The 141,258-nt window shown below is 33.9% G+C and overlaps 13 protein-coding genes, 1 long non-coding RNA gene, 4 other non-coding genes and 2 pseudogenes across 22 annotated transcripts; 14 read left to right on the top strand and 6 right to left on the bottom strand.

Moving 5' to 3' along the window:
- Positions 1-3,228: 3,228 nt before the first annotated feature.
- Positions 3,229-5,793, bottom strand: LOC146942994 (Pathogenesis-related thaumatin superfamily protein). The gene is made up of 2 exons (XM_085757086.1): positions 4,791-5,793; positions 3,229-3,627 (listed from the first exon to the last, which is right to left on the bottom strand). The coding sequence occupies exons 1-2, from the start codon at positions 5,555-5,557 to the stop codon at positions 3,417-3,419; spliced, it is 978 nt and encodes a 325-aa protein (XP_085613212.1). The 5' UTR covers positions 5,558-5,793; the 3' UTR covers positions 3,229-3,416.
- A 2,384-nt stretch (positions 5,794-8,177) lies between these two features.
- Positions 8,178-8,279, top strand: LOC146942993 (small nucleolar RNA Z279/snoR105/snoR108). The gene has a single exon (XR_015033851.1). It is a non-coding gene; the product is annotated as a small nucleolar RNA Z279/snoR105/snoR108 (small nucleolar RNA).
- Positions 8,280-9,710: 1,431 nt separating this feature from the next.
- Positions 9,711-15,454, bottom strand: LOC146942992 (protein PSK SIMULATOR 2-like). Its single transcript, XM_085757085.1, has 12 exons — positions 15,128-15,454; positions 13,617-13,930; positions 13,435-13,527; positions 13,211-13,301; positions 12,803-12,896; positions 12,318-12,415; positions 12,046-12,115; positions 11,164-11,261; positions 10,962-11,078; positions 10,732-10,808; positions 10,531-10,575; positions 9,711-10,396 (listed from the first exon to the last, which is right to left on the bottom strand). The coding sequence occupies exons 1-12, from the start codon at positions 15,353-15,355 to the stop codon at positions 9,895-9,897; spliced, it is 1,827 nt and encodes a 608-aa protein (XP_085613211.1). The 5' UTR covers positions 15,356-15,454; the 3' UTR covers positions 9,711-9,894.
- A 2,715-nt stretch (positions 15,455-18,169) lies between these two features.
- LOC146942991 (uncharacterized) lies at positions 18,170-23,791 on the top strand. The gene is made up of 3 exons (XM_085750075.1): positions 18,170-19,001; positions 19,099-19,571; positions 19,631-23,791. Exons 1-3 carry the CDS (start codon positions 18,170-18,172, stop codon positions 23,789-23,791), a joined length of 5,466 nt encoding a protein of 1,821 aa, XP_085606201.1.
- Positions 23,792-30,994: 7,203 nt separating this feature from the next.
- LOC146942990 (uncharacterized) lies at positions 30,995-32,384 on the top strand. Its single transcript, XR_015032925.1, has 3 exons — positions 30,995-31,255; positions 31,979-32,059; positions 32,170-32,384. It is a non-coding gene; the product is annotated as an uncharacterized LOC146942990 (long non-coding RNA).
- Positions 32,385-32,748: 364 nt separating this feature from the next.
- Positions 32,749-39,661, top strand: LOC146942989 (uncharacterized). Of its 2 annotated transcripts, XM_085757084.1 has the most exons (8): positions 32,749-32,870; positions 33,671-33,911; positions 34,052-34,123; positions 34,257-34,763; positions 34,855-35,590; positions 35,664-35,869; positions 36,011-36,363; positions 36,484-36,609. In XM_085757084.1, the coding sequence occupies exons 2-4, from the start codon at positions 33,699-33,701 to the stop codon at positions 34,530-34,532; spliced, it is 561 nt and encodes a 186-aa protein (XP_085613210.1). In that variant the 5' UTR covers positions 32,749-32,870; positions 33,671-33,698; the 3' UTR covers positions 34,533-34,763; positions 34,855-35,590; positions 35,664-35,869; positions 36,011-36,363; positions 36,484-36,609. The 2 variants fall into 2 exon arrangements, 1 of the variants encoding a protein (XP_085613210.1); XR_015032923.1 differs by lacking the exons at positions 32,749-32,870; positions 33,671-33,911; positions 34,052-34,123; ... (1 more) ...; positions 34,855-35,590; positions 35,664-35,869 and adding exons at positions 39,145-39,243; positions 39,581-39,661 and having other exon boundaries at positions 35,947-36,363; positions 36,484-36,648.
- An 8,610-nt stretch (positions 39,662-48,271) lies between these two features.
- TUB5 (tubulin beta-5 chain) lies at positions 48,272-51,654 on the top strand. Its single transcript, XM_085757083.1, has 3 exons — positions 48,272-48,772; positions 50,351-50,620; positions 50,715-51,654. The coding sequence occupies exons 1-3, from the start codon at positions 48,373-48,375 to the stop codon at positions 51,392-51,394; spliced, it is 1,350 nt and encodes a 449-aa protein (XP_085613209.1). The 5' UTR covers positions 48,272-48,372; the 3' UTR covers positions 51,395-51,654.
- Positions 51,655-53,435: 1,781 nt separating this feature from the next.
- Positions 53,436-53,518, bottom strand: LOC146942987 (small nucleolar RNA R72). Its single transcript, XR_015033841.1, has one exon. It is a non-coding gene; the product is annotated as a small nucleolar RNA R72 (small nucleolar RNA).
- Positions 53,519-55,618: 2,100 nt separating this feature from the next.
- Positions 55,619-59,005, bottom strand: LOC146942986 (nucleolin). Its single transcript, XM_085757080.1, has 4 exons — positions 58,573-59,005; positions 58,341-58,472; positions 58,181-58,251; positions 55,619-56,074 (listed from the first exon to the last, which is right to left on the bottom strand). The coding sequence occupies exons 1-4, from the start codon at positions 58,834-58,836 to the stop codon at positions 55,747-55,749; spliced, it is 795 nt and encodes a 264-aa protein (XP_085613206.1). The 5' UTR covers positions 58,837-59,005; the 3' UTR covers positions 55,619-55,746.
- A 1,048-nt stretch (positions 59,006-60,053) lies between these two features.
- Positions 60,054-64,578, top strand: LOC146942985 (uncharacterized). Of its 2 annotated transcripts, XM_085757078.1 has the most exons (7): positions 60,054-60,470; positions 61,147-61,972; positions 62,998-63,197; positions 63,634-63,774; positions 63,925-64,005; positions 64,108-64,232; positions 64,317-64,578. In XM_085757078.1, exons 2-7 carry the CDS (start codon positions 61,750-61,752, stop codon positions 64,363-64,365), a joined length of 819 nt encoding a protein of 272 aa, XP_085613204.1. In that variant the 5' UTR covers positions 60,054-60,470; positions 61,147-61,749; the 3' UTR covers positions 64,366-64,578. The 2 variants fall into 2 exon arrangements, with proteins under 2 accessions (XP_085613204.1, XP_085613205.1); XM_085757079.1 differs by lacking the exon at positions 60,054-60,470 and having other exon boundaries at positions 61,731-61,840.
- Positions 64,579-73,065: 8,487 nt separating this feature from the next.
- LOC146942984 (small nucleolar RNA R71) lies at positions 73,066-73,172 on the top strand. The gene has a single exon (XR_015033777.1). It is a non-coding gene; the product is annotated as a small nucleolar RNA R71 (small nucleolar RNA).
- A 5,349-nt stretch (positions 73,173-78,521) lies between these two features.
- On the top strand, positions 78,522-79,745 carry LOC146942983 (snakin-2-like). Its single transcript, XM_085757077.1, has 3 exons — positions 78,522-78,700; positions 78,812-78,860; positions 79,316-79,745. Exons 1-3 carry the CDS (start codon positions 78,620-78,622, stop codon positions 79,495-79,497), a joined length of 312 nt encoding a protein of 103 aa, XP_085613203.1. The 5' UTR covers positions 78,522-78,619; the 3' UTR covers positions 79,498-79,745.
- Positions 79,746-86,130: 6,385 nt separating this feature from the next.
- LOC146942982 (putative indole-3-pyruvate monooxygenase YUCCA10) lies at positions 86,131-87,802 on the top strand (annotated as a pseudogene). Its single transcript, XR_015032921.1, has 2 exons — positions 86,131-86,706; positions 87,667-87,802. The product of XR_015032921.1 is annotated as a putative indole-3-pyruvate monooxygenase YUCCA10 (transcript).
- A 9,008-nt stretch (positions 87,803-96,810) lies between these two features.
- LOC146942981 (zerumbone synthase pseudogene) lies at positions 96,811-97,911 on the bottom strand (annotated as a pseudogene). Its single transcript, XR_015032920.1, has one exon. The product of XR_015032920.1 is annotated as a zerumbone synthase pseudogene (transcript).
- A 737-nt stretch (positions 97,912-98,648) lies between these two features.
- Positions 98,649-98,720, bottom strand: TRNAP-AGG (transfer RNA proline (anticodon AGG)). The gene has a single exon. It is a non-coding gene; the product is annotated as a tRNA-Pro (tRNA).
- Positions 98,721-103,915: 5,195 nt separating this feature from the next.
- Positions 103,916-107,600, top strand: LOC146942979 (uncharacterized). Its single transcript, XM_085757082.1, has 10 exons — positions 103,916-104,593; positions 104,712-104,979; positions 105,049-105,145; positions 105,249-105,370; positions 105,455-105,539; positions 105,903-106,190; positions 106,273-106,390; positions 106,489-106,677; positions 106,808-106,966; positions 107,090-107,600. The coding sequence occupies exons 1-10, from the start codon at positions 104,444-104,446 to the stop codon at positions 107,318-107,320; spliced, it is 1,707 nt and encodes a 568-aa protein (XP_085613208.1). The 5' UTR covers positions 103,916-104,443; the 3' UTR covers positions 107,321-107,600.
- Positions 107,601-109,658: 2,058 nt separating this feature from the next.
- LOC146942978 (uncharacterized) lies at positions 109,659-110,895 on the top strand. The gene is made up of 4 exons (XM_085750074.1): positions 109,659-109,893; positions 110,003-110,114; positions 110,221-110,409; positions 110,503-110,895. Exons 1-4 carry the CDS (start codon positions 109,730-109,732, stop codon positions 110,893-110,895), a joined length of 858 nt encoding a protein of 285 aa, XP_085606200.1. The 5' UTR covers positions 109,659-109,729.
- Positions 110,896-114,388: 3,493 nt separating this feature from the next.
- On the top strand, positions 114,389-115,908 carry LOC146942977 (uncharacterized). Its single transcript, XM_085750073.1, has 6 exons — positions 114,389-114,538; positions 114,674-114,941; positions 115,030-115,126; positions 115,212-115,333; positions 115,423-115,507; positions 115,617-115,908. The coding sequence occupies exons 1-6, from the start codon at positions 114,389-114,391 to the stop codon at positions 115,906-115,908; spliced, it is 1,014 nt and encodes a 337-aa protein (XP_085606199.1).
- Positions 115,909-119,356: 3,448 nt separating this feature from the next.
- Positions 119,357-125,223, top strand: LOC146942976 (uncharacterized). Its single transcript, XM_085757081.1, has 7 exons — positions 119,357-119,574; positions 119,671-119,742; positions 120,438-120,536; positions 120,627-121,065; positions 121,152-122,080; positions 122,214-123,416; positions 123,515-125,223. The coding sequence occupies exons 1-7, from the start codon at positions 119,445-119,447 to the stop codon at positions 125,173-125,175; spliced, it is 4,533 nt and encodes a 1,510-aa protein (XP_085613207.1). The 5' UTR covers positions 119,357-119,444; the 3' UTR covers positions 125,176-125,223.
- Positions 125,224-130,208: 4,985 nt separating this feature from the next.
- LOC146942975 (uncharacterized) lies at positions 130,209-133,976 on the top strand. Its single transcript, XM_085757076.1, has 13 exons — positions 130,209-130,441; positions 130,547-130,665; positions 130,765-130,822; positions 130,954-131,060; positions 131,152-131,323; positions 131,444-131,684; positions 131,774-131,840; positions 131,938-131,995; positions 132,116-132,182; positions 132,288-132,381; positions 132,490-132,846; positions 132,932-133,159; positions 133,431-133,976. The coding sequence occupies exons 1-13, from the start codon at positions 130,372-130,374 to the stop codon at positions 133,839-133,841; spliced, it is 2,049 nt and encodes a 682-aa protein (XP_085613202.1). The 5' UTR covers positions 130,209-130,371; the 3' UTR covers positions 133,842-133,976.
- Positions 133,977-141,258: the final 7,282 nt, after the last annotated feature.

Here is a 141,258-nt window from a genome sequence, read left to right as displayed (position 1 = left end):
AACTAGTGGGTGTGTTCTAGCAAATCCCTATATATATATATATATATATATATATAGCAAATGTCACTTTTAATTTAATTTTTTTATCAAGCTCAAATCATTTGAGTTACTCAACCCCTAAAATTCTAAAATAAGTTGATTGGAAGTTACGATTCAATCCAAAATAACAATTCAGTTGAGCTACACTCATCAGCTACCCATCAATATCCCCAAACAGAACGGTGCAATAAAAGAAAATAATCAACAATGTTAGCATCAGCATCTGAATTTGACTTTAAAGTTTGATACTCGTTATTTTCTCTCTATAGAGATCCTTGTAGTTGCAGGGGTGGGTGGGTGGATTGATCATACGAAAGAGAAATTCCTCCTAACAATAGGAGTATGAGGAAAGATGCGCCCTATATTGGTGAGAAGTTTTATAGCCATCAACTATTCATAGATCATAATTAATTGGGTCATGTTAACCCGTGCCTCTGGGGGACTGGTTAAGGAAGCCAAAAGAAGAAATTGTAAGTCAAGAAAGACACTTTTTAAACTTTAAATGCATTGATTACACAGCTTTCAATACAAAAATTACTATATTTGTTCTCTTAACCAGTGCCCCGGAGGCATTGGTTAACATTTCCCTAATTAATTACGTTAAAAGTACTCCCTTAACATAAACCCATTTAAATAGCAGTAGTGTTTAACTCTTCTACTGCAACTATAAGTAGGATTGTTCAGAACTCAATTCAGAAAGAAAATTGTTCACATGTCTACAATGTTGCAGTCATTGTACAACTATACTGTAAACGATAATATAAATTATATGTAACGCCTGCTATGCGTCCTTGTCGCGAAACTACATTCAGGTTTTTCTCAATTCCAATTGACAATAGAATCAGATTATCTTTCAAATTTCAGATAATAGAATCAGATTAATAACTAATAAACACTTGGTTGCTAGACGTTTGCGTGATTACACACCACTTGTAGCACCTCTAATGGGGTCCATAGTGAATTTCATAACTTTACATTATTGTATTTTAACTTGTTTTGCTTCTCATTGGAGCAATCTAATATATCATGTTGTGTCGTGTGATGTGCTCCCTCTAGTAGCCTTCACTATATAGCACCTCTCACTGTATCACATTAGTTTACACGCCTTTTACTTTAACGGTGTAATATTTTCCAAGAGTTGTAAGTGAAATCGTTTTTTAACAAATGAGTAAAAAATTAGTAGTTCATAAATTGATTACTGTTTTATTCAAACAAAAAAAAAATTAGGTACAAATAAAAATTTATGAGTGAGTTACATAAAGATTATATCATTAGACCAAAAATATACCTCGACCTATCAAAGTATAAGGTGACAATGGGACAAGGTGTAGGAGCAGTGTGTTTGGTAAAAATAAGTTATAAGCTAGCTGATAGCTGAAAAACTAGCTTATAGCTGATAGCTGAAAAGCTAACTTATTAAAATTAAAGTGTTTGGTAAAATTAGCAGTTGAAATGACTGATAAATATAAAATGACATAAAAAGACATATTTATTTATTTTTATTTCTTTATAAATCACATATATGATTTTTTTTCCTAATGTATTTCTTTTTAATATTTCAAATTATTTTCATCTCCAAGATTATAAATGTATTTTATGAATTTAGTTGACATTTTTTTTAACAATTTTTTTTTATGAATTTTAAAAAGCTAGCTTATTAAAATTAAAGTATTTGGTAAAGTTAGTTGTCGAAGTAACTGATAACTATAAAATGACATTAAATGACATGTTTGTTTATTTATTTCTTATAAATTATATATGTAATTTTTTTACTTAATGTATTTCTTTTTAAATATCAAAATTTATTTTCAATTACTTTCAACAAATTTTCATTTTTTGACGAATTTTGTTTAACTAAACTAGCTTCACAATTTATTTATTATTAAAATTAAATACTACATTAATTAAAAGCATTGTCATAAAAAAAAAAGTGAACAACAAAATATAAAAAAGCATACCGGGTGGGTAGGTTGGTTGCAGTAAACTATTAAAACATGGGAACGTGGGTAGTTTATTTTTCCTTTATAAAATATTAAAATTAATGTAGTAAGGTTAAAATTGAAAAAAGTTATAAAAAGCTACCAGCTATAAGCTTAACGGTCGTCGTGCAACAAAAAATTGATTGCTTAAAATTGACTTCATTGTTTAATAATTAATCATGCCACTTTGAAGAGAAAATAATGGAGTAATAAACTACTCCCTCCGTTCCTCAATAGATGACCTAGTTGACTCCGACACACGTACCAATCCATATGTTTTATCTTTGATATCTTCAATTCACTACTAAGAAAAATTATGAAAATTTAATATTTTAAAAATATTTATCGAGACGAATCCAACAACATCTTACATGATATTATTTATCTTTGTGAATTAGTAGAAAAATATGGTCAAAGTATGTCAAGTCAATAATGTATATTGTCAAATAGGTCATCTATTGAGGGACGGAGGAAGTACTAAAATACGAGTCCATTTGCTCGTCTGTTTATTATTATTATAATTATTATTATTATTATTATTATTATTATCATATCATATGACAAATAAATGAATTCCATAGCCCACAACATAAATAATTCTAATCTATTCTATGAATGTATTACCTATTCATCTCAATGACAAGGAAATAAATAATTGCCACCCACTCCACGCCACTAGAAGCACTTGGGTGACATAATGTCACCGTGACATTAAATTTGGGCCACACAACACACATTGTCACACAACATCTGGGCCACACAACACATACAACACATCTGGGCCACACAACACAACACCTTTGTGTGGCCCAGATTTAATGTCACGGTGACATTATGTCACCCAAGTATTTTCCCACTCCACTCCCCTTGGCTTTTAGTCCGTGTGTAAAATGCGAGTTCGGGTATGCTCCATTTAAGCTAAGCTCCATTTACTCCATTTAGGGTTTGGATGCAAGACATGTGGCAAAAAAATATCTAACGGTTGAGATTTTAAATTAAAAAACAATAAAAGGTTGTTGTGATATGAGAGAAGAAGGGAACATGATTTTGTTTGTTATTATTATGTATTTTTATTAAACAAATATTTGTTTTTTAATTTAAAATCTCAACCGTTAAATATTTTTTTGCCACATGTCTTACATCCAAACCTTAAATGAAGTAAATGGAGCATGCCTCGTAACCAGTTATAGCATTACCGGGGGATCTTCACTGCGTTGAACCACAGTTTTGTTTAATCAAATGAGCTTTTTCGGATATGTATGGGCCATGAAGGCATAATGAATTAAACAATGGATTAGGTCCCAAGCAATTGTTTTAGGCGTAGAAAACGTGGCTCATGAACCTAATTTGGTGGGAAACGTGGCTCCTTAACCTAGTTTTGAGGGAAAAATGCTGTGTTTAGAAGTGGAAAAGCTGACACAGGAGCCACATAGCCGTTGTGATGGTAAGAATAGTTTGGGATTTCCACACATTGATACACGTGGCCCATGATATTTCACTCTGATCAAAGCCACCAACGTACACCATTGAGCCAGAGCCGTTGTTAAGCTGAGGCGATGATGAGTCACTGCCATCTGATTTCGGATTTTGTCCCTGCCACGACTTTTGACTGCAAAAACAAATTATCAACAACATTAATTTGCATTACAGAAAGAAAAGATTCTTGGCGTACATTATTTGGAAAAACTCAAGACTCGTGTATAATAAAACTTGAAATCAGCTTAAAAATGAGTTTATAGAGGGACATTTCATCTCATTTACAAGATAATTTAAGTTCAACATGAAGATTTTAACAAGAGTGAAGTGAGTTTAGAAAGAGTAGCATTAAAAAAACCTAATAAAATCTCTCAAGTTCTAGTATGAACATTTTTTTTTTTCTATCTTGATTCTTGAATTGTACTACTAGTTTAGCGTCAATTCATGTAAAAAAAGTTATTAAATCAGATCACTAGCCGTGATATCCCAAAAAGTGAAATTTGACTAAAGATGAGTGTACTGTGTACCACATGTGCTTAATTGATAATGTATCCACCTAAAGGCTAAAATTCTAATCCATATAATCAATTGAGATTCGGTGTACTTCAATCAATTGGAGAGTATAAAGGACTTCTTTTTAACAAAAAAAAAAGAAATTAAGTATAAACCACTTTTCCTTGCCTTTCTTCAAAATCTGGTCCCATACATAGGACTATAGGAGACCAGATGCAGTGCATTATAAACCATTATTAGTAGCCCTTCGAGCTAAGCATAGAGTTCCAATTGTTTTATTTAATTCTATGGTAGCACTGATAATTGATAGATTTTGTATAATTGGTTTTATAAAGTATAGGTGGAACAAGAAGTTTTGACATTACAAATCACATACTTCCTCCGGTCACATTTATAAGCAAAAAATGATTTTTTAGATACATTGAATAATTAATGTATCTAGTCACATTTATAGGTTAGATACATTAATTATTCAATGTATCTAAAAATTTGTTTTTTTCTTATAAATGTGACCGGATGGAGTACAGAATAGTTAATTTAATGTTTTAAAAAACGGTTAGTAATTTTGTCGCTCTAGAACTAAAAAATTGTAACGTAAGACTAATAGAGAGTACTAAGTACTAACGGTTAATCTCAATCATTTCTGCATCCAACGTTCATACTATACTTCATTCAAAAAAAAAAATTTACTAACGTCAAAGTAAAGTAAATAAAAATCATTTAAGTAAGTATGTGAAAAATTAAATAAAAGTAAATAAATACTACTAGTACTAAAATAATCACCTTGGGCTGTTGTTAGTGGAGGAGCAAAAAGTGATTGTGTATTCAGCCGCAGAAGCACATGTAAACGTGCTTGTCTTATCGTCGTACGCGTAGCTATACGCGCGTGGACAAGCACTTTTAAACAACTCAGAATAACTCGAAGGTTTACAAGTGTTAGGTGAACCATACGCGCCGCTGCAACAATATTGTGCCGTTCCAAACGCCTCACAAGCACTTTTACACGCCACGCTCTCTTTCCCATCCACGCTCGTAACCTTAAGCTCTGAAGGACACGCGCCGAGCAAATCCCTGATACAACCGGTATTCGTACAGTTATCACCGGAGCCACCTTGTGGAACTACAAGCATTGGAACGTTGTAACCGTCAACTAAACTCACGTCGAAGAAATCGAGTCCACCGGATCCGTCAAGAGTGAATTCCGCTAAGGTAGCCGGTGGTGTTGCGCCGTTCCCGGAGCATTCGACTTTGCCGGAGTTACAATCGCCGGTAAGACATGAGAATTTTCCGGTGGAGTCTTGGGAACAGAGAGTGCGGCCCCAGAAACGGCCTCCCCAGGAAGCGGGTGGGGTGATTGATTTGGAGTCGCCGGATTGAAGAACGAAACCGGTGGTTGGAAGCGGTGCAACGCCGGCGTTGGAGAGAATTCCCGGCCAGACTGTGTAGTTGCATTTGTTAACGAGTGTGAATGTTGTTGATAATACCCCTGATATTGAAAGATTAAGTATGATAAGGAAAATTGAAAATAATTTAGTACTTAGTTGATCCATGTAATGATGATATAAGAACTTAACTTAATTAATTAGATACTTTGTAAGAAGAAGAAGAAGAAGAAGAAGAAGAAGAAGCTAAGTTATGCAAGTTCTTCTTTCTTCTGTGGTAATTTGGGAACAAAAAGATTACGGAATTGGAATTTGGAACTGAAAGGTAACATTAACTTAAGTTATATATAGACAATAATTTAACAGAAAATGAACATGATTTTCAGGGCTGGTTCCAGTGTAGCAGTTTAGCAATTTTATTTTACTGGCCTTTTTGATTCGGGCCTTGCCTTGCGGAGTGGACCCATATGAAAAGTAACGTTCTAATCAATTTATTTCGTTTTTCGGGCAAAATCCATTATTTTCTTAATTCATCTTAAATTTATAGTGAAAGTCTTATTATCGTCTCTCAGAAAAATGCTGGAAATTTCTCTAAACAATGTAAACTAGCTAACGTTAGTCGTCCTTTAAGTTTCCAACACGACTGATAATCTATGGGTTTTTCTGAATTGTTACATTGTTAGTTAATTTGCATCCGTAAATGGTGATGAGTGTGGATCATACTTCGTCGAGTGGGGACTCATTCCTGGACAATTCACTAAAATGTATTTCATATTTGTATATATATATAAGTATTTCACTAAAATATATTTATATATTTTTCTTTTTCTTCTAATATAAATTTAAGATAAGTGGAGGATGCCTCGTCCTTCAAGTTTATAAATTGCTTATAAAACTATTCATATCTACCTCTCTCCAAATGCATTAATAGGATTCAAACCCGTGACTTTTCACACAATATGTTTATATATTTCTTTTATATGTAATGTTTACAATAACGTCTTACTGTTATATTTGTTCTACTGATAATTTTTTTTTTTTTTTGCCAACTAATTGATTAAAATAATAGATTTTTATCCATGATGATGGACTCTGGGGATGAGGAGTAAAGTCACTTGTATGAATGTGTAAAGATATAGCACAAGGCCTCTAAATTTCAAGGGTCCAATAACATTTTCATTTTATATAGGGTCTAATTGTAAGATTAGAATAGGAAAGTGTTTAAGATGACTCATATGAGAAGAAAAAACTCATGTGACCTAAAACAGTGACAAAGATAAGGGACAATTTGAATGGCAGGCATGGAGCATGGATGTGCTCTCCTTCTCCCGCTCACCATTTTGACAACTCTGGTTGGTTTGGCTATCAACTTGAAATCGTATAAATTTGAAGGGATAAAGTATTCACTAGAATAAAATACAAGTAGATAATTTGGTCACTTTTTCAGACTCCACAATGGAGCCATATGTTAACGGATTGCATCACAAAGCACTAATTAAACATATCAACTCGGTGCATTTTTGTTGCATCATAAGGATATGATCTAAAAATCATGTCAGGATTCCCTCAACAAACTCTACAACTTTCTGACCAATTCTCATAAAACCGTATTTATAAACAGGTAATATTAACAAGTGTTTTAAGGGCACCGATTAAGGAACCTCAAAAGTAGAAAGATACACACAATTTATTATGAAATCCTCTCATCCATTTCTTCAAAAGTTGACTTGAACCTCGAAGTGTTTTCATCTACAATCCTCCACAAGAATCGTTATCGTGGTATTCTAGTAAACCAAATAGGTAGCAAAATATGTATCCTTCCTGTCATTCTAGCAATAGGCCAACTGTGCACAACAAGTATTCGTCAGATATTCGGATTTAGCTATATTTTTGCTACATTTCCACATCAGTCCAAATAAAATGGCCACATTTGATGTGTAACCTTATATCTTGAATTGGTCGAAGAGGAATTGAAGTGATAACAATGTTTAAGCTACCCCGCAATCATCCGCATTCATTCAATTCCAATATTTGAGATAACATCAAATTATGCAAAAAGCAGGCAGACCAATTTAGAGTTGGTATTTACTTATAATAATATATATTTTTGGAAGAATTTGTAACAAGATTTATATTTTCTAACACCAAGCTTTTGTAGTCTCCAATCATGACAAATTTCTCACGGTTCTAAATCCTGTATAAACGTTATCAGCCAGCCCTACCAGCAAAACGTGTGCTACGTTACAAATATGATTGATTAGCTAGGCACAACAAAGGATGCCTAGATGGTGCGAAACATGTCATCAATATGACATATGATATAGTATTTAAGTTCAGTATTGTAGCTGAAGTTACACAATATGTAACTTATACGGAAAGCAGAGCTGGTTGAAATTTAATTATTATGCCAAGGGATTTCCAACTTTTTTAATTCCCACTTGTACCAAAGAAAGTATTGTTTGGCTTAATTTTGAGATGGTTGACGAAATAGAACTGTAGGCACTCCATCATTTAAAAGCTGTGCTATCTTGGCAGGACATAGAACTGTAGAGTAAATGGGAATGGAAGGAAGATAACATGTTGTATTTGATTGTATCAATAAGGATTTGTGGATGCAAGAAAAAAGAGAGCTAGCCCGGCATGAAAAAGTCCTGATTTGGAAAACAAACTAGTAAGTTTGGTGAGACTTATGTCCCACATCGTTTAGATACATGAGCTTTAACAAGTTCAGGTTCTATAAGATGTTAACATGAAATGCAATATAACTCATGATCCTTCAGGCAGAACGGGGAAATGAGGAGTGGTTGGATCTCACTAATTTTGTGAGTTGAGTGTCCGCCCACAGCCTGGTTACGACAACTGGGCACTCTCCCAATTTCAATCTGATCCCTAACCTGAAGGATTCAATTCAAAAAAACAAGATTTATTTATTTTTAAATATTTTTTATATCTTTTTTCAATTTATTTTTATTGTTTTCTTGCTAATATATGATTTCTTTGGTGTGTTAGTTTTTTTCATAGGGACATAATTTATTTTTTTGAAATCTCCCCTTGTCTTTGTCTTTAGTATGGTATTTTTTTTTTCTAAAGTTTACTCTCTTCAGTAGGATCATCAATGTATTTGGGTCTATATATTATCTATTTAATTAACCTAAAAAAGTTATTTTTTTACTTATAAATGTTGTATTAGGAGGAAGTATTTTATTCAAATATTAAAATAAAATTACTTTTTATCAATTAAAAATTAAATCGGAGCCCGTGAATAATGAAGTTCAAAAATAAACAAGGTGAAAGTTTGGTGAAATGAATGAAGGAATAACGTAAAAGACGAAAACTTGTTGAACCATGATGTAACCAGTTCAATTTAATTTGATCAAACTGTAATATAACTGAAATCAAGCAGAATCGACTTAAAAGATTGAAAAATGATGAAAATAAATAAATAAACAATGAAAAAGATGAAACTTGTAGAACTTCTGTGTGACCAATTCAATATAACTAAAATCAAACCGTAATATAACTAAAATCAAACCGGTTGACGAACATGTGTAGTATCACATGAGAATTATTTTATTTTTTTTGAAAGGATCACTTGAGAAAATTATTTAAGCTGCAGTTGAATATTTCATGTAGTCACACGTCAAATATATGTTGGATTGACCGGGCACTTCACATTTCACCACCTCATTAGTTCTCCCCAAATGAAACAAACTCCCCCGTTTTTTGTGAAAAAAACTCCATTTACTGTCAAAGAATGAAGCTTAGATGAGATACAACACACGAGAGTCAACCTTTGAACTACAGTACAGTATGGTTGATACACAATGAAGGCAAACTAGTGAGCTTATGTGCAACAACTTGGTTACAAGTCAAATCACAACATAAAAACAAAACAGTCACTCAATTGAAGCAGTGGGATGGTCTCAGTCAAGAAGCGATGTGGGTGCTATTGTAGGTAGTGAGATGGCTCCACATCGGTTATGGGTTGCGGAAGAGGACAGAGAAACATGAGATACTTCAGAAGAGGGTGAGAGATGTGACCCAGGGTCGACAGAAGAAGACGGAAGAGAAAAGTCCCCGCTGATGGAAATGTGGTCTGTTTGGATGCTATAGTGGACAATTCATTTCTTTGTGAGAGGGAAAAATGATCTTCTATTGTCTTGGTAACTACAAGTGAACATGTGGTGAAGTAAGAAACACCTGATTAATCCAATGATCTATTATTTCGTAACTGCGGCGACTGCGTGAAAAAGTCGACTTCAAATCCAAATCCATCCGAAAGACACGTAAAAGTTAAAATAAACTCCAATGGAGAGACAAATTTTTAGACAAAATTGGTTGCAAACTATTTCAGTATAAAATCATGAGTTTATATATGGATATATACATGATTAAAATTGTACAAAAAAATGGATGGTGAATAATTGTCGGCATAAAAAAGGCGAAGTACCAAGAATCTTCAAAAGAAGGAAAAAAAAATAGTGCAATATAAATAAACGAAGATTTCAAGCTCCTAAGCCATCCATAATATCCAAAACGTTATAGTTGTGGTGGTTGGCGATGAGTGTGGTACCCAAGAACTCCTTATCAGGTGAACTCCCAGCACTTTTGGTCTTGAGAGGGTGCCTGGCATGAGTTTTCTTGGCAGCACCAAGTTCCTCACTTTTGCTAATTCCCGGGCTCCTCCTCCTTGAAATTACCTCCTCTAATAATATCCTATCTTCTGGAGAAAGTTGAGTTCCCAATGGCTTGTTGTTTCTGTCTAATGATAGAATCAAAAACTGCCGCATCTTAGACTGAAGTTCAGGTCTCTTGGAAGGAGGAGACCGTGTGGGCATTGCCATTGGCCTCGAGGCATTTTGTCTGGATCTTACAGAGCTAATCAAATGGTGAATCCATACCAACAATTCAATAATGTAAACATCTATCTTCTGCTTATCGGCGTAGTAAAGTGTCTGGAGGCGAATTGGGTTGCTTTCTTTGGTCGTGTTATCACCAAAGTCGTTACTGCAATGTCAAAACAGGAACATCAGTTATCATGGATTCTCATGGATCCTGCTGACTCCACTTGTTATTTGTTCACATTATACAGGTAAACAGTAAACACAATCACCCAAGAGAGATTCATGTTTATAACTAACCTTGTGTTTGCCCATTCACCAACCCATCCAAAGCCTTGATGAGCCCTGTTAACAATATCGACAAGTAAAAGAATAACGCGTGAGCAATTGCAGGGAATGCTATTTCCAGCTACGAAAACAAGGCCAGCACGGGGAGAAAAAAAAAATATTTAAAACCTGACAGGTATGGACAAAAATCAAACAAACATTTGCATATCTTACTTGATTGTATTTGCCGCAAATGGTACGAGCCACTGAAGAGTCTTGTTCATTTCCGCTTTGATATGAGTGAAGGAGTGCTACAGAAAATTGCCATTACATTTAGCATAATTCAAAACAAAATAAATTTCAATCTTCAAGAGGCAGGTGGGACTAACCCAATACCCACCAAAAAATTAAAAAGGACTAGAAATTGCAAGACAAATGGATGTCCAGGAAAAGGGAGGTTATACCTCTTTCTGGATAGAAATGGATTGCAACCGAGATGGAAGGGCACTCTTAATACTGTTTGGCAAACCTTGATATAATGTGTCCCTCGTATTTGGAGGAAGGGAGGCTGGGCGAGATGCCTGATAGAAACAGAAATTGCTGTTTAGACGAAAACATTTATTTGATTAGGCAACCCAAATTTTGTTAGCGCAATAAAAAACTTACAATCATATATATCTGATTGATCATGTTGGCATAGTGTAGTGCAAGACCAGCTTCACCTAGTCTTTGAGGACCTTTAGTATACTTGACAGCACCAGTACCTGCCATTAACCCACAATTTCATAACGATTTAGATGATTAACCATTAGATGTTGTTATGAGTTATAACCTTCCAACGAGTTCTACGCAATAGATACAACACATGATGCAACATAGTAGATTATCGTACATGTCAATACGTGATTGCGACACAAACCAAAAAATGATTAAGGAATTCCCTTAATGATCTCACAGTTTTCCAAATGCTTTTACTTAGTAAGCCAATCCATCCAGAAAAAATGATTTAGCAGAACAATTGTAATCCTAATCACATTATTAGAGCCATGGAAGAAGACTGTAACAACACAGTATAATTTAAAATAAAAATTAGCAGGGAATATACCATGATTCCAAATAAAGCTTTCGCCAGAAAAATTTACAATATACATAGCGTTCATTTACAAGGGCTTGTTTTCTTAATAAATAATCTGATGTCTTTAAATTTCATGTAGCTCAACCACAAAAATGAAGGCAGCTATTTACTACAAATTATGTTTAAAAGTAAACAAGAGCATAATTTTTAAAATAAAATAAAAATGAGCCTAAAAAAGATTGGAAAAATAAATCTATAGTCAGTGTGCTTTACTAAGAATCATGACATATAGATAGGCAGGGTTGAAATTTTCTTCAATAAAAAGAGAAGGAATGTGGGCAACAGAGGTAGGTCAGATGTCAAAACCTAAGCATACTAGATGTGATGAATGTCTGATGCAGAAGATGATGCATATGCTCTAACTATATTATATGCAGCATTTGCATTTTACTTCATACAAGATATGTTCATACCATGATTTCCAAGGAACTCACGAATTGCTTGATGTATATAGGTAACAATATCAACAAGCTTTTCAACTATCTGCAATAAGCAACTATGATTATGAGTTCAGACAAAATAAGTCAGTTGTAAAAGTCAATTGTTGTAGTTTGTAAAATCTGCAGCCGCAAGATATACACGGCTACACTAATATCCAAAACTTCATTCAGGTAGGGGAACATGGGAAGGGAAATTACTGAATTCAACTAAAATACTAGACATTATTCCTTTATTAATAATATACCTCCTCTAAATATCTGGACCAAAGAGATTTCTTTTTCAAGTTTGTCACAAGCTTTTTTTGATGCTTTAACTCACTTTGAAAAATTGTGATACTCTCACCTGCATTTATACAGAGCGTGTATAGCCGTCAATCATTAGATAACTTCTGAGGATTTAAATTTTTAGGTGTCCTGCTGATAGACTGTAAGACAGACTGAAAATCTTCATCTGAAAATATTTCTCAGGTCACCAGGAAAGAATATATTTTTGACAAAAAAAGGAATTACTCCTATCAATGGGTAACAGATGTTTGAAAACCAAATTCTTATTGGGATAACTATTACGAGATAAACTCCACCTCAAATGTTAAGATAAAATAGCAAATGAAGAAAAAAACTATAACAATAATTTGAATACCAAGAAGTATTCATTTTAATAAAAAAATACCAAGATTTGACAAAAAGGGGAAGATTGGAATTTTATATTATTAAGCTTCGAAGTTCTAACCTTTCAGAGGAAGATTCAAGGACTCCATTTCCTTAATTTTTTGTTGATAATCATGTTGAAAACGTTCATAAGCACTTAATTCATGGTATAACTCCTACATTAAAACGAGAAAATTAGATGTTTGAAGAAGAACCTACAAAAAGCATTCAATGGAAACCCTAACTTTAACAAGCAAAGAACTCATAGCAAACCAGAAGCAGGGAAACATAAATGATATGAAAAACATATGAATACACCTGGTGATACAAATGAAAACTGCATATATATAATATAAAAGATCTAGGAATTAAGGATATGCATTTAGACATGCAAGAAACTAAAAAAATGACAATGGCTTTGCTCAGCCATCAGTTCACCAATGAGATAAAAGATTATGCAGAACTATATTTGAAATACCAATAAGCTTACCGCAGTATGATGAACTAGACTAGTGAACTCCTGCATTGTCTTTTCGGCATCTGCTTGATTTTGTTTGTCGCCCAAGACATCCAAGTCTAATCTGATATTTCATTTTCGGACAGATTTTAACATGAAAAGTTTATTAGTTTTATTAATTAATTATGAGTTGGATCATGACAAGTCAGCATATTTTTCTCCGTTGTCATAAATAAGCAACGTATCAGGAAACTCACCTTGAGAAATGTCGATGTAGGTTGTGCCATTGTGGGTCTCTACACATATTTCCAAATCTAACTACTTCCCGTGAGAATACATTTAATTCTTCCCTAAAAATTTCAAAAAGATAAGTGATAAGGAACACAAAGGAAATTCATAGCAAAAACAAAAGGATGCTACTCATTAAACAAGCCAGAACCTTTTGTCCATCTCAGCAAAACTTATTAACTCTTCCATATCTGTTGAGACTAATTGTTGAATGCCTTCTGAATTTAAAACCTCCTTCTTGAGGAACTGAATGTTTTCTTCAGAAAGTGAGTGAAATAAAATGGCTCCTTTGGTTATTGTATTAGCTACTTCAAATGCCAATATTGATATTTTCTTCCCTCTGGAAAGCTTGCCAGAGACAAACCCACCACTGGTGTTTAACTTTGGCATGCCACTTCCAAGTGTATCAAGAACTTCCACCGCCCTATAGCTAGCTTTACCCAATAAAGAGCCCTTTCTAGTGACCTATGATAAGAAGAGACACCAATCATGAGACACTAAATTTCAAATGAAGAAATTCCACCACAGGCCATAACATGCCAATGCCATACTAGAATCTCAAAGTGAAAGTAAAAAAGTACTGAAGTTAGGAACTACTAGATATGTTGCTGCTTATAATCTGACAATGAAAGCAGTAAGCCAGCAACTAGAGGCATTTGTATGGGGGGCTCACTTATTCATATCATGGAAATAAACAATCTATATAAATTAGGGAAGGGGGAAACTATTAGTAATTAGGTAGCACCAGTGTTGTTAAACGGAGGCCATGGTGGAATGTCATGGGGTATTTTTGAACAACCGCGATAGACAACTTGTGAAGGAACGCCCGCCATTGTGGTGCCATGGGCCGCAATGGCTAGTTCATATGGCAGATTTTTGTCCTTCTGTCATATTACACTTATGCCTTCAACAGCACTGAGTGATACTAATAGTAAAAAGGGCAGTCCATTGCACTAAAGCTCCCGCATAAGCAGGGTCCGGGAAGGGGTCCCAGCAAAGTGGAAAAAAAGATACGAACTTGCAAATAGAAACTCCATATCGGCCAACACAGAACGACTAGACCAGCTATGTTTTTAAGTGATACTAATAGTCATTTTACAAATATCCCTGAGGGAATTTGAACTTTGTCTCTTGGGGTTACAAGGTCAAGCTCTTAGAGGTAAAGCAAAAGTAGCGCAATGAAGATTTATGCACCATTTCCGGAATTCCATAATTTTAGGAGTTTATCTTACTTAACCCATTTGGGTTGGCCTACTGATGTTAGCTTGAGACCTTTGAGTGAGCTCCTTTCAAAGGTCTCAAGTTTGATTTCCTTCGGTAGCAATTTCGGTGGATTAATCCATCAAGAGCTTTGATCTAGCTTTAAATGACGCCCCACAAGTGGACGGTGGGATCGGATTAGTCGGTTAGACCGAGTTCTCAAAAAAAGTTTGAATGCAAAAATTCAGCTTGGTTTCTTGAACATGGTTTTAAATTGCGGTCATCAGACGCGATTTAACATATTTTGAGGTCTCGGCAGCAGCATCAAGACCGCAATTTAAAACCATAGCCATGTCCTTAAGTCTTAACTATAAAAGATATCAGAAAAAATTGCAAGCATAAGTTTTACTATGTCTAATTACTAGCAACGATTGAAGCGTAGAGAAGAAAGAAAGTAGTGACCTGTTTTTCCCCAACTGAAGCGGAAGTGGATAGACCGAATTCATCGGAAAAGCCATTTTCTAGCTTGTTTTGCTTTTTACTAGAAGACCTTGAATCTGAAAAATCATCTTTCCGATTTGTAAAACTGTTTTCCTTCTTAAGAACCTTCCCAGAGAACCCCAAATTGTTCATCCCTCCAAGTTCTTCTGCATTGCTCTCCCCCATCCCCGCCGAACAAACAGCTCCCATTTTTATTTGTATTCTTCTCCACAATTCACAATCAGATAAAGAAGAAGAGTATGTTGATTATTATAAAAGGAGAAGCAAAGGAGAATTATGAAATGGGTTGGGAAATGAAGAAATGTCGCTGAGAATTTACGACTCTGAGGTTTGACTTTGAACTTACTGAAATACTAAAATATTCTACAATAAAGATAGGTATGACGTGTACGTTCATGTTTATGGGATATTCATAATGAGCAGTTGGTTGAATATTTCGAAGTAAGGAATAAAAAAATAATAAAACTTATAAAAGTAAACCATATAAATGGAAAAACGCGCAAATGAAATGGAAATTTTTGTTCGAGTAAGGAGGGAAATAAAAGTGAAGACGTGGCACCCCAAAAATTAACGGGAACGTCAGACTCTACCTTCCTCTTCTGTAGCGGTATACTACTACAGTACCTACGCATGAGTCGTGACGAATCAATACGTGAAAACACGGAAGAATTCTATTCAGGTCGCAAGACCGAATAAATAATGTTTGAGCACACACATTAGCGATATACTGTTATAGTAGTACACATGAGTCGTGATACATGGATATTTGAAAATACGGAGGAATTTTAATACGGTTACAAGATCGGATAAATAATGTTTGGTCGTGCACATTAAGAAGCAAAGAAGTATTTTTTTATAAAAAGAAAATTGACAAAAAATGATTAAATATTTAATGATGATAATTTTATGTGTGTGTATAAACATTATTTATTTGGTCTTGACCAATGACCGTAGAAGAATACCTCGAAATGCTCCCTTTATGAATTTTTTCGTCCAAAAAATTGTGATATCTTGCAAGAATGTTAACTTAATAAATGACATGTATACTAAACCTAATAAAGTAAATAGCATTTTATTAATTATTATTTTTTTGAGGGAATTTTATTAATTATTATTGACTAATTAAATTTACTTTAATTTTTACTTAAAAGTTGTTTTAATTGACAAGATGAACAATTAATTTTTCTTGACAAACTTAAAGTTAATGTTTTAAAAATAAATAAAATGATATTTGTTATCCATAATAACCTTGTAATTAATTTTTACATGAATAAAATGAAATTCTAAATTGGAAAAATGAACTCCTAAAAAAAAAATTCTCCTCCTCAGAAAAAGTGGGAAAATGAACAAAAATTATACTATTTTTGAAACAATAAAATTGTATACTTTCAATGTTTAAGTTAGATTTATACATGGTTAGAAACTTTAGTTTTTTTTAAGGATGATTTTTTTCAATATACTAAATTAGCTCTTAAATTGACACTCAAGAAAATCGAATTTGAGACCTCGTTTTTTAAGGTTGGTTAGAAACCTTAGTTGTTTTTTCTTTTTTTAAGCAAAGAAGCCTTAGTTGTTGTCAACTCACATTTGTAGATTAGTTCTGATTTCTAGTTTTTTTAAGGGAGTTTACATTTTCTTCATTTTTGCCTTTTTTATATTGTTTTATAAAATTATTATTCTTGACTTTAATTCTGCACATTAATTTGGGGCACTGATTCTGGACATTAATTCAGTAAAATTTATTCATTAATTCTGGGTGTTCTTCCATTTCAATTTTGAATGTTAATTTACCTTATTCATTAGTTCTGGGCGTTGATTATGACTTATGAGCATTAATTTACCTTCTTCATTTCAGTTTTTTAGTAAGCTATTGAAATTTACTCATTAACTCTATGTGTTATTTATAAACATTAATTTACCGTACACCACCCAAAAAAAATAATTTACCTTCAATTGTAAAAAAAAAAAAAAAAACAATGTTGCATTTAAATATAATGGTCTTGTTAACGGATACCATGAGTCACTCTTTAAACATTCAAAAATAAACAATTGTTATATCATTTAAAAGGCTTAAATGCAATTTTGATCCGCCTATTTTCAAAATTGTTAACTTTTGATACCTCTATTTTCAAAATCAACTTTTTCACCCTCTAGTTAGAAAGTCAAAAAAAAAAAATTGGTCCTCTTTTGATGATGTGGCATGACTTATGAGCATTAATTTACCTTCTTCATTTCAGTTTTTTAGTAAGCTATTGAAATTTACTCATTAACTCTATGTGTTATTTATAAACATTAATTTACCGTACACCACCCAAAAAAATTAATTTACCTTCAATTGTAAAAAAAAAAAACAATGTTGCATTTAAATATAATGGTCTTGTTAACGGATACCATGAGTCACTCTTTAAACATTCAAAAATAAACAATTGTTATATCATTTAAAAGGCTTAAATGCAATTTTGATCCGCCTATTTTCAAAATTGTTAACTTTTGATACCTCTATTTTCATAATCAACTTTTTCACCCTCTAGTTAGAAAGTCAAAAAAAAAAATTTGGTCCTCTTTTGATGATGTGGCAAGCTCATTAGTGACGTGGATCTTATGTGATATTGTTTATGTGACACATCTTTTGACACATCATTTTCACTTTATTAAAATTTAAATATAATTATAAAATTAAATAACAAATTAATATTAAAATTTAAAAAAAGAATTGAGGAATAAAATTAGAAACCCTTTTATTCTCAAATTGAAGAGAAAAACATGGTATAAACCATTAATCAGACACCACACAACATGATATAGCACTTGCTAGAGAATACAATCTACTACAACCTATGCTCAAATGGTAGAATGTAGGTTCCTAGTTATACATTGATCAGACTTACTGAATTAATTGATTGAAAAGGAAATATGAAATTTGCTCTGGCGATTAGAAATACACTGTTCATCATCTCTACCAACCTTTCTTAATCCACCACCGCCTTACCCTAAACCACTACCATGACAAAAAAGCCGTTTGTTCTCAACTGGCCTTGCCTCCTAGACTCTGAACCACCAACAATCGCTCAAAAACAACCCTCAATCCCTCGACAAACCACTCAAAAAACCTTCGCCCAAGCTCTTAACACAGTTTGTGATATACCTTTAAGTCAACTACCAAAACCTAGCCTAAAAGGAAACAAAACAGCAATTTCAATCCCTGATGAGGAATACTTCAAAGGATTGGAGACCTGCAAGCATAATTTACATGCCAGGGTTGTTTGGCCGAAGGGTGCAACCCCTCTGACAGCTGCGGCCCTGAGAGAGAAGCTCCGTCCATTGTGGAAAACACTAGATCGATGGGGTGTGACATCAATAGGGAAAGGGTACTATGAGTTCTCTTTCTCATCGTTGGAGGATGCTAGAAGTGTGAGAACCATTGGATCCTGGAATCTCAACCCTGGACTGCTCAAGCTTTTTGCCTGGACTCATGATTTTAAGCCTAGCGCGCAAAAAAACACTTCAGCCCAGGTATGGTTACGAATTCATGGTTTAGGTCAGGAATATTGGAGACCTAAAATTCTGTTTGCTATTGCTAGTAGCGTAGGGAGCCCTATTTGTACTGACTCAATCACTAGCAAGCCTATGTTTGAACGCACGTTTGGTCATTTCGCTAGGGTTCTAGTTGATATTGATCTCTCTGTTGAATTGATTTATAGGGTGTTAGTTGAAAGAACAGGGTACGCTTTTTTCGTTGATTTTGAATATGAAAAGATACCGGACTTTTGCACCAACTGTAATGTTATAGGCCATGATGATAGAAATTGCAGGAAGTTGAATGGAAGAGAGGAAGGTAAAAAAGAAAAAAAACAAAGAAAATAATGAAGGAAGGAATAGGAGGGAAGGCAAAGAACCTGTTAAGGAAAATGCCTGGGTGAAAAAAAATATAGTTGAAAATGATAACATAGAAGTAGTGAATTTTGAAAAGGAAAATGAGGTGAAATTAGTTGAAAATGTGGAAAAAGAAAATACTGATGAAGTTGAAAAGGAGGCGCAGCTGATTGATGTGATGCAGCTGAACAATGAAACTAATGGAAGCAATGTTTTTGAGACAAATGCTGAATTTGGTAACAATGATGATACTGATTCTCAAGCCTCAGAGTTCGTAGATGCAACACAATTGAATGAGGAGGATAATGAGTCCTCCACCAATGATTCACAACAGGACATACCACACAGAATACAAAAGGACATGAGATTCTTGCAAGATTCATGGGCCAATCTAGCTGATCTTGAACAAAAGCAGATCAACCAAAAGAATTTAGCAGAATTAGAAGCAAGAAGGAGAGAAGCTGAGCTAATCATTGATGCTGCCCTGCAGAAAGAAGATGATGTCAATATTGAGGCAGCTGGCTTTCAACAGGTGACTTATAGAAAAAAGAAAAATCTGAAAGTAGGTTCCTCAAATACCCATACAACCAGGTCCAAGACTGGTCATATCAAACCCTTCAGATGAAGGGTCTCTATTGGAACGTAAGGGGCATTGCTAACTCCCCAACAAGGTTAGCATTAAAAAGGTTAGTTATCAAACATAAACCTGATTTTGTCTTGATTGCTGAACCATGGATGGACTTCAATCGCTTTCCTCAAAACTGGCTGCATCGGCTTGGTTTGAAAATTTTTGCTATGAATAATAGGCAACACTTAAATCCAAATATATGGTGCATCTGCTCATCCTCTTTAACTCCTAATATTATCTCTACTACTGATCAACATGTCAGTTTTACTTTAACTGAAAACAACAAAACAGTTGGTGTTTCAGCAGTTTACGCTTCTACTTCACATACCAAAAGAAGGGAATTATGGCATGATCTTCAGGCACTCTATGCTCAACATCCATTACCATGGTGCTGTTTTGGTGACTTCAACTCCATCATAGGTGCTCATGAGCACAGAGGTTCTTTCTCTCCTGCTAAAGTCCCTATGGAAGAATTTTTGTTTTGGTCAGACACAAATAATCTCATTCACCTTCCCACTAGAGGTGCTAAATACACCTGGTCCAATGGGAGGAGGGGAAGAAGGCACACTGAAAGAAGGTTGGATAGAGCCATATGCAATCATATGTGGCTGGACTTATGTTCTTCCATCAATGTATCTACTCTTCTCAGGTATAAGTCAGATCACAATCCTCTTCTTTTAGAATTTCAAATCAGTCCAATCTCTTTTGTTTCTCAATTTAAATTTATGAAGATGTGGACTACTCATGAAGACTGCATCAAGATTATTGAAGATGTTTGGAGTAGTCAATTTTATGGTAGCCCTATGTTTGTTTTGTCTCAGAAACTCAAACTGTTAAAGTCCAAGCTCAAAACTTGGAATAAACAAACATTTGGTAATGTTCATTTCATGGTGAAAGAGGCAGAAGAGAAACTCCAGATCATTCAAGATGACATTGATCTAAATGGCCATTCAGATATCCTTCTGGACCAACAAAAGAATGCGCAGATTAATCTTCAAAGAGCTTTAGATATTGAGGAAATTTTTTGGCAAGAAAAATCCAAAGTTAGATGGCATTTAGAAGGAGATAGGAACACCAGCTTTTTCCATAGAATCACCAAAATAAAAAATAAAACCAAACTCATTACATCCCTTAGAGATGGTGACAATATTATCACTAATCAAGAGCAAATTTCTTCTATTTTTACTAACCATTTTCAAAATCTTTTTAGTGTTTCTTCTGTTTTGCAGGATAGCACTATGGTGGAGGATTGCATTCCAAATTTGATCAATGACCAGACAAACAACTTGCTTACTTTGATACCATCAGACACTGAGATTCATGATGCAGTATATGCTCTCAACAAAGATGGAGCACCTGGTCCAGATGGCTTTGGAGCCATTTTTTACCATACATACTGGAGGATTGTTAAAAATGATGTAATCAAGGCTGTTCAAGATTTCTTCACTCATGGGAAGCTGCTGAACAATTTCAACTCAAACACTATTGTCCTTATTCCCAAAGACAACAATGCAGATTCAGTCAATCAATTCAGGCCAATTGCTTTGGCCAACTTCAAGTTCAAGATAATTTCTAAGGTTCTTGCAGATAGGCTTGCTACTATCATGCCACATATCACTTCAAAAGAGCAGAGGGGCTTTATCAAGGGAAGAAACATCAAAGATTGCATTTATCTAACCTCAGAAGCAGTTAACTTGTTACAGAAAAAATCTTATGGAGGTAATATTGCTTTCAAGATAGATATCTCTAAAGCCTTTGATACTCTTGAATGGCCATTTTTACTTAAAGTTTTACATACTTTTGGGTTCAATTCAACTTTTTGTGGATGGATAAAAGAAATTTTAGAGTCAGCTATGTTATCTATTTCAGTCAATGGCAAACAAAATGGTTTCTTTAAATGTAAGAGAGGTGTCAGACAAGGGGACCCCTTGTCTCCTCTTCTTTTTTGTCTTGCAGAAGATGTGCTTAGTAGAAGTATTTCTAAGTTGGTCTCTGATGGGAAGCTTGATTTGATCACTGGTGCTAGAAACCAAAAAATTCCCTCACATACTCTTTATGCAGATGATATAATGATTTTCTGTAGTGCTAAAATGTCTGGTATTCTTAACTTGAAAAGTCTCTTTATAGAGTATGCCAACTGCTCAGGTCAATGTGTTAACCCTGTCAAATCCTCTCTTTACACTAGTTCCTTATCTTCAGCCAGATTAGAAACTATTGTCAGTCAATTAGGGTTCTCTGTGGGGTCATTTCCCTTCAATTATTTAGGTGTTCCTATCTTCAGAGGCAAACCTAAGTCATCCTATCTACAACCTATTGCTGATAAGATTAAACTCAAGCTTTCATCATGGAAAGCCTCTCTTCTTTCTATTGCTGGTAGAGTGCAACTAGTAAAGTCAGTCATACAAGGCATGTTGATTCATAGCATCTCAGTGTACTCCTGGCCTGTTTCTTTATTAAAGGATATAGAAAAATGTGTTAGGAATTTTATCTGGTCCGGTGATATTGATAAGAGGAAAATGGTTACTGTTGCTTGGCACAAAGTTTGTAAACCTTATGAGGAGGGTGGCCTGGGGATCAGATCACTCACTGCTTTAAATTGTGCCTCTAATCTTAAGCTTTGCTGGGAGCTTCACAATTCTGATGAGCCTTGGGCTCGTATTTTAAGAGCTAGAGTTATTAGAGGAAATAAAATTATAAGGTACCATATTTATTCCTCAATTTGGAGCAGTATAAAAGCAGAACATGATGAAGTTTTACTCAACTCTTGCTGGAACATTGGTAATGGCCAAAAAATTGATTTCTGGAGGGACAATTGGAGTGGAAATGTTCTCTCAGAATTATTTAATATACCAGACTCCATTTCAGCTAATCTTGAAGCCAAAGTGTGTGATTTCATTGCAGAAAATCATTGGAAGATTCCTGAGCCAGTCAGTCATTTATTTCCAAACATCAATCAGCTTGTCTTGCAAATAACTATTCCAAAGGTTGATGCCGAAGACAAAAGAATCTGGAAAGCTAGTATATCTGGAGACCTATCTTTTAAAGAAGCCTATCTTCATAAATCTCCTATTTCACAACATTTTCAATGGGCAAAGAAGGTCTGGTCAGCTGACATTCCACCTTCCAAATCTCTTCTTGCTTGGAGGCTCATGCACAATAAATTACCCACAGATGAGAATATGATGGGAAGAGGGTGTAGCATTGCTTCAATGTGCAGCTCTTGTAACACTGCTCCTGAATCCACTTTTCATCTTTTCTTCCAATGCTCCTTAGCTATGAAGATATGGACTTGGCTTGCTTCTTTGCTTAACACCAATCTGCAACTTACTACTGCTGATGATATATGGAAACTGTGTGATAAGAGATGGACACCTCAATGCAAAGTGGTGGTCAAGGCTGTCATCATCAACATTCTCTCCACAATTTGGTTCATTAGGAATCAAGCAAGATTTAATGACAAAAAAATTCACTGGAAATCTGCAATCAACAACATCATAGCTGCGGTCTCTCTTACAGGTAATAGAACAAAACTCACCTCATTTGTCAACATGGATGAATTTGTTTTTTTGAAAGTTTTCAAGATCAACATCCACCCCCCCAGAGCCCCTTTGATCAAGGAAGTCATGTGGATTCCTCCCATCCCTCCTTGGATTAAGGTAAATACAGATGGTGCCTTGATAAAGAACCCTTCCAAAGCTTCATGTGGAGGGGTCTTTAGAGATCACAATAGTATTTTTATTGGTGCTTTTGCGCAAAACTTGAACACCAACTCAGCCTTCAACGCTGAACTCTTGGGAGTTATCACGGCCATTAATATTGCTGTTGATAATAATTGGAGAAATATCTGGCTTGAAACTGACTCACAGCTGGCTGTTTTAGCTTTTAAAAATCTGAATATGGTGCCTTGGAGCTTAAGAAACAAATGGTTGAATTGTTTAGAACATGTTAGAAATATGAATTTTTTGGTAACTCACATATACAGAGAGGGGAACTCTTGTGCAGACAGCATGGCTAATGTTGGACTAGCATTGTCTTCATTTGTTTGGTTCCCCTCCCTCCCTGACTGTATTAGGCATGATTATGGTAGAAACCGACTGGGTATGCCTAGTTTTAGGTTTTCTTAATTTTGAAAGGGTCTTGACCTAGTTCCCCCTTTTGTCTTTTTGTACGTTGCTCCTTTTCTTTTTATATATATTCGGTAATGCTCTTTGCATTACTTTTACTTACAAAAAAAAAAAAAAGGTAGAATGTCAATTCTACGGATTGCCCTAAACTCATATCCGTATGCTCAAATGGTAGAATGTCAATTCTACGGATTGCCCTAAACTCATATCCGTGAACATTATATTTTCTAATATTTTTTCTCAAGGTAGTGAATTATGCAACCATGGAGTTTCGAAAGAATATAAACCCTAATAATTTCAATTATTAATCTACTACAGCCTACACTCAGATGGTAGAATGTCAATTCTATGAATTACCCTAAACTCGTAACCGTGACCATTATATATTCTAATATTTTTGACAAGGTAGTGAATTATGAAACCATATGGAGTTTCGAAAAAAATATATACTCTGATTCTAATTTTATTCCCCAATTTTTTTATTTTAATATTAATTTGTTATTTAATTTTATGATTATATTTAAATTATAATGAAAGGGAAATGATATGTCAAAAGATGTGTCACATAGGATCTACGTCATTAATGAGCTTGCCACATCATCTAAAAAAGAGGGGGACCAAATTTTTTTTTTTGTTGACTTCTAACTAGGGGAATGAGAAAGTTGGTTTTAAAAATAGGGGTATCAAAAGTTAACAATTTTAAAAATAAGAGGATCAAAATTGCATTTAAGTCTATTTAAAAAAGTTAAATACTTCGATCTTTATGGTATACATTGAAGGTTGAATACACATATTTTCATGAATACTTATCAATTATGGTATTTAAAGAGTGTTTTTGGGGCATTCATTAATATTTCACAGAATATTACTCCATCCATCTCAAAATTTTTGAACAAGTTCATTCATCCTGATTATAAGTCCCCTTTGGAAGAAAAAAATATAGTCCCTAAATACAAATTACTAGGTGCACTTATGATAGTAGAAAACGACACTAATAGTTGTTGTGGATGATTTAATAAAATGACTATTTTTTTCTTTTAATCATTGTACTTCCCCCACTTTCATATATAAGCAAATATTCCTTTTGGTCACATTCATAATCAAACATTGTTTTTAAGGTTCATCGAATGACTTGTGTATTGAAACTATAATATGGTCTAGATACATGAGTCATTCAATAAATCTGAAAAAGAAATATTTTCGTATAAATGTGACTGGATTAAGTGTTCTATTTCAGATTCATCGAACAACTGATTTATCAATTATTGGATGAATCTGAAAAGGAAAAATTATTTTTATACGAGACCATAAAGAGTATTTTTTTATATGTGTTTAAAAACTTTAAACGACATTCATTTTAAAACAAATGAAGTATATTTCAATCTTCATTGTTCCCCCTCTTATCATGGGCATCTTCTCCGTTTCAACTAGTATTATGGGCATCTTTCTAATTCGGGCGCTAACATATTACTAGAGATGAATCCTTACTTGGACACAAATCCAAATAAAAATATTTTAACACATAGACAAAGCTAAAGAAATAAAAGAGAATATAACTAAATAATATCAATTGAAGTGACTAAATTATTTTTGTTTAATTTTGTTGATTTTTATTTTTGTTTAATGAGTGTATCCAAATACATGCCTAGTGGCCAGTATTATTTTTATTTTTTTAAGAATAGTAGTTATGCCGGCTAGCTAGTGTCTTAAATAGCGCGGGTTAATATTCTTAGCGAGACTAAAAGAAATACAATGTCAATCTATCAGAGAAATGAAATTTGTGACAATTATATCTTTCATATTTGTCACGTGTTTTTTATATTTCTCTTTATTGTTTTAGTTTTCGTGCTAATATACACATTTCATTGTATATTTTTTGTTATTCCATAAATCTATATTGTATATAAAGAAAATGACATGTTTTGGTTTTTTTGAACTGACTTTTTCTCTTTCCAAAATTACCCTTAACTTTCACTATAAATAGCATATGTAACAAATATATAAGAGCAGTGGCGTAGCTAGACCTCGGATTAGGAGGTGCAATTTTTTTAAAAACATTTATTATCATCATTGGTTTTTTTTCATTATTATTATTATTATTATTATTATTATTATTATTATTATGTATGAAGATAAAGATACAACTACAGTTTATTCATAAATTAAATTTTTCAAAATATAACTCATTCAACTATTAATTTAAAAATCGAATATATTGATACAAATTAAATTTTTGAGTGTACCATAGTTTTTGGGTAGCACTTGATTGACATTGGTCAACCACAATATCACAAGTGTATAAAAGAACAAAAAACTCCTTGTAAAAGAGAGAAAAAAGATATTTTGACACTGTGGTTGGTCAATGTCACATACTCCTTCCGTCCCTATATAAAAGGGTGCTTATATATATAGGAACGGAGGGAGTATGACATTAGCACCCCAATGTCACCTGAGTGCTATCCATTGTTTTTTTTTTTTAAGTATTAAGAGTAACATATATATTGGCCTATTATTATTAGCCCAATTGGCTATGTTGTTTTGTGTATGTTCATTAAACCAAGTTTGATGCTCAGGGGCAAGTGCAACGAAGCAGTTTTCTAATACATTTATGGCTAAAATATGGTTTTGGTCCCTGCAAAATAGGTCAGTTTTGGTTTTAGTCCCTGCAAAATTTTTTTATAGCTTTTGGTCCCTGCAAAAATAGACCAGTTTTGGTTTTAGTCCCTGCAAAATTTTTTTATAGCTTTTGGTCCCTGCAAAAATAAACCAGTTTTGGTTTTAGTCCCTGCAAATTATTTTTATAGTTTTTGGTCCTTGCAAAAATATGTCAGTTTTGCTTTTAGTCCCTGCAAATCTTTTATAATATTTTTTTAAAAAAAAATTAAAAAAATCTGGAAAATTCAAAAATTAATAAAAAAATTCTGGAAAAATTTAAAATTAATAAAAAATTGAAAAAAATATTAAAAAATTCTGGAAAATCTAAAAATTAATTAAAAATTAAAAAATTCTGGAAAAATTAAAAATTAATAAAAAATATTAAAAAATTCTGGAAAAATGAAAAATCAGAAAAAATAATAAAAAATATTAAAAAATTCTGGAAAATTGAAAAATTAATAAAAATGAAAAAATTTTGGAAAAAATAAAAAAGATTAAAAAATTCTGGAAAAAATAAAATTTTGAAAATTTTCTATTAAAATTCTGGAAAATAAAAATTCTGGAAAATAAATTTTAATGAAATTTTAAATTTTCGAAAATAAAAATGAAATTCTGGAAAAATGAAATTTTGATGAAAATTTTTTGAAATTTTCATTAGTATTTCTCAAAAAATTTCCGGGAATTTTTGTGTATTTATAAACCGAGAATAAGGGAAAAAATATGTGTATTTATAAACCGAGCTTAGGTTTTTTATGTATTTTTCGAAATTTCGAAATTTTCATTAGTATTTTTTCCGGGAATATTTGTGTATTTATAAAGCGGGAACTTTTGGGTATTTATAAACCGAGAATAAGGGAAAAAATACACTGAAAAAACCTAAGCTCGACATATATACTAATCAAAATTTCGAAAAATACATTTTTTTCAGAATTTCGAAATTTTGACATATATACTAATCAGAATATTTTTTATTTTCTAGAATTTTTTCATTATTTTTCATTTTATTAGATTATTTTATTTTTTTTAATCATTTTTTATTTTTATTAATTTTTCCAGATTTTTTTAATTTTTTTCATTTTTATTAATTTTTCAATTTTCCAGAATTTTTTAATATTTTTTTCAATTTTTTTATTGATTTTTCATTTTTCCAGAATTTTTTAATATTTTTTTCAATTTTTTTATTAATTTTTAATTTTTCCAGAATTTTTAATTTTTTTTATTAATTTTTCGATTTTCCAGAATTTTTTAATTTTTTTTCAATTTTTTATTAATTTTTAATTTTTCCAGAATTTTATTAATTTTTCAATTTTCCAGAATTTTTTAATTTATAAAAAAAATTATAAAAGATATGCAGGGACTAAAAGCAAAACTGACATATTTTTGCAGGGACCAAAAACTATAAAAAAAAAATTTGCAGGGACTAAAACCAAAACTGGCCTATTTTTGCAAGGACCAAAAGCTATAAAAAAAATTTGCAGGGACTAAAACCAAAACTGACCTATTTTTGCAGGGACCAAAAGCTATAAAAAAATTTGACAGGGACTAAAAACAAAACTGACCTATTTTGCAGGGATCAAAACCATATTTTAGCCTACATTTATATATTGCTCGGAAGACTTGCTGTGTGTGAAGTGACAGGATTACCGGCTGGTGCAAAGTTATAATTTGAGGAGGTTCAAAATGAATAAAAAAAGAAGTAATATTGGTATAAATTTAAAACTTCTAGGGGATGCAGCTGCACCAGCTGACCAATACGTGGCTCCGCCACTGGATAAGAGTAAATTTAAATATTAAAATAAAAGTGCAACAAGTTAAATGAGTATATCTATACTTTTTCATTATCTCAATTATACATTTAAACAACTTTTTCTATAATTAAGATTGTTCTTGGTGTCATTAAAAAAAATAAGAATTTAGAATTTTTTTTTTATATTGTTTGTGTCATTGAAATGGATAATCATGGTTAATTATACATTTAAACAACTTTTTCTATAATTAAGATTGTTCTTGGTGTCATTAAAAAAAATAAGAATTTAGAATTTTTTTTTTGTTATATTGTTTGTGTCATTGAAATGGATAATCATGGTTAATTTAGTTTGTTTTTTTTTAATAAATAGTTAGTTTAGTTTGTTATAATTTGAAAGTAACAAACATTTATATTTTTAGTTTTAATCAACATCAAAATATCATAAAAAAACACCGTTCATAATTATCAAACGTTAGTGCAGGATTTTTCGCTAGTTGTTATAAAAATAGTTGTCTATTATTACATACCTCAATCTATCATTAATTCATTATAGGGTTACCGTGCATCCTAAACGTCACCACGCATACATCTAGCTAAATTTACGTGCATACTAAATGATTTAGTAAAATATATGTTGTGTTTCAATCAATAGAAGATTAATTGGTGAAAAATGATATAGATACAATTAAATTTAGAGCATCTACAATGCTAGAATAAGATTTGTTTTGGTGGGTCCATCATTGTCACATAAGGATTCAAGAACAACCATGTAGTTTTACTCCAATGCAAAAATACAATATTTGTTCTTAAGCCCCCCCCCCCCCCCCCCCCCCCCCGATTTAGTAAAATATATGTTGTGTTTCAATCAATAGAAGATTAATTGGTGAAAAATGATATAGATGCAATTAAATTTAGAGCATCTACAATGCTAGAATAAGATTTGTTTTGGTGGGTCCATCATTGTCACATAAGGATTCAAGAACAACCATGTAGTTTTACTCCAATGCAAAAATACAATATTTGTTCTTAAGCCCCCCCCCCCCCCCCCCCCCCCCCCCCGCTCATGTTTTCCTCTTTCTCTGACAAGAATTGCAGAAAACAGAGTTCTACCAAATTCTCCAGGGAGAACGGTTCTACAACATGGCTTCCATGTTATTTCACTCCAATGGGATAGAACATAAAAACAAGTTCTTATGTCCTCAAGAACAGATCATAGAACAACATTGGAGATGCTTATGTGCATCCTACGTGGTTTAGTGACATCTATTGAATTTCAATCAACAAAAAAGCAGGTGTGTTGAGAAAAATGTGTTATAACTATAAGCTAAGATTATACTCTGCTGTTGATAGTCTCGTATGTGGAGAGAATCAGCCAGAAATTGATCTTATTTTCCTTTGATTGTTCTTATATTCAAAAAATTGTCATACATTACCCCTAAAAAAATAAATTGTCGTACATTAAACTTGGAGGGCTTTAGCACGTTGTATAAGACTAGTCCTGCTAGACAAACCTCGTTGATAAAATCCAATTACCGTAATTTTAGCGTTTAGTGTCTAACATGTTCATCTCCAAAATTACCAAACATTCAATTTATATGTACTAACCATGTAAATATTTTTTAATCTCTCATTCAATCGAAATGTTAGAATATAATTAGTTTTTTTTTTGTTCTGTTACAAACGCTAAAGAACAAGGAAACAACCGGGAAAAAAAAACAAAAAGAAAAAGAGAACTAAAGTCTCAAATAAAAAGTTCCAACAACATCAGACTGAAGGAGGGGCAAGAGCTCCGTAAGTGGAGAATCGTGACGCACGAGCTCATAGTTAGACGAGGTACCAAGCTTGACCAACTATTTTTTTTAGAATATGACTAGTTGACACTATAAAATATCTTACACTTTGACCCAAGAAAATAAATAACAATTACACAAATAATACATCAAAATTGTTATCATTTATAAAATGATAATATGTATTCTACAAAACTATCTGACATTTTTATCTATTTCTATTTCGATTTTGTGATCGAAATTCGTCAAAATTAATTGATAGAGTAAAGCATAAAATTGTCCACCCTCTTCAGCTTTGTCACACTTCATAGGTGTAGTTGGGATTCCCGCATTTGAGATATTGATGACAGTTCAATCAAGATTTGATAGTTTATGTTCGAGTTCAATATCTTAAATTATAAAAATTAAAATCTACATTTTTTGTTGTTGTGATGTCTCCTCTTTATTGGGACTCCATGCATTTGGAATATCAGTGTCTGATCAATCAAAATTGCATAGTTTGTGTTCAAGTTCGATGTCTTAAAATATAAAATTCAAATCACCTTTTTTTGTTTAATTGTTTGATTTTAATTAAACCACAAATGTGCAAATGTGAGATTCTTCTGGTGATGAATGGAGTCCAAATTCCCAACTCCACACCTACCAGACAAAAACATCCAACCAACGTGGTCAAACACAAATAATAGAGCTTGATAACCATATGGTAAAATGTCTAATCTCATAATCTACTAAACTAAATAGAAAAATCATTGTCTGTTTTTTTACCATTTTACCCTTGTGGGGGTATTTTGGTAAATTAGTAATTCATGCTTTTCCCCTATATATATGGAGTGGTATGAAAAAAAATCAGTCCAAAACTTCTCTCCTTATCCCATCGTTTCTCTCCTTATCTCATGGTTTCTCTCCTTTTTCTCTGCAACTCTCTCCGATGACCACCCATCGGAACGGCGACAACAACCGGCAACCGCCATCTCTCATTGACCAGAAAATCAATCTCAGTCAATCTCTCCCGAGAATCCATTCTTCTCCGTCACGACTGCGGAACACGGCGGCGCCGATGAGGAAGAGTAAGAGAGAGACGGCCAGATGACGAAGGTAATTTCCAATCTAAAGCCATGCATGTTGTTTTTGTTTTCGTTCTCCGGTCGGCAGTAAATATTGTCCCGTTTTGGCTAACAATCGTGCTGTTCTTGAGATGTCTTCTATGGATCCTCTATCTTCTTCTTCCGCTTCTTCTTCTGCCTTTCCAGATCAACAACCTCCTAATCTCAGGTATATTCACGCTCCTTGAATCTTTCTGGATGATGATCTCAGTTATTTTGTTTCGGTTTTGTAGTTGTTTTTCCTGGATTTTTTTTAATCGATGGTTATTTTAAAATTTTATGCTGTTGATTAGATACATTGATAGGAAAATTTGTGTTTTTTAGGGTTTTATTTTTATTTTGAGGTGGTTTTTGCACGTGGGTCGTTTTTGTTTGTGTTTTAGAATTGAATTGAATGGAGTGGTTCTAGGGTTTTGAAAGTGGTTTTGTTGAATTGAATTTGATTGTGGATTTGGGTTTTTTTTTGTCGGTTTCTGGAATTTTTTCTAAAGGTTGAGTCTTTTGGGGAATTGAAATTGAAAGAAGGTACACTGTTGGATACAAGACTGAAATTTGAGTCAAGTTTTCTCCTAAATGGCTTGTGTGAAATTGGGTTCCAAAGCTGACTTTGTAATCTCAAGGGTTATTAATAATAATAAAAAATGTGTAGAATTTCATACCTTGGTTTACTTTCATTTGTATGTATTCACCATAGTCTTCAATCTAAAGTAGATGAAAATTTATCCATTAGCTTCGCAAGTATTGGCAGATAATGATGCATTTGAAAAGAAGTAGAGCTAACTAAACTAACTACTAACTCTGCAGACACAGACACAGACAAGATAATGATGCATTATTTGAAAAGAAGTAGAGAGATTCATTTTTTGTTAATGAAAATGTTTTTTTTTTGTAGGAGCTGAACAAGATTGATGCTTATACACAGACAAGAGTGGATCCTCAAATAATTGTTGATAAATTCAAAGAACATCATATGGTATTAAATTCGTTGTTATGAATCTCTATCACTACTGATTTTGAATTGTGATTTGATTCTGACTGTTCTCTTTGCTACTTGGTTGAAAATTTTACATTTCTATTGTGCAGCCTCAACAGTGAAAGTTGAACTGCAGCAGACTTCCTCTGAGATATTGGAAAAAAGATATTTCTGTTCTTTCCGAGGAGAAAGAGCAGGCTCAAGTATCTAGAGTTGCTGCAGAGACAGAGTTAGAGAGAATTAGAGATGCAGCAGACAGGCAGACAAGAGAACTATCAGAGGCCAGCAGTACCATAAAGGATCTAGTATTTGAACTATCTCAGGTTGAAAGTAAGGTAAATTTATTGACCCAAAAAAATAATGCTGATCAAGTTGTCTAAGACTGAATTGGAAGATGGATTGAAGAAGCTGCAAGATGAAGCAGCAAATAATGCTAGCAAGTTGGTAGGTTCCTCTGAAACTATAAAATCACTGGAAGATGCATTGTTGAAGGCGCAAGATGATATTTCTACCCTGGAAGATGCAAATAAAATTGCCAAACAGGAGATATCTTCGCTCAGTTTTTAAGTTAAATTCATACATGGATGAGTTAGCTGGAAAGAATGGCAGCTTAGAGAACAAATCTCTAGAGCTCATTGGATTCCTTAATGATCTTCAAGTGCTTATGAAAGACGACACTCTATTTCTTAGGATAAAACAATGCTTTGAGAGAAAATGTGAGACCCTGAAGAATGTGGATCTCATTGTGAGCAAAGTAAGAAACCATATTTCCCTGTCCGCTAAGGATTCTAGAGGGCACCTTGAGATGGAGGTAACATTCTTATTATCCTTTTTTAGCTGTTGTTATTTTCTCAAGTTGTGTATTTGATACTGTTTTGATTTAATCTACATATATTTGCCATCTAAATATTTCGAACACTATGATATGTGTCCATAGCCCTCACTTTACTTCTGTTTTATTTATTCTAAAATGTATTCTTCATTCACTCACCACTGATATGCTTTTATGGATACATTGAGTGAAAAGAAAAACACCTTGAAAACACCTAATACAACATAGTAGTTTGTGACTACCCTTTTTTGGACAGGTGTGCTTCCATACAAGCAATAGAGACCAACTCTTGTGCAAAAATTGGATACTTCTTTCCTTAATTTACCTCTTTGAATATGCTTTTATGAACCTTCTTCTATGGTAGTTTTTTTGTCTTCCCTCAAATATGGAAAGAACCTTGGTATTACCACGGACACCGTGAATTTGGTGAAATCACGGACACCTGGTTTTGTTGAATCGTGATAGTTTAGCTTTTGCCAAAATTACAATGACGTACCTGGATTCTCCCAAATTCATCGGCAATTCAAATATGTATTAAGAAATTAAGAATGACCAAGTTCATTTTTTCACCAAGAATGAGTACCTGATTTGAACTTGAGATTAATCAATGCACTTTTAATGTGCCAAATTTTTAATTGAGATTATTAGGGCATGAAATTCCTTCTGGGATGTCTTTTTCCCCATAAGAAAAGATATGTGCAAATTGCACCTTTTTTGTGTTATTTTAAAACCAATATTAAGGTAGTTTTTAACTACTTCATTACCATGTCTGACATCAGGTTTCAGCTCTGGCCGTACATTAAGCTAATGATCATCTTATGGCTCATCATACCGGATTTTGGACGAACTTCTTATGTTTATAACTACCTTATTCGCTCCATGAAACCACAAATAGTCACATGGAGGTTAAATAGCTACTGGAGAGATTGTTTTGCTGAGAAAGATAACTTTTTACTGCATGCAGAGAGATATATGAAAGAGAATGGAACTGAAACCTTACAGAAACTCATTGCTAGCAAGGTAATTACAGCTAAAAATGTCAAAATACTATAACTTAAGAAGAATTATATAGGGAAGCATGTATGTGTTTATGATAACTCTATATCTGCATTGGCAATTGAAAATTTTAGCTAATTCTGTTTTTTTTTTTAATATTGAAGAACACAATGTGTATGCCTGATGTAGAAGCGACAAAGGAAACCATAGGTACTAATAGTAAAGAAATATTTAAGGTAAAGTTTTTGGTGTTAAGTCAATTGTGACATTAATAGTTTTTGTTACAAGTTCTTGTATGAGTAGATTCTACCTGTCTTAGTCTCATGGTGACATTTAGAGTGCTTAATGAGGGAGCTTAATCTTGTGCAGAAAAATGGAGAAAGACTCCAAGTAAAATACAAAGACATCAAAGATTTGGAGGCTATTGAGAAAAAAGATTTTCCTGCAACGAAGCAAGTAAGGATTCATTCATATTCACTGCAAGTAGAAATCTCCGAAGGACAAATAATTTTTAGACTTGATTTCAGTCACAATATGTCAGATGATTTACTTGAAATATGTGTTTCTTTGTTGGCCAAGGTGAAAGAGTTGGACCTCTTTCATAAATTACAATTTCTACCTGCATACATAGCAGAAATTCTTTGAGGAAATTTTATTTGAATAATTGCAATCTTTTTCGAGAAATTAGAAGGATTCATCACGTGTAGGAGCATTCCCTCATAAGGCTGCACATCCTTGAAAGATTTAGACCTCACACTTCTTGCTGCATACACCAGAGATTTTAACTTCTTCAGATTCAGTGGAATCTGTAAGGATTCTTAATGACACAAATGCTCCAAGCCTAAGTGAAGAGGCTATGCAAGCTTTGCAAATAGTGTAAGACTTCATCTTCATTGATGCTTCAGTTCTATTGCAACCTGCTTAGGTTACCTCTCTAATTTTTCTGCATATGATGATTACATATCAGGAGAAATGTGAACACTGATACAAGAGCCTTGATGGAGTTCAAAACTGGAGTAAGGAATAAAATGAATCAGGTATGATAATTGATTCTGAATTGCTGCAAGCCGATTAATCACCATATGATCAGCTTCCGACGTACATAGCATAATAAAGTATTTGTAAGCTTTCTTTCAACAATTTACTTTATTTATCTGCAAAGCTAAATCCAAGATACTTGCACAACGACTTTTATGTTTCATAATAATTATTTGACAATAAAAATGAGTTTTGTGAGTGTAAATAAGAATATTTGACTTTATAATTTGAAGTACTTGATCCAATTGTTGTTTTATTACTTTATAATTTGAAGTACTTGATCCGATTATTGTTTCTTGCTTCATTGTCAAAAATTCAGATGGTTAGCTGTTTGATTACATTGCTAAATATGCAATATTGTTTGTGTGGTTTTCTTTCCTTTGATATGATTGATTTCTCATCGAGTTCGCAGACAACAATTACCGAAAATGAGCCAAAACAATTGATGTTGAAGTCATCATCATCTGAAGCAAAGGAAGTGTTGCAGAATAATAATTAGATGAATCAAAAGTCTTCATATATAGGTGTGAGAAAAAGACCTAGGGGAAAATATGCAACAGAGATCAGAGACACAACAAGAAGAGGAAGAAGGGTTTGGCTTGGAACATTTGATAGTGTTGAGGATGCTGCTTTGGCTTACGATCAAGCTGCATTTTCAATGAGAGGTAGTAATGTTGTGCTCAATTTTTCTGTTCAAAGGGTCAAAGGATCTTTGCAAGAGATTCAATATGATTGCAGAGGGGTTTTCACATGAACTTGCACTCAAGGAGAGACACTGTGAACAAAGAACGATGTTATCCAAAGGTGTAAATAATAAAGCAGGGAAACAAGATCAATCAGAGGGATTAAGTGTCTTGGTGTTAGAAGACTTGGGAGTTAAATATCTTGAGCAACTTCCAACAATATCTGATAAAGTACAAGCAACAGCAACTTACGATCAAGTTGTATGTAATTTTTATTACTTCTTTTTAATTGATGCAGTAATTCTTTTTACTTGAACTAATATTATTACTTATGAAGAACTATCCATTGTAATTTTGGATCAATTGGTTGTGATTACTTTATGATAAAAACTTATATTTCAGAAAATTTGGTCGATTACAATAAATACTAACTATGTTCTGCTTTAGGAGCCATCGTCGAGAAATCATGTGAGTTAAAATTTGGTTGATTCACTCCTCTCTTTGGTGTGATTTAAAATTTACTTTGAAACAAAATCTTATCATAGATTGTCTTTCATTATATATGGTATTCTTCAAAGGTTTATTTAATTTTGGTTGGGGAAGATCTTTTCTATGTTTTCCTTACCTTCTGCAGTGCAACTAATTTCCTCATTTCTACATTTTACAGGTGAAACAATAATTTTGATACTCTTTGGATTATGTACAGCTCATATAGGATACTTTTGGTGGTTCTAACTTCTCTAAATATATAATAGGTAATAATGCTTAAGTTGTCTGCTATATTGTTGAGTTGATAAGTTTTACTCTAAACATTTATACAGTTGAGCTTATTTTGAGGTTTTAGTGTTTCTAACTTCTCTAAATATATTCTTCAGGATGTTAGTGCTGTTTTAGAGCTATATAAGGCTTCACAAGTCATTATACATCCTGATGAATCAATTTTGGTTAAACAAAGTTCTTGGACAAGACATTTTTTGGAGCAAGATTCTTCCCCTTACCAATTATACGCTGATAAACTTCAGATTTATGTTGATAACGAGGTAGTTTATTGTCTCAATCTTTCATAATAATAACATATATACAATCAGTAGGTGTAAATCGCGGCCATGGCGTGTGTAACGCCCGTCTTAATTATTCGATTATTTAAAAATATATTTATATATATGATTTACGTGATTTTCATGATTGATATGTGTGAATTTTATGATTCATGAAGTTGAGTGGGTTATATGATTTATAACTGCATAATGTGGAGTATTTTGTTGTGGTGAAGTTGCTAGGTTGTTATGACTTATTTTATTATTAAATAAAATAAGATTTGACAAATAAAATAAAAATATTAAAAATTGGGCTGTGTGGTGAGATGAGCAATTAGTAGTGATAAGAGTAATTAGGAGAGATAAATAGACAGACATAAGTTAAGAAAAGTAGTACGTACGTTTTTGGAGAAAAAGTCAGAAAGAGAGAAGAACCAAGGAGAGCTGCGATTCTGCTATTATCAGGTAAGGGTGAGACTAATTTTCATTACTATTAAGGGTATGATCCTATAGGATGAATTTAGCATGATTAGGTTAAGTTTTGGTGAGAATTGGGAATTAGGTTTAAGACCGAATTTGATGATTGAATCATGAAAAGATGTTAGGTTGATGCTAAATTAGTGTACAGAACTTAGTTATACCATAAGATGATAATTAGATGTTAAATTGAGGTGAGAATTAGGAGATTAAGTGAAAAGTTGGAATTTTTAGGTTTCTGGCCGTACTGACATTCATCGCTCGCACCTGCGAGCAGGAACACTCGCATCTGCGAGCTAGAACCCAGAACTCGCAACTGCGAGCAATGCAACTCGCAACTGCGAGTGACCTGTAAGCTCGCAACTGCGAGCAGAATAACTCGCCACTGCGAGTAAATACGTAGGAACCCAGAATGCACACTTTGCTCGCCATTGCGAGTGAAGTTACTCGCAACTGCGAGTTAGGCTGTTAGTTGCCCAAAATTGTCCCGATGCGATCCTTTCGCACGTATAGTCTTGAGCTGACCTTAGAAGTAAGAATGAGGGTGATTTAGAATGTTTCCAGATGTTACAGAAGTCTGTTTATATGACTGAAATGATTAGTAATGTTGCATGAATAATGTTATGATGTTTTTATGATATTTAAGTTGATGTAATCCATTCCTTAAATGATGTTGAGATATTCCAACACTGTTATATGTTGTAAATCTGTTGCTGTTCATTGCTGCTGACCTTTAATGTCTTGAGATTGCATGAGTCGGTCTATGTTGCAAGAAATTAAGAAGTTGTCCATGATTATGAGTCGTATGAGTCGTTCATGATGTCGTCTAAGTTGCTGGAAGTTGGAGTTCATTGCATACTCATTAAAGTTGGGGGCTTTAGGCCCGGCAGCCTTGTGCTCATTAAAGTTGGGGGCTTTAGGCCCGGCAGCCTTTGTGCTCATTAAAGTTGGGGGCTTTAGGCCCGGCAGCCTTTGTGCTCACACGTTGAAGAGCCTATTATGCTCATTTGTTGTTGATTGGTACCACATGCATTTGCATATTAAGAAGTTTCATGATGTTTAAGTTGTCAAGTTGTTGTTGAGTTGATAGAGTTGCATGGTCTAGATGAGTTGTGTTGTCAAGTTGTTGTTTGAGTTGATAGAGTTGCATGGTCAAAGATGAGTCGTGTCGTCAAGTTGAGTATTAAGTTGATTATGATTTGTGATGAAAATTAGTAACGATATTTGATGATTGTATTTGTTATATAATGAAAATTATGCTAATTGGTAATTGTTGATATGCTATTAATGTTTAAGTTGTTAAATGCATTTTATTGGATTATATGCTTAATGTATTGATTATGAAATCTCACCCCTTCTGCGTATATGTTGCCTCGACCGTGGGTAATGTGCAGGTAATAAAGATTAGAGGCGTTCATGAGTGGACTCCCAGTTGGTGTCTAGGTGCTCTGATACGTAACGGGATGGGGGCTTGCTTTTACTTCTATTCCTTACGTGTCTCTTTTATGAACTAATTTTATGAGATTTTTCAATAAGGCCTGCGTGCCAAGACTTTTAAATGTTGAACTATTTTCCGCTGCAATAGTTTAAGATTTTTCATGATGTTGAATTTGAAGGATAATTATTATTATCCATTTTACGATTTAAATGAAGTATGTGACATTCCGTTGTGATTAAAATACTCTGATTTTAAATGAAATTTTTATGTTGGGAAAACGAGGTGTTACAGCGTGTGGTTTTTTTTTTTTTTTCAACAGCCATAGACAATTTGTAAAGGGATGTCCGCCATAGTGCCACCATATGGCCATAGGCGTCAATGACATGTTTATATTGCGGATTTTAGCATCAGTGTAGACAATATTACAATCTATCCTGAATACTGCAATGTTCTTGCACATTATAATAGATCATTGGAGCATTGCAATGCAAACGAAACAAGGACTTTGAAAACATCATACAAGTGTGCAATTATTTTCATTCCTCTTTTTTGTGGTCAATTTTTTTAATGTTTTTATGAAACAGATGTTGCAATCTTGCAAGAAAAGAAATTCTGAAGTTAGCAGTAAGAGATTTCAATCTCTGCCAATCAATACACAATCAAGAATTGAAACAACTTGAAAGGTAAATAGTTTTCTTTTTATTCTTTTTAAAATTCACAAACTACATATGTCTTGCTGGAAAATAATAAAGAAAAATTACTATCGTCTTTGTAATGCAAACCATAACCAAAATTACCGAACAACTTTAGCTTTATTTTTAAAGTTCTTTTATTAGTTTCAATTTTAAAATAGCTTTTAGTTCCAAAATAAACCTGGTAATACAAAGCCTATATTTTTTTGTAGAAAGTTAATCCAAAAATGTGTCATCAATATAATGTCATGGACTTTGGCTAAAAATTCTGCAAAAGAACCATGTATTTTACCAAGCTAGATATATAACTGTTTTCTATCAAATGCAGGTGGATTGTTGAAAATAGACTAGACAAATTAAAATTTGCAAGGCACGGGTTGTTAATTTACAAAATGTAAAATGATGTATTGTTGAGGCAAAATCCCTAATTAATTTTAAAGATAATAAACCAATATGATTAAAGAATTAATGGACTTTGATTATTTCCTTGGTATTTAACTTGTGCTCTTGAGTGTTTTACTAAGACAGGAACAAGGTTTAAATCATACCAAGAATCAAGAGATCAAAGGACATTTGAATTCAAGATCTAACACTGAGATCAGAAAGTTAGATCAGAATGTTGCTCAGAGATCAGAATGTTCGCACATGAGATCAGAAGGTTGCTTCTATACAAGCCCAGAATCTCAAGAACATGGATCAAGGTCATGCAAGACACATGTGACATAAATAAATGTCAAGAGAAGTACTTCTGCATGAATCAATCAAGCAATAAAGGCATATACAAGGATTATGTCAAAAAGGATACTTTATGTTCATTTAAGACTATGAACATTAAAGTCCTAGGAATATTCCACAAGGGAATATCATCCTAGATGTTATATTTACTGCTCTTCATTGTGTTTCACTATTAGGATTTGATTACATCAAATGGTAGTCTTACAAATCATCCTAGGTGAAACAAATGGAACATTCTGATGATCAGAATGTTCAGCTCAGCACAGGCTTACTTTATGAACAGTACAGTAGGTGAAAAGCAAAAGCCAAAGCAAAGCAAATCTGTCTTGCTCAATCAGAGATAGACACGTATGAGAGTTGGTACAGAACAAGGACCACACAATCTCTCAAAGCCTGTGTATGAAGATGCAGAATCCCACTATATCCTCCTGCACCAAGTTCCAAGGCAGATCTGGCAACTGAACTTTCTGAAGTATGAAGAAAAGTCCATACTTTGGTTATTGCCCAGAAATTCATATGAAAAGCATATGACACGCCCAGAACTTCATATGTTCATTCATATATGATGAACCCAGATGAAGAACATGATGAACCCAGATGAAGATCATCATGAACGCAACAACATTCTGAAGTTCATCAGAGATCAGAATGTTTGCCCAGAATTTCAAGTAAAAGCTTGTGGGACCCAGGACACATGGCATAACACCATTGGACACCCCACAACGGCTATTTGAGCCCAAGGACTCTATAAATACAGTTCAAAGGCTCAGCATTACTTGCACCATTGCAAAGCATACAAGAAAACAACTTTGATTTTGTTTGAAGCTCTTGCAAACTGAAATTGATCAATCTCTAAGGCTTTCATTACTTAGTGCAAATCAATACTCCTTGTTATCTCTAAGATAACTCCTTTCTCTTCTTCCTCCTCTGTTTGATTCACAAACATTCAACTCCCATACAAATTGTAACTAAGTCTCATCTAGCTTTAGGGGTACTAAAGTGTTAGTTTGAGCAAAGGTTGTAAAAGTCTAAGTGGGTAACTTAGCAAGAAGGTGCAAACCTGCTGAGGCTTAGAGAATACAGGATTGTAATTGTTCAGGTGAACAAAGATTGTAAGGTGCAGGACTTGAGAGGATATCTCAAGCATCATAGTGGAAACTCTCACAAGATTGTGAGGAGAGGACTAGCCCACATTGGGTGAACCTCTATAAATTTCTGTGTGTTCTTTCCTTCCTCCTTATACTCTTTAATTTCAGTATACACAACACACACCAACACATTTACTTTATTAATCAGTTTCTGTGTATGAACTTCAGAACGTTCTGAGTTCAGAAAGTTAACTTAACCATTCCAAGTAAACTACTTGAGAATAACTTTTAAGTTTCAGGATAATTTTTAAAGGGTCACAATTCAAACCCCCCTTTCTTGTGACTATTTTATCCACTTCATGTATTACCAGGTTAGCTCAAGGATCGGGTTGTTAAAATACCTCAAAATGTAAAATGATGTATGTATTTGATGTAACTAAAATGAGATACTTCTATTATCTCATAAATATGTAAGCATCTAATATATCTTATTTTAATTTCCAACAGAAATATCTCTTTTGTTCATTCATAATTCAATTTTGCTCATTTAAATCACGATATGTAATCAATGTTTTTGCTAGGCTAGAGAACCTCAGTTTTTTTTGCGGCATCTAATATGTAATCGTAATTTGCACATTATTGGTTCCCTTATTGGTTCCAATTAATTTCATCTTAATTATTATGATGTTTTCCTTGTCTCATGAACAAAATATATGCTCTTTTCATGAATCAAAACTTGGTAAGGCTTTCTTAATATTTTGATAAAGATTTTTAATGTAAACAAGGAAAGGTAGTGGTTACTTTTGAAATTGAAGACGATGGGATCGTTTCGGAAATTTAACTTTGTAATCCATCAAACACAACTACTTTAGAATCTATCTTGTATAACTTCTGTTTTGGTTTCATTTAAGATAGACCTGTCTAGGATTTAATATGCTATGAATCATGGCTTTTTATATTTATAAGCATGTAATATCTATGTTCGCAATCAGTTCACTTTTAAGCGTTAACAAATGTGATTGCCAACAAAATTATCTGAAAAAAAAGCAATCCATCCCGTGTGAAGCACGGGTTGACGACTAGTTATATAGTAAAAAAATATGTTTATAATTAATCAATCTCTTAGGTATATATATCATAACTCAATATTAGTCTCTCAATTTTTGCTTAGAAATACACGAGTGAATCATAAATATAAAGTTGGTTTGGTAGTTGCGTGAAATCGTTGACGAGCGAAAAGATGTACTCTCTCAAGTTACATTTATAAGTAAATATTACTTTTTTGGGTTCATTGAAAAATTAATGTATGTGAACTATAATATGGTCCAAATACATTAGTTATTTAATGAATCTAAAAAGGGAATAATTCATATAATTGTGATTAGAAGGAGTATGATCTTAAGATGACTTTTTCACTTCAAAATTTTATCATTAATTTAAACTATTATAATTAAAAATTTATCTATTTTACCTTATTTTTTAGAGGATCACTTTTTTTACGTTGATGTTTAACTCATTAATTAAAAAGACGTTATATTCCATTAAAATAGAAACAACATATTGTCAGGAAAAAAGTAACAAGAACACCAATACAATAACAAGAACACCAATACAATAAAGAAAGCTGTATATTTTTTTTTGCTACTAGTAGCCAGTAGGAACGCTATTTTACACTGTTAAAATAACTTAATTTAATCTTATTTATTAGAAATATTTTATCATAATATATACAATTAAGCTAAATCGGATACCTATTTGTCCTCGTGAGCTTAGCTCTGTTGGTATGGACAATGCATAAAAATATGCAAGGTCCGAGGTTCAAATCCCAGCCACCACAAAAAAAAAAAAAATCGGATACCCATTTTTAAAAAAAATTATATACACTTAAGTGCGGTAAACAGTTATATACAATTAAGTGCGGTAAACAGATAGGCAAACACATAGGCAAACACGTAAGTGTCTGTCTTTTCATCTATACTATATATAAAGAAAACTACCCCTTTCAGCACACTTTTGGGTTGGACTTTTCTTTCCAAAAATACCCTTAATTTTTTAATTTTATGGACTTTTCTTTCCAAAAATACCCTTAATTTTTAATTTTAATTTTAAATACAAATAACACATGTAACAAATATATAAGAATAAATTTAATTTAAGGAGAAAACTTATGCACAATTCCTTACAAATTGTTCTCACTGTTAGCCAATTATAAAATAACATGTGGAGGTTACAACATAATATAAGTTATTTTATAAGTTTTCCATATTAGCAGTATTTCCATATTATTTTATTAATATAAGTTATTCTTCCTTAGCCTTTGATCAATTGTAGCAAACATGAGCAAAAAATAATGGTGAAGATTGGACTTTAAATCCTCTATAAAAAAGATTAGTAACAAACGTGAGCAAAAAATAATGTTAAAGATTGGACTTTAAATCCTCGAAAAAAATATTTGTAACAAACATGAGCAAAAAATATTGTTAAAGATTGGACTTTAAATCCTCTAAAAAAAAAGATTAGTAACAAACGTGACCAAAAAAATAATGTTAAAGATTGAAATTTAAATCCTCTAAAAAAAAGATTAGTAACAAATGTGAGCAAAAAATAATAATGTTAAAGATTTGACTTTAAATACTCTAAAAATATTAGTAACAAACGTGAGCGAAAAATAATGTTAAAGATTGGACTTTAAATTTTCTGATAAAAAGATTAGTAACAAACGTGAGCAAAATATAATGTTAAATATTGGAACATAGACCCTATATATGGTCTGTGTAATGGAACACGATTGTTATGTCGTGGTTTATTTAAGAATATGTTGGATGCGGAAATTCTAACAGGAAGCAATGCTGGAAAAAGAGCATTATTACCCAGAATTAAATTGAGAACAAATGCGAGTTCATGACTTCCATTTGTGCTTAGTAGAAAATAGTTTCCCGTTAGACTAAGTTTTGTTATTACCATAAATAAGTCACAAGGGTAGACCATTCTCAATGTGAATCTATCTTCCACGACATGTTTTCAACCATGGTCAATTATATGTAGCTTTATCAAGAGGAGTTTCTCAAAATTCAACAAAAGTTCTCATTAAAGAAGGGAAAATAGAAGGAGAAGATGGAGACTTTAGGAAAAATGTAGTTTTTAAAGATATTCTTTTATCGCAATCATAGCAATGTTTCTTTTACATAACATGTCATTTATACATTTATTTATGATGTTTCTTTTACACAACACACACATTTATGTTATGATGATGTTACTAATTACTATTAGAATAAAAAATAAATGGTCATTATTTTACCTTAATTTTATATGTAGGCAAACTAAAATATGTTGAGTTCAAAAATAATTTTGTTATATACCTTGACAATATTTTGTTTATAAATCAATATATCAATATTTTCCATAATATTTAAAAATTTAAAAATTTCAATCAAAATTATACAAACAAACATAATAAAATAATCACATGCGTTAGCGCAGTAGAAAGAGCGGACAGACGGGCACGATAGTGCCCGTCTTTCCGCTAGTGAATAATAATAATAATAATAATAATAATTACTCAAGTTGACATGGTATTTGTTTAAGATCTGAAAGTGTGTTCTCATGTTCATGTTCGATTCTCCCCCGGGTTGATTTGCGTGAATTAATTTAGTTTTAAAAAAAAATAATAAAGAAATCATTGAAAAACAAAATACCATTAAGCTATTTTTATTGTACATATGCTACTAGGCTTGCAACTTGTGTCGGTGTAGCATATCGTTTCTTTTATTATTGGACCTAAATCCAAATCCTATATAATTAAACATAATATATAGTCTAGTCTTTTGAGCAACAACTCACAATCATTGGCCATTTTTTTTTTTTTTTGAAGGATGATATCATTTGGCGACTTGGCTATCACAAATATTATTTTCAAATAATAACAATGGTAACATACATCCTTCAAAAAAACAATGGTAACATACTCTTTCACACATCATTTTTAACAAACTCTTTTTTACCGGTTAAATTTCATGCAAGTACTTCACCACAAAAGAAAAAAATCATGCAAGTAATTCATGTACTCCATCCGTTTTTTAAGTGTAGCTTGATTACGGATTTTGTATTTATATTTACCGTTGTTTTAATAGTTTAAGAATACAATTTGTCAATTGTACTCATTATCAGTAGTATTACTTTACTTATTCGTTTTCAATCAAACTAATTAATATTTTGTATTTGAAAAATAATTGTTGCTTATAATATTGAATCCATAAAGAATTGAAATGATATAAATCTTGCAAAAAAGTAATCTCACCATTCAAACTATACCACGTAGTGTGAATCTAATATTTGTTGAAGTTATATTTGGAGCTGAAACATTGGTCAAAGGAGTTGGAGGGAAGTTGAGTTTTGAGGGGAAACGGGGTGGATGGGTGGGTTACGGGGGAAGCATCACCAACATAAATCGACAATTGTTTGTTATGTGGGATAGACACGATGTGTGCCAGAAAAAAAGGATTTTCTTAAAAAACAATAAAACAGGTCTTTGGCAAAAAAAACACGACAATGGTTAGTGTGTTCAAATTCAAATCAATCCAAAATAAAAATTTAAATCAATTCCAAAAAAATTAAAAAAGCGCACAAACCCGAATATTATTGGATTTGTTTGTGAGAACTCCTTAGATTGAATTTCAAATCACTTTTTCAAAATCAAATCGAACCAAACCGCATAAATAAATTTTCATACTTATCAAAGGAAAAAACAAACACCTTCCTTTTGAGATTAAAGTGGTCCTTAATCAAATACAGGGGGAACAATGGCACTTGCTTAATAACATGTACCTACATCTCTCGGATGAATACTTCAGTACTTTTTCCTAGGAGCTCCCAACCTTATATCTTGAAGGAGCTGGCAGCCTTATATCTTGGAATCCGCATATTCCTTATTCCTTGTATTGCATTCACTTGGGTCAGCTCATGTAAACTTGGTCCTCAAAACCTACAAATAATGGACCTAAGGTCGTACACTTGTACGACCCGTACTGAGAGATCTTCAACGCCATGGCTCCAGACTATTTTCCAGCGCTATATCTTCTTAGATCGTTAGCATGCTTCACAACGTTGTAGCTTTGAACATATTCTCATGATCTGTCATTCAAACCAACACTAGAAAGCATAAAATGTTCCTAAAACTCAAATAAACATAAAAACTATAAAAGACTAATTATACTAAATAAAGGCTAAATAAGCTTTGCATGCACTCGAGGATCACATGAAATGGGAGATAAACGCAAAGTAATAACAGACATATTTGCCGGTTATCACTTATAAAAATTGTTTGGTACTACCTAGTACGTATATCAACAAAATTCATCTTCTTTTCGGTGACCCATTCGATAAGAACTCAACGGTTAAGCGTGCTTGACTTGAAGCAATTTTGGCATGGGTGACCTTCTGGGAAGTTTCTCGAAAAGCGGGCGAGTGAAGACAAAACACGCTGAAAAGACTCGTGTTGGTTTGTGGGTCAGTCGGCAATCCTGAAAGCAATCTAAGATGTTACACGCACGCTTTGTCTTCCCACAAAACTATCAAAGCACCGTAGATTGTTTTGCTCGACATACACCCCGTCGACAAAAAACTCTCAATGTATACAACAATTTATCTACACTTACAGCCGGACACAAATAACTTTAAGAAATGATGAACTCATAACTTAGCTCGTAAACACACAATTTCTCCTTTAAATCTTTAGCAAATTTAAACCGTCACACAAAACTACAACCTGACGATTTAGGGGGCAATTGTTTTTTCCATCATACCTAGAGCTGTCAAAACGGGTGGCCCGACCCGTTTAGGCCCGACCCGGTCGGGGCAACGGGCTTTTTAGGGCCGGGCTAAAAAGCCCGGTTTAAATATGGGCTTGAATAATTGAGACCGAGCCCGGCCCTATACGGGCTCCCGGGCTAACGGGCCAGCCCGGCCCGCACATATATATTTTTTTTTTCCCGTTCTTATGCTTTCTGTTATGTTCCTTATGTAAGAATGAGACATGTTTTTCTCTAAAAGTAACCTGCAAAATGCAATTCCAATATAATGCAATATCAAAGACATGAAAAAAGAAAAGAGAAACTGATTTAGATTTTTTTTTGGAAAGAAAACAGTATAGAAAAGCTTTTAAAACATACTATAGTTTTACTTGTACAAATTGTATGCATACCCAACAATAGCATATCAAATGCTTGCAGTGTCATGTGAAGTTACAAATTTGAGACGGGCCGCCCAAAGACAACAAAAAAAAAATTGTATTTTTTGGCAGGCTGGCGGGCCGCCCGTAGCCCTAACGGGCTACAGGCTTTTTCGGGCCGGGCTAAAAAGCTCTGAAAAAATTCGGGCTGCAATTATTCGGCCCAGGCCCTGCATTTTATTCAGGCTTTCGGGCCGGCCCGTACGGCCCGGTCCATTTTGACAGCTCTAATCATACCCTTTAGTATTTGTTACTTTCTCTTTCAGTTCTTTTAATCTCTTTTTCCTTTGTTATTAACAATGATAATTTTGTAAAATTAACTACATTCCTTAGTATGTGTGAAAATGTCAAAACGGCTTATAATAAACTATAGAGGGAGTAGGAGGCAAAAATACATCAACAAACCAAACTCTTAATCCTATCAGCACAACTAAGTTCTTCAACATATGAACAACGATAAAAAATAATGAAAGATACACCGTCTTTAGCTGCATTCATTCTCAGAGAAAAAATTGTTGTCGGTGTTCACTCATTTCAACTATATGTGTTCTTTAAATTGACCTATTCAACCAGGTTGATAAGTCACTGGTAAGGCTTTAATTAAGGTTAATAATTTGCTTAGTAAAAACAATGAAATGATTGATGTTGCATAATAAAATGGTGAAAATGCACCGAAATAGATGCGATCGAATGCAATAATGCAGCAATGGGGCAATAACGTAAAAAGAAGTTAAGAAAAGTGGGGTCCTTGAGGATATCGTGATCAAAGTTATGCGCTGGTTATAGTTGGTTTTCCTCGTGCCTGTAACATGGTTGTAACCCAACCCTTGAAACAAATGAAATGAAACGAACGGCTCCAAAACAAAACAAAATAAAAATATCCCTCCCGCCCCTCCATTATTACCATATTAACCCCCGCATTTCCCTCTCTTTCCATAAATAAATCTATCTGTCCCTCTCTTCGATTGGAACCGCTCAATCATATTCTTTTGTTTGAGCCATTTCATTTCATTTCATTTCATTTCCCCAAACACACCAAACCCTAAATCTCATTCTTCATCTTCAATCATGAGAGAGATCTTGCACGTTCAAGGTGGCCAATGCGGTAACCAAATTGGATCCAAATTCTGGGAGGTGATATGCGATGAACACGGCATTGATCCAACTGGAAAATATGTAAGCGAAGGTGGAAATGATACTCAATTGGAAAGGATCAATGTGTATTACAATGAAGCTTCTGGTGGTAGGTATGTTCCTAGAGCAGTTCTTATGGATCTTGAGCCTGGTACCATGGAAAGTATCAGATCTGGTCCTTTTGGTAAGATCTTTCGTCCTGATAATTTCGTGTTTGGACAATCTGGTGCTGGTAATAATTGGGCCAAAGGTCATTATACCGAAGGTGCTGAGTTGATTGACTCTGTTCTTGATGTTGTTCGTAAAGAAGCAGAGAATTGTGATTGCTTGCAAGGTAATTTTATTTTATGTTTCTCATCACTCAATTGTGATTAATGTCTTGGTTCAATTTAGACTCATATGTATGTAGATCAGTTGAATTTCATTGTTGATGTTTATCTCTGTTTCTATGTCTTGATTATCCATGATTGAAATCGTGACGATTCAGAGGTTAATGATACATAAAGGATAAAATCCTGCTGCAGTATAGGAATTGAAGTAAGTTGAAGAATGTGCACTCTGAAAATTCTAGAGGATCTAGTAATTCAATTTTTGGGAGATCTACGATTTCAATGTACAAATTGAACTTAAAATGCATTAAAATTTACTGATACAATATAAATCTAACCTATATTTTGTACTCAGAATGAAGCTTCCGTGACTTTTTGTGTAATAATGATGGTATATTTTAGGGATTGATATGTCAGATATGATACGGAAATAAATAAAAATTAGTGATACGTCAACATTCCTGACTTTCTGTAGATCTTGGGAAACATGATGATGATTGAAAGGCATGCAGGAGGGACCACCTTATCTTTTATAGTAGTGCTAGTGCATAATCGAAAAAAATTATTTATAAAATAGGATCATTTTCTAAACAATTGCTTTTAAATAAAACATACCGACATGGAGTATATAGGGCCCGTTTGATTCAGATTTTTTTCCAAAAAAAAGTTATTATTTTTCTTAAAAAAATTACTTTTTTCATTTCAAAGTGTTTGTTTAGGATTTTTAGAAAAATCACTTTATCAAAAAAAATCTATTTTGACCTTAAAATGAAAAGCTATTAGCTTTTCTCAAAATCTATTTTTTTAACAAAAATGAGATAACACATCTACATGTTAGAACTAATTTTTATAAAAATGGTTTTTTATGAATAGTAGGCAAACACAAATAAATTCAGATTTTTTTTAAAATCTCTAAAAAAAAATCTCTAGATTTTTTTGACATAAAATCTATTTTTTTAAAGGTGAAACAATTTTTCCTTTACTTTTTTTATAATTGCTTGTAGTCACAGAAATGGGATCCTATGATTACAACCACCGACGGACCGGTATTATTTTCCGGTATTATTTTTCTTTTGGCAGTTCTACCAAAAAAAAAATCATGGCACGTGATGTTACTAACAACATTCACTTCCAACCATTTTTACAAACATTGGAATTAACTGAGACAAAAATAATCATGAGATTGAATTGAATTACCATCTGTAGAATAACCAATGTAGATCCACGAAATATATTGTTCTTTTTTTTTTTTCAAATATTAAGCTATTACACTACTTAGAAGCAACTCAAATCATAGTAGTGATCTATAAGCAAACTGTATATTTTTAAGAAAGTAGACTGAAGGGCTTCTGAAAAGTAGTGTTACACAGAGCTATGATCAAGGTTTCCTAACTGGGCAAACAATAGAAATGGGGCTGCTATGCTTTGATGATTTTGTACTTTTGTAATATGTCACAGAATTGGTGCATACTGCTGCAAATAGTTTAATAATTTTGTTATGATCTTTATGTTAGATTTGTGGACTTGTGTATTTCTAATCTATTATTATTCAGAAGTCTGAAAATTTCATTCAATTTTGTCAGGTTTTCAAGTTTGCCACTCCCTTGGAGGAGGCACGGGTTCTGGCATGGGAACTCTATTGATATCAAAGATTAGGGAGGAATATCCAGACAGAATGATGCTTACTTTCTCTGTTTTCCCATCTCCAAAGGTATCTGACACAGTTGTTGAGCCATATAATGCTACACTATCTGTCCACCAACTGGTAGAAAATGCAGATGAGTGTATGGTTCTTGACAATGAAGCACTTTATGACATTTGCTTCAGGACATTAAAACTCAGCACCCCTAGCTGTAAGTATCACCTCTTCTTTTTCAGTACCTCAATTAATCAAAGGTTGTCTAAATAATAACTTTAGTTATTTCTTTCCTCATTGTGTAATTGCAGTTGGGGATCTGAACCATCTGATTTCTGCAACTATGAGCGGGGTTACATGTTGTCTGAGGTTTCCTGGTCAATTGAACTCTGATCTCAGGAAGCTGGCTGTCAATCTGATCCCATTCCCTCGTCTTCACTTTTTTATGGTTGGATTTGCACCTCTCACTTCTCGTGGGTCTCAACAGTATGTATCCCTTACTGTCCCGGAACTGACTCAACAAATGTGGGACGCCAAGAATATGATGTGTGCTGCTGATCCCCGACATGGCCGATACTTGACTGCATCTGCAATGTTCAGAGGAAAGATGAGCACCAAAGAGGTTGATGAACAAATCATCAATGTGCAGAACAAGAATTCTTCATACTTTGTTGAATGGATTCCCAACAATGTGAAGTCTAGTGTGTGCGATATCCCACCCAAGAATTTGAAGATGTCGTCCACTTTTATTGGGAACTCAACTTCAATTCAGGAGATGTTTAGGAGGGTCAGTGAGCAGTTTACTGCAATGTTCCGGCGCAAAGCCTTTTTGCATTGGTATACTGGGGAGGGAATGGATGAGATGGAGTTCACGGAGGCAGAGAGTAACATGAATGATTTGGTAGCAGAGTACCAACAATACCAGGATGCAATAGCTGAGGAGGAAGATGATTATGAAGAAGAAGGTGAGGAACATTATGAGGAGCAGTAGCTGGATCAAACTATCGGGGTAATGCCCTAATGGTTTTATTACTATACAAACTTTGCTCCTATCTGTGTATCTACTACAGCCATAAGCTTTTCTTTTATTCTTATTTTTTCATGCTTCTTTACATTTTGCCAATTTCATTTGAAGTGTAATACTAGTATTTCTGAACTGTTTGAAAATCTGAATGCGTCCTGTCAGACAGGGTTATTCTATACTTCTATTATTCCTATAAAGCTATGAATGTATTCATGTATGTGTGTGAATTAGAGTTTTGTTTCCTACCTATTCGCTTTGTCTTTGAGAAAATGGTTGCACTTGGAACTTTCCTGTCTTTGCTTTACACTCGATACCATCAAGTCCCTTACTCCAAGACTCATGCTTCATTTGAAAGCTGGAAAAAAAAAATGTATGGAAATAGTGTGCACGCCGTTTGGTTGAGAAGATAATCAAAAAGTGGAACCTTTGTTTTTTTTTTTTTTTCTTTCTCTTTGGCATAATAGAAACGAGTGTATAGTATGGTCAATAATTGACGTATCATCAAATGACCAACTTTTTTACAGTTACAAAGCTACAGAGGTTGAGCTCTCTTGTTTTTTTTGACAGCTTCACATTAATTATTGCTAAAAAATTTATAGACCAAAATTTGGATCATACTACACTCTTGTAAATGTTAGACATAGCTGGAAAAGAAAGCGTCATTCATTTTAACTCAATGATCGTTTGGTTTATCCATGGCTTTTACCATTTCCGCAATTTTTACGGTTTGGAAGAAGTTCAGTTTTGTAGTTTCTCATTTCCACTATAATGGAGATTAAGATTGTATTGGGACACAATTTTCTGTCCAAAAACAGATCCAAACACACGCTAAACCTCTGATAGGTGAAACAATCTCTCAAAACACCGATCAAGGAGATTAGATCCCCATCCTTTATGCTCCGAGATGGTTGAATTACAAACTATTCATTCAAAGCATTGACATATTAAAATAAAAAAATTCAACTCCAAATTATGTTAGGAACTTTTGTCCAATTCAAGAAACTATAGTTGGGCATATTGGCGAAGGTTGATAAAACTACACATTATCTTCCATTCAACACAGGCACATGTACTAAAATCTGAGGGTGATTGCTCTATAGGCCTCTAAGAGAGCTCAATCTTGACCATTACGTAGACACCTTAGCAGTCGTGGAAAGGTTGCTGAGATACTCTTGTTTTGCTTTGATAAATTGAAAGCATGTTGTTCAATTATGTCTTTCAAAGGGCCATGATTATGTAAATGACTTAGCAGTTGTTCAATTTGTTTGCTACCAAACACTAGAGTTCGAAGGGGGGTATAATCTTGAAGTGTAATCACCAAAGAACAAAATCATTCTGCAATTGAACCATGCTTCTGTGGAAATCATGAGAATTTTCTTTGGTTCATCCAAGTTGAAGGTATGGGGCTAAGATGAAAATGGAGGAAGAAGCATAGGAAGATGATGGAAGAACAATGTTTTTAAATTTGAATTTTTTGTCAATTTTCGTTTTTTGGTGTTAAATTTTGTTTTAGAAATTTTATTGCATCATTTTTGTTGTGATACTGAATTATTGTTGTGATGCAGGACAACATTTTCGGTCTTTAATCATCGCATCAAACATGATTGGTTGTGATGTACAACAAAAACCTAGTTAATCTTTTAGATCCGGTTGTTCATCGACTATTATCATCAATATCTTCTTATAGGAGAGTTTGATCAAAATATGATATTAGTCATGCAGTACAAGCGAACCAATTGCAGACCTTTTTTAATGAAAAAAAAAACCATGTTAAGTGTTATGCTGTTAGTATTTTCTTCTTTGTTAAAAGGTCGAATTTAAGACATAATTTTTTTAATTTCATACTGAAAAAGAAAAAAATGAGCTGAAGAATTCTAGATAAGCCAATCAAAGTATCAACTGAACAAAAAGAGAAATATGAGCATGCTTTCATACTCGAACTATTGGAAATTGCAAACAATTAAAAATCTTGAAGCACTAAAAACATTAGTTAAATTGAATTAAAAAGTAGCATCAGAGTCATGGAAGTATTAGGATAAACATCGCTCACGAGCTTCTCATTATCACAGACTAAAATCTCATCATTTGCTACTTGTTTAAAATAAAAAATCATCTGCTTGTAATACATAAAAAAAGCAAAATAATAACAAACAAAAAAATATAAATCTTGAGCACTAAAAAAAGCATTGATCATAATTAAAATGAATAGAATAAAATAGTTATCATCGATCGAGATGCAGAAATAGAAGGGGGAACACAACACACAGAACGTGCGGCACAGAGTGACAAGTGAGTTGAGATGAGAGGCATTCGTTTAGTTTTTATAATGGACATAAGGCAAACCCTAAGCTTGCACTTACAAATACGGTATTTGGGCTTCCACTGTTTTGGGTCAACAAAATAAGTCCGACAAAATATATGCACAAATTGCACCAAGAAGCCTGTGTCAGTTTTTTAATCACAATAACTTAAATAAGATCAAATAAATTAGTTCTAAAAAAAAAATTATCTTAATTGGTAAGGACATAATATATGTAAGGTCGGGGTTCAAACCCCAACCCCAACACCACCAAAAAAATAAATAAAAAAATAAATTTAAAAAATCAATAATAATATTTGACGAAATTTGGAAAAGAGGAAATCTTTTTCTTTTTTCAAGAAACGGAAAGAGAAAACTTATTTCATCACATGACATGTATTCTATAATCAGTTATTTTAATTTTTTTTAATATATCATTTCAATGGTGGCATTTAGCATGGGAAAGGGAAAGAGTTTCCCACCATGGGAAAGCTAATTTTGACCATCAGATTTACTAAAGAACATAGTTTTATCATAGACCATCAACACCAAATCCAACCATACACCCTCTACTTCTCATCTTCCTCCTTGCACCCACCACCATTATACCTTCTTCCTCAGATTTTATATGTCATTTTTCACATCCTTAAATCTTTTCCATGGTGGAATCACTTCATCTCTAAATCTGATATGTCTTAAAAGCTAACTTAATTTACTCTTACTTTTTTTAGTAACTCGTGATTAAATAAATGTCAAGCATTGGGTGACATAGTTTTACAGGTTCATGAAGAGAGCAAAATTTTAGGGAGTCAAAGACACCAATGCATTCCTAATACTTTTTTTGAACAAAATTCATTCCTAATACTTTGGTCAAACTCAACTTCATCTTCTTCTCATCACCATAAATCACTTCTTCAACACAAACCCAACTCCATAATCCGACCCATATTTTCATTAACCCACTTAAGCAAAACCAATGGATGGTATGTGGTAGAAATGTGTTATTCAAGCTCTTGGAAGGGTAGCCATGGCTGGTCAGAACTTGTAATAAACACAGCTGCTGGTGGTTGGATGAGTCATGGAGGAGAGAGAAAAAATTTGGTGTGGAGGGTCTATTATAAAACTATGTTCTTTAGTTAATCTAATGGTCAAAATTAGCTTTCCCATAGTGGGAAACTCTTTCCCTTTCCCATGCTAAATGCCACCCATTTCAATGCTTTAATTCACACTTACCGCAAGTAGTGTTGAGAGAGAGGAGATCTTGCTTGATACTTGAGCATACTACTTACCCCAACAAAATATATAATTTTATTTTATATCTCTATATTTTATCAGGTGTGTATGATAATGTTCAAATGTGAGCATTTCGTGAAAAAATGTCTGACCATGCAAGTATTTACTGTTATGATGTTCTTTTTCGTAACAAACATTTATCAAAATAGAACTCAAAATTCAATGAAAGTTGCTCAATAGTCAACTCAATTTCCCTTCAAATCAACTTTTTATGTGTAAAATCAGGTCGTAACTTTTAAAAATAAGCAACCATAAAATCCAATTCAATCTTGACAACTACAGAGAAGTTAATATCCAACTAGATAAGCCAATAATAAAAGTTACTTTGGTTTCTTTTATCCCATACAATTCATTAAAAAAACAAAAAAATCGATTAGAGTTGAAATAAGCCAGAAGCCACTGGGGCAAAAGCATAAATCTGGATTAAATTCATAGAATTTTACAACAGATTAACCTTTCTGCTAAATGCAATTTATGTTATTATTTAAAAAAAATACCAACATTTTTAAATATTAGGATTCCTCTCCAAAAAAATTAGGGTGGATTGTTTGCATAATTGACGAATTAAAGGTCTACAGCAGGCTACACAAGCACACAACTGAAAACTAAACTCTGAACATGCAATCTTCTTCAAAGTTTACATCATGTCCTCATGTGCCCCTTACAAGTTTTGTGTCACCAACAACAAATGCCGGGGGAAAAAACATTGCAAAATAATATATCATAATTAAGCCACTTTTCTCTTCTTTTTTGTTGCTGAACCAATGTCAAAATCAGAATCATCATCCTCAGAGCTCGAATTTTCAGATTTGTGCTTCTTGGTTGGCTTCGATGTGGAGTTTGTCTGCTTTGATGTGGAGTTTGTTGGCTTCTTTTTAACGGAAGAATTTGGGGTAGCTGGGCATTCTTTCTTAATTGTAACAGATTTGGTGCTTTTCTTCACAGCAGTTACAGACTTAACAGGAGAAGAGACCTTCTGCTGCAGAGCTTTCTTTTGCTTCTTCTCAAATACTTTCTTTGCCACCTCTTTAGGAAGCAAGCCTGATTCCATCAACCTGCAGTTGCAATCAGTAACGCAACCAAAAAATCTTCTACGCTCTATTAACATAATACTTCTATTGCTTGAAAATAAGTTACACAACATATCTTTCTAGCCAGTTTTGATGATACACATTTCATTACATTCTTTTAGATATTTGGTCCGATAGCTTTTACTCCTTCTACCAGACAAGATAAGAAAAGGCGGGAAAGGAAAATTCAATCTGCAGCAGGTTGTCTTGTTTAAATAAGGGTTTAAGCCATTAGACTATAATACGAGCATTCAACAATACAATGCCAGTAACTGGGTTACGACAACTTTTTAATTTGTCAAGTGTTCTATGATCCATGTACAGCACAACCAATTTAAAATGATATGAGGGGATGGAATAACAGGGGAAGAGAGACAAGAAAAGAGGCGCCTTGGGGTAAAGGTCATGGAGAATACACAGAAAAAGGTGGAGATTTTTATGTTTTGGATGTTACTGACTTAGTGTGAGTGTCGAACAAAAAAGTTACCCCAAAATCAAATAACAAAGCTCAAAACTTTTTACCTATACTTGTCTTATGTTTCAATTTGTACTACAACTGTTTCTAAATCTAAATAGAACGATTACTTTAGTCCTTCATAGTTAACAAATCAAACACCTGTTAGGTAATTGCAACTGCAAGGAACGTCTTATACATACACTGAATTGATAGCTCAGACAAGAGAAAGAGATGATAAACCTAAAATAACTCTGACCTAAGACAAGAAAACAACAAAATAACCGTTAATCCAAAGGATATAAACAACTTAACAAAATATCAGAAACAAAGAGTGATGTCAGATCTAGGGCTTTGATCATGAAAACTGCAAATCAAATATAGACAGTAAGGAACAAGCGAACAAATGCATAAGGCCTGATAGTGGTGGCATGCAATTTAGAACCGCTAGGAACTACAGGGCCGGTGTATGATTATCTGCGAGTTGGAATGCTGGTGAATATATATCCCCAAAAGAAAAGTAAAAAAAAGCTCAAATGTCTTCCGTAACAGCATGATTAAACCTCGCATAGTTTTGTTTTCAGGTCCATCACAACCATCATTTGAGAGAATTTACACAAACACAAGGGGAAAAAATCACTTCTGTCCTTAAATTGGCTTCTGGTTTTACCTAAATACAAGTCATTACACATGTACCTTAAACTGTATATAATATATAACCCTGTGAGGAAAATAATAGCATGTGTAACATTCACTTCAGCACGCGCAATTTAATATATTTCCAGGGGCCTGGGCTAGGCTTGGTGTTATAAAAGAAAAGTACTCTTTGAGTCTAAGGCTCACATTCAAACATAAAGGGTTTTATTAAATCAAATGCAATGTTACAAATGACACATTAAGAGCATTCTATTATTTGTACAAAGTGCATTTGAATGGAAAGGGTCTGACAGATAGCCTTTGTACACATCAGCAAAACCAATTCTACACCGTACAGGGAATTAAGCTCACTGATAAAATGAGACCCTAAGGCATTTGGAGGTTTGAAATTGCTCTACAGTCCAAACAAGTGTCGTGGAACAAAATTTTAAAATAGAAACATGTTAATTGTCTTCCATTCACAGTTGGCATGTCATTCATCTCTACTCTCACCTCTTAATCGAATTCACAAGTAATCTATACATAGTGTTTCTCAGTCTCTTCTGAGTGGTATAGCGTGTTTTTCATGCTCACTTCATAATTCACATTCATGGTGATAGTGTTCTTGCAAGGGAGCCAAAGTCTAGCAATTAAACTTACTCCAACTCCTAAAATTGTTAAAGTCCTATTTGGATAAACATCTTAATTAAGCACTTATAGCATATTTGCTATAAGCACTTCTCAATTAAGTACTTATGTATACGCTATTTCTATAACAAAAGATAAAAAAAGTCAAACTTTTCCGTATAAGCTATAAGCTACATTCATAAACTACATGGAGAGCTTATGGAAATAAGCTAAAAACAGTTACCAAACAGTCTCAAAAGTCACAAGTGCTTATGCGCTTAAATAAATCAATAAAAACCGACCCTAAATATGATGAATTGCAATTTGCAAATGAGAAACAGAAACATAAGCAGAATAGGCCGTTGAGAACTCACCAGATTTGTGCCATTTCGCTAGTTGGAATTTGTTCATGTAAAGTCTCGTAGAAAACCCTAGAAGGATCTCTCTAAAAAAACATGAAAAAGATTACTAGTAAACATAAAAACGAACTGAAAAGGTAAAAATAAAGAGAAGAAAGTGCATTGTTATGCAAACCTCTGCAGGCGGATCACGTTTCTGTCCAGGTAAATCATAAACCTTCTTTACTTTCTTAACCTTCGTTTCTGTAACAACAACCTCTTCCTCTTTCTTTACCTTCTTCTTTTTCTTCACTTCTTCCTTCACAACCTAACACAGCACAATACTCTAAAAAAAACCGAACATACATTTCTAAAATAGAACAATAAAAAAAAAAAAAAAACTAGGTCTCAGAATTTCGATTTTGTACCTTGGTTTTGGATGTCTTTTTGGAGATAGGTTTGTCATCGTCGTCTTCGTCGGAGTCATCATCATCGTCCTTGAGTTCCCTCATAACTTTGGAGCGAGAAGCTGAAGTGGCACGAGGAATGGGTTCAGGTTCTTCTTTGAATAATTTCTTGAGTTTTGAACCCTTAGAAAGGGGTTTACCGTTGGGTTTTGCGGCTTTTTTCAAAGTAGAAATCTTGTCGTTGTCGTCTTGTTTTTTCACAGGTTTCGAATCTTCAGAAGGCATTTTTGTGAACAATCGATTCTAAGGTTCAATGTGGATGGAAGGTGAAGATGAACAAGGTTTGGGTGATTCTCTCTACCTTCTTCAGAATCGCTTATGTCTTTTTTTTCTCTCTTGTTTTCGGGACTCCGGGGTTTTGAATACCAAAACTCTGCGTTTTGGGTAATTCGTACGCAGATAATTGGGCTGGGCCTCAAATAAGGCTACTCCTCTAGAGTTTCTTTTCCCACCCTCCAAGTTTTTTAGACACCCTATTTTGGAGGGTTTTTGAACTTTTTTACATTTTTCGGATTATATAATCCGAAATACGTAGTGTCTGAGAATCTTGGAGGATGAAAAAAGAAAATCTTAAAAAATTGTTCTTATATAAAAGAAAAAACCAAACTACCATCCTCATAAAAAAAAGACATTTTCTAAGTGTTTTTTTTTAAAAAATGTACTTGTACCCAAAGAAAAATGTACATGTGTTATTGGCAAAATTTTGAATTTGTCAAATGGAGCTGAAGTCAATGTAAAAATCAATGTTTTTGGTAAAGGTTGTAAATTGATATTTAGGAGTCTGCTCAAAGGTGGAGAGATTCGACAAACAATACAAGTTCAACAAAGAAAAAGTCGATAGAAACAATGGTCAAACTTATGTTGATCCACAACGCATATCAACACCCTTTTTAACCAATTTCACCCTTAAAATTTGAAGTCTTTTTTGAAGACATTTACAACAATTATCCGCACATGTAAATCTACATATTAACTTGTTCGGACTTCCACAATCACCTTGATTCAAATAATATACAATTAAGGTGAATGCCACACATGAAGACCGTTGCTTACAATTAAGGTGTCCACAAAGTAGCAAACTAAAACTAACAAATAATTGGACAGAATAGTAGCATAATAAATATACTACCACCATTACAAAGCTTGATACGAAAGCTACATATGAATATATTCTTCCAAGTGTCCTTTGAACTTAGGCTGCGTTCCTCCTTTGGTATCAATCCAATTCCAAAACATTCAAAGAAAAGATGGTAGTATATTGGGGATGGAATAACTGCACCTCATGCACCCACCTTAAACTTTAACACTTTATACTAAAGTGAACAGAAATTAATCACAATGTCACACAAATTCTCTCTAAATGTCAATAAATTTGCGGTGTAGTACAATTCCACTTTCTTTCTCTTGTATTATAAATTATAGGAAATTAACAAGCTAGTAGCATAGAGCATTGGAGGAAAAAAAAATGGCGTGGCCTTTGAAGTCGCCTCCTTTGCAACTAGTATCCATAGTTGGGATTGTGATGTTTTTGCTATTTGTTCCATCTTATATAAACTTCAAGCAAACAGTGCACAAAGCAAACATCAGTTTCCACTTCTTTCTCTTGATTTTGCCACTCTTGTTGATTTTTATTGCATACTTCATCTCCAAATACGGGCCACGGCTTGTTATTCCGGTGGATTTCTTTGGTCGACGATTAATACAATCACGCGCGGGAACAGAAGGAGGAGGGTCGTCGCCTTGGGGCGTTGCGGCGCTGGTGGTGTTGCTTTTGGTTTTGGCTTCCAAAATCTCCAGCTTCAGGTCTATGTGGTCACCACTCATTTGGAGACCCCATTAGTTGATGTATCATATCATTTGTAAGTCATAACATCTATGAAATAGAAATTTGTCACCTATCTTAAGCATTTGGGTTCGGCCAATTATGTGCAATTTCACATACAACGATCAAATAACTGTTGCTTATGTTATCATCATGGTTCCTAATTGTAATTAGGACTGCTAAAACTCTGCGAATTTTGATTTTGCAACAAAATATGAATAAATTGCCAATGCAATTGCGTTTTTGCAAAGACCTTCAAAAAATTTACATTATTGTCTTAATTGTGGACACGGTCCGCAATTTACGACTGTGATTATAATTTAACTTGATTTATTTTTTTTGATAAAAAACTTTTATGACTTTAAACCATATACCTTAGACTACAAGATCAAACTCTTACTATTAAACGGACAACTAAACTAACACCTTAGCATTTAAATCAAATCTGTTTGACTTGGCCAGAAAAAATGGGGATATATGTTGTATGCAAATATCGTTGCCTATGAAAATGAAACCAAACTGTTTGATCAACGGCCAGCACTTGATTTATTTTTTATTTTTTAATCAATGGCCAGTACTTGATTGATATTCTTAGATGTCCTAGTATATTTTGTTTGAAAGTTAAACTACTTTAAGAACTCAATGGATTCATACCATTCTCTCTTTTTCCTTCTTATTTTGAATGTTTGTTCATGGTGTTTTTTAATTTTCAGATGATTAAGCCGTCCGTTTCTCAACAATTGTCAATACGAACCATCCATTTTCTTACTTGTGATTAGGTTCATTTTCAAAGTACACAAAAACTCGAAGCACTTTTGAGTTCTCTTTCTCTTTTTCGAGAAAAACTGCAGCAACCGATCCAACTCAAACCGCATTTGGTTTGATTTAATTTGGTTCATATTTTAGTTTAAAAGTCAACCAAACCAAATCAAACCGTATGTTTTTTTACCTTACGGTTCAGACGACTTTTCACCTCAAAACCGTACCAAACGAGATTTTGATAAAGCTGTAATTAGGTTATTTTATTAGCGTAATGGATAAATTTACTTGAAAATAATTTGGAATTTCCTCCATTTTCACAATTGGAGTAAATAAATGAGTCAACAACAACAGTACGAAATTAGAACGGGACAAGACAAGTTTGTAGTAATTGGGACGGTGGCGGAACAGAGGGTTAGTTGAGCAACCCACCCGTCACGCAACTAATAAACATTCAGTTCTAACTCTAACTCTAACTCCTATATGACGTGTCACGCGAACAAACATTATAATTGAAACCAACCCAGAAGAGAAGAACACAAACAAGAAAGAAAACAATGAAGGCTGTGAAGAGCCCGATCCACGCCGTGACTAAATGGCTTCGCCGGCAACCGCCGAAGATGAAGGTGTTTATGGCGATTCTTTCGGGTATTGCAGCTTTGGTTTTTCTTAGAATGATCGTTCACGACCACGACAAACTCTTCGTAGCTGCTGAGTTTGTGCATGCATTAGGAGTTGCTCTCCTCATTTACAAGCTTGCTCAAGAAAAAACATGTGCTGGTAAATTTACCATAAAAAAAATTCAGATTATGATTATGTTAAGTTGTGCTTGTTGTTAGCATAATTATACATTGCTTTGGTGGTGCCGAATAATCATTTTTGCAACACTTCTTAGCTTTTATAAGATTGACATTCTATTTTTGTTTGTCTAAAACCACGCAATCACCTAATTTGTTGTCGAATCGGTATCATGTTTTTTATGGTTTTGTTTCTACAATTGCAGATTTTATTTTTTCTTAATTTTTTAATTATTATAAGTGTTAACTCATTTGAATTGGCCTAGTGGTGTAGACTTACTTAGGATCTTGGAGTGTGCTTTTTCAATGTCTCAAGTTTGATCTTCCCTGGTCCCAATTCTAGCTAAGGACGGTGGGATTGGACCCGTTGGATTAGTTTGTTCTTGAGTCGGATATCGAGCTTTAAAAATAATTAATTCTTATGAGGTTGGAAATTAAATAGTCCCACATAGGTAAGAGTAAGATTAAGATAAACAATTTGTGATGGAAAGTTTGAGTCCATTGGTTTGAACTTTTGGACTAAGAGCCTCCACACTTAAAACAAACTAGCCCACTATGTTGCCACACTTTAATTGGTTATGTGCAATAATCCGACAATTAGATGCCCAACTAAAGTATTTTTTTATTTTGGAATTAGATAACTTACTCCCAAGTATAAGCAAATTGGTCCAAAAAAGTTGATATATTTGATTTAAATTTTGGACCAAATACATCAACTTTTTTTTGACCAATTTTTGCTTATATTTGAGACCCGTGTTAATTATTGAGACATGGAAGTACTTTTTACTTTGCTAATTGCTACAAATTTTGCCACTTTAGATGAAAGTAGAGAACAACTAGTTTGATATGAAGTCTATTGTGTTATACGATATATCATTGTGATTTTAACAATAATCTGGCTTTTGTTTTCCAGCACAGAAGGAAAAGAAATGAGAAGAAGATAATCTTCTATATGTTTATCTAAAATGATAACAAGATTTTTCTCTGTGTGTTAATAAATCTTCGCAGGACTCTCGCTTAAATCACAGGAACTCACAGCTATATTTCTAGCAGTTAGACTATACTGCAGTTTTGTCATGGAATACGATATACACACCTTACTCGATACTGCAACATTGGGGACGACCCTCTGGGTTATTTATATGATACGCTTCAAACTGAAATCCAGTTATATGGATGCTAAGGACAACCTTGCAATATACTATGTGGTAAATCCTATGTCTTCTATATAAAGTATGCAGTCTCTCTTGTCTTAGCTGTAATCTGCTTACTGTCTTGCTAAGCATCTCACAATTCTTTTATCCGATAATTTATTGGAAAATAAACTTTCATTAAGAAACTTATATTTGTTAAAGTGTGGTTTGCACTTGTGTCAAATGAGGTTTCCAGTTAAAGTGCATTTTGTAGTACTTATTAGTCACTCCTCCTGCATTCTCCCACTTAAAAGGAATATTATTTCAATGTTTACTGATGAATTGTGTTTATTGACGAATTGCGTTTTTATATCTCAATATGAAAGTACTTTTGTTGGAAGCATTTTATTTTTGATGTACTATTCTTGGTGAAAAGGACATGCATCCAAGTGAATGGAGGATCAATTGTTGTGAGTATGGAGTGTGTTAATTTCCTTATACCAAAATGCAGGTGATACCTTGTGCTGTACTGTCTTTGCTTATTCACCCAACAACCCGGCATCATTATGCTAACAGGATTCTCTGGGCTTTTTGTGTTTATCTTGAAGCTGTGTCAGTTCTACCTCAGTTGCGGGTCATGCAAAACACTAAGGTATCCTAGAAATATATTTCAGCTCATTGCTTTTTCTTTACTATCTTTTAATCGTCCGAGACAGTGTTTATCATTACTTCGTCCTTTTTGTCAGTTAGTCTTTCCGAGTAGACTTGTAGTTAACACTTAACTCTGAAATTCAACTTTCAGATTGTTGAACCATTCACAGCACGCTATGTTTTCGCCCTTGGAGTTGCAAGGTTCTTGAGTTGTGCACATTGGGTCCTGCAGGTTTGTCGGGATTCTAACTGCTAAGATGTTTTTATCCCCCAGTTCTGAAAGTATTTTTAAATAATTTTATCATAATATCTGTGATTATGTTATCCTGCTCAGGTATTGGACACACGCGGACGTCTACTAACTGCTTTGGGTTATGGATTGTGGCCTTCTATGGTACTTCTATCAGAAATTGTCCAAACTTTCATCCTGGCAGATTTCTGCTACTACTACATCAAGAGGTGGATTAAACATTGTCATAACATGCAACGTAACTCTTGATATGCTCTTGTAAACTATCTGACTCTTTTTCCCTTTGGTTGCAGCCTTGTTGGGGGACAGCTTGTTCTTAGGCTTCCATCGGGAGTGGTGTGATTTTAACTTTCATTTTCAGTTCCTTCAAGTTGGATTCTCTTTTGCATTATAGTGCAGAAATCGGGACACTTTTAGAAGTTAGATGTGTTATCTATCTGGGTCATCATGTTGACAGAGGTCAGAATGTAATATATATGTAGCTCGGACATTTAATGTTGTTACGTTCTCATATTTCTTTTCTCCGAAATCACGTTTTAACCTTTTTCCCTCTTAGTCCTCGATTTTGATTTGAACGGCCTCAATTATATTTATTATCAATATTAGATAAATTGTAGTCTCTAAATCTATACCCAATCTCCCTGTACGTTATATTGGCTATAATCTGGAACTAGAACACGCCAGACCCAAAGCTTGTATGCTGATTTTATTCACTTCCTGCAATAGAGGAACTTGTAATATTGCTTCCCTTTCAGTTGTGGGGGGTGGGGGGGATTTTGGTATAAAAGAGCATTGGTCCTACTTTCAAGTTCTGTCATTGGGTATCAACAAAATTGGAACCTTCATATTGGAAAGACCATCTGGGCAAGGGGGAATTAGACGTAATCTACTGACCGGTTGGATATCTGCATTTTCCAATCCGGTTTTTTCCCATTTGTTATCTGCTCCACTCCCAAGTTCCAATTGCATCCCATGAATAGAATGTAAAAAGTAAAAACTTGGTATTTTGTAGTGATGAGTCTTTTACAAAGTTGTGATGTGGTGATGAAATTTGCATGTGGGGTTTTCGAGTAGTTGAGAAATCCATGCCTCATGCTGGAGTTTCTGAGCCTGCATTTTGTTGTGGTTGTGACTATGTTGCGTTTTACACACTTCTTTTTCTCTTGCAAGGGAATCGTTGGCATTTCAGCCACTCGTTCATTTTTGCACATAACACTCTGCAATGCCAATGAAGGTGGAGCAAACACATCTATTAAGCCTCCATTACCATCACAGTACATGGTTGGTCCTGGGAAGATCATTCTCAGCATAGATTTAGGAGCAGTCACTGGACTAATTTGTTCTGTTATCTTTCACATTTGTGGTTCGTTGTGCTGTTCAATATCTAAACAGAACACCAATCCTCAAAGGACCTGTAATATTCTCCCCAAAAATTGTCTCAAAGACACTGCAAACAGCTTTAACAAACGAAAACCATTTGCTTGGTTCAATATGACGTAGGAAATTGCCTTTTCGAGTTTTCTATTCATGCTTCTTATCAATATGACGAAGGAAATCCAAGTTTTTGGTTGTACCTTTGTTCCAGTCCCTCTGAATATTGCTCTTCAAAAACATGTATAGATTGGTATACCTATCAGTTGTAGGACACATATATCGAGCTTATGAATTCTTGTTTGGATGAGTTGGATGATGTATTTTGCAAAATTAAGAAAATGATGTCTTGTAAGTACAACTCACATGATAAAAAGATATGATAAAAAGATATATGATATGCATGAGCGCTAGTTTGAACTCATAGGCATTTTCTTTTTAAGAAATCCCTGCGCAATCATAATAATAATTTACACTTCAGCAATAAATCTCAACTATGTTGGCAAAGTTGGCACCCCATGTCTCCCAATAAAATCATTTGCACCACCACTCAATATTATTAGATAAATTAAAAAAAGAGGATACAACTTAAGGGGACTAGGCGAAAACCCAACAAAGAAAATCATGAGAACCTTTTTTTTTTTGTGGTGGTCAGGGTTTGAACCCCAGACCTTACATATTTTTTTTTTGTGGTGGTCAGGGTTTGAACCCCAGACCTTACATATATTATGCATTATGCATTGTCCCTACCAATTGAGCTAAGCTCACAAGGACAAAATCATAAGAACCTAAAATAAGAAAAAGACAAACTATTTATAAAAAAAAATCTTTAAATTAAAACATGATACTACCAATGATCAACATTTGCAAAACTATAATGAGCTAGTATGTCCGCACAATGATTTTCTTCCCTAAAGATGTAAGATACATGGAACTTCATTTGAGAGAAAAGATGGAAACAATTTGCCCAACTGATAGATCTCTGGCAAGTGCACCAATAACTATCGAAGTAGTAAAAATATCGTTCCCACGAGGACTGTTTTTAACTTCAATTATTCAATTTCGTTATAAAAGTAGGATGTATAAAAGTTTATTTTGTTTTGCCACTAGGCAGTAGATTTGGTTTGATTTTAAGAAATCAAATAAAAAAGAGTAAAGATTTGATTAAGAAAATAGGAGAGAGATGAGATCAGGTCTTCGAATCCTCTATGTTTCCCCTAATTGGTTACTGCACCTATTATTACTAATGATTCTCTAGTTTCACGATAGTTAACAAATTAGCCCTAATCAATCCCTTGAGTTAGGACCCTCTTTTTAAACTACAGCCTCTAATTCCTTAGGTGGTCTAATAATCATCAAAGGTTTAAGCACGTTAACCTAATATCACTAACAAACGATTATCCATTCCTAGACTAACCATGTTTATTAGAACAATTCAATTAGGTCTAAGTCGAAAGCTATGGTCAGTAGTCATTCGATCTCACAAAATCATGTTTATATTTGATCAGGATATAAAAAGCAGTAAGAACAATTGAATTGAATGAAAACTAGAATATCATTAATAAGTAATAGAGTTTCACAGCAACATATGATCAATTAGGGTTACATAGGTTCATCTCCGACCTAATTCTCTAAGAGATTTAGCTACTCATAATTGAGTTTACAAATAGCATAATCAATGAAAGAATTAAAACATACATAAACTGGGTTAGAGATGATGAAATCCTCTCCGCTGCAGCCTTCTGGGTGTTAAAATCGCACTTTCGTTCTCCAAAATCGTAACCCTTGTTCTTCAGATTGAGTGCAGTATTTATAGAAGTCATGGGCCTGACCCATCAAAATCGCGCCGCGCCTTGTTAATTGGCGTGCCGCGATTTCCCCTTTACAGGAAGTGTGTATTTTTGCTTCAAAAATCGCAGCACGGCTTGAAATTGGCGTGGCGCGATTTCCTTCGAACAGACTTCAAATTTTAAGCTTTTTGCACTCCAGAACAGTAAAAATTGCATGAGAACTCTATCAAAATGTCACAATAAGTCCCTAATATTACGTAATGACAGAATGTCATCACAACCCCAAACTTAAACCATTCCTTGTCCTCAAGGAATTTGCTTGCAACAGTGACAAACGACAGTAAAATAACAGTTACCTGACAAAACGATAGTACCCAAAAGTTCATTCTCCTTCTAGCTAAAGATGAGCTAGTTTGACTTGTTCGCATCCACCAATTCACAACTCCACGCAACAATTTGAAATAGGGTTCTACCAGTCGACATGCAGGTCTACATATTACCATATGCTTGAAAAGTTTCTAAACATCAATCAAAGTCAATATCATTACACACTTTTGAGGTCTTTAGGGTTATAACGGGGCTTAGGTGAAAGGTGGGATATATTTGGATAAGTAGGCTACACAAAATTTGAGTTAGGCATTCCTACGGAAGTTAAAGCACAAAGTTCAATCCTTCATTCATTCACCTTGTGGAAATACAATCAATGCAAAGGTACTAGAGAACATTTTTAACATTTAGGGACACTCGAGTTTGAAGTTACTCGGATTTTAGATGTTTTGTCCCTTTTTCATCATTCAATTTTTTTTTTTTTTTGATACACCATTTTTGTGTATATATTGCATGACAATTTCATATTTCTTTCATTTTTTTTTTTTCTTATTCTCTAGTACCCCCACCCCAAACTTAGTTGGTTGCAAATTCCAATAGCAACCCCAAACTTAATCTTTAGCAACATTCTACAATGCCTTAACTCAGAAATTCATTAAGGGACAAGTCCTAAAAGTCTCTAGGCTTGTAATGTAGTTTGTCACCGAACAAAAAGTTCTAATCCTACCGGCTCACAATTGGTTAAGAAAGGATAAATTCAATCAATATCAGGGTAGGCTTCAAAAAGGCTCACAGGACCAAGCACTTTTGCCTCAGTGTGTAATTGACAAAGACCAATCAATAATAGAGAAACAATGCAAGTTCTAGAAATGTAGTTGCATGGAAAACTAATCTAAATATAAGTAAATTGAAAAACAAGATTTGGCAATGAACCTTATGGCTGAGATTTCTGGGAGTATGTGACTACCTAGCAACGCCGTACACTTCGCCTTTGAATCAAGTCACCCCTCCTTTAGAACTTTTGGAACACCGTTTCATCAAACAACTGTTACTAAACTGGAATAGGTCACATGAAACAAAACAAATTCATTAATAAAACAAGTGCAGGAGCAATTACAATAGGGAAATAAGTTCAATGGACTTCGACATTAAAAAGAAAATAAAAAGAAACTACATCAAAAGAAAAATGACTGAAAAATAAAATACAAAGCAGAAAATGCTAATCCATCAGTAGATCAGCCCATGTCTTGATCATCATCCGAGTGTCCAGCCCCCGGTGTCCTCAATCCTTCAAAGATGTCATCCCCTTGATCTTGCTCGGTGTTATTGAAATCATCAGTGATTTCCCTCCTCATGCGCAACCCATACTCTTCTTGATGTGTAAAATATTGCTCCATGCGCTCACGGGAGCCTCCAAACCTCTCATAAGACCCACGAATCGGACCCATATGCAATTGAGCCTCCGCAGCAAACGCAGCTGAGAACCTAGGACGGTTCACCCACAGCTGGTCCGAAGTCTCATTCATCCAATTAGCTTGCACATGCATGAATTCCTCAAGCTTTGGATGAAGAGGAGCATAACCCCCTTGGCTACTACTCCCTCCTTGCTCCATTTGTTGTTGCCTTGCTGCCTCCCTCTCTCTCTCCTTGATGTAGCCTTCATATTTCTTGACAAACCCATCCATGACCGAGTCGGTGATCGGCTTCATATTGCTTGTGTTGAGATCACTATCATAAGCCGGCACCAACTGTTGTTCACACAACCAATTAATTAAGCTTCCATGTCCCAATTGTGTGGTGTTCCCGGTTGCTAGATCATGAAGACTATTGGCCAAGAGGCGGCCAATATCTATAGGGTGCCCCTTGATGATGGCATAGGCAGCAAGCACCCTCTTGAGAGGAATTTCAGAAGTGCAAGATGCACTCTCAAGAGTCTGGACCACATATGATACCCACGCCTTGGGTACCGGCAGCATCTCCGCATAGGTAAGCATCCGGGACTTTTTCCAAGTCGACCCAGGCCTACACATGGTGGTGATGATCTCATCAAAAGTATCCTCCGTAATAGCAAATCTCTCCCTCCTTAATTTTTCAACCCAACACTCCTTCGGTGCTTGAACATTCAGCCATGCGTTGAGAGCATCCGGGCTGAAGTCAATGTACTTTCCTCGAACAAAAGATTGAAAGGGTGTATCGGACACCCTTGCATTTGCAAAGAATTCGACGATCACCGTTTTGTTGTTTGCCTCGTCGATCATCTCATTCAATCTCGTCCACCCCCTCCTTCGTATTTCAGACTCAAAGAAAGGATATTTTACAAGTTTTGTGAAATCAAACTTCCTCTCCCCTATGACTTCAAAACTCTTCATAGATTGATGGAACTCCTGGGCTAGGTCATTGATGAAATGGATGGCGTTTTCGGGTGGTTCGGATGCGGCACTGGGGCGTTTGGATTTGCTTGTGGATGGCTTGGGGTTGGTGGCTTTCTTTGAGCGGGTGTTTCTTTGGTTGGAGGCCATTTGTGGTTTGGGAAGATGGTGAATGGAAAGTTTTGTGAAGTTTGGGAAAGTTTTGAATGATTGTGGTTTGATGGTGGTTTGGATTGATGAATTTGTGATTGGGATTTTGGTTTGATGATGGTTAGGAGGTGAATATTGAGATGAAGATGAAGAGAATTCGTGAATGGAAGTTTAGGGAAGTTTTGATAGAGAAAGGTAGGAAGAATGGAATGAAAATGATGATGAACAGTGAAGAATTTATAGTGCTGTAGGGGCAAAATCGCGGCACGCCAATTTGCAAGGCGCGGCGCGATTTTGTGTGTAACGGCTAGTAACGGGCAAATTTCTAACGGTAGGGAAGTTTGGTGGGTTTGTAACGGCTAGTTTTTGCAACGGTTAGTCAACTTTCAAGCAAAATCGCGCTGCGGCCAATTACAAGGCGCGGCGCGATTTCTTTAAAACAGGGAGAGTGTTCTCCTGTTCTTCAAAATCGCGGCACGCCAATTTGCACAGAGCGGCGCGATTTTGAGCAACAGGGAGTGTGTTTTTGCTTTCTCAGGCCAAAATTTTTTTTGTTTTCTTGAAAAATGCCTGAGTTCCTTTACGTTCTGAAAATTTTTGAGGAGAGAATCATGCAAGACATCAGTACCTTGCATGATTTTCTTGGCAAGAGGTATATTTGAGCAAATTTCTAAAACTTTCCTGCCTTGTATTAAAAGAAAAGAAAAATATTTTTGTGTTTTTGTTTTTGAAAGCAATAAAATCATACCTGAAAAATAAATAGTGGGTTGCCTCCCACTCAGCGCTTCTTTATCGTCACTAGCTTGACTGATGACCATCCCTAAGGATTAGTTGATGTGGCTCCCTCTTCATTGTTTGGGAGTCCTCCTTCACGGTACCGTTTCAGCTTTTGTTCCTTACCCTTGAAAGTTCCTTGTGCACCAGACTTCTTGATGTCTATAGCTTCATCAACAGGCTTGTTTCTTGCCATCCCTTCGTCACAGTACCTCCTAATTCTTTCCAAAGTATCAGAGAGAGTTGAATGCATACACCATCGAAAAGCAGCCGGCCCATTACGCATCCCACAGGGAATCCTTCTATAAGCCAATTTACCACCTGGACCAGTGGTAGTAGTCTTTATTTCATTTTTACCAATTGCCAATCCCCCATACTTGTTGTCACGGATGTCTCCTGATGATTGTTGGTGCATCTGTTCTTTGCTTACTTTCAGTTGCTTAACACCCTCTATCTTTCCAACATCTTCAATCACTTCTTGTCTGTCTATAGATTCCACACTTTCCACCTCCTTAGATTGAATAAGTAGAGATTCAAGGGTTTTATCTTCGACTGTTTCTTCCACAACGTCAATCCGGTAACATTTGGGATTCTCATCTTGGTGCTTCATTGCCTCAAAGATATTGAAGACTACCTGCTCCTTATGGAACCTCAACATTAGCTCTCCACGTTCAACATCAATCAAAGCACGACCAGTTGCAAGGAAAGGTCTTCCTAGAATGAGTGGCATGTCTTCATCTTCAGCCATGTCTAGGACCACAAAGTCTGCTGGGAACACCAAGTCATTAACCTTGACTAGCACATCTTCAAGTATACCGAAAGGATAAGAGATTGACCGATCAGCTAAAGTAATGGTCATTCTTGTTGGTTTTGGTTCCCCACACTTAAGCTTCTTCATCATTGAAAGAGGCATCAGATTTATACTTGCTCCCAAGTCACATAAAGCTCTTCCAATGTCTACCGGTCCAATTGAACAAGGGATAGTAAAAGCACCAGGATCCTTCAGCTTAGGTGGCAGCTTCTTTTGAAGAATAGCACTACAATTCTCAGAAAGTGCTATGTTCTCATCATCCTTAGGCTTCCTTCTTTTGGTTAACAAGTCTTTCATGAACTTAGCATACAACGGCATTTGATCAAGAGCTTCACCGAAAGGAATATTTACCTGAAGTTGTGAGAAAAGTTGCATGAACTTCTTGAATTGGCCTTTATCCTTTTATTTCTTCTTCGAAAGGTGAGGGTATGGAAGCTTCACATATGATGGAATAACCTGTGGTTTGTCTCCATCTTTCAAAATTTAACTCTTCGACTTCCTCAAGATTGAATCTTCATCAATTAATCTCTCACTTTTTTCTCCCTCTATTTTTTTCTTCCTTTCGTTTTCAACTTCTCCATGATCATTTTATTTTTCAACTACACCCTCATCATTCTTTTCAACTACATCATTCTCCTCCACCTCAACTACTTCATCAACCTTCTTTGGAGCTTTTGGAACTAAAGGTGTCAAAACCTTTTTGCTCCTCAGTTCAATAGCATTACAAGACTCATTCTTAGGGTTATCTTTAGTGTTACCTGAGAATCCGCCTTTGTTTTGTTCAGCCAACTGCTTAGCTAATTGCCCCAGTTGAGTTTCAAGCATCTTCCTAGAAGCTTCATTGTTCTTTCTTTCAGCTTCTTGACTCTTCTTCATCTCTTCAAAGTTGCCTTGAGTCATCTTCATGAAGTTCATCATAGTTTCCTCAAGAGCGGATGGCTTCCTTTGTTGTTGTTGAGGAGGAGTTAGCATCTGAGAGTTCAAAGCATTGTTGTTTGAGTAGCTTAGATTTGGATGCTTATTAATGCCTGAATTGAAGTATTGATTCTGCCTTTGATATCCTCCCATGAAGTTAGCTTCTTCACTTGATCCTTCCGGAACACATTCACCGTTTGGATGTTCTTCACCACATAAGTCACATTTGATTGCAGCCACTTGTTGTTGCTCATGAGCCAAAGTGAAGCCTTGAAACTCCTTAGTTAGAGCTTCAATTTGTTTGTTCATGGCTGCTTGGTTAGCAAGGATAGCAGTTTGTTCACTCACCCCAAACACTCCTCTTTCTTTCTTTTTAGCTTGATCACGATACTCATTGCCAGCCATGTTTTCAATTAGAGCTTGAACTTCATGATCAGTTTTACTTTTGAGACTACCTCCCGCGGAAGCATCTAAGAACATTCGAGTGTTTGGTGTTACCCCCTCAGTGAAGATTTGGAGGTATTGCTTCTCGGTGAACTCATGATTAGGGCATCTCTTGAGAAGCAAATTGAATCGCTCCCAAGCATCATACAATGATTCACCTTCTCCTTGCTTGAAGTTAGAGATCTCCATCTTCTTGTCCCAATACTTAGACATAGGGAAGTATTTCTCCAAGAACTTCAGCTCTAACTCTTCCCATGTTTGGACAGTCCCGTTTGGAATTGTTAGCAACCAATCTTTTGCTCTTCCCGTCAAGGTGAAAGGAAACAGCCTTAGCTTCTTTTGTGCTTCAGTCACGGTGGCTGGTTGCACACAAAACTCACAGGTTTCAGCAAAACGGCTCAAGTGTTCATGAGGACTCATAGCTTCAGTCCCATCGAATTGCTTGTCCCTCAAACCATTGAGGACAGTTGTCTTGATGTCGAACGCTACGGGGTTAGCTGGTTGAAAAGTGTGGGTCAGTTGACCGCGATGAGTGGCTAACCCGTAGTCTCCAAGCTTAGGTCTTGGTGGTACAACTCCTTCTCCTTCCATCGTTGCAGATTTAGGAGAAGAATTTGTTTCAGATTCACTTGAGAGTTGCTCCGGTACTTGTTCTCGAACATCCGGTGGAACGGATTGAGCTAACCTTTGCGATCGGACAGCTTTCCGAAGTGCTCTAGCAGTTCTTTCAATCTCCGGATCGTACTCTAAGTCGTCAGAGCTCTGTTTACCTCGCATAAACAGCAAAATACCTTAGTAGCACTGCACAACGCAAAGTAATCAAGTGAATATGAAAACAGAAAAATAAAAATAAAAAAAAACAGAAAATTAAATTGCAAAAACCCTAAATTATAACGTAATTGCCTTGTTGAAATAATTCAACAGTCCCCGGCAGCGGCGCCAAAAACTTGATAGATCTCTGGCAAGTGCACCAATAACTATCGAAGTAGTAAAAATATCGTTCCCACGAGGACTGTTTTTAACTTCAATTATTCAATTTCGTTATAAAAGTAGGATGTATAAAAGTTTATTTTGTTTTGCCACTAGGCAGTAGATTTGGTTTGATTTTAAGAAATCAAATAAAAAAGAGTAAAGATTTGATTAAGAAAATAGGAGAGAGATGAGATCAGGTCTTCGAATCCTCTATGTTTCCCCTAATTGGTTACTGCACCTATTATTACTAATGATTCTCTAGTTTCACGATAGTTAACAAATTAGCCCTAATCAATCCCTTGAGTTAGGACCCTCTTTTTAAACTACAGCCTCTAATTCCTTAGGTGGTCTAATAATCATCAAAGGTTTAAGCACGTTAACCTAATATCACTAACAAACGATTATCCATTCCTAGACTAACCATGTTTATTAGAACAATTCAATTAGGTCTAAGTCGAAAGCTATGGTCAGTAGTCATTCGATCTCACAAAATCATGTTTATATTTGATCAGGATATAAAAAGCAGTAAGAACAATTGAATTGAATGAAAACTAGAATATCATTAATAAGTAATAGAGTTTCACAGCAACATATGATCAATTAGGGTTACATAGGTTCATCTCCGACCTAATTCTCTAAGAGATTTAGCTACTCATAATTGAGTTTACAAATAGCATAATCAATGAAAGAATTAAAACATACATAAACTGGGTTAGAGATGATGAAATCCTCTCCGCTGCAGCCTTCTGGGTGTTAAAATCGCACTTTCGTTCTCCAAAATCGTAACCCTTGTTCTTCAGATTGAGTGCAGTATTTATAGAAGTCATGGGCCTGACCCATCAAAATCGCGCCGCGCCTTGTTAATTGGCGTGCCGCGATTTCCCCTTTACAGGAAGTGTGTATTTTTGCTTCAAAAATCGCAGCACGGCTTGAAATTGGCGTGGCGCGATTTCCTTCGAACAGACTTCAAATTTTAAGCTTTTTGCACTCCAGAACAGTAAAAATTGCATGAGAACTCTATCAAAATGTCACAATAAGTCCCTAATATTACGTAATGACAGAATGTCATCACCAACCATTCCTTATCCTCCAAGGAACCAAAAAGACATTGGAGAAAGCTTCCACAACTAACTTAGAATCACATTCTAACAAAACAAAACTCCAATTCCTGTCCCTAGCAATCTTAAATCCCTCATCCCCCGCAACAAGCTCATCATACAAAGAAGATTGAATACCAGAATAAGAGTAAAAGATGTATCAAATTAATATAAATAACATTTATGTTCTATGTTTTAATCCACTGTCTAGTAACTCTTATACGAGTACAAACGTAACATATTACTTTTACACACCATCTTTTAAAAGAACAGAAATGTTGTGTCATGAAAAACATCACAAATGCATTCCGTGAAATGACAAGTTTAAAGTCAATCATATTAATTCAATAACCATCCGTGCATGGTTAGCCATGCTCTTTATTGGCTACTTTCATTTCGTGACGCTTTTGTGAACTTCTTTTCGAGGGACTTTTGTGAACTTTATTAACGTAAGATAAGATATTGCATTTTTCTTTTAAAAGATACAATTAGGCGGGGTTTCTTTAATTCAACTAGGTTGAGTTTACATGTGTTCATTCTAGGAAGGAGACTCATCAACGAGACCTGAGCTAGGTCCCAATTCAAACTCAACACTATCATGCTTAGAAATATGGATTTATCCTTCCATAAAAAGTGTGCGTTATTATCTCTCGCTCACATCATTCAAACTCTGATTTGAAAGTTGAAGTGTCTACAATGATTTATTTCTTCATCAATTCACTAGAGTTAGACTTTGTCGTTATTCCAAACGTTGAAGAGTGTTATAAACAATACACACTCTTTTTAACACACTCTATAACACACATTTTTTTTTATTAGATGAAATCAATGCGAATCTCACACTTTAAAAATGGTTTTCATATAAAATGGTGATATCTACATGGATTTCGCTCAATAAAATAGAGTTTTAAAAAGATAAGGTTACTAGCATTCCGTTTTATCTAGCCACCATTAAGATCCACTTAGGATAAAATTTGTTCTCATATAAAACCTTTTCTTTGTAATAAATCTAATCCTACAAGTTAATTACCACTTAATACTAATTATCCCAATAAAAGTAAACTGTTATTCCGAACAAACTTGACTTATTATATATCAGGCATTTCATAACTCCTTATGGTTCATCTCTATACTATTCCATATGTCCACTATGGTTTGTCTACATTGTTATTGAACAAAAGATAATTTGATGTTACCATATTACAGCTATGGTGCAAAGACATATACAGCTGGCAGAATTGGCTTCTTAACCACTTTTCCTATTTTTATGTTTACTATGCTTGCTAATTTATCTTCATGCATCACAAGTTCATTGCATGATCCAAATTTATCCATCACAATCCCCCAAAGCCTAAGTTGGCGGCAGGCCACTTAGCAAAAATGTTGGTTCTTATAGTAAATAATTCAGCACTTGTAGTTTTCCATGTATTCAAAAAACACAACTTTTCCTATTATTCATCCACTATTTCATTCTCCCCAATAATGCAATCTAATCCCAACCCTACAAAACGTTCATAACTCCATAAGATCAAATTGTATTAGGTAATGCTACGTTTAGCTCCTAAAGTAATGACCAATAGTATATACATGTATAACTTCGTGCATGGAGTGCTTAAAATTGCGTAGCATGTTCACTCGCTTCTTAGCCACCAAAAGAAATTGTTCACTTGCTTAATGACATCCTTAAAAATGATTACTTACAATATTATTGTGATTAAAAAATTAAGCATTAATTTAGATGGTAAGAGACAAGAGTTAAAAAAAAAAAAAACAAGAGAAAAGAGCATAACATGAATGAAAATGCAAACGTCTAGGCATTTTCCTTTGTTTGTTCTGCGAAGGAAAGGAAAATACGAGCTATTGGATCCTGATCCCGTTGTCTACATTCATAATGTGAATACGTGACCACACTCATTTGATCTGATTGTACACACAAAGAAAAGAGTTAGTGTAAATTATTATCATTTGTCGAATAATAAGACCAGGGCCGGCCCTAAGATTTTTGGTGCCCTGGACGAAACAATAAATTGTGCTCTTTTAATGATTTAAATATTTTTCTTCTTGCATTTCTTTTGCAAAATATTAATTTATAATCAAAGTTATCTAAGAATATTTTTTTCGATAGAATTAATCAAAATGAATTAAAAAGAAATATATCTATATAGTACTAACTACTAAGTAAAAATAATAATTTTGGTGCCCCTAAAAAAGTGGTGCCCTGGGCTGCCGCCCCTCGAGCCCGCCCTCAGGGCCGCCCCTGAATAAGACTACCAAGTATCCATCATTTCTTATTATTTATTATTATTATTATTATTATTATTATTATTATTATTATTATTATTATTATTATTATTATTATTATTTTATTTTTGGTGCAGCATTTCTTATCTTATTTATCATATATATTGACATTAGTTTCGGTATAATATATTAATTGACGTATTTAATAGCATGTTTATGCCATTTTATAAATATATAATTTTCTATCAAACAGTACGTAAAATTTTTATTTTACACCGTACAACTTAAGAATAATCTTTCCCAATTTTTTTTTTAAGAATAATCATATTATTAATTATATTTTTCTCAGCGATTCAATTTTTATAACAAGTTAGTATAAGGGTCTGCCTAATATATCCTTAACATATAGGATACTGGCCTGGTTTGGTGGCGGGTAAGAAAATAATTAAAGGATAAAGACTCACGAGGTTATTATGATTTAACAAGAAGGAAATCATACACAACTGCACTTTGGGATGAATAGTCCACATGGTTTAATTTTGTTATGCACACTCCAAACCCAAAGTGGTAAGGGTATTTTTGATGGTTAAGATAGAATAGAGATATGATATCATAAAGATTTGAATAAAGATACCACGGGATAGGAATATCATAAAAATATATTTTATCATGTATTTGATGCGCACATGATAACAAACGTGGTGCTATTTTATTTTGATAAAAAAAATTATGTCAGTGGGATTTTGAGAGTTTACCAAAGTCAGATCATGCCTTAAGACTCATCGAGCGCTAACAAGAAGACTTACTATAAATCAATTCTTTATTAATTGAGTCAATCTTCATCGACGATATTATTATTATTATTTATTTTTTTACAAACAAATATTATTATTTTATTGATACACACCTAATAATAACATGTTATATTTTCCCTCAAAAAAAAATAACATGTTGTATTTGTACATTAAATTTAAATGATAAGATTACTAAAAAAAAAAAAGATTACCCTAATTGTAATAAAATTACATATACTTTTTTTTTGAAAGAATTACATATACTTTTTTGTTTTCAAATTAACTTGTAATATTTTTTTAATTTGACAGGCTAACAAAAAATACAATTTAAAAAATTTGAATTTCAACCACACTCAGCTAGTCAGTCACTAGTCAGCACTAGATTGTCTTTAGTTTACAGCCTTGCCTTTCAACTATAAATAAAGAGTCCTCGATTCTCAATTCAGTGCACATTTTAAGAACAAAACCTTTTAAGTAATCAAGCTAATCCCTCTTTTCTAAATTGCTATAGCCATTAGCTAAATTGCTATAGCCATTAGCAATGGCTCTCTTTAAGCTTTTAGTTACATCTCTTCTGGTAACTTTTGCCATTCTCCATCTTGTTCATGCTTTGGACCAGCCGGTAATTCAAAGCTATTGTTGCTCTCTTCATTCTTTTATGATTTCCAAGCTCCAAGCGTTTTCTTTATAAAATAACCAATTTAATTTAATTTAATTACATGTGTTTTTGTAGGAACCGCATGTACACGCAGAAACTCAAGTTTCTTTTCAGCAGCAGATAGGTAAAATTACTATTCCATCAACTGCTTCTGTCTGGTTTTAATTATTTGCTTAAAGTGGAAAAAATATATAAAAACTGGACAGTGAATCAATTAATGAATAAAAATTATATGAACTAAACTAAGGAAGAACACATTCTTAATTATACAATACGAGAATGCAATTATAGCTTATAAAAAAAAAAAATCTAGTTTTTTAACGAATATGTATGCTAATGGGATAAAAGATTAGTAAAAAAGGTTAAATATTATAAAGAAACACAAATCTGTTTCTACTTCACATTAAAATCTTCAAACAAATTAATCTCTAATCAATTTTATCTAACTATCAAATTTATTTTAACCAAAAATATGTGTGTGAAGTAGATGATAAATTTGATATAAATTTCTAACTATCAAATTTATTTTAACCAAAAATATGTGTGTGAAGTAGATGATAAATTTGATATAAATTTCAGATTGCAATGGAGCATGTGCTGCTAGGTGCCGTTTATCATCACGGCCGCGCCTCTGCCACAGGGCATGTGGAACTTGCTGCAGTCGGTGCAACTGCGTGCCACCGGGAACTTCTGGTAACCAAGAAATGTGTCCCTGCTATGCCAACCAAACCACCCATGGAGGCAGACGCAAGTGCCCTTGAATTGAGTTGAATTCATCACTTCCTTAATTACCACCAACTCATGCAATGCAACTTATTTACATAAGTGCTACCCATAATGCGTCATAGGTAGAATAAAAAGTCTATGTGTGTGGAAAATAAATTCTGTTTTCAATCCTTTTTCTTTAAGTACTATTTCCAATTTATGTTGAATCGTTTGTGGTGTGTTCATGAATGTATTTTATAGTAATTGCGTGTAATCATATTATAATATTAGTCACGTTCTTCAATTTCCGGTGTATACTCTGAATTGTGATTGTGATAGTCTTGCGCTTTCTCCATTACATCTGTTATGACCACTTATGAGTGTTATCTATCAATCTATTCTAATTATTGTATGGAGGACTTCAAAAAATTCAATACCCTTTAATTTTAGGCTTAATAGCACTTTTGCCCCCTATATTTTGCCAATTGTGCGATTTTGCACCCCATTGTTTCAAACGAGCGATTTTGCACCCTATATTTTGCCAATTGTGCGATTTTGCACCCCATTGTTTCAAACGAGCGATTTTGCACCCCATAGTTTTCCCCCTTTCTGATTTTGCACCCCAAAAAATCATAAAATATTCAGTTTTTTTCCAAAAAATTTAAAAAATCGAAAAAAATTTAAAAAATTAGAAAAAAAAAATCAGAAAATATAATCAGATTTTTTTTAAAATTCTGGAATTTAATTTTCAAAATACAAAAAAAAGTAAATTTTCAAAATTTTAAAAAAATCTAACCTTTTTTTAAAAGGGTAGTGTTAACTTGTGCCCTAAGGGCACAAGTTAAGAATCTAAAAATGGAATTAAATCCTAAATTATGTCTTGGAAAGACAAGATTTTAAATTTTTAGAATGTTGAATGCGCAATTTCCAACAAAATGTTTCTATCTTTGGTTTGTTAACTTGTGCCTTGAGGGCACAAGTTAACATTTCCCTTTTTTAAATTGGTATCCAGATTTTTAAAAATTAAATTTTTTCCAGAATTTTTTAAAAAAATCTGACCTTTTTTAAAAATTTTGAAAATTTACTTTTTTTGTATTTTGAAAATTAAATTCCAGAATTTTAAAAAAAATCTGATTATATTTTCTAATTTTTTAAATTTTTTCGATTTTTTGGAAAAAAACCAAATATTTTTTTGATTTTTTGGGTGCAAAATCATAAAGGGGGGAAACTATGGGTGCAAAATCGCTCGTTTGAAACAATGGGGTGCAAAATCGCACAATTGGCAAAATATAGGGTGCAAAATCGCTCGTTTGAAACAATGGGGTGCAAAATCGCACAATTGGCAAAATATAGGGGGCAAAAGTGCAATTAAGCCTTAATTTTATTTGAAGAGACAAGACAACAAAATATAAACTTAAAACTTTAGGTTGGACCAAATATGTATTGGTCCATGATGGACAATGTACAAGAACAATTAGATTTTTGTCAATTATTTTTGCTTGTAATGTTGTAAATTTCTAGTGGTTTCTTTGTTACACTTTGTACTAGAGGGATTATTATTTTGGTGTTAATATATAGGCTAAAATATCCAAAGGTCCTTGCAAATATATCTTGTTTTACTTTTAGTCCTTGTAAAAAAAAAAAATTCGTTCCCGCAAATTTTTTTTTTGTTTTTTAAAAAGACCCTTGGGCCTAGTTAAAGTGCTAGGTGGCAGTCTGATGGTGTATTCTTTGCCATGTGGCGCTGACGTGACATTCTATTAATTTTAAAATAAAAATAAAAAAACAATTTAAAAAAATCTGGAAATTAATTTTCGATAATTAAAAACAAAAAACAATTTTTTTTATCAAACTATAAACAAGGTTCAATGTCATTTTACTAAAAAGATGGAAAACTGACTTCAAATGTCAATTCGCCCCCGCAAAGTAGCTCGTTTGAAGAATAATTCAGATTTAGATAATGAATAACGATATAAATTCACATATAGTATTGAGTTAGTCCATGAATGAGTTTATATTTGAAAAGTGCAAAAATATAATTGCGGTTGTTGTTGTGACGTGACGAATGGGAATTGTGTTGTGTGTTACTGTTTGTAATGTTACGTTAGGTTTTGCCGGCGGAAATAGAATGTGTAAGTGGTGGTAATATATTTCATTTTAGTTTCTTCAAAAAAAAAATGGTCAATTGCATTCTTTTGACTCTATTATTTTCTGCACCGGCTTCAAGAGATCAACCCACAAGTGGCTTAACTTCAACTTCAACAACAGCAACAACAGTAAAATGAAAGTTAGACAAAGTTTCTATTTCTTGTAAAGTTAAAAGGATAGTTTTTTACAAGACATGTTTTATATTTGTTGATTCCTTATTAAGTTTTTTTTTTTACAAAAAAAAAAATAGTTTTTTTAGGCACAAGTATGACTCTTTATTTTAATATATGTTACATTAAAATGGGAAATGTATAAACCAAAAGAAATGTGATCAGATATATACTCTGATGTATGTTAGATTTTATATATATATAAATTAATTAATTATATTTTGGTAGGGGGATGATTACCTTTTGAATGATGATGGTATTCCCAAGCCAAGTTACCCTATTCATTGGAAGGGAAAGAATGGTTTATATTGTGTTATACAGGAGAGGTTTCTATGGAGCTGCCGCCGTAGATGCAAAAAATATAGCAAATGATGTGAGATCCATTAGGCACAATCTGTGAAATTCAGAAACAACATTAGATATGATTACGATGATCCATCTGCATATTGTTGTGATCGTTGATTAAATGCCAGTTTGGATCAGAGATACTCGAGCATAATTTATAAAAATAAAGATCAAAGGGGAAGAAGAGAGAAATACTCAACTCAAGTATAACCTCCAAACATATGGGAGTCCAATACAATTTTTGTATAATTTTTATTTGGTATTAGAACTTGCTCCACAATTTATTTTGTTACGTGTTCCTTGTGTGTGTCTATATATATATATATATATATATATATATATATATATATATATATATATATATATATATATATATATATATATATATATATATGGGTGTGTTTTTTTTAAAAAAGTATGCTCCAATTATGTAGTTAAAATGTGTTTAAATCCATTTTTGTCTGATTGTTATTTGACAAAATTACTCTTGTGTTCTCGTGACTTAATTTCATGTAACAATTTAGTTAATTTTCCTTTTAACTTCGCTCTTTTACGTTTTTAAATTTTACATCGTTACCGTTTTAATGAGGTTTTGCTAGAAATTCGTTAAAAAAAAACGACTTTTAAAAAAAAAAAATTAAATACTTTTGGCTCTCCTATTTAAAAACAAAAATGAAGTTTTGACTCCTGTATTTTAAAACCCAACTTTTTGGTCCTCTAATTTTCAATTTTCTTCAGTTTTGACTCCTGTATTTTCTTCAATTTATTATACATGTCATTACCAATTTTTTTTAATTCTATAATAAACATCTTAAAACTAAAAAATATCATTTAATTTTATAATTTCTTCAAAAAATCATTTAATCTTATAATAAATAATAAACATTTAATTAATCTAGAAATTTGATCGCCTTCGTCATCTTCTTTATAGTTCATCATGTTCCTCATCCTCTTCATAAATCAACACAGATTTTTTTGAAACTGAATGAGCAATTGATTGGCTGCAACACGATTGGAGGATATGATATTATGGTTCAACACATGTAATCTTCATCTACCTTCATTGCCAATTCCATTTCCTCTAATCTTCACTTATCTGTTGTTTTGTTCCCAAATCATCGGATGACTATGGGGATGCATGAATGAATGAACAAGTGTCCTAGCGAGTGAAGATTCGGTTCTTTTTTCGTAGACTCTCTTGTCCTCTTAGGGTGTGTTTGGATTGAGGGATTAGGAGGGAAAGGGAGGAGAGTGTTTACTTTTCTTTTTTAAATTACGGACTATATAACATGTTTTTCTCTAAAATAAAGTAAGTGTGATAGATGTATTATATGACCGTTTATCATGTTAATGTTAACTTTTTAAAAAATATTTCATAGTACCCGTAATTTAAAAATGAAAAGTAAACCCTCCCCTCCTTTTTCCTCCTAAACCCTCCATCCAAACACACCCTTAGTGATTTGGAGAATTTGTGTAAATTTGTTTCAGGTTTATTTAAAGAAAATTTAGGGTATATTGAGAATTTGGAGATTTTAATTTTTAAAGATGTTTTAGATTATTGAAATGATTATGATTGGTTTGAGTTTATTCATTCCACCGGGAAGAGATCTTCTACGGCGCAGTTATTGTCATGTGAAATCTCAATCCCATGCTTTTCTTGTAATTAATGTAGTTTTAATCATTAAAAAGAAATTAATGGTGTGGATGTGCACCAGACCTGCTCCATTGAAAACTTCACAGGAGACATGCCCCATTCTACCGAGGGTGACTTTGAAAAATTTCTATTGATTTATGAAAATGACGATGAAACAATGAAGATGATGAAGACATTCAAATTGATAGGTTAATTAAATGTTTATTATTTATTATAAGATTAAATAGGGAAAACAACATTAAAAACCAGATGTTAATATAGTTGAAACAAATGTCCAAAAACCAGTTCTCATTAAAATAGGGAAAACATTATTCATTAGGGTCATCAAACTAAAAAACAGATCTAAAAACCAAGCTGATAACAACAATAGAAACCATATGTTAATATAGGTTTATGGTGAAAAAGAAGGGTTTGTCAAAATCAAGAACAAAACTGAAATTTGAAAACAAAAGTCAAAAGAAATGATAACATTTGAATGTAATATGCTTCATGAATGTAGAAAAGAAATTTGATAACCTGTGTAAAAAAATAGAATGTGGGGGGTCTCACATAGTGTTTAAATTGCGGTATTTGATTTTAAATACCTGATAATGATGAAAATAATAGTAATTATTATTTTTAATTCATGAATATCACTCCCCATAATTTTAGTTTATGTTGGTTGTGATAAGATTGAGAATCCAACTGAATTTCCTATCTTTCCTTTGTTAGTGGATTTGTTTCTTTTTGAACTTATCCGCCGATTAGTTTGTTACTTGAGCTGATCTGTGAGTTGCTTAAATTTTAAGTTTACTTAATTCTTAAGTTTCTCCAAATTAGTTAGAAACTCTCCCTATAAAAGGAGAGCTCACCTAGTTCAAAAATCACATCAAAGAGTTTCATTGAGTTGTCGGGAACTCTTTCTCTCTTCTCCCTTTCTTGACTTGTGTTGACGAGTCTTTCTTCTCTTCATCTCCTTTTTCTGTCCCTTCGGAATTAAGAGTGTTCTTAAGACCATAGTCCATTTTCGGTTTAATGTCCCTTCGAAATTAAGAATGGTCTTAAAAACATAGTCCCTTCGATAATATAAGTCCCTTCGAAATAAAGAGTACTATTAAGATCATAGTCCCTTTTTGGAATAATAATGTCCCGTCGAAATTAAGAATGAATGATCTTAATGGTATATAAAATATTTCAATATTTTTCTATTTGAGGAGAAATGGTGGTATCACCATATTTGAGTGGTTGTAGTGTCATATTGATGTTTTGGAGAAATTAAAGTTAGAATGGTGGTAACACCATATTTGAGTGGTCTCGGCACCATAATAGAGTGGTAACAATACCATATTAAAGTGGTTTCAGTATTAAAGAGTGGTCTTAGTACCATATTTGAGGGTGTAATTCTCGAACGGTTTTCTACAGTGCAGTAGTTAACCACACAGTTGTAGCTGGGCTTGTTTTATCCTGGAGGCGGCGTGGTTGATAGCCTGTCTTGCACAATTTTGGGCAGTGCCACGAAACGTCTTAAAGAGAGCGACTTGGTCGTGACTCAACCTAGCAACAACTTCGGTAGATAATAGAATTTGGAAATCCAAATACAACAGTTTGAAAATCCAAAAACAACAGTAGGATCTTATTAACGAGTGTCCTCGATGCATTTTTTAAGGATTCTAAAAGAAAAATTTATTTTATTAAAAAGTTAAATATTTCGATTTCCAATACATTGATTACACATATTTTTATAAAAAGTCACAACTTAAAGATCACAAAGAATGTCCTAGGAGCACTTGTTAACATTTTTCAATAAAGTAAGGTTATATTAGAAGGGTAATGTTAACTTGTGCCTGAGGGCATAAGTTAATGAAACAAATATAGAAACAGCTCATTGGAATGTGTGCATTACATTTAATCTTTAGTTTTTTAATGAGTTGAATGCACAAAATTTTATGAAATATTTTTTCTTTTAAGTTTCTTAACATAGGGCACAAGTTAATACTACCCGTATTAGAAAGATGGATAATAGTGTAAGGTGATTGATTGCTAGATGACAAATTGATATTTGAACTAGAGTTGTACTTCTACGTTTCCCACCCAAAAGACCTTAGTATATAGTTTAATTGATATGACATGGATAAGTTAGATACATGTGCAAATTAAGCAAATAAACCAATTTTTTTTTAATTGATATGACATGGATAATTTAGATACACGTGCAAATAAAGCAAAGAAACCAATTTTTTGAGCTACATGACATAATTTGAGTTAGGTGATGTCATTTAGTTAGAAAAAAACATTTTTTAGACATGAATTATCCCTTAAATGTCACCGTCTATTATAGCCATATATATACACAATATTAGTCGGATCAAGAAATCACAAAGAGAGAAGAAACAATGGAGAAAGAGAATCAAAGAGTGATAATTGTTGCAGCAGGTCCTTCTGGTCTCTCTGTTGCAGCATGTTTAGCAAACCAAATCTATTCCTTACATAATCCTCGAAAGAGAAAATTGTTTTACTTCGCTATGGAAAAAATATTCATATGATCGTCTTCATCTTCACCTCAAAAAGCAATTTTGCGAGCTTCCTCACAAACCATTCCCACCTTCTTTTCCATCGTACATTCGTAAAGAAAAGTTTTTACAATACTTAGAAGACTATGTTACTCACTTCAAAATCAATCCTCTGTATCACAGAACAGTGGAGATGGAGAATGCAGAGTATGATGAAGGTTCTGAGAAATGGAAGGTGAAGGCTAAGAATAAGGATTCTGGTGAGGTTGAGGAATATGAAGGAAGGTTTTTGGTTGTGGCTAGTGGTGAAACTAGTGATCCTTTAGTACCTGAAATTGAAGGGTTGAAGAGTTTTACTGGGAAAGTGATTCATTCAACTGAGTTTAAGAACGGGAAAGAGTTTAAAGATGATCAGCATGTTCTTGTTGTTGGGTCTGGGAATCCTGCAATGGAAGCAAGGTAATTGTTATTTTCAACATCTATTTCATTTCACTCGTATATGCCATGTTTTTTAACTTATGGTTGTCTTATTTTTATTTTAATACACACAAACTCATAAAATTTAAAATCGAACTCATTTATAATCTGTCATTTCTCATTGGGTAGACGCATATAAATGTTTGCCCAAAGCACCAATAGATTTTTGTATCATGTGCTGTCTATATTTTAATTTAGTTATCTCATCAAATTTATACCTACCTACTCTGTATTTGTAATCTATCATAACAAAAAAAAAAAAAACATAAATTTTTTTTTGAGGAAAAAAAAAACTTAATTTGTGATGAAACATAATCAAATGATTTTTTTTGGTAAAGAAACATATCAATCTTTAAGACTACCGAGTAAAAAACCCTTTTGTTGTTGATGAAACGAGTAAAAACTTTTTAAACATTACTAATTCAATTGTTTTTGATTTTTTTTTTGGTGGTGATTCAGTTGTATTTGATTATACTCAAATATTTTTGGAGACAGTTTATTTGTTTTCCCTACATATTCCCTCCACGGAAGGTAGTAAGATTTTTGTTTAGAATTGCATGGATATTTGGGATAAAAACAGAAAAAATTATATATTTAATATTTTAACACGTATATCTAGCACAAAATTATTTTTACAATAGATATATAATGACTGAATTAATGTGTAGTCTTTGATCTTTTTATAATTATGATATGATATGGTTTATGATGATCGATCATGTTGTTTAAGGGATTTGATTTGGCGTTTTTTTTTCCTTTGATTGTGATATGTAAGTATATATACATAGATAGATGTGAAGAAAATTATATGATTGTGATTGATTATGTAACTTTGGTTAAACTATTGCTTAAAAGAGTACTATTAGTTAGTTTGCCTGTCACGCTAAGATATACTTACAGTAAAAAATAAAGTGCATACAATGAATGCAATGCAATGTGTAGGTTCACATTTTGTCTAGGGGCATGCTGAATTTGGGATTGTTTCTGATGAAGTATTTGTCAATGGAGATGGTGGATTCGGTGATGGTGATGGTGATGGTGATGCTTAGTAAAATGGTTTACGGGGATATCACGAATTATGGGGTTGGTAGGCCTAGTGAGGGTCCCTTTTATATGAAGGACAAGTACGGCAAGTATCCCATTGTTGACGTTGGAACCTTTCACAAAATTAAGTCTAGAGACTAGAGAGTTAAAGGTACGTTAGAGATAATTGACATTGCATTGGTTGCTTTGGTGTAACTCGAAAGTTTCAATCATCAATTTGATCTCTAAGCTATTAAGTATGTGTTTGGTTTGGCTGCGGTAAGAATTGATTTTGATAGAATTGAGTTCGAGAGAATTGATTTTGGTAAAAAAATTGAGTTTGGTATGAATTGATTTATGTTTGGATACATCAATGACCAAATTGATTTTAAAGGTGCAATGACCAAATCATCCTTTAAGGTCTAATTATTAAAATATCAGATCTTCTTTCCCATGATAATCGGAGTGTTAACACACAAAAAATATATTAGATAATTATTGAAATTTATTTTTTGTTATTAAAATCAATAAAATTGGTGAGAGGGTGTTAGTTTAAGGTCTAAATTGGTTTTTAGACCAATTTAGTACGGACTAAAAACATATTTAAAATCAAAGGTTAAATAAGAAATACTTGTGATTTTATAAGAACTAAAAACATATTTAACCTTTGATTTTGATAGTTTAAGGATCAAATTGGCGAGAGGGTGTTAGTTTAAGGTCTAAATTGGTTGTTTCTACTAAATTGATTTGTTTTAAATTACAAATTAACACTATACATCTTATGAAAAATTAGAGTATGTTAACAAAAATCTTCTCTTAAATATTATGAATAAAATATTATTACTACTCTCGAAATATATGTCATTCTAGGAAGAAAAAAAAGTCTTATTTTTTATACTTCATTTTATAATATCAATTCAACATTGATGTTTCTTTTTTTTATTTTACTATTTATTATTTATTACACTCTCTATTTTTAATTTTCTTAATTTATATTTCTCATAGGTAATTTTATAAAAATAGTCGTAATTTATATATTAGATGTGTAATTTACTGTATTTTTGAATTTATGAACAATACCTAAAATAACATTTAGATGGGGTATTTATTCGCATAACCAAATTTATTTAAGTGAGAGGTTATCTGACTATAAACAAGGTTCAATGTCATTTTACTAAAAAGATGAAAAACTGACTTCAAATGTCAATTCGCCTCGCAAAGTAGCTCGTTCGAAGAATAATTCAGATTCAAATAATGAATAACGATATAAATTCACATATAGTATTGAGTTAGTATATGAATGAGTTTTATTTGAAAAGTGTAAAATATAACTGTGGTTGTTGTGACGTGACGAATGAGCATTATGTTGTGGAGTTTTTTTTTCTTCTGCCCTCCATGTGAAAATAATTGATAGGACTACCCCTTGTTGAAAAATAATGATGCAAATGCCCTTGTTCTCCTTATCAATTGGCGAACATCACTTTTTTTAAAAAAATATTCTTCTGTTTGATGTTTGATTTGGCGAGCAGCCATTTTCTTATTTACTTTTTATTATCATGTTTGTTGTTGGTTTTAACGAACAACCTTTTATTGTTTTTTTTTTCCGTTTTGTTTTATTGTTTTTTTAAAATAATTTCTTTTATTTTTTGGTTGAATCACAAAAGTGACAAAAGTTATTAAAAATTCACACACAAGTTGAGAAGTTGGCGTTTGAATCTCGATCACGGCGTCCGATTTAGCAATTCTTTTAATTATATGCAGGCTTTTGTGCGGTACAAAACAATAGGATATTGTATTATATATGCAGCGGTCACGGCATCTCGTCATTTTTTTTTGAAGGAAGCATCTCGTCATTTTTGTCTATCAACCAAAATATAAAATAAATTATAAAAAAATATAAACAATGAAAAAAATAAAAAAATAAAAAGGAAAAAAGGCTGTTAGCCAAGCAATAGCAAACATAAAATAATAATAATAATAATAATAATAAATATGCACATGTTCGCCAAACCAAACATCAAACATAAAAAAATTTAAAAAAAACAGTGTTCGCCAAATGATACCAAGAACAAGGGCAATAGCATCATTATTTTTCAACAAGGGGTAGTCCCATCAATTTTTTTCACATGGAGGGCAGAAGAAAATAAATTTCTTATGTTGTGTGTTACATTAAGTTTTGCCGGCGGAAATAGAATGCGTAAGTGGCAAGAATGTCCTCATTAAAAATGGCCAATTGCACTCTTTTAACTCTCTTATTTTTTGCACCGGCTTCAAGAGATCTCCCCACAAGTGGCTTAAGGTTTTGAAATTTTCTTATTAGATCATTTTTAATCAAATTTTTAATTGTATTAAATATTATTTTTAGTAAAATATTAAATTTTCTTTTGATGATGAATAGATCAACATCAACATCAGCAACAACGGTAAAATGTTAGACAAAGTTTCTATTTCTTGTAAAGTTAAAAAAAATAGTTTTTTAGAAGACATGTTTTATATTTGTTGATTCCTTATCAATTTTTTTTTTTGACAAAAAAGGTATTTTTTTAGACACAAGTTAGCAAGACTATTTATTTTAATATATGTTACATGAAAATGGGAAATGTATAAATGTGATCATATATACATTGATATATGCATATAAACTAATTAATTATATCTTTGGAGGGGGATGATTACCTTTTGAATGACGATGGTATTCCCAAACCAAATTACCCTATTCATTGGAAGGGAAAGAATGGTTTATATTGTGTTGGACTATCAAGGAGAGGTTTCTATGGAGCTGCTGCAGATGCAAAAAATATAGCAAATGATGTGAGGTCCATCATGCAAAATCTATGAAATTCAGAAACAGTATTAGATAGCAACTCTAATCATATTGCCCGTGGTTAGGGATGTCAATGGAGATCTGTCGGTGCGAATTCTGATGGGAAATTTCCTGTTCGAAACTCCAAAGTTGATGATGAGGAATGTTCCATTATATTTTCGGGGATGAGTATCTGGAAAGTACCCCGCCTTGTGGATTCCCCGACCTCGAGTATAAAACTCTAATGTAAATACTATAATACCCTCCTCAAGTCCTCTTGTGAATTCTATAATACTATAATCTACCGATAAAAAAATTATCATTTCATCCAATTAATCAATTTCATCCACATATTAACCGAAATAGCTAGAAGGTCCTTGAATTTTATAATGTTCAATCGACTTAGTTTCTGCGTCAAGTCTTGTTGTTAACGCTGCTGACATGTAACGTTAGTTTGTGACGTGAAGTTCCAAGTAAGTTTCCACGTATGTGAGGACGAGTTTGATCGAAAATTTTGGGAATTTTAACGAGAATTGTTTTGATTGAAAATTTTCACAGGGACTGTTTTGATTTTTTTGTTTTTGGAATTGTATTAAATCTTGATTGTAATAAAAAAATCATCAAAATAAAAAATTCTTCAAATCCATAAACTCTTCAATGTTCAATTCATACATTCTTCAACATCTTCTTTCCTTGAAAACTCACCCTTTGTACCATTGAACTTCCTCCCCCCATCAAAACCACCACCACTGTCACCACAACTCCATTCTCCCCTTTCAACCCGAACACAAAACACCAATTTTTCACCTGCTTATAAAAAAAAAAACCAATTTTTCACCAGCATTCTCAAAACAGTAACACCAATAGAAAATCCACAAAAACATTTTTAAAATAAAGATCAACAAACCATATTGGATCATCATTTTTTAAGTGTCATAATCACAATCTCGTTCTTCTTTTCTTATTGTTTAAAAATACCGTCCAAAACAATTTATATCGTTGTTGTTTTGGAAGAGATTCACTATGTATGGGTAGTTGTTAGAAACATGGTTTGGCTTGATGAATCTTTGTTGTTGGTACTGCAAATGGGTTAGTCCCATTAGTTTGGAAGAAATTTAGGACTAAATCAGAACCGTTGGAATGAGAGGGTTTTTGATTTTGCTTACATAAGTATGGTTTAGATTATAGGGTTAAATATGTTTTTGGTTCCTGTAAAATTGGAAACTTCTAAGTTTAGTCCTCACTTAAATTTAATAGCTTTTTTAGTCCTTACAACAAAAATTTACTTATAATTTTGGTCCTTGCTAAAACAAAGTTTCTTAAATTATGCTTAAACTCTTGAATTTTTTAACGATTTTTTTTAGGCTTGTTTAGAACACTACGAAAGGTTCATTTGCTAAAATTTAGAATTTTTTAACAAGAAATGAATTAAATATGAATGTTTTAAAATGACAAAAGTTCAAGATAAAAAGTAACAAAAATCTGGATGTAGAAATTAAATTTTGCAATAATTTTTTGCGGAGTAACTTTTAGTAATGTTCTTAACATGTCTCCAAAAGATTGTTAAAAAACATAAGAGTTTAAGCATAATTAAACAACTTTTGTTCAATATTTTTTCTCTCCTCTAAAAAAATTTATTTTTTGAAAAGCTGCTCTTAACAGCTTCTCATTTGAAGCTGTTTTTAGACTTTTTTTAAATTTTGATTTTTTTTTTTAAAACTGTAACAAACGGATGCAATATTCTTAAAAGTGATTTTTTCTTTAAAAAGTTATAGCAAACGAGCTCTATATTTTTATATTTACTTATTATCTAGTTCAATTGCGATTCGACTTATTGAATCTTGGTCTGAAGGTCTCGTCAATTTGACCATGTTCTGGTTTTCAAAATATTTCTTTAACTATATAAATATAATAAATAAGTCCTCGTGAGCTTAGCTCAGTTGGTATGGACAATGCATAAAAAATATGCAAGGTCCGGGGTTCGAACCCCAGCCACCACAAAAAAAATATAATAAATAAATTTTAATAATAAATAAATTTTAAAGTATATGAAATTCGTCAATGTAATATTTAAAATATATGGAAAATCATCTATTTAATTTTTAACATCTTAAAAGCGATAATTTAAAACCCTAATAATAAATAAATTTTAAAGTATATGAAATTCGTCAATGTAATATTTAAAATATATGGAAAATCATCTATTTAATTTTTAACATCTTAAAAGCGATAATTTAAAACCCTACTTATAAAAATAAGGGTTAATTAAGTATATGTTTCATATAAATATTCAGAATTATGTTTTAGTCTTTATAGAAAAACACACACATCCTAGTCTTTGTAACATTTTTCTTTAACATTATTAGAGACTTTATAAGGATTAAAAATGTTGATGGAGAATTTTGCAAAAGTTGAAAATGATAATGATTTTTTTTTGCGTTAATTCTTCGTTTTTCAAGGAAATGACTCAACTCATTAACTATTTGAACTCAATTGCTTAATATATTTTTTTTTTTTCTAATAGCCTAGCAACATTTAATTGTGCTCCAACAACATAAAATATTTTACTAGTACTAAAAATTATTTTGCAACGAAATTGTGAATGTTTCATGCAACATTTATTTAATTAACATTCCAAATAAAATAAAAAACGATGATCTATCGGAGGTGGAGTCTCCTTACAGGTCCGACGGCTCTCGTCGCTGGTGTGGTGGCCACTGTCGCCGTTGCAAACTTCATATTGGTCAAGAATGTAATTCTCTCTCTCTCTCATTCACCCCTTTTATGCGGTTGATTCATCCCTGTTTATATTTGTTGAAAAAGATTGATTTTTATAGATGTAAATGATGATTCATGATCCGGGTTTCCAGTAATTTAATCAATTTCATTTGAGGTTGTGAGGGTTGGATTTTGAGATTTGTCATTGAAATTGTGTAATTTGGGTTGTTTCGTTATGTTAGCTGCCATTAATTATGATCATTTGATTCTTTTTTATTTCCGAATGAAGCTGAAATTCTGGGTCACGTTGATTAATTTTGCTACTTCGTTATGGATTTATGGAAAATTCATTTGTTTGATTGCTTCCTAACGCTAGGATTTTCTCCTCCAAGGAATTTAAAACACGTTATTGAGCTTGGTTTGGGTGTAGTAGTAACATGTATTTTATGGGTTATTTTTTTTCCTTGAGGTAATCAAACTTATTATTATTTCAATTGCAATAGCTTGTTGCATACAAGTATTTTATTGATTAATTAAGTGATTTCACGTTGCTGATTAATTTTCTAGCTGAAGTCTAAGCATAGTTTTAATATTTAGTTATGGAAGGAGTGATTTAATCCCTTAATGTATTGCATATTAGGATTAGTCGCTAAGATAGGAGGATTATACAAGAGAACCGTGTTTGATTTAGGCCCTGTTTAGATATATACAAGTACCTAAATTTGCAGTTTATAGCATAAGTACATAGCATAAGGCCCACCAGAAGAAAAACTAAATCAAAATCCCCTTGGGAAGGTTACAAAGTGAGCATCTCCCAAAAGAGAGTTAGAAATAAAAGCAGCAATGGACATAAACATTCTACAAGGGACCTAATTTATATGGCGTAAGAGGATTCGGAGAGGTCTTAGGCTTATATGGCACGCAACGATTTGGGGTATTTAGCAAGCTAGGAATCAAATTATTTTCAACAATGAGTCGAAAGATGTGGAGTCTATTGTGGAGGATATTAAAGTGCTATCGTGGCTGTGGTGCTTGAATAGACTAAAAATTTCAACTTGTCTGTACTACGAATGGAGTTGGAATCCGAATGATTGCCTGTTGAGAAAATAGTTTGCTGTAGGGGTTTTTTGATGTAGGTGCCTTGGTTAATCCCTTCTGCTACTCATTTGGAGCGGCTGCTGTCATAGTGATCGGTTGTGGAGGAGCCTTTTTTGGCTTGTCTGTGCTGCTGTTTTCTGCTGTGGGCGTTTTTGTGTTGGTATCCTGGGGAGTTGCTGGAAGTGTGGTAGCCTTGTTGGTAGATTTTCATCAATTTGGTGCTGATAGTGAGGCAGGGGTATGCGTTTTCTTTCTTGGGCTTTTAGGGAGCAGTAGCTAGTTTCTTGGGCATAGAATTAAGTATTGCATAGAATTAAGTAATGCTTTTCTTCTTGCTGTATGTATATTCCAGCCTCACAATTTGTACTGTTGTGATGCTGTTTTAATTTTTGGCCTGGCCTCTTGGTTATTTGTTTGTAAGGTTGTGTGGTTTAAGGTGTTTTAGAAGGTGTTCCGCCTATATACGGCGCCTTGGTTTTAGCCATTTTTGGCTCCTTCCGCGAGTTTTTGTGCGTCTTGCACATCTCATCAAGAATAATATTAGCTGTTTCAGAAGAAGAAAAAAAAAGGGACCTAATTTAGCTAGAGTATCCGTCACTTGGTTAGCCTCTCTTAAAACATATGGTTAATTCTGACATGATCAAAATTGACCATCAAATCCTCAAGACCTCAACCATCCTGACCAAACCGCGACAAGCGTGGGTCAACACACGACCTGAGTTGATGGCATTAATTGCTAACAGAGGATCTGTCCCTTTCTCCTTTGCAAGTTGTAGACTCCAAACAACTGCCCAAAGCCCCGCTTTAATCACAGAACATGAACCCAAATTTACTGCAAAGCCACAAAGAAAAACTGTTTTTGTATAAGCTGTTAAGTTATTCTGGATAGCTAGATGAAATCAGCTGAAGACAGTTTATGAACGTGTCATAAGTTGTTTTTATAAGTTCTTCTCAACAGCCTCACAAGTGCTTTGCCAGGTAATAAGTTCAAATAAGCCAATCCAAATAGGGACTCAGTTCTTGATTTTATGCTGTTCAATTGTATTTTCACGTTTTATATGCATTGGGACGCGAGATTTTGTATAGTAACACCCGACCAAACACACTATTAGTGAGGTCCAATGCAAGGACTATCCATTTTGCAGTAATACCTACAATAACTGTTATCCTGCTAGGTGAGATTGCTTAGATGAACAATAACAGTTCGTCGAATGGTTTATATTCCAATGTTTTGAAGTTGTTATGTCTCTCCTATCCACAATATTTTGGTTGTGTTTTTCCCTAAAGAGTTAAATATTATGTGATTGTAATTTACGTCTTTTATTGTACTTTCCAGGACCCATTTACCAAACCAGCCGAGAGGAAGTTTGGTGACCAACCTGCAACCAAGTAGTAGGAAATATGTCACAGTGGTTTGTATTTTGATGTAATCTATACAGTTGATTTATGAGCCATGTATGCCTCCTTGCAAGACATGTTCGCTAGTTAATAAATTCTGACGTGTCGAATGAAGTCTAGACTCTGGAGTATGGACTCTAATCCACTTCTTTTATAGATAGATCTCTATTCTAATGTGTCCTGAAATGCAAGACAACAGTTAAACAAAGACAGGCCAAATATCCATTGCTTCCAATTTATTTCTCCTTAAAATTCACAACACTGAATTTAGTATTTTTGTTTTCATAAATAATAATAGGCTAGATCACTTTACAACAATTTTAATGTCTTCAAGTTTGATTCATCAGTGACATGTTATGCTAAGCAACTGTGAAATTGTCGCTCATTTAACAGAATGTGATGTCTCATTTCTTCTTCTGTTTTTCTTCAAAATACATATAGATGCATACATTATTTAATGTTGAATGATACGAAAATCAGTTTTTTAGTTAAGCTGCTAGCTTACCGTGGCGATGGTATTCTTTATGTTCCTATTTTTGAAGAACTAATGTATAGGATTTGATCACTATCAGTAACTTTCACAAATTTCTAACTTTATTAGAAGGATATTTGTACTTGTTCTTGATAAAAATAAAAGTTCCATCACCACCTCCTTAATATTACTTTTTAAGAAGTCATTTTATCCATCTACAATCAAACTGTAGAGTGCTCTGAGAGCTTCAGTTACTCTTGTTTTCCCTACAGACTGGATTCAAATGCCATGCGTTTTTAGTCCTTGAATTGGCATCCAACCTTTTGGTATGAAACTAACCCTGTTCAGAGATGCTACTCACATGGCATGATGTGTCAAGAGCATTGAAAAGGTGAATTTGACTCAACTTTAAGGGGATATTTGGATCGACAAGTTCATTAGTCACTTATTAAGTGTTTATTGTATAAAGCCTTATGTGTAAGATGTTTCTACAATTAGATAGGGAATAAAGGTAAACTCCGCACAAGTTCTGAATAATTTGTTATTGTAAGTTATCTTGGAGAAATTAGAAAAATAAGCTGAAATCACCATATAGTTATATAATGAGCTATTTTTAACGAGTTTTGCTTTTCCAACCTTATATATTTATTATTATTATTATTATTATACAAATCTAAATAAATTCTTTCAATCCACCCCTTTAAACAAGCTTTAAAAATTGAAAGCGGAATATCTTTCTAATGCACTTAATCTGGTGCAGGAAACTCCAAATTCTTAAAAGATGTGAAACCTCCATCCACAGCCAAAGTATGCCCGCTGATATACCTAGCATCATTAGATGCAAGGTAAAGTGCAGCATTAGCAATATCATTGGGTTCACAATTCGCTCCTTTCAGGACTCCAACATTATGAACAATTTCTACAAGTCGCTGCGAATCAAGATGTGGATATATCTGATCCATTTCGCACATGACAAAAGGAGTAGGAATAGCAAAAGGCGATATACAATTGACTCGGATTTCATGCCTGGATAGCTCTGAAGCCATGGATTTAACAATGCCTATAACCGCAAACTTGGATACAGAGTATGTATGCTGCGCCATCCCTCCAATCACACCAGTGACACTGGCAGTGCATAGAATGGATCCAGTTCCACGCGGGATCATTACACGCGCTGCATGCTTGATGCCAGCCATAACGCCACAAACATTTATTTTCATGACTTTGTCAAACGATTCTAGATCGAGGTCAATAACGTTTGGAGGAGTTTTGCAGGGTATCCCTGCATTGTTATACATGATATCAAGTTGTTTGTATTCAGAAACGGCGAAATCAACTGCATCTGATATGTCTGATTCTTTTGTGACGTTGCAAGTTATGAAGGTAGCATTAGGTCCTAGTTCTTTTGCAGTTTCCTGGCCAAGTTGTTGTTGGATATCAGCAATAATTACTTTTGCTCCATTATTGATGAATTTTCTTGCTGCAGCTTTTCCTATTCCACTAGCTCCCCCAGTTATGAGTGCTACCTTGTCTTGTAGCTTCCTTGACCACCACATCAAACGTAAATGAAAAGCATTTAACAATAAACAACAAAGATCCTTTTGATAATATTTACTTAATGTTGAGCATCATTTGATCATCCTCTGTGGTTTCTTTGGTCTAACCTCGGTCGTTTGATTAATCTAATGACTAAGAGTATTATATCATGGTCGTTAAATCAATCAGCCAGTCAAGTTTTTATCAGAATAAATAACAGTTTGCCATCCTATGGATAAATAAAAAAGGAAAATGTAAACTAAAGACAAAAACTGAAGGCTTGTTAGGCCATACCTTACAGTCTGAGTAGACAATAATCTGTTTTTAATAATTAACAGAAACACTGTAAGCTGAAAACATATTCACAAAACTTCATATATGCATCCAAGATTAACCAAATTAACACTACAGAAGTTGAAAGATATTCAATAGTAGATAACTGGAAAAATACAAACAGAACATCTTATACTTAATTTTTTTTAATCATCAACTGAAAGTATAGATAGCTGAGAAAGTAAATTTATTAAATAGAGAAAAGGTGAAAGCATAAAAATGAGGTGTAAAACATGATTTTCTGCCAAAATGAATCAGATCTCACACACTGGAGTGTAATGTAGTTTGAGCCTCTGACCTTTTTCCTTGCATCCCCATAAGACAAATAAAAATTAGAGAGAAAAAAAAAAGTGACTTTCAATGGTTGTTATAGAAAAAGATACTGCAAGGGTAATTTGCTCGATGTGGTTAAGGAATATATATGCATAGGAGTAATAATTTTGTTATCAAACAAAAACCTTTGCTCGATGCAAACCTTCACTTGATACTGTGAGAAGAGCTTTATGCAGTGTGAAATAAAAATGAATAGAATAAAATGCAAAAGGGGCATTCCGAGAATTGAACTCGGGACCTCTCGCACCCTAAGCGAGAATCATACCACTAGACCAAATGCCCAATTGTTATTTTGTTTTCGCATTTATTTATTAACTACTCTTTAATGACAATCACTTTTCCCGCCAAAACTGAAATTTCCGCTTCATATCCCCAATAATTTTGATTTTCCCCTCTTCGTCCATAAATTCTTTCCCTTGCTTTTCCATCTTCACCTTCATCATCAGTGTTAGGGTTTTACTTCATTTTCACTCTCATTAAATTTATCATCCATTTACACTGTAATTTCAAGCAAGAAAAATAACCAAAGGATTTCTCAATCCAATGGCGTACACTCAACTTTCATCTGCACCTTATGGTAATTTTCGATTCTTTAACACTTCTATTTCTTTCATTTATTACTCTATTTCCTGTATTCAATTTTCTCATTTTCTGTGCGATTTGAAATTATTCAAAAACAGTGTTTCTCTGAATGTATTGTAGTTTCGTCTTGCATTTTGTTTTGAATTATTATGCCTGTTTGTGATGGAAGTAAATCATTCATAATCGTAAGTTAATCAGAAACTAAAATAGAGATTAATGCACTTAATCAATATTATATTATATCATCCATAGTGTGCTACTGCGTTGTAAAAAATGCAACAGGTTGAGTTGAAAAAGAAAAATGTGAAATTTGTGTATGATAAATGTAAAAATTAAGAAGTAATTGTGAACACCGTAGTACCAACACTTCTGATATGATGGAAAGCGACAACTGACACGACACCAATGCATGTGATTACATTCAATTAATTCTTCTTTCAAATATTTACCGGTGTCGACTTGTGTCGTGTCTGATATATGTGTGTCTGATATATGTATATGTGTATGTGCTTCATAGATTGTGAATATTATTGCTTATGTTTCTTTCTGATGATTATTGTGGAATATTATTATATAGATAGAACTTTGTTAGGTTGATAAGAATGTTGATTCAATATGATTAGGAGATGAAGTTAATGATGCAAATAGCGATGAGAATTATCAGGAAACTGAGCTTTTTGAGGACACCTTAGTGATCAACGGTCCATTCACCGGGAACTTCTGGTAACCAAGAAATGTGTCCCTGCTATGCCAACCAAACCACCCATGGAGGCAGACGCAAGTGCCCTTGAATTGAGTTGAATTCATCACTTCCTTAAGGACCATGGAAAATGCAACTTATTTATCTACAATATGATTTGCAATCGCATATATAATGCGTTACGTACAATAACAAGTCTATGTGCGTGGAGCAAAGACTAGCTTCGTGGAAAACAAACTCTGTTTTCAATATATGTTGAATTGTTTGCAGTGTGTTTATGAATATATTTTATAATAATTTAGTGTATTCATATTGTACTCATATTCATATGAAATTAAAATAAAATGTTGGGAAAACAACAAAAGAAAATCACTTCACATGCTGAAGCGCACACATCATACCTACATTAACAATTTCACAGCAAGGGCTGTGTTTGGTGGTAACATAAATAAGCTAGCTTATAGCTTATTGGATTAGCTTATAAGCTTGTTGGATGAAAACGTGACGTGTTTGGTAACAAGCTTTTTTACATGAGCTTGTAGCTTTTTGTGAGAAGCTATTTCAAGTAGCTTTTGAGCTTATAGCTTGTAGCTTTTTATATTTTATTCCATTTTTAACCTCATTAATTTAATTTTATTATATTTTTAATAAAAAAAAAACTACCCACAATCATATATAACTACCCACTTTTAGTGAGAAAAAAAAAAACATAACTACCCTCTTTTTATATTTAGGTGCAACCAGCATGTTGCACGTTATTTACCTTGCTCTATTTTTCATATTACCTCATGTTGTAGTTTTTTTATATTTTTCTTATTACCTTGCGCTTAATTCATGTAATATAATTATAATTTAAAATAAAATATACAATAAAAAGTGAAGCAAATGTTTAGTAAAAAAAATGTTAATTGAATTCATAAAACACATTTATCATTTTCGGGATGAAAGTAATTTGAAATAAATTTAAATATTTTAAAAAAATAAATTAAGTAATTCATTTTATGTATATATTTTTTAAAAAAATAATAATGTTCTTTTACGTCATTTTATACTTATCAGCCACTTCAACAGCTAATTTTATCAAACACATTATTTTTAATAAGCGAGCTTTTCAGCTATAAGCTATCAGCTATCAGTCATCAGCTCTAAGCTAACTTTTCAGCTATCAGCTAGCTTATCAGTTATCAACTAGTTTATAGCTTCTTTTTACCAAACAGACAGAGCCTTAGTGGGCTTACCAAACAGACCCAATATTTATCTTTTTATTATATAGTAGTACTTTTTTTTTGACAAAAATTATATAGTAGTACTTAGATAAATAATAATCATAAAATTATATTACTAGAATACTACTCCATCCGTTTCAAAATGAGTGTCGCTTTAGCCAAAAAAATTTGTTTCAAAATGAGTGTCGCTTTCGGTTTCCAATGCAATAGTAACTTTTTCTTTTCAATTGTACCCTCCAATTAATACTCTGCGGCGCACTACTTCCAAAGTATTACTTTTAAAACTAATCAATAGTTAATAAGGATAATTTGGTAAAATAACCATTCTCTTTCTTTTAATCATTGCATTTCTTAATATGTGTGTAAATACCTAAAACGACGCTCATTTTAAAACGGAGGGAGCAGTAAACTTTAACAAGAAAATCCACTATAACTAACCGCATTATGTTCCAAATACGTGTACCCAGTTTGTGTTCACAACATCCACATGACCCTCCCTTTGCTCTTGCGCGTGCTTGTCACACACTTGCGATGGTCATTGGCCAGTACTCTTTGTGGCATGGGAAGATTTGTTTGTTGTTATTATTAGTCAGAGTCATAGTCATAGTCATAGTAATAGTACCTACACACACAGGAAAAAGTAAACATAAAAATGGAGAGCTGAGATCTCAGTTTCAGATAGATGGAAAGACACGAATTAAGACGAGCTTTTCAGTTTTCACATACATTACATAAGTAATGATATTTGTACATAAAATTGATGACAACTTTGATGATAACCTTGCTTTTCTCTTTTCTTATTGATCAAAAACAATGGAGAGAGAAAAATAAAGAGAGAAGATAAGAATGTCATGTGAGTATGAGAGAGAAAGTTATCCAAAAGTTGTTGCAAAATGGTTGTACAAATATCATTTCTCCATACATAGTGATAGTGCATTCCTCAGCATCGTAACGGGGTGGGAGATAAGAGTGCATTCTGCCTCAACATTAATTAAAATGGTCGACTTAATAATAATATACTAGTTATAATTTTATCACATATTCATTGTAATGAAATATAAACATATACTCATTCCATTTTTTTTTTAAGGAACATTCCATCTTATTATAAGTGCTTCATTTGAATTTTTTGTTGTTTTTAGAAAAATAATTACTTGTATTGACTTTAACGTTACATTAGTTGAGATACAAATAGGGGTGGGAACAGGCCAGGCCGTCCGACAGGGGCCTACGGCCTAGCCTATTTAAAGCCTAGTTCGGCCCAGCTCGTTTATTAACAAGGCTAGGCTCAAGCTTTTTATAAGGCCTATTTAATTAAACAGGCAAGGCTAAGGCTTGCAAAAAAGCCTATTAAGCCCATTAGGCCGGCCTATTAAGCTTTTCATATGTAATATATCTTCCATTATTGATATTTTTGAAGGTTTTTTTTTCTTCATAAACACAAGTCTTCATATGATTGGTTATTTAATAGTTGATAAATTGGTGTGATTAGACCTTCGTAAGAGTTCATTATTTAGTAGCAAACATATTTGTGAACTTTAGGCCTTAATAAGTTTTGACTTATTTAGGAGTAGGCTTACATGTGTTGTCAGACCTTAGCATAAAATAGGCTTTTAAATAGGCTTTCAGGCTTCATCAGGCCTTTAGAAAAGTCAGGTCAGGCCTTGAAACTGAGCCTATGACGGGTAACAGGCCAGACTCAGGCCTATAATTTTTGAAGTAGGCCAGGCTTAGGCCTTACAAAGCCCGGCCCGGCCTAGCCCATTTCCACCCCTAGATACAAATAGAAATAAGTATATTGGTGGAAATAATAATAATAATCTTCTATTAGTATTTATAAAAACAAATAATTTAAGACAAAATAATATTCAAATGAGACCCTTATAATAAGACGAAGTGTATTTAAAAAACCAATTGCAACGCACACAATTCATCAAGAAATTTGGAAATTAAGGGACATCAGTCAGATATTATATAAAACAATTTGAGTGGTAGTTGTATGATGTATCACCAATACTCGATCAATCAACGAGAAGAGGATTGAGACGAAAAGCAATGGTTATGGGAACCGGCTATTTAAGGGATGTTATTAAAACAAATCTTTAAGTAATTTATTTAATCTTTTATTAAAATTACTTAAATTGAATACTCTCCTAATTATAAGAAATATTTGACTTTTTTTAATTCAAGTATAAATGATATATTTGTTTGCTTATATTCTATACAAGATACATTAATTACTAAATGAATCTAAAAATTCAAATTTTTCTTATAAATAGATCGGAGGGATACGTTTCTTTTTTCTTTCAAGAACTACAATTTTTAATATTCTTAATTTGGTCAAATTTTTCTTATACTTCATATTTAATGAGTTGAGCTGAACAAAATTATCACTTTTTTTTACCAATTTAGTTTCTAAAATATTAAAATCAACTAAAATTTCTTTAAACTTTATTTTATCTATCGATTTGGTCTTTATTGAATGTTCAAATAGATGGACGAAAGTATAATTGAAGGATATTTTATTTGATTTTAATATTTTAGAACCAAATTAATAAGAAAATGATAATTTATTAAAGGTAAATGTTAACTTGTGCCCTCTAGAGCACATGTTAAGGAGCTCTTTATAGAAATATACGCCTCAAAAGTCGTGTAGTCAACTTCTAAAAAGTTAAAATATCATGTTTTTCAATGCAAAATTGCTTTTTTTAGTTCCTTAACATATGCCGTTAGGGCACAAGTTAACATGACCCTTTATTAAAAACTAAACTAGATTGATAAGCTAGTAGTATCAATAATCAATAACCCTTACAAGAGAAGATAGTCTCTCTGCTAGCTGTTCATCTCCATTCTTAGTGGTAATGTTTTTTCCTCCAATTTCTTGGCCAGAATTTGTCGTGTTCCTGGATCCCGAATTTGTCTCAATTTGTCTCAATTTGTGACAATTCAGGGGGTTGAATGTGGTTCGTGCAGAGAATGTCTGAGGGTTTGGCATCATTCGTATTTTTTTTTTGTCCTCACCCTTTCGAAGATTCAAATTCTTTGATTTCTTGGCCGGATTTTGTCGTGTTCCCTTATTCCTAATTTGTCTCATTCTCCGACAATTTAGGGCTTTGACTGTGGTTTGTGCAGAGAATGTCTGAGGGTTTGGCTGGATTCATGTTGTTTTTTGTCTTCACCCTTTGGAAGATTCAAATTATTTTGTTTGTACGTGATGTTGGCACCATTTTGTTGTCGTATATGGGTCCGTATACAAATATTTTTTGATATCTTTGCTTGGATTTTGTCTCTTAGTGTTTTTGATTTTGTTCATGTACCCGTTTTGCCCCCATCCCTTGGTTGTTATATATACGCGTGTTTGCGAAGGCTTTCCACCACATCTCCAGTTGTTTTTCTGTTTTGCTTTGAGTTTGAATTTGCTTTGAGTTTGAATTTTTCTGAATCTGGGTTTGTATTCATTGTGGGATTGTGGGATTCTGGGATTCTCGCATTCTGAGATGGAGAAGGGTTTGGATTGTCTCGCTGACATTGTTCCCGGTAGAGAGACCTGGAGGATCAAGGTGCGTGTCCTCAGGATGTGGGAGGTTCCATCGTTTTTGAAGCCTGACGAGACTAACTCCCTGGAGATGGTGTTGATCGATCAAAAGGTATTTTGTTTATATTGATTGGTCAGGTTCTGATGTTTTGTTGGTTGTTTGAATTGGTGTGTTGCTTTCATTCCTGATTTGCAATTTAACTCATAAACTGTATGGTTTGTTGTTCTAGGGTGCCAAGATTCACGCCACCGTTAGGAAACAGCTGCTGTATGTGTTCCAGAAGAAGCTTGCTGAGGGGGGAGTTTATAGGATGTCATACTTTTCTGTTGCTCCAGGATACGGTTCATACCGTACCACAGTTCATCCTTATAAGCTGATCTTCCAGATGAAGACAAAGGTTGAGAGGGCTGAGAGTTCAATGATCCCGCAGTATGGGCTGTCAATTACCAAGATCAGTGATGTTTGTGCTCAATCTGCTGATCATGATTATTTGGTTGGTGAGTGATGATTTTTTTTTTTGTGGTATTGTTTTGAATCCTTTGTGAATGCAGTTGTCTGTCGTGTAGATGTTATTGGTTTTATGACTGGAATATCTGCGGAGCGAGAGTATGTTAGGGATGGCAAGGTGACCAAGATGATTGTTTTTGAGCTAACTGATGATAGGTTATCTCTTTGCTCCATGTGATGATTTTTTTGGGTTTGTTCCATTCACCTTTGATATTTAGTTAAGGTATTTTTTTGGTCGTTTTGTTTTTGTTTTATGCAGCGGTAAGGTTGAGTGTGCTTTGTTTGGTAGTTATGTTGAATCCCTTCAGAAGATGATGGAAAAGTCTGTTGAGGGGTTGCCTGTGGTTGTTGTTCAGTTTGCCAAGATTAAGATTTTCAGAGGTTTGTCCTGTTGTGTGATTTGGATAGGTTGTGTAATTTTGCATTTGCAATAATCATTGTGTTTTTTAATGTTTTTAATTGCAGATAGGGTGTCAATCCAGAATGTGATGAATACTACCAAGATTTGGCTTAATCCTCCTATGGAAGAGGCTGTGAGATTCAGGGAGGGGTATGTTGAAATAGTATAAGACGTGACTAATTTCATAGCATCAGTTGTATGAAATTGTTATATTATTGTTATGTTTTAATATTAGCATTGGTTATTTCTAGAGGTATATTTGTCATAAAATAAAACAATATTTGTTGGCAGCCCTTGCATCTCAATTGATTTAGTTTCCATTTTTATAGTTAAGCATCTTATTTGGTGATGCATTCTATGTTAGAACTTGCAGCAATGAAAGCAATTATTTCCTATATTATTGCTGTGAAACAAAGACATGGTTTCCACTGTTTGAAAGAGTTTTAAGCCTCCCATTCCTTTTTTTTTGTATTTTTTTGTTTTTACCTTTGATCACTTTGTTCTTGGTTGTAGTGTTGCTCTACATGGTGTGGAGTCATCTGCTCCTGTGCCTGCGCTTGGTCCGCGTATTAGGCCTTCTTTCCGGGAGGATTTCTTGCAGCTGTATCCAAGGAAAACAATATCTGGTCTTCATGAGCTTGAGGATGATGGGACTTTTGTTGTTTTTGCGACCATTGAAGGTTTGGTCGAAGGGGAGGATTGGTGGTATCCAGCCTGTAGGTGTCATAGGGGGGTTACAGCTGATTCTGGTGCATACTACTGCAAAGGATGTGTGAAGCATGTTTTCCATATGGTGCCAAGGTGTGATGTCTCTTTATCCACGTGTTTGTAGCAGCATTTATGTTTTGTTCTGAATTTTATCTGTTGGTGTGTAATGTGATAGGTATAAGGCTAAGGTTATTGTGGCGGATGGAACTGGTGACGCTGTGTTTGTTATGTTTGATGGTGACATGCAGTCCCTTCTTGGTGTGGAGTGTAGTGCATTGGTGTCTGCAGCCAAGGTATTTGAAGTGGATTGTTTTTGGCTTTTTTTATGTTGTGTGCTGGTCTATTTGATGTTTTTACGATGATTCTTTTGATTATATTGAGTGTCTACCAGGCTGAGAATGGTGGATTCTATCCAGCCGAAATGGCAAAGCTAAAGGGCAAGAGTATGTTGTTTAGGGTCGAGAGGAATGCATCTGTTAGTGTGGTGTATGATGGATCATTTAGGGTTAAAAGGGTTTGCGTTGATCCCGAAATTATTTCTGAATTTGCAAAGACTGTGGAGGATTGCCCACCTGAGAAGGTTTGTATGTGTGTATTTTGTTGTGTGTGCTAGGTGCTAGATTTTCCTTCCAGTTGTTTTTTTTTTTTTTGTGTTGGCATTCTCCATGATTGGATTTTAATAGTCTCGGATTCACTCTCTGTCTGGTTAGGATGGGTTGGCTGATGTTGATGGTGTTGGTGATTTGGGTGAAGACGTTGAGGTTGTTGAGGAGACGCAATGTGATGTTGTTGCTGCCAACGTTGTTGCCCAGACTCCGTCTCCTGGATTAAGTCATGTCGAGTTTAAGCATGATGCTGCTGAAGTTGAGGTTGTTGTTCCTATGATGTAGTATGATGCAGTTGTGCTGCAGATATGTCTTTTTTTACTTGTGCTTATTGTTTGGTGGGTGTGTGATTTCTTCTCAATTGTTCTTTGTGTCCTGTTGCATCAGGTTGCACCCCCTGGTCTTGGTGGTGGCCCCGTTCATTTGGGTGATGATTTTAACTGTGTTGATCACGATGGTGTGCCTGGTGTTGAGGCTTCACGGAAAAAACGTTCACTCAAAAGTGTTAGGAGGAATTTGGCTGAGGAGTTTGATGCTGCTGCTGATGAAGGATATGGTGTTGTCACTCCACTTGCCAAACGTGTTGTCAAGGGTGTTAAGAGAAGCAATAAGGAGTGATTTCCTTTGTTGGTGGATTTGGCTTCTTTAATTAGTGTTCTGTTCAATAAGGATGGTGGGGTTGTGTATTGTATTTGTTTGTGTTTGTGTTGTATCAGGGGTAATGTAATATGTAATGTGGTGTGATTGCCTGTCTAGCTGGCCCTGTATGTCCATGGGTCAGTTTTGTCAAGTTAACTTTCATTGTAATATATTTGTGGTGGTTGTGTTGTATTTTGCATTGGATGATTGATGTTATTAGTGTTGATCAGTGTTTCGTTAATTTCTTAATCTTATCAGTTGTAGTGGTTTGTTGTTGAATTAATGGTGCACCACACCACTGTTGGTTTAATGCCTTCTTTTGCATCCTATATCAGTTACGGTATCGTGTCCAGCACTAATAAGAAGTGCTTTAATCTAATTGAGGTTATAGTTATTTTGCAGAAACCCAACTATAATTATGACATAGGCTTTGAGGTGCTTAGATTTAATTGAGGTTATTATTTTTCAGCCGTCACACCGTGAATTTTTCATATTTCTTAAGACTTTAGTTGTATAATTTTCCTTATGTTACTTCTTTGTTTTTTATACAAAACTTAGATGCATATAATATCCCTTTTAATTTTGTTCCCCCTAGGGACATCAATGTAATTATATAATCTGGTTAGTCCATGTAAAAAGTTGTTCATAAATTTTTTTCTGCTGCAAAATCATATAGTGTGACATTCAAGCTTCAATTAAATGGAATGCAAGAGGAACTTTTGTTTAGTTTGAGCATGATTGGGTTTGAGGTTAGTAGCTAAGTTGTCAAACCTGTTTTATGATTACTTTTTAAAATAATTCCAATCTCAGGTTAGAGGTTTATTAAAAGAAACAGAAAAAAAATGTCAATGTTTGATGCAATGTTTGATTCAGTGTTAGGCCTCAATTGAAAACATTATTGTCACATGATTTTTCACTCAACATTTATTTTTGTTGAATGTTATTTTTTTTGTTTATTTTCTTAGTCCCCTTCTTTAGGACCCTCAACGTTTTGATGGACAAATAGGGATTCTATGTTATAGTCCAAGGTAGCAATTAGTTGATAGATACATAAGGATAATTTAGCACACATATATAGTTGATTGTCTAAGAAGAGTGAGTGACAACAAATGGTTTTTAAAAATAATACATTTCGTATGGAGTAGTGTATTTTAATTTGAAAATGTAAATCCCAACAGATGGTTTTTAATTCTATGTAAACTGTGTTCTTTAAAAAAAAACTATGTATAAATTGTAGTTAGTTTGTATATTTTTAGGGTGATAGCGCCATTATGTATCACCATAGAGTAGATATAATATTTATATTTTTGCCATTTGAAGGAATCGTGTTTGGGGATTGGATTGGGCTGAGTCACACGCAAATTTTCTGGCCCATATGTTGTGTTTGGTTTTGCTTTTGATAGGCAGTTGATCCAGTAAGGGGTTTTGTTTTCATTCCATGACAACCAGATGTAGACTTTCTCTTTGTTCTCTTCGTTGGTGATGTGCACTTATGCGCTTCTGCATGTATGTTTATTTGGTTAGTTTTTGATGTGGTTGCAGGTATTTTATGCCAAGGTTATTCTATTCTTGCTCTGTGTAGGCCTTTTTTAAGCACACAATAACAGTATGCGTTTGTTTATTTCATGTTTTTCCCCTGCAGCTTGGTGCTTTTCCTCTCTACTATTTTTCCGCGGAATTTTGCGAGTTAGGAATTGGAAACTAGGTTAATGATTGTTCTGCGTGGCTCTACTTTGTGAGGGATGGGTTATGTATTCAAAGATTGTTGGTTTTTTCATTTTAGGTCTGATGCAAAATTATACAGTTAGATCGTATTGGTCTATTATGGTAATTTAGATTAGATTGGGTGCAAACAAGGTTATATTAATTATTAAGGCTTCATTGTTTTGTTTGTGTGATTGATCAAGGGTTTAAACCCTGTTTTCTATCTCCATTTTTGTGTGTGGTGGGTTTAGATAGATGTTTGGCCGTTAAACCCTTTGGTTGGTGAATTCCTATATCTGTTATCATTCAAGATTCAGTGTAGGATGGTTTTCCAATTAGCAGCAATGTTGTGCCTTTTCCTAAACCTTCCTATTGTTTTGTCCTGTTGCCAAATAAGGGAACTTTATAATATATATGTATATTTCCCTTATTGTGCTATCTTCCAAAATCCAAAATTGTTTGTCTTTACATGTTTCATTGTCAGGGTTGTCTGCAATTTGTTTGTTTTGTCTTTACTCCAAAATCCAAAATTGATGCACCATTTGAATTTTGTTTTCCCTCTCCTCTTGGTTATTATTTCTATATATAGCACACCAGCCTCATCTCATAGTCACTTGCAAAGCATGTATCTACTTGGTTAGTTACATTTCTTTGACTGTCCTTATTTGGTTCCATAATTTGAGAATGGGTAGGGTTGCTAATTTTGTAGGAGACCAAAAAATAACAAAGCTGCATGATTTTCTTTCCTCAAATGAAGAAGGTGTTTTCATTGTTATTGCTTGCTACTTGGGAGTTGAAGAGGGAGTCGATATGTGGCTTCCTGAGGATGCTACTCGCTTTGTTCCTAGGTATTCATATTTTCTGACATTGTATTTATATATTTATATTTATGTTACAGAGTTTACTTTGATTCCTCTATATGGTTGTTATTATCGTTTTTTCCCTCTTTGGTTGTAGGTTTAGGCTCAAGATAAGGGTTGTGGATAATGAGAAAGAGGTTACTTTCCTTCTCAAGGATTACTTTGTGATGATGGTTGCACCTCACACTTGCGATCTGTTGATGTCAATGGTAGGTTTTATGCATTGTACAATGCACCTGGTTTTTTGTTTTGGTGGTTGTGGTTTGTTTTGATGTTGTTTTTCTGTTCCGTTATGTCATGGTGTTTCGATTGTAGGATGAAGGGTCTTCTTTGTATCCTCTTGAGATGGAGGATTATTTTGGGGATCCTATGCTTTTCAAGGTGAACAAGAAGAAAGAGGAGGGTCATGAATCTGGTATGACTTATGTGATTGAAGATATTCTTTCTGATCCAGCGTTGATGAATGTCTGGGTAAACCCACTGCATTCTGCTTATAGTTGTGATGTAAGTGTTTGCTGGATATTTGTCTGTTTGTTTGGTAATTATCTTCGAGTAGGAATGATCAGATGACTCTGGTTTTTTTTTCCTTTATTGCAGGGACAACCTAAACATTTTGAGGGTGATCGCGATGCTGAATCTCCTAATGAACCGGCCGATACATTTGTTGAAGCTAATCACCATATTGAGTGTGCTCATGATGCAGCTGACTCATGTGTTGAGGTTAACCAGGTTGATGGTCCTCCCTATGATCCAGTTGATTACTGTGTAGAAGTTATGCACGCTGTTGACTCTCTTTTTGAATCTTTTGATTCCTCTGCATCTGCTGGTATCGTTGTGGAGGAAGGAGGAGACTCCAGTGTGGTCGGAGGAGTTGCTGGTGGGGAGGTGAAGCAAGGTGTTAAGAGGATGTTCATGGATGCTTATGTGGAGGTTGATGGACTTGACTCACTCATTCATGTCAAATGTGGAAGGATGGCTGAAGATGAATGATCTATGTCTGTGTTTGTCCTATGTGTTGTTGTAATTGTGGAATGAATTGACCCCATGTGTGGTTATTGTCTGTTTTCCAATTCTTAGGTCTTATGTTATGCGCATGTGTGTGTTTATGTTTGTGTTGTTGTGCCCTTTGTAGTGGAATAAGTTGTGTGGGATCCTTTGGTGCAGTAATATGTTAACGAATTTAGCCATGTGGTTGCTTTCTTTGAGTTATGTATCCCTGAGTTTATAATAGTGAAGTTGGTTTGTTTTTCTGTGGCATATCTTCTTGGTTTGAGATTTTTGTAGTAAGTAGGTTTCTGTTTTTTTGCTTCTGTTGCACTTTTTGTATCCATTTAAGTAAATTAACAATTCAATGCATAATATTTTCTAGAGGAATGTAAGTTTGGCTTATGTGTTTTGCTACACTTATTCCTGCTACTTTATAAAAAGGTTAAGACTATGAATAATTTGCATGAAAGTGTGGGCATGTGACAAAATGTCCAAACTCCAAAGTTAAATCAGAAAGTGAGAAAAGAATCTTGGTCATTTTATCAATTGCAAGTTTATTATATAGTGCTGCTTTCATGCTTTATCTTTTTTTTTTTTTTTGTGGTAATGTTGTGTCATTTGGAGCTTTAGTTTCAGTAGACATTAATATTATATAACTGCTAAATTCTCTTAATCAAGTGTTGTAGACGGTGGATATATTAAATAGGCGTTGTAAATTAGTTATGTGGAATGTGGATCTTAGCATAAATTGCAGAATCCAGAGGGCATATTATATTGCTTATATAAAGTCGCGGAGTAATTATTTTTTTTATTTCGTTTAAACGCGAGCTAAATCGGTTGCGACAGTAGAAGTGATACAAGAACGAGTTTCCTCGATGCAAACACAATCTCTTGAAATTGAATTGGCACGATAATGTTTCTAAGGCCCATATCATAACCAAACTGAATTGCCAGCCGAAATCCAAAAGCTTCAGCAATGGTGGCATAAGGAAGTGCCTCAAAATTTCATGTACCAGTCGCTAAAACAAAACCTTCTGGGTCTCGGATTCTTTATTGGAAAGGTTGATAGCATTATATTGCATTCCATTGTTTTTTTAAAAAAAAAAAACAAATTCGTTCTATCGATTATCCGCTTTCGCTTTCGTTTTATTATTTGTGCAATGGGATTTTAATTTTTAGGTGCTTCTTTTTTTGGGGTGAGTAGCGATGATGTACGGTGTTTGTTATCGTTTGTACCGCGGTTGTCTCTGTGGATAAGTTTGTTTTAGGTAGTGACGTGTATTTTGGTGAGTTTTATCTCTAGAAGTGTTTTTAGGGTGTTTTTTTTTTTTTTTGTGTTCCGGCCATATCGATCACATTTTATTGTTTCCACTGTAGTATAGACTTCTGAGGTTGCCAAAAAAGATAAAAATTTAGGGACCAAGTGTGTATTTTATTTCTTTAGTCCCATATCGTTCCGGCCATATCGTTATATCGATCACATTCCATTTTGTTGTTGGGGGTCTAAACAATATGGGTAACGTTTTTTTCAATCCATTATGTGGCCAACCAAGTGTGTATTTTATTTCTTTAGTCCCACTGCATCCTATGTATGTTTAAATATAGCTAATGAAAAAAATTTAGGGACTTATGGAGTGGGGTCTGAAAGGGATAGCATTGTATTGGCAGAATCCAAAAGGTTTCATTAGATAAATTGGTTGTGAATGGATGAGAACTGATTTGAATTTTTATTTTTGCCAAATGTGGTGTGACATGTCATTGTGACATGTTTCATTGACTAATATGGTATGTTGTTTGAGGGAGTGGTTTAGGTTATGTATTTTGCAGCAGGGCATGGCGGTGAGTTTTGCTTCTTCTATCAATTCAACGAGTGTAGTTAGGGTGGATTGGCATACTAGCATTTTGATTTTTTCAAATTGAATCATTGCACTGTGACTGTTCCATCTTTTCGGACATGCCAGTGAGTTAACTTGATTAGTGATTGGTGTGTATTTTTTCTTTCTAAAATATGGTATTGGTCCCTGGAAAATAGGCCAGTTTTGGTTTTAGTCCCTGCAATTTTTTTTTATAGTTTTTGGACCCTGCAAAAATAGGCCACTTTTGGTTTTAGTCCGTGCAATTTTTTTTTATATTTTTTGGTCCCTGCAAAAATAGGTCAGTGATTCAAATTTGCAGGGAGCAAAAAACTATAAAAAAAAAAAAAATTTCGCAGGGACTAAAACCAAAAGTGGCCTATTTTTGCAGGGTCCAAAAACTATAAAAAAAAAATTGCAGGGACTAAAACCAAAACTGGCCTATTTTCCAGGGACCAATACCATATTTTAGCTTTTTTCTTTTTTTGCTACATTTGTAAAATCAGTGATTCAAATGCAATTGGGTGTTTTTTTTTTAAGAATTATCTAATTTTATTATAACACACACTCTGTGAATTTATTATAATAAGTGATTGGTTAATTTGTATAATTGTTTCGTTTTGTTTGTCGGTGTTGGGTGTTTTTTCTGTAGATGTAGTTTAAGCGAGTATCGATGTTTCTTGAAGGTGTTTGTATTAAAATTGTTGTTCGGTGTTTTTCATTCGTATGTTATCTTTAAAAAAACTCGCGTGTGATCTATTTGATGTTATGTTTAAAAAAAACGCGCGTATGATCTATAGGTTTTTTGTCGGTTTTTCTTAAAAGTGTTTGGATTAAGATTGTGGTTCCGTGTCTCTCATTCTCATGCTATTTTAAAACAAACTTGCGTCTGATCTATAGGATGATAATTTTTAAAAAAATGCGCTTTTAATATGTAGGTTTTTTGTCGGTTTTTCTTACAAGTGTTTGGATTAAAACTGTGGTTCGGTGTCTCTCATTCTCATGTTATTTTTAGAAAAACTCGAGTGTGATCTATATGATGTTATTATTAAAAAAACGCGCGTATGACTGTAAGATTTTTGTCGAATTAGATGACTTCGAACATAAAAGATGGGAGGATTTCATCTTAGTTTTGTCCTGAAATGGGTAATCTTAAGCAGAGCCTTGGTTTCATGTTTTGGCTAATTTTGGTGTGACACTTCATTGTATGACTTGATGTTGGGTTTTTCAAATTGCTTCCAAAAAAAAATGATGGTTCATTGTATATTATCTTCGGAGAGCATGTGCAAGTAATCTGAGTATTAGGTGGCTATTTTTCAAATCAAGTCTACTCTCACGTGACTTGCTAGAGTACCACTTCTATGAACAGTTTACCACACTAATTCGGACGTATGGTGGATTGTTTTTCATTTTCTCTATGTGGTATTATGTCTATGTCTATTATATCAATATCAATATTATATCAATATATCAATTAACAATTCCACTTTATATTTTTGGGGTCCGTTTGTTGCTGAGCTCCACAACTGAACTTTTTATAACTTACCCATACATACGTGTATCTTTGCCTTTATAAGTAGCTACTTTCTCCTTTCTTCATAAGTCATTTAGAAGTTAGTTTGTTCCAAGTCTTTGACGAAGCAATGCAGCGCCCTCTGAATGCGATATCGAGTCTTAGGCCACCAAGGATGGATTGGACCATTAAGGTTAGAGTTGTTAAGCTTTGGAACAACGTGAGTGAGGTCATACCTGGAAGGATCAACTCAACTGAAATGGTGTTGCTTGATGAGGATGTGAGTGTTTTATGTAGTTTTGTAGCGTTTTATCTTATAACATGTTGTGTGTGGTTTATGTTTTTGTTGTGTCTTAGTTTTTTATGGTAGATAACTTGCTGATTTCTCATGTGGTTATGTTTGCATGGTTTGTAGGGTAACAGGATCCAAGCAACTGTTTCACCAAGATGTGTGATTCAGTTCAAAGATGTTTTGCATGAAAATGGAGTCTATGTCATCCATTACTTCCATTTATTTCCCAATACAGGGCTTTGCATGCTTACCAGGCATGCTTACAGGATTGCTGTTCATACAAAGACAAAGTTTTATGTCGATGATAGCTATGTGATTCATCGTTATGGTTTGGCTGTGTCGACGGCAATGGAGATCAGGAGGCGTGTTTTTGGAAATCGTCATTTGGTTGGTTAGTGTCTTTAACGTTTTTTTTTTCCAACCATTTTTGTTTGTTATTTAAGTTGCACTCTTTTTTATCCTTCAATCCATTTTTTCAGATGTCATGGGACTTTTAACTGGTCTGTACTATGACTATGTTGTTGATTCAGCTGGTAATCTTGCTACTGTTGTGAGATTGGAGTTAGCTGACCTCAGGTATGTTGCCTAACTTGAAGGTTTCGTTTGGTGGGTCATTTGCTTTTAGGTTTTATTTATTTTGTTGGTGTTGTGTGTTTTGAAGTGGAAGGATTGAGTGTGCACTCACTGGAAGCTATGTTGCTATGTTCAAGGATCTTTTGAAGGACTGTGGAGAGGGTTTACCAGTTGTTGTGGTTCAGTTTGTTCAGTCTGGAAGGGAAGAAGGTTTGTGGAGTGGTTGTCTGTTCCTTTGTTTAAATTAATATTTTGGTTAAATCATTCTGAAGTTCATAATCCATCTCTCTGTTTTTTAGGGATTGTTTTGGTCAAGTCTCTTGAAAAGGTCACAAGGTTGTTGTTTGAACCGGCTATTCCTGACATTCTTAGGTTCAAACAAAGGTTGTTTTTAAAAAAAAATCGTTGGTTATGGTGTTTGATTTCTTTGTTTGTTTTTGTCCGTTGCAGTAATTTGAGTTTATTTTGTTATGCATGTGTTTTTTTTTTTTAGGTTTCTGTTGTCTGTTAGAAGGGGTCATTTTGGCAATGTTTACGGTGCATCATCTGTGATTGCTCCATGTCCCACTCAGTTTAACTTGATTCTTCCAAGGAAATCAGTATCTGAGTTGGTTGACACTGTTGAGGATGGTTTGTTCGTTATTTATGCTAAGATTGTCAGTTGTTATCAGTTCCATAGGATTTGGTATCCTATGTGTGATTGCGGGAAGTTGATGAGTGTATCTGATGGTTTGTATCTCTGTGCCCCATGCAACAGAACTACTTTCAATGTATCTGTGAGGTAGAGCCTTTTATTTGATTACCTGTTTGTTTGTGGTGTTGGGGATGTGTGTTTCCTATGGGAATTAATGTATGAGTCTGGTGCAGGCTGAGTATTGTTGTTGATGATGGGAATGGCACTGCTAGGTTCCAGCTGTATGATTACGTGCTCGATGGAATTCCATCTCTGCATTTCAAAACAATGGTTGGTTTTTGTTCCATGATTAGGATGGTATACATGTTGTGTGTGATTTTTGGATGCTGTTGTTGTTTTTATTCCATTATGTTGTCTTCATTGGTGGATTTTTATTGATTTTGCCATGGTTTGCAGGGCTTGAGGTATGTTATGAGTGAGGGTGGGATGGCAGAAATGAAGGACAAATATTTCTTATTTATTGTGAAGAAGATACCTCGGTCTGAGTGTTCGGGGAGGGAAAGGTTCGAGGTTGTTCGCGTCACAAATAATGAGGAAACCATTAGGAGCTACCATGCCATTGGCAACAACTACACTCCACTCAAGGTGTGTTGTCCATTGTTTGATTTCTTCTTTTTTTTGAATTTTGCTTATGCCTCGATGAGGAGTGTTTGTTTTTTTGAGGTATATGTCATGTTTTATGAGTGTTAAGCAGGATTGCGTGTGTGAAAATCTTCCATTTTTGTTTCTCATTTTTTTTAGCTTTTTGTGCTATGTGAATTGGCAATATACCAAGTAAAATTTTAGGTGCTGTTTTGTTTCTTTAGCCATGTTTACGGATTTTTTGTTGTATTTTGCTGTGTGGTTTTGGTCCTCATCCTTTCATATAAAGTTTAAAGAGACTTCCATGCTTTTTTTTGGTGATCAATGTCTCAATTGTCATGAGCCGTAGGTGTTTGTTTTGGTTGTTTTTCAGCTAACAGTTTAGTTGTTTTTTTTCAGTGTATATTCAAGCCTCCATTCGTCCGGCTCGCACCTTCTGTTGGGGATGGTGGATCGGTTTCAACTGCTCTGTCTCTTGCTGGTGGCTGTGATGCGGTTAATCATTCTGATGGGGCATCAAGTTCTCGTGGTCATTTGTCAGGTGTTCGTCGCAACGATGATATGCCAATGGACTTGGGGGATCCTGCGCTGGCACTCTCTCTTGGGTCACTTTTTCAGAAATCTGTTGACAAGGCCAAGTAGTGGAATATCTCATGGGTTGTGTGTCTTAGGTTTCGAAAGTATTTGTCATATATATTAGCCTACCTTTTGGTATTAGCCTACCTCTTGGTTTGTCGTACTAAGGTGTCGAAGGATTGCTATTTGTGCAATGTATTATTAGATCATGCTATCGTGCTTCATGTGTGCTGTGTTTGTTTTGCATTTTGTGACTGTGATGTATGAATTTGCATCACAGGTGGCTTCTATCATGTAATTTGTATTTGGTTTGTGTGCAAACCTGACTGCCTAAAGCTTGAATGCATATGGCTTTTGCTTTATTATGAGCATGGTGCGCCACTGCTGTTTATGTAGTCAAAACATGGTTGATACAATTATGCCTTAAGATCTTTTATTGCTTTTGTTTGTGGACTTCGATTGAGATATATTGGGTGCAGAACTTGTGATATATTGGGTGCTTTTGTCTGTGTTTATGTATGCGTGGGACTGTTTGATCATTTAAACAGGACCCCATAGCTATGGTTTTCTCTTAACATATAGAAAACCATTTAAACAGGACCCCAAATAGTTTTGGTTTTCTCATATGTAGTCCACTTTGTGATAACACTTAAACTGATAAAGCAATATCTATTTTTTTTTGTTGAAGAAAACATGCATATAAGATTGAACCAATGATCACCGGTCTGCAATTATTCTAATGTGTGTGGGAAAGAATAGAGAAACTATATTCCACCAGTGATTAAAACATGTGTAGTCTTAGCATGATAATTACACTGTAGCTAATGAAAAGAGGGCAATCCTCTTCTTTAATTGAGTTGTATGAAGAGACTCCCTCATTCATCATAACAATTCCCATAAAATATTCATCCACATTCCACATACACCCACTATCACGAGGGCTTAATGATGTAATAAAAATCTCAAATTCAATCCAATAATGGTGATCAAATAATTGAGACTAACAATAGATATACATTTCAATATTTAGACATCTCCTTATTCTAAGTATCAGGCAAAATTAAGCCGGCTATACTAATGTAAAAATTAAAATAACCAAACACTTAGATGACATGGTCACTTTCTTATTTGGAAGTGTACATCTTGATGGCATATTATTCCACGTTCTGGATGGATAGCTACTAGATAGAGATTTTTAATAAAAGAGAGGTAGTAGTGTAAATGAGGGTGCAAATAGTAGTGTCTAAAAGTTTAGTCTATTTCGTATACAATCAATTACGAACAATATTGACTTTTTCATAGGCTTTGTGTCCAACCTTTTTTTTTGAGTCGTGTCGAGGGTTCGAACCCCGGACCTTGCATGTATTATGCATTGTCTTTATCAACTAAGTTAAGTTCACGGGGACTGTGTTAAACTTTTCTAAATAGCTATTGTCAATTTTTATTTTCGTTGTTATTGTTTTATATTTATATACATTTGATGTAAGAAAAAATTATTGTCAATTTTTTTAACATATTGGTTAAGTTTAGGATTAAATGCATGACTGGAAACACTCTTCTTTTTTGGTAAAAATTTGCAACAAAAAATAATTTTGTTTTATAGTGACTAAACCTAAAATGTTATGATTTACTGGACTACAATTATATTTTATCTTTGAATTTAAAATGTTTATTTAAAAAAAATTATTTTTCTTTGAATTTGGCCCCCGCAAAATATTTATGCTAGCTTCGCCGCTAATCAAGGATCATCCAGAACTTACCTAACGACGCATGTGGTTAATTGGTCTAATTTAATTGTGTATGTTATATTTACTAAGATTGTGTAAATTTGTTTTGAGGGAAATAAATTGCATTTTACCATTTATATTTCTTCTTCTGACGAGATGTTTCCCATTTGAATTTTTCAGTGCATCACCCCTTGATTTCATATATTCCTTGACTTTGTCGTTGTTTATTATTTTATTTTATTTTTACCAGTGGTTTGCTCCAATGGGATGTATGGTTTGCCATGCTATGAACCTTTTTTTTAGGAAGTTTTGTCTCTTTTGATGGGTTCAACTCTCCTTTGTCTGCTTGGAAAATCTAACTTTCTGACTAAATCTTCTTAATATGTACTTTGTCAGGAATGTTCTTTGACTTATATGGAATTCTTCCATGTATGTCCAAAGAAGTACATATTGGCTTTTTAGTCTATTTTGGATTTTTACTTTCAAACAAATTTGTTTTTTCTGCTCTATTGGTAATATTAAATATTAATTAATAATGTTCAATTGAATTTGTCTGTTTGCGCTTGGTGGTAGAGGCATTGTCTTCAATTTATTTTAGTATATATATGGTGGTGTGTTAAGCCTATTTTCATTGCAGGAGTGTGGTACCTTGAAAGAAAAAATGCTCTGTTTTCATACATCATAATTCATACATCATAATAGCACACCAATACTAATACTAATATAGAGATCGTCAACAGCCATGGTTAACAATGTTCATGCCAATCGATCTGCCGTGGCTGCACAAAGGCGTCTAGAGAGGAGAGAAAAGCTTAGGGCAAGAAGACAGAGGATGTCGGCTGCCTCCTCTGTTTATAGAGTTAGGCGTGGCTGTGAGTTGGATGCTGGTTATTGTTGCTATCGTTTTGTCTTCAATCTGTTTGTTATGACCACTCATTGTTTATAGGTTTTATGCTGTTATTTTGCAGTGAGGCTTGCTGGAGGAGGTCGTATGAATCGTTTGAGGATTGACCGGCGATCACTCCAGAATTCAATTCCAAGTAGGTGTTAGTATTGATCAAATGTCCTCTGTATACTCTTAGTGCAGTGTGCAGCCTAACTTTAAGTTATAACTCATTGAAACGTGATATATTGTTGAAAAATATGTATATAAAAAATTTGCGTGATAATAAAAATATATGTATATAATTATTCAAAAGAAAAAATATATGTATGTAAAAAATATGCGTGATAACGTGGTATGTTTTTTATATACATATTCTCATATGACATTATTTTTCATAAGTTAGACTTTCTAAGCGAGTTAATTTTGTTAGTTTTACTCGGCGTGTGATACGCCTGCCCCCATTAATAGAGACAACTTAGGTGATAATAGCATAGAGGAGATGTCTTATGAAAATGCAATTTATATATGAGAATGGTGAGAATGCTCATTAACCTTTGGATTAAAAATATATGGATGACATTAAAGAAGACTACATATCGTGCCGCATATAGACTATACTCCAAAGCAACCACCCGAAAATAGCGATAGTTTTTTAGTGGTGTCCATTGAAGGAAAAAATGTGAAATTATACCATTGATTGGTTTTCTATTAGAGGTTGGGACTAATTTCATATCCATGCACGTATATAATAATTATGAAAATTATTTTTATATAATAATTTCATATCCATTCTTGTGGGTTCCAGTTCCATTGTTAGTTTCAATTATTTTTATATTTTTATTTACGTAGGTTCTTCTACGGCTCCCAACAATGATGCACCTATCTCTCATCCTGGTGACAATGATGAATCTGATTTATTGGGTTTATTTCGAAGCAGCGAAGAGCAGGGTAATCAATGTTTTGGCATGCATGTGTTTTTTTTTTGTGGTCATTTTACCTTTACATTTTGAGAATTTTAACTAAATTTACATTTTTTAGAATATTTGGATATTGGCGAAATGAGCACAATCTGTCAAAAATGTGGTGCGAAGGTGTGGTATGGCGAAAGGACTGAGAAACATTTTGCTGCAGTCTTGCCCAAAGTTTCGCTATGTTGTATGAAGGGGAAAATTAGTTTGTCATACATGCTTGAGCCTCCTCCATTGATTAGAAATTTGTTTCTTGGGTTTGATCCACGCAGTGCACATTTCCTCTCAAACATTAGATCATACAACAACATGTTTTCCTTTACTTCCATGGGCGGGAGGGTTGAAACTCAACGGAATAATGGACGTGGTCCCCCACAGTTTGTGATATCTGGTCAAAATTACCACAGGATTGGAAGTTTGCTCCCAGGCGATGGACATAAGCCTAAGTTTTGTCAACTCTACATATATGATACCGAGAATGAATTAGTGAATCGTATGTCACATTTCAGGTAAAATAAATTAAAAAAAAAAACATGCGTTAGTGTTGTCCTGCCAATTGATTGTTACCCTTACATTTTTTTGCTCTCTTGTGCAGTGACAGACCTCAAGGGACTGATCTTGATCCATCGCTGGTGAGAGGTTTAATGAGTTTGTTCGATGAGCACAATGAGTTAGTGAAAAGCTTTAGGATGGTGCGTGATTTCCGTTTGGCAAATGAGGATGTGCCTGTTAGGTTGCGTTTATTTCGAAATAGGATGGTTGATTCTCGCACATATAATGTGCCCGAGATTTCCGAAGTTGCTGCTTTGGTTATTGGAGACTTTGATGATTCTGGCGAAGGTCGGGACATTGTTGTGAAGGAGAGGGATGGTTATTTGCAGCGTATACATGAGACACATCCGAACTACCTTCCTCTCCAGTATCCGTTGTTGTTTCCGTTTGGTGAAAAGCAATATGAAGAACACATTGAGTTGACTGAGTTGACGACCAGTGGTTCTGTAAAAAAACGTGTTCGTGTTTCTGTTCGAGAGTTTGTTGCTTTTCGGTTGCAAGAACGAGACCTTGAGGACTCGATTGTTCTACGGAGTAGGCGCCTCTTCCAACAATTTGTTGTTGATTTGTACTCCATGATTGAGAACCAGAGGCTATCGTTTATTAGAAAGAATCAGGCTAATATACGATCAAGCTTTCTTAAGGGCGTTGAAGAGGCAGTTAGTCGTGGTGACTACGATGGGTCTTCCATTGGTTCAAGGGTAGTGTTGCCGGCGTCATTCACCGGTGGAAAGAGATACATGTTTAATAATTGTCAGGATGCGATGGCTATTTGTAAAAAATATGGGTATCCGGACCTTTTTCTCACTTTCACCTGTAATCCTAAGTGGGTTGAGATTCAACGTCATCTTGCAAGGACCGGTAATTATGCTCCATATCGACCAGATATATGTTGCAGGGTTTTCCATGTGAAGCTGGAGGAGATGATGGCTGATTTTAAAAAAGGTCACTTTTTTGGACGAGTTATAGCAAGTAAGTTGTTTTAGTTTGTTTGTCTCATACTGGGTTTTACCTTATAATTTTTTTTTTATTTTATGGATTGATGATATATGTTTATATTTGTATTTTTGTGGTGAAATGTAATGGGTTGATATTGTCTTCCTAGGTCTCTACACCATAGAGTTTCAAAAGCGTGGTTTACCGCATGCTCATATATTATTGTGGCTTGATCCAAAGGATAAACTTAACACTCCTGATTCCATAAATTCTGTGATTTGTGCTGAGTTGCCTGATGAAAAGCTTTACCCTAAATTGTATGCGGCTGTTACGAGTTTCATGATTCATGGTCCATGTGGATTTGCTAGACCTAATTCTCCTTGCATGAAAGATCGTCGTTGTTCCAAATTTTATCCAAAGAAATTTGTCGCTAGGACTTCTTTCGATGAGAGTGGGTATCCCATCTACCGGCGTCGAGATCTTGGAGTGACAGTTATGAAGAATGATATCCAGTTGGATAATCGTAGTGTTGTCCCGTATAATCCTAAGTTGATTATGAAGTATCAGGCTCACATAAATATTGAGTATTGTAACAGGTCAAATTGCATCAAGTATTTGTTTAAGTATATCACCAAAGGGGTTGACAGGGTAACAGCTTCTCTTCATACTGGTGATGAAGACTGTGTTGATGAAATCCAGCAGTATTACGATTGCCGTTATCTATCTCCCTGTGAATCCATATGGAGGATTTTTAAGTTTGATATTCACAACAGATGGCCCTCAGTGCAGCGTCTGACATTTCATTTGTGTGGTGGTCAACGAGTTGTTTTCAAAGAAAACTCTGACTTAGGTGGTGTGTTGGCTAGGAATGAGAAGAAAAATACAATGTTTCTGGCATGGATGGAAGCCAATAAGAGGTATACTTTGGGGAGAGATCTGACGTACACCAAGTTTCCTACTATGTTTGTCTATGATTCTGATGATCGTGTTTGGAATCCACGTAAGAAGGGTCAGTCCGTAGGAAGATTGACGTTTGTACCTCACAGCACTCGGGAGTTGTATTACATGAGGTTATTGTTGAATGTCCAGGTCGGTTGTACCAGTTTTGAAGACATACGAACTGTTGATGGACATGTTTTTGATACTTACCGCGAGGCTTGCGGTGCCTTAGGTTTGTTGGCTGATGATCGAGAATTTATTGATGCTCTTGCTGAGTTGGCATTGATGTGTTCCGGCTCATATGTTCGGAAAACATTTGCAAATTTGTTGTTGTGTTTTTCACTCAGTGATCCGCTAAATGTTTGGGAGCAGACGTGGGAAATATTGGCAGATGGCATATTGTATGATAGAAGAAGGTTGTTAAACTCTCATGGTAAGTGCTCCTTATAGTAAGGAGTATTATATTTTATTGGATATGAATGCATGTATGCTATATTATGCTTAATTTGTTTTTATTGATTTTTTTGGTAGATTTGACTATTTCATCCGATGATTTGAAGCAATTGTGTTTGATTGAGATTGATAAAATTCTTCGGTCGAATGGGAAGTCCCTTGAAGATTTTGAATGCATGCCCCAGCTTGATAACCCTATTGTCCAACCATACGATAATATTCTATTGGCCAATGAATTGTCGTATGACTCTGTTGAAATGTTGTCAAAACACGATGAGTTGTTCAGTTCTTTGAACAGAGAGCAGATGTTTGCTTACCAAGAAATTTTAAGCGCGGTTTATGGTCGCAGGGGCCAGATGTTTTTTGTTGATGGGTTTGGTGGTACGGGAAAGACATTTCTTTGGAATGCCCTTTCATTTAGGTTGCGCTTTGAGGGGAAGATTGTGTTGAATGTTGCTTCGAGTGGGATTGCATCTTTGCTCCTTCCTGGTGGGAGGACTGCGCACTCCCAGTTTGCGATACCTTTGATTTTGGTTGAAGAATCTTCTTGCAAGATTGATAAGGATAGTAAGAAGGCAGAGTTATTGGCTATGGCGAGTTTGATCATATGGGATGAGGCTCCAATGATAAATAGGTTAGCTTTTGAGGCTTTTGATCGTACTTTGCGAGATATAATGACCAGTGTTGACGATGGTGCCTATGTTCTTCCGTTTGGTGGGAAGACCATAGTCTTTGGTGGAGATTTTCGTCAAATACTTCCCGTCGTCCCCAAAGGAGGTCGTGCTGATATTGTTCATGCTACCATCAATTCGTCTCCGTTGTGGCAGTGGTGCAAGGTGTTGAAGTTGACGAAGAATATGCGCTTGCAGTTCACTTCGGATGGTTGTGGAGACGAGTCTTTGAGGGAATTTGCTAAGTGGACTCTCGATATTGGTGACGGTAAGCTAGGAGAAGTGCAAGATGGGGAGGCGTTGGTTGAAATTCCAGCTGATCTTCTGGTTGATAGTTCTGGTGATCACCTTGGTGATATTGTCAGGGCAACCTACCCTGACATACTCGAGGGAATGAAGGACCCAACTTTTTTTCAAAATCGTGCAATTTTGGCCCCTACGCTTGAAATTGTTGAAAGGGTCAATAATTATGTGATGGATCTTATGCCTGGAGAGGAGAGAGAGTACTTGAGTTGTGATACTGTTTGCAAATGCGATGAAGACGTTGGGATTGATCGTCGATGGATAACAACTGAGTTTTTAAATGACATCAAATGTTCTGGAATGCCAAATCATAAGCTACATTTGAAGGTGGGTGTTCCGGTGATGTTGCTTAGAAACGTTGATGTATCTTCTGGACTTTGCAATGGTACTAGGTTGACAATTGCTTCCTTAGGGAAGAATATTATTTCTGCCAATGTTGTTAGCGGGTCGCACTGTGGTGAGGTGGTTTATATAACCAGGATGAATTTGGTGCCTTCTGATGCAAATGTGTCAATTACTTTTCAAAGGCGTCAATTTCCACTATGTTTGTGTTTTGCAATGACCATTAACAAAAGCCAGGGGCAAACGTTGTCGAATGTTGGTTTATACCTGCCAAGGCCAGTTTTCACACATGGTCAATTGTATGTTGCCGTGTCTCGTGTGAAGACTAGGAAAGGGTTGAAGATATTGGTCACTGATGATCATGGCCAACCATCGAATCGAACCATGAATGTTGTTTACCATGAAGTGTTTCAAAAGATTTAGTACCGGTTGGTTAAATGTTTGCAAGGGTTTGTGATTGGATGTTGTTAATTTTGTGTTTTTTTTTTCTTTTTTTTTTTTTTAATGTTTGCTCATCTACGAATAAGGTGGTCTGTAAGTGCTGATGAATGCATTGAAGTGTCTTTATTATTGTTTAAATGTGCCGTTTGAATTTGTAATTGTGATTTGTAGTACTCATCTTTGCATAATGTGACTCTATGTAATATGTGTATGTGACTGCATGTAAAATGTAGAATTGTACGAAAGACCTTTATGCGTCTTATTATCATATTTTGTGGTTTTTGTTGCCAGTACTGTTTTAATATTAACAGTCTATTCGTTTTTTATAGTGCAGTGAATGAATTTGATGAAAAACAAGGTTTTAATGTTGTGTGAACTGCACTATTTGCATTCTTTAATTTTGTCTTTTCTTCTATGGTGTATTTTCACGATTTTTTAATAGGGCAAGGTAATAGGACCATTTTTTATTGATGGAGCAAGCAATTGAAACAAACAAAAAAAGAAATCTACTCTTTTTTTAGCAAGTTTCGCTCCTACCCGGTCAAACTGACCAAAATACCCCTGTTTGTTTGTTAATTGACGCAAGTGTATAAAAAAATATGACTTAGTTTTTACACATGCATGACTTAAGTCAAGCTGCGTGAGTTAACTGATGATGCGTTATTATTATACTCCAATGCATTTCCTGCAAAAAAAAAGCAATCCAAGTACAAAGTTGGTGACAAGGATCCTTGAAAAAACATGCGTCATAGCGTAAAGAAAAGGTTGGTGACAAGGATCCTGCAAAAAAACATTACCGAAGGATCCTTATAAAAACATTATTTAAGGATAAGAGCATGATTAAAAAAAATGGGTGAACTTTTGTCACATATGTGCATGTGCATTACATTTACACTCTCTTGATGGTAGTACCATCACGTCTGTGTGGTGCTTTGGATAGGACTTTAGGAAATTTTGTGTGGCACATCATCATGTCCTTATCTTTAAATCTATCTATATATAAAGAATCTGTATGCCAGCAAAATTCCAAAGTTACCCTTCATCCGTTGTGTGACATTTCACCGAACTCAATGTTTGAGTTGTCTATTCGATTCTTATTTTTTATACACTATTCTATTATGTATGACTTGATTGAATTTACCCGTGGTACACTAAATATCGGTGACTTTGGATTCTCAACTTTAACAGTGATTTCAAAACTTATTATCCTAATTATTTGTGCAATGTGTTGGCGTACGTAACTTGATTGTGATTAACCGTATAAAACTAGCCTTTAGCATCTGAGAATTCATAATTTAGCAATATCTTCATTTGTTATTATCTTTCGAGAGCAATATTAGGAGATGTAGAATACGAGTATGCATAAAGCTTATTTTATTCTTATGGATTGGCGGTTGGCATCAGTTGGAATTCGGTATCAATGTTGGAGATTGATTAACTGTTAAAAAAATCATGCTGTATAGTTTTCATCGTGATTAGCATGAATCCTTGGTAAAAGACGTCGTTTGAGATATTACAATGTAGAGTGAAACATCCGTAACATTTTTAATGCTTTTGACTGCACTATTTTATTATGTTGTTGCGAGCATTGTTCCAATGAGTTTCCTAACTACTATGTTCATCTTCCGGTTTTTGGTGTTGTCGAATGTGAGGTACTGATGTGGATTCTCCTCCCTGAGTTCTAAAATTGGTATTTCTTCGAAGTGTTGCCTTCGATGGACATTTTTAATGATTGTTAAGCTTCGTAATAGATATGAATATTATCACTAAACTCTTCCGTAAAGCGCTTTGAAAAACAAGATAATGGATTAGATCCATAAAAAAAAAAGGATTAGTAACGCAGGACAAAAAGAGATGCAATAATGTTTTTCATGACAAGCCATTAACGAGTAAGAATCTTCATTGTCATGCAAGACATGACTGTGATCCTTATCACCATACGAAGGATAGTGGAAAGGGTTCCATAATATCGATTTTTTAATCGTTTGCAGTTTTTTGTTGTTTTTTATTTTTATGATCATTTGTTGAATGTCGCACAGATTAAAGGCGAGTTGATTGAAAGGGGGAAAATCTGATTTTCTCATACTCATTTTCACGCAAATTAAAGGCGAGTTTGTCATTTTTATGAACTTTTGTTAAAGTTCGCACAAAATAGGGAGAAAAAAATCTAATTTTCTCAAATTCATTTCTGGACTATAAATATTATGAAACAACAATTGAAACAAGACGACATAAGGTTCTAATTAAACACCACTTGTGACAATATTTCATTACAATTAGAAGGTTTAATCTAGAGGTTATTGGACATAGATTGGATGCATATGCTTGGGACAACTTGCTGGCTTCAACTTGATCTCCTGGACTTATGATTTTGCGTGAGGCATAAAAACTAAAACCAGCATTCCAATTTGAAGCAAACAAACTATTTTTAGGCACAAACATGAAAAAATCACCTTATGTAGTTGCTGGAGTCAGAGGGAGCAGGCACCATCTTACTTCGTGTCTACATCGAAACAAATAGTAACAATCCATGCCATGACTAGCAGTGGTAAAATGCAGACCATGACAATTGTTACGCTATCTACACGAATTTCTTCGATGCTGATGATGTTAACCAGGAAGAAAATAATTATAAACAAAGTAATACAAATTAGAAAAAACTTTCCCATTCTTTTTTAGTGTGAATGAAGTATTTGTGAATGGAATGAAGATTGTGTGGAGAGGATGGCGTTTTTTATAGACTGCATTGTGCACAGTACATGCTATTGTTCTGTTGCTTCACATGGTGGTGTTATTGTTTGATGACTGTTCGTGTTATTATGCTATGGTCCTTGGTCAAATTTGCAGCAACTATAGGTGTGCTTTTGCCAGGCTTTTTTTCCAGCTTTGGCTTCTTTTTGCTTTCCTTGCTGTTGGCCACTAGGAGGTTATGTAGTGGGGAAAATTTCCAATTTATGTGTTAAATTTGTATGGTTCCATTGGCATAGTATTCCCAAATATGTGGTGGAAAATTCTTGGTGGTTTTGTTCCGCTGTTTGTATTTGTGTAGGGCCCGTGTGATGCAATAGCCTTTCGTTGGTCGTAATATTTAATTTTTGATCATGATCAAATTTTTGTGTCTCGGTGTTCTGCACATCGTTCAGTGTGTGGCGTGTCATTCGTATGACTCACGATGTCCACTTTGAAACATACTGGTGTGGGTGCGTGTGACGTTTGTTTTATGGTAACCGTTGTGAGCGCAAGGTATGCTGTTGATGCCCTGATGTGCATTGTTGATATCTATCTTATTTCGTCCCAGTAATATTTTGTGGTTCGTAGCTGTCGGTAATGCCACCCGTGCGGAGCGCGGGTTACACACTAGTAACAGAACACATAAGGAGAGTGTGTGTGGGACCGGTCGTTTCGCGTTGCATTCCATTCAATTCAAAGCACCCACGAGTTAATCTGATCATGCTTTTTCTTATTTTTCCCATTAAGAATTGGACTGACTTTTTGAGCATTTTGAGATGGCTTAAATATGTTATTCGTCCCTGCAAATAGGGGTCGCTTAAAATTTCGTCCCTGCAATCGCTAATCCTTTTTTTTTGCCCCTGCAAAGTTTAATCAGTTAAAAATTCGTCCCTTGACCAAGTTAATGACTGCCACGTCATCAAATTAACAAAATGGCATGGGAATTGACGAAAATACCCCTGGCTTATTTTTTTTTGTTTTTTTTCCTTCAAAAAAAAATTCAGTTTTTTCCCAAATTTTTTTTGCGATTTTTTCCCCGAAAATTTTTCAGTTTTAATTTTAACAGTTTTTTTCCGAATTTTTTTTTTTTACTTTTAATTATTTTTTCAGATTTTTTTAATATAAAAAAGAATTTTCAAAATTTTGAAAAAAAAATTTTTTTGAAGGAAAAAAAATTAGCCCAGGGGTATTTTCGTCAATTCCCATGCCATTATGGTAATTTTGATGACGTGGCAGTCATTAACTTGGTCAAGGGACGAATTTTTAACTGATTAAACTTTGCAGGGGCAAAAAAAAGGATTAGCATTACAGAGACGAAATTTTAAGCGACCCCTATTTGCAGGGACGAATAACATATTTAAGCCATTTTGAGATATTAGGAGCAGAAGAAGATCATGTTTGCCTCCTAGTTTAAAAAGTCATTTTATCATTTTACAATTCCATTTTAATTACTCATCATAAAGAAAACAATGTAAATTATAATTTTACTATTATTATTATTATTATTATTATTATTATTATTATGGATTAAATTATGAAAGATAAATAATTAACAAAAATCCCCTTAAGCATATGGACATTGCATAATTTATGCAGGAGCCGGGGTTTGAACCCCGAACACCCCACTTCTCCACATTTAATTGTGTGAGCTCTAGCCACTAGGCTACTAGATAAAAAATAATAATTAACAAAATAGTAAAATACTACTCCCTTTGTTTCACAATACTTGTCCATTTTGGAGAATAATTTTGTTTCACTTTACTTGTCATTTTCAAGTTTCAATGCAACATTAATTATTGATTTATCAATAATACTCTTACCTATTTATTGTAGAGAGAAAAATAATAGAATAAAATAATAAATGAGTAAGGACATTATAAAAAAAACACAAAAAATTTCATAAAAAATGACAATATTTATTTGATTCCTGTCTGTAATTTTTTGAAAATGGAAGTATTGTGAAAAAGATGAGGGAGTACTAAGTAATAGAAGCTCACGGACAAGACAAATGAGAGGATGCTTCCTTTTTCTTTATCTTTTCCGTTACCTTTCTTTTCACGTGAGTGAGTGTGTTTAACATTTAACTCTCTCTTTCTCTTTCTCTTTCTGTTTCTCTCTCTAACTCAGAGTCTGTTACTACTACTACTACTTTATTTTCACAAAAGAACCTGATTCTCTGAACGCAAGAAGGCACAACATTGCTTTCTTCTCTTCTCTTTTATCTTTTCCTTTTTGTTTTGTTTTCTTCTTTACATAAACACCGCATAACACACAGTTTCATTCTCATTGCTGTTTTTCAGTCAGAACTCAGAACCTTGCTTTTCATTTTCATTTCTCCTCTTAATCAATCATTAATAAAATATCATCAATCCAGAAAGAGAAAACAAAAAATAGAAAACTGTAGAATTGGAATGGATGAGACGAAGAACGTGATTATTATCAAATCAAATGGATAAAACTGTGATGAAGAAGAAGAAGAACACAAAACGACACATTAACAAAAAACAACAACAATCTGGTATTTTATTCTAACCCCCTCTTTCCCTTGTCGCTTTCTTCTTCTATGTCTCTCTGTCTCTCTTGCTTCTTCTCATTCAGTTCTTCTCTTTTTGATAAATAATAGGTTCGAAAAAATCAAAGAAAGAGAAGGTGAGGAGCTTAAGTGCTGTAGCTCAAGCATTATCAATGGGTTGCAATCTCTCCGATTCTCCTAAATACAACAAATTCAACCTTACCAAAAAGGTTTTTTGTTTTTTACCAAAAATATTTTCACTTTTTTTCCCTCTTCATCTTCAAAAATACTAGTGACTACTAACAGTTATTGATTATTTCATTTTGTAGGTTTTCAATGAATGCAATGCCGTTGATCATTCCTCTGTTCCTCGTAAAATACGTTCAGGTACCATTTTTCAGATTCAACTCGCTTTTATGTTTTTTTTTGTTCCATAATAATAATAATTTTTTTAAATTATGAAAAAAAAAGGTGCGATTTTTATTTATTTTATTAATTTTTTTAATTGATAATATCAGCAATGAAGAAACGGGGTCGCGAATCCGTTTTAACTGATTCAGAAAAGTTGAACCATAAATTTCAAAGAATAGAATCTCCTCAAAAAGATAGCATAAAGAAATCCAAAGTGAGAATTACTAAACCTCTTTATTATGATTTAAATTTTTAAACTTTATCCTTTTTCTTTTTTTAAATTTCATGTAATTTTGCTTTTGTAGAAACAAGTTGTACTTGGGCCCATAACAAAAGATGAGCAAGAGGTTGCAGAGACTCTCTATGCTTTGGCTGGAATGTTTCCAACCAATGGTGGTTCCAATGCTGAGAATGAAGTAGACCACGAGTCCTTACCGAAGAATTTGGTTTCACAGGAACAAGAGGAGAGTACTAATGGTATTGGTTTATCTCTCTATCACATTGGTTTCATTAATTATTAATTAATACTACTACTACTACTAATAATAATTACTGTTTTATGAATTTCTGATTATATTTTTATTTGATGTGTTTTAGCCTCAAAAGCTGTTGAAGATACTAATCTTATTCCTGAAAGTTCGTCTATGGGAGCAGCAAAAATTAGTTCAAGTGAAACCATTGGTATTGATCAGAATGATTTAACTGGGAGTGCAGATAATTTGGTGGCAACTCAAAGCACCGCTCCAAAAGTAAATCTGCAGGGTGTGCCTATGATGATTAAGAGTGAAAATGGTTGCAAAGTGGAAGTGCATGACTCTGAACTGTCTCTTGAAATGGGGTGTGTAGTTTTTCAGTTGCATTGTGTGAAATCTCTATTTTCAAATTCTTTTTCATATATATTTATTGTGTTTTGTCATCATATTGCAGATTAAATGTGTCCACGGAATCGCACATTTCACATATTGGGGGAAAAGTAGATGTGGAATATGAGACGGTAGTTGTTTAGTCTTTTACAGTTTGCTTTTAGAACTCCTGTTTTTACAAGCTAGCGCTAGTATGACCGGTGTCTTATTTATCAACTTACGTTTCAGGTCGGAGGCATTGATTGTAAGCAAGAACAAGATATAATCAAGTATCAAAGAGAAAACGGTATGCGAGGACAGAATTTTGCTCGTTGGTTGTTACAAGCAGTGGTTTTTCTTACTTGGATGATGACTAAAGTATTTCATCATTTGGCTAATACCTAGACATCTTTGGTTGTTTTAACAGAAGGTCTAACATTATTGCCAGGCTCGACACAGAGTGCATCTGCTGCGACTAATGCTTCTTGTTTGCAGTAAATTTCTTTTCCTTAACTTCATTTTGACCTTGTTATGTAGCCTAATTTCCTCCACCCCCTTCATTTCTGCTTATCCAAATTTGATGGATTTTTTTTCTTAAGGTCTTCTGCTGCCTCTAAAGCTCCACATTGGCTGAATGCTGCTATTTGCAACTCCAAACACGATTTGATAGAAAGTTGTTCTTCAGGTGGAAAGGTAAGAAACTAAAAATTCATGCTTAGTGTTGTTGTTTTGCATGACTAAGAAGTTTTTCATCATAGTTGATGCACTCCACTCAAATGCCTATGTTTGATGACGATGCAGATTTCCGAACCTGTTGTTCATAAAAAGCCATGGAAGAGTTGTGCAGCTCATGTTCACATTAGTCAGCTCATCCGGAGTTTAGAAGTTCCAAAAAAACCTGGTGCCAAAGAACCCGAGCGTTATGAACGTCACCAAACCAGAGTACACCAAGGATCAAAATGTGGAGTTCTAATCAAAGCACAAAACTCGAATGGGACGAGAAATGGAAATAGTTTTGATCGTGGAACAGTTCATTCTGCTAGTTTGGACATTTTCCCTGAAACTAAAAATGGTATTCTTCAGCAGCAGTGCCATTATCTTGACATATCTCTCTCTAAGGATCCTCCGATGCCTGCAAAATGTGATCCTCAAAAGCAAGTAAGCTTATGAATGCTTTTGGTAATGATGTCTCCCCTTGTCCCCTCTTCCTCATGCTCTGATAATTATATTTCATATTCTGTAGAATTTCAACTTCTTGTCCTTGTCCTTGTCGGCTGGAGGTAACGGGTTAAAGGTTGAAGACTGTTTTACTAAAGGTGGAAGTAGGAGGTTAGAACAGTTCTCAAAATCGCAAGTGCCTTATTTTCGGTCTATACAACAGCAGAATGGGCTCATTCCAATACCTACAACTCCACCAAATCAGTATACCTCAACTTCTTACATTGATCAGCTTCCTGCTGCAGGACCACAGGTTTTAATCTTTCTCACTATAGACTCCTATGATGTTATATTAATGAACTACAAATTTTAGGTGCCATCTTTTACAAAGACAGCTTATAGTGATTTATATTATTGTTCAAACATGAATGTGGCAGGTAAAGTTTATTGTTTAGAATAACCTGCCCCACCAAGAAAAAGGGACAATGTGCAGTTCATATAAATAACTATTGTAGCTCCTAATTTGTTATTGTAATGATAATGAGTTTTGTAACTTTGTTCCCTCATGCTTTAATTGAATGCAGGTTCGGTTGCAGCAACCTCATTATTATGGTACACCACTATGTGGAACTAATTATAGTTCGGCAATTTCATACAAACAGCAGTACCAAAACTTTTGGGCGGCGCAACTAGTAGCACAAGGTAGGTCTGGTGTAAATAGCAATGTTATGAGGATCCAATATCCTAATTGGCGAAGTGGAAGACATGAAACTTGTGCAGTGAATCCGGGGGGTGCCCAAGTCATGCTTCCTCACCATTCCCTTGCATCGCTAGAATCACTTGGTTCCAAGATAACTTCAACCTCTGAGCAACATCCCTTTACACTCGCCTCATCAATTCCAATATCTAGGATGAATGGGGTAGAAGAAAGTAGAGGTAGGTTCCATGGTAGCTGTGCCTCATCGTTGCAATTGTTGTGTGATGAGCGTATCTGAAATTGAACGCGTAAGTTCAGTTTCTGTTTGGAAAGGCATGGAAAGATATTTCATAGAGGAAAAATAAATGCTGGTGGATAAATCTGAAAACTTCCAAAATATTAAATTAAAAGAAAAAGACAATTACCTTATGAATTTTTATGTTTTGGACTCGTAGATACTCCGGTTATTGTTTACTTTTGGAGTGTAATCTTTATACTAACAATTTAGAGTTTTTAGAAATAGCCTATTCTAAAATCCTCTCCTCTAAAGATGTCCACATCATCATAATCCTACTTGGCATTTGTTCCAAAAATTTCTCTTAATTTTTAATACAAGCTTAATAATTATAATTATTATTAAAAACCGTTTTTTATTTAACATTAAATTTTACATAAAATACATAGTTGGTTACAATCAAATAATTATTAATATAATTATTGTTTCGATTAAAATTTATATGTTACATTAAAAAATTGGTACGTTACAATCAAATAATTATTAATATAATTATTGTTTCAATTAAAATTTATATGTTACATTAAAAAATTGGTACGTTAAAATTAAATAATTATTATATAATTATTGTTTTGATTAAAATTTATATGTTACATTAAAAATTTGTATGTTACAATCAAATAATTATTAATATAATTAGTATTCAATTAACAGTTATACGGTACATTAAAAATTTGGTAGGTTACAAAATTATAATAAATAACTTGAATAAATTATATTTTGAATTTTGGTCTGTTACAAAATTATATTACTTAATATTAATAAGATATTATTAAATTTCAAATGTTATGAAGTTAAATTTTTGTAGGTTACATGAAATATAATCTAATCCTTTAATGCACATTTTATAATATTAAAGACGTTGATAATATTAATTTCAAAACGGTCAAATTAATAATTAATAGATATCCGTTACGGTACTATTTTTCTATATAAATAGTAGTGCTTTTGGGTACGAGTACACAACATTCACAAAATTTAGTTCTTCTTTTTTTTATTCTCTGGTTCTCTGATATTTATATTCTAAGTTAGTTCTATAATTTTTTCTATTGCAAAGAAAAATGTCTACGAAACACGACTTCATCTCTGATGTTTCGCCAAGGAAACAATCGCGAACATTGGTTGTGAGGATTGTTCGTACTTGGTTTGTTCAAGACTACAAAAATAAATAACTACCATTTTCCATGGATTTGATTCTAATGGATCGAAAGGTAGTTTTTTAATATTGTTTGTTTTTTGTTTTTTTTTTTTGTATTTTTTTTTGTTTAAAGTATAGTGTTTTAATCTTTGTTATCTAGGGTGATCGAATTGGTGCGTCTATATGAAGAACATTGATCTACAAGTTCAAGGAGCAGCTCCAATGGTGTTCACAATTTCCTCATTTGATGTTGCTTGCAACAGTGGTTCGTATAGACCATCATAAAACGAATACAAACTTAATTTTACAATCAACACAAAAGTCAATATATCTAAATCTGCTTTGGTCCCTACAAACATGTTTTCGTTTACACTACATATGATGTTTTCAATGATTCTTACGACATGAAATGTAATTTGAATAATATTTTTATCATCAAACTAATTTCGAACCCCCGTCCCTTTCTAACAACATGAAATATATTATATGTTGATGTAGTTGGTGTCTTGACTGGCAGTGGCGGATCTTCACTTATTTTCTTGGGGGGTGCCAAATGCTTTTGTATACTCCACTTTTAATGAACGTTTATATATTATAATATTTCAAGTAATATCATACAATCATAAGTGATATGGTGGTTTGAATTGCTTTAAATAAGCGTTGTGTTGCGGGTTCGATTCTCCTTGGGATCGTTTTTTTTGATAAAATATTAAAAATGCACAAGAAAATATCAAAAATATACTGGCTAAAGGGTCGAACACACGACCTTTAGCCTTGTAGAAGCACCCCCCTATCTGCTAGAACAACTGGAAATTCCTTGCTGTATTATGGATAATACTATATATATAGTAAACTTTAAACTTGGGGGGTGCCACGGCACCTGGGGGTCTCAATAGAGATCCGCCCCTGTTGACTGGGGTGGATTTTGTTTGTATGAAGACGTCAAATCAATTATATTAAAAACCCTTCAAGCACAAGATGTGCATGACCAACAAAGGAAAATACAAAGTTCAAGATGCATAGATACAAAAGAACCAAATCATGAGGTAGAATAACCAAGACAAGTAGAAAGATTATTCCACCAACATTTCAACTCAAAATACGTACATGATTTCTTAGCATTTTGTAACCAGTAAACGAGAATTGTAAATTTATCTAACAACACCATAAACTGATTCTTGTGACAAAAATGTAAGAATTTTTGTCTTTCCAAATAATCCAAATGCAAGTCAACAAAATCAACTGAAAACTAAAATTAACTTTTTTTGGAACAATTGAGAACCACTGAAATGAAGAGTACCCTCACAATAATTAATGGGAAGAACACAATAATTATCCAACCACTTTAGAATATTATGTTATATGCTACCAAAGAATTCACACTAAAAATAAAAAAGATAATTTTCCTCTTTTTCACATCTGCCTGAACATAAAAATGAGTCCATGTTTTAAATACTCCATCAAGCTAAGTTGGCATTTTGTTAGAATTCAGATATTCAAGAGCCTACACGAAAACAGAGACATTTAGAGGAGCTACTTTGTTCCTAATGAGATTTTTTTAGAGTCATAGGTTCATCATGCTCCACCTGCATCTTTTGATGATATACCCCTTTGTCAGGGTACCTTTCACCATGATCAACTTTAAAGAAACTTATCGAAAACGTTAGCCCTAAAAATAATGTTGTCCAACAAACGTTAGCCCTAAAAATAATGTTGTCCAACAAATAACAATAATATATCCCTGCACCTCCTTCCAAGAAAAATTCTATGGCATCGTCTCCACCCCATTCAACCTTAACCTACGTATCTCTTTAAATGACAGAGTTATTTTGATATAACTCAAAAGTTCTTCTAAATATATCACACAAAGGACCACTCTACAATCACGAATCATGGCAAAAAAAAAAAGGAGTATTTTTCTCATCACTCTCCACTATCATCAAGTTGTCATCAAACCAATTTCTAATCCCCATCTCCGCCCCTATTTTAACACCATGGAAGTAATTGTACCACACATACGCCTAACTGTCCCCACTCTTCACATGAACTCCCCCCAACCTATTCTAAGAAGCTAAAACTTTAAAATGCAAACTCATTGATCCATATTAGCCTCCAAAACCATTCACGTAACAAAGATAAGTTAAACTTCTGCACTATATGAACCCTCAAGCAACAACTATATCGACCAAGACACACCTTATCTCACTTAACCCAATTGACTTTCCTAGCTTTCGCACTCCCTCCACACTAAAAATAATAAGGATTCAATAAAATAAATTTTACTTAAGTAAGCCTAGAAGAATGAAAGAAATTAAACTGATTGTGGTGGATATTGAAGGAGAATACAAAGATACATTACAAGAACATTGAATTAAATTAGAATGGGTGAACTCGATTTGTTTTTATTTTTAATATATAATACATTATGATATTTAATTATTATTTTAATTATTTGTCAATTAATTTTTAAAAGATATCAGTTTGAATGTACTCTTTTTTCTATCTTTCGGTAAATTTAAAAAGGCGAATCTGACAATTTTGTTGGCAAAAGTTAAGTTGTTCCTAGGTAAGTATTTATAACTATTAACTTGATTATTTAATACCATTGAAACGTACATATTTATTCATTTACTTGAACCATTTTATTTGTTTCTTTAGAGATTGGAAAACGATGTTACAAAATTCTTTTCAATCAACTAAGATCAAATTCAACCGTTAAATTATGGAGACAAAAAGAACTAAAGAAAATGTATGCTTATTTTGATGAAGGAGATTTTTTTTTTCACAATCCTTTTAGTAAATACATTTTCTAATAAATGGTAAAACAATTACCTTTATTTTTAGTTGCCTGATCTATCCCGCATTAGCATACCAGAAGAATTTTTTAACCTTACTCTTAGGATCGCCATTGAGGAGTTGAAGAACTTATATGAAATTGAGTGGGTTGACATAGATCTCCTACCTTTTTCTTCCCCGTGTTTGATGGAGGTTTTAGTTTGTTGGTTTTGGTTAGGAACTTTAAGAAGGAGGAAGTGTTTGCTTGCAAAAAAGGGGAAACGATGAATTCGAAATCATAACTACACTAAAGTATAACGAAATTAGGTTAGAATGTTTTAATTTGTGACCCTTGATCTCTAATTAAAAAAATGTAGGGAGGAGATTAAAGAAAATTGTTTTCTCAATTTTTTCTCACTAGAGATAATTTGCTTCCGAGAGAAATAGTCTCTCCAATATTTTTTAGGGACTCTCTTCAATCTTAGATATAAAGAATAAACAATTACATTTTTTTTATCTTAAATTAAAAAATATATATATGTATAACTTACTTTGACTCTATTTAATGTTATCTATCCTAATATACATTTTAATTCATGTAAGTTTTATTTTTATTATTTTTTTATTCTCATGAAGAATTTTTTAACCTTATTCATATATATTATTAAAAAAAGGGAAAAATTATATAAAACCTGGGAGGACAAAAAAACCTGACCCAGTCAATCCAAGTGGATCCACCCTAACATGTAATACATCAAAAAAAGATCAACAAAGTGGATTCAACCCTAATTAATTCTAACAAACAAATACCATTAACGATAGACGTTTGTGATGACCAATCGGGTCTATAATTTGGCGAATTGATCGATCGTCAACACAAAATCGGATCACGTACCATCAACTCCCTGCAACGACAACAAGCATTAACGACTCTTTCAAGTCCACACAGTCCCATGTCAATCAAGGATTAATGGGATACGAAACACATACATATTCTTGAGAGTGGAGAGTAGATTCAACCGCCAACACGGTAATTAACAAATACACACGCACCAACTGTTTACTGCTATGATCAACATCAAATTAATAGTCATTTCTGGCCCAACACAGTACCGCAACCACCTCCAAAGAAAGGGAGGAGACGGCGGATTCGAATGACCCACCATAACCAATCCACACAGCGGCGAAAAAGGTCCAAAACGGTGGTAAAATAGAGGATAAAGAATGGACCCTTTTGGGTTTCAACCAAACCAACGCGGGGTTCTGCCATTGAGAAGGCAACACATAGAACCAAACAAGATCGTCGGTGCCAACCAACGATTTACGAATACCAACAACTCAGCAACCACCACCCGTAGCAGACGCGGTACTGGTTGAATCGGAAACCAACGACGCGGATTGTTGTGGAAACCGAAAAAAGGGTGGTGCGGAAGGACGACACCACTCATCGCACCATCGTTGCATGATGGTACATCGTGAGTGATGAAGTTTTGGAAAAAAAGGGGGTGAGGTGGCGGAAGATTTCTAAAGAGAGGGCATAGCCAAAATGGTAGACTATAATAGAGGTGATCATACCTCTTATTAATTAGATATATTTTTAAGAATATAGTAATTATTTATAGTATTTTTATATTTGAAGCATTGTTGTACTTTTTCTCACTATTTTATCACTCTCACAAAAATAGTTATGTAGACCAAGATTTTCGGGTGTCAAGCCATTGATTGGACTTGAACCTTCAATCTACCGGACTTGCTCGGTTTTATTCTTGGGAAGGGAAAAAGAGATTGAAAAACCCTTTTTGGATCCGGGGGTTGGTTACGATTCGGGAAGGTGTTAGGCACCCGCGTCGTTCACGGTACTCCGTGAGAACCTCTTTCTAACTTTATTTTTATTTGGAAAATTATTGCTTAAAGTATAAGTGAAAGAATGGAGGGAGAAGAAGTTGGAGTTTTTCGTTATTTTTATTTGATCGATTTGAAAGGATTAAAGCCTCTGCCTACGTACCCTTAAAGGGATCAAAACCGTCGTAGTTCACTCTCAAAAATGTTTTTGTGGGTTAGGTTGATTTTAATTTGATTTTGAAAATGATTTTGAGAAGGATTGCGAGACCTCAAGGTATAGAAGAATAAAATTGGAGTGAGGTTGTTTCATTTTATTTGCGAAAGATAGTCTAAGTTTGATTAAAGTTGAATTAGGAATTTGATTTAAGAAAATAAAGGGAAAACAACTTGGATTTGGATCCAAGGTTTATTAAGAAAACTAATTTGACTTTTGCTCATTTGATTTTTGAGATAAAAAGGTTTTGCTAAACTAACGGTAAATTAGCGTAACGATGCGAAAAAAATAAAGCAAGCGTAAAGCGATAAATAAAGTGATAGTGTCGGTGCTTGTGTCGGTGTGTGCATTTACTACGCTATTACATACCATCCTAGGGGCATTCTAAAGCAAGAAATAAAAATGCGCGAAAGTAAATTACATCAATCCCTAAAATACACACTAATGTCATGAAAATTAAATAAATTGCAATGGAGAAGAAAATGCATGAGATTATACTAAAATTTAAAGCAAGCCTAATATGATGAGATGATAAGAAATTTAAAAGCATCATATACTAGGATAAAATGCAATGATGTTAAGATTTTTAAAGTAAAGCATGAAATAAAGATTGGAATATTAAAGCAAAATTAACACAAGGTAAAACCACATAAAAGGATAAGCTACCGAATAAAGTATAAGACATGAAGATACTACAAAGATGCACGAAATAAAAATTTAAACCACTTAACGACCCTAAAAAAAAAAAACATGATACGAAAGTTAAAACATTAAAATGCATGAATTATAGTCAAAAATAAGATGCATGAGACACGGATTAAATCTTTGAACAAAATTGAATAAAAAAACATGATATGAAAAACGGTTTCGAACTAAAATGCCAGAAACATGACCATATTTGAATAGAATGCATGATAAAACTTTCTATGATATAAAGATTATGTGATTTGAAATGCATGAAAACAATTACTAGGATTTAAGCAAATTATACCATAACAAAACAAAATACGTGATGTGAAGAGATTTACTCGATTTAAAAATGCAGATAATGATTTTTTATTTTTTTAAAAAAAAGAGTATGACACTTAAAATGTCAAGTGAAAATATATGAAAGCAGTGCAATCAAAGAACAAGATAACAAGGAGCAGGGAGTGTGCAGACAGTATACTGGGGGGGGGGGGTTTGGAAATCAAAATTGTAGTGATACAAATAACAGGAATGCAAATGGGCCTTAGCAAACTATTGCAGCAAATCAGAAAGGGCTTGGGTTTGGGTCGGTCCAGGATCCATGGGTTATGGGTCTGATGGGTTAAAAACCCGGTTCGGTTTAGCACCAAATAAAAGGGGTTTGCTGGTTTTCTTCACAAAATGTAAACAAATTGCTCTCCAAACCAGTTCATCGGAAGAGAGAAAGAGGACGAACGGATTTATGACGGTGTGGTGGCTGGCCG

This window comes from Medicago sativa, chromosome 3 (assembly GCF_051527215.1).
Source record: "Medicago sativa cultivar Bolivia chromosome 3, Bolivia_mono, whole genome shotgun sequence".
Classification (NCBI taxonomy): domain Eukaryota; kingdom Viridiplantae; phylum Streptophyta; class Magnoliopsida; order Fabales; family Fabaceae; genus Medicago; species Medicago sativa.
This window is presented reverse-complemented; position numbering and strand designations above follow the sequence as displayed.

Excerpts from the sequence above, each read along its gene's own strand:
- LOC146942994 (XM_085757086.1), bottom strand. The coding sequence starts at position 5,557 with ATGGATCAACTAAGTACTAAATTATTTTCAATTTTCCTTATCATACTT. Across the intron at positions 3,628-4,790 it reads TCCACTAACAACAGCCCAAG|TCAAAAGTCGTGGCAGGGAC; the intron begins GTGATTATTTTA and ends TTGTTTTTGCAG.
- LOC146942992 (XM_085757085.1), bottom strand. The coding sequence starts at position 15,355 with ATGGGAGCTGTTTGTTCGGCGGGGATGGGGGAGAGCAATGCAGAAGAA. Across the intron at positions 12,416-12,802 it reads CTTGAATCTTCCTCTGAAAG|GTGAGAGTATCACAATTTTT; the intron begins GTTAGAACTTCG and ends GTATAAATGCAG. Across the intron at positions 11,079-11,163 it reads TCAATCAGATATATATGATT|GCATCTCGCCCAGCCTCCCT; the intron begins GTAAGTTTTTTA and ends TGTTTCTATCAG.
- LOC146942977 (XM_085750073.1), top strand. The coding sequence starts at position 114,389 with ATGCAGCGCCCTCTGAATGCGATATCGAGTCTTAGGCCACCAAGGATG. Across the intron at positions 115,127-115,211 it reads TTGGAGTTAGCTGACCTCAG|TGGAAGGATTGAGTGTGCAC; the intron begins GTATGTTGCCTA and ends TGTGTTTTGAAG. Across the intron at positions 115,334-115,422 it reads TCAGTCTGGAAGGGAAGAAG|GGATTGTTTTGGTCAAGTCT; the intron begins GTTTGTGGAGTG and ends TCTGTTTTTTAG.
- LOC146942976 (XM_085757081.1), top strand. The coding sequence starts at position 119,445 with ATGGTTAACAATGTTCATGCCAATCGATCTGCCGTGGCTGCACAAAGG. Across the intron at positions 119,575-119,670 it reads TTATAGAGTTAGGCGTGGCT|TGAGGCTTGCTGGAGGAGGT; the intron begins GTGAGTTGGATG and ends GTTATTTTGCAG. Across the intron at positions 120,537-120,626 it reads TCGAAGCAGCGAAGAGCAGG|AATATTTGGATATTGGCGAA; the intron begins GTAATCAATGTT and ends TACATTTTTTAG.
- LOC146942979 (XM_085757082.1), top strand. The coding sequence starts at position 104,444 with ATGGAGAAGGGTTTGGATTGTCTCGCTGACATTGTTCCCGGTAGAGAG. Across the intron at positions 104,594-104,711 it reads TGGTGTTGATCGATCAAAAG|GGTGCCAAGATTCACGCCAC; the intron begins GTATTTTGTTTA and ends TTGTTGTTCTAG. Across the intron at positions 106,191-106,272 it reads GTTTTCCATATGGTGCCAAG|GTATAAGGCTAAGGTTATTG; the intron begins GTGTGATGTCTC and ends GTAATGTGATAG.
- TUB5 (XM_085757083.1), top strand. The coding sequence starts at position 48,373 with ATGAGAGAGATCTTGCACGTTCAAGGTGGCCAATGCGGTAACCAAATT. Across the intron at positions 48,773-50,350 it reads GAATTGTGATTGCTTGCAAG|GTTTTCAAGTTTGCCACTCC; the intron begins GTAATTTTATTT and ends CAATTTTGTCAG. Across the intron at positions 50,621-50,714 it reads AAAACTCAGCACCCCTAGCT|TTGGGGATCTGAACCATCTG; the intron begins GTAAGTATCACC and ends GTGTAATTGCAG.
- LOC146942986 (XM_085757080.1), bottom strand. The coding sequence starts at position 58,836 with ATGCCTTCTGAAGATTCGAAACCTGTGAAAAAACAAGACGACAACGAC. Across the intron at positions 58,252-58,340 it reads AACGTGATCCGCCTGCAGAG|AGAGATCCTTCTAGGGTTTT; the intron begins GTTTGCATAACA and ends ATGTTTTTTTAG. Across the intron at positions 56,075-58,180 it reads AGCGAAATGGCACAAATCTG|GTTGATGGAATCAGGCTTGC; the intron begins GTGAGTTCTCAA and ends TTGCAACTGCAG.
- LOC146942989 (XM_085757084.1), top strand. The coding sequence starts at position 33,699 with ATGATCATCTTATGGCTCATCATACCGGATTTTGGACGAACTTCTTAT. Across the intron at positions 33,912-34,051 it reads AGAAACTCATTGCTAGCAAG|AACACAATGTGTATGCCTGA; the intron begins GTAATTACAGCT and ends TTAATATTGAAG. Across the intron at positions 34,124-34,256 it reads ATAGTAAAGAAATATTTAAG|AAAAATGGAGAAAGACTCCA; the intron begins GTAAAGTTTTTG and ends AATCTTGTGCAG.
- LOC146942985 (XM_085757078.1), top strand. The coding sequence starts at position 61,750 with ATGAAGGCTGTGAAGAGCCCGATCCACGCCGTGACTAAATGGCTTCGC. Across the intron at positions 63,775-63,924 it reads GGGTCATGCAAAACACTAAG|ATTGTTGAACCATTCACAGC; the intron begins GTATCCTAGAAA and ends TTCAACTTTCAG. Across the intron at positions 64,233-64,316 it reads TGCTACTACTACATCAAGAG|CCTTGTTGGGGGACAGCTTG; the intron begins GTGGATTAAACA and ends CTTTGGTTGCAG.
- LOC146942983 (XM_085757077.1), top strand. The coding sequence starts at position 78,620 with ATGGCTCTCTTTAAGCTTTTAGTTACATCTCTTCTGGTAACTTTTGCC. Across the intron at positions 78,701-78,811 it reads TTCATGCTTTGGACCAGCCG|GAACCGCATGTACACGCAGA; the intron begins GTAATTCAAAGC and ends GTGTTTTTGTAG. Across the intron at positions 78,861-79,315 it reads TTCTTTTCAGCAGCAGATAG|ATTGCAATGGAGCATGTGCT; the intron begins GTAAAATTACTA and ends TATAAATTTCAG.
- LOC146942978 (XM_085750074.1), top strand. The coding sequence starts at position 109,730 with ATGGGTAGGGTTGCTAATTTTGTAGGAGACCAAAAAATAACAAAGCTG. Across the intron at positions 109,894-110,002 it reads GCTACTCGCTTTGTTCCTAG|GTTTAGGCTCAAGATAAGGG; the intron begins GTATTCATATTT and ends CTTTGGTTGTAG. Across the intron at positions 110,115-110,220 it reads GCGATCTGTTGATGTCAATG|GATGAAGGGTCTTCTTTGTA; the intron begins GTAGGTTTTATG and ends TTTCGATTGTAG.
- LOC146942975 (XM_085757076.1), top strand. The coding sequence starts at position 130,372 with ATGGATAAAACTGTGATGAAGAAGAAGAAGAACACAAAACGACACATT. Across the intron at positions 130,823-130,953 it reads TCCTCGTAAAATACGTTCAG|CAATGAAGAAACGGGGTCGC; the intron begins GTACCATTTTTC and ends TGATAATATCAG. Across the intron at positions 132,183-132,287 it reads ACTAATGCTTCTTGTTTGCA|GTCTTCTGCTGCCTCTAAAG; the intron begins GTAAATTTCTTT and ends TTTTTTCTTAAG.
- LOC146942991 (XM_085750075.1), top strand. The coding sequence starts at position 18,170 with ATGACAAAAAAGCCGTTTGTTCTCAACTGGCCTTGCCTCCTAGACTCT. Across the intron at positions 19,002-19,098 it reads GTTGAATGGAAGAGAGGAAG|TTGAAAATGATAACATAGAA; the intron begins GTAAAAAAGAAA and ends AAAAAAATATAG. Across the intron at positions 19,572-19,630 it reads AGGCAGCTGGCTTTCAACAG|GTCCAAGACTGGTCATATCA; the intron begins GTGACTTATAGA and ends CCATACAACCAG.